Here is a 144,179-nt window from a genome sequence, read left to right on the forward strand (position 1 = left end):
GGGCTGCCTCACCAGGGCGAGACGTTATTTTTCAACTAAAAATAAACGCAAAGTACAAGAACGAATGATTTATGTATCACAATTTGATCAAAAATCGTCCATAATATCTAAATCTTTGAAAAAACATTGGCCGATCATCAATTCTGACCAGACATTGGGTCTGGGCTTACAAAAGCCTCCTATGATGGCCTTCAGATGAGGCAGAAACTTAAAAGATCTGCTGATGCGTCCAATACAATGTTCTGCTGTTGTTGAACACACGTGGTTACACACTCAAAAACCAGGCTGCTTTCGTTGTGCTGGATGCACGACATGTAGGTCCCTTACACCTGGAACGTCTTTTCCTCACCCACACAGTGGCAGACCTATTAAAATCAGATATAAATTACACTGTCTAATGGACTATGTTATATATCTACTGAACTGCCCGTGTGGTTTAGCCTATGTTGGGATGACGACCCGTCCCTTCAGGGAACGAATGGCTAACCATCGAAGCGCTATAAGATCAGCACTCAACTCTGGATCTACCGATAAACCAGTTGCTGGTCATTTTTTAGCTTTACAGCATCAAGTATCGACTTTGAAATGTCGTATTATAGATTGGATACCTCCACCAGTGAGGGGAGGGGATCGCTCTCTCCTCTTAAGGAAATTGGAAGCCAAATGGATTTTTCGACTAGAGACTCTCAAACCAAAGGGTTTGAACGAAAATAATCCTTTCAATGTATTCCTACGATAGACTATACTTTTATAAAAAAAAACTTTTTTGCGACCACTTATATCCATTGAGGGACAATTCCCTCCTGTTTTTGGTAGTCAACCATCAGTATTTAAGTGCTTGGAATTTTAATTCTATAACTCTTTTGAATAAAGTACATCTTTTTGAATGAAATATATTTTTTTTGAATAAATTGTGTTCTATTGATATATTCTCTTTGTTATATATGCTGTAATTTCTGATTATATTTATTTGTAATGTATTACTGAGACGCTTTTTGCCGACCTTAAGTGGTGTTGCTAAGTGATGCACTTTATACTAACCAATCCGTATCCTTTCCACTTCTTAGACAGCTCCATTGTTAACATATCTTGAGTCTATTAGTGTCTTTTTACAACAAGTTTTTGACACGATCCATATGCGTGTTCGCCTTAAGATGTTTGTATCATCTTATTAAATGGTTGTACAGACAATAAAATGATTAATTTTAATCTATATTAGTCTATTTATCAACCTTGCCTGCTAATCGCACTCATATAGTATACTGGCATTACCGCCTCTCTTATAGACATTGGTCTAGTAAATCCTATGCTTATGCTTACAGGTTGCCATGGTGATGTTTGGGACACGCTAGATGTATTGTATAGATGTCTGACTATGTGATCCCTCGCGTTCCCCATGATAGGGGAATTGCTGTATTTACTTTGTGATGCGTCTCCTGCTGACGGAGGAGATATATTGGCACCCTGTCGTTATGTGATGTAGTTTTACATTTGGTGCTGTCTTATCATTGTTTGTTGATTGCCTCATGTTTTGTAATATAGCTTGTCTCTGGGTGTGTGAGCGTCCTCCTGAAGTTATATTTATTTAACCAATGATGTTTTCTGGACATCCCATCCACTAATGATGTGCTGCCCACGCATCTTGTTTACATACGTTGGACACTCCATCATAACGTTGTTACCGCCCCCTTTGCTGTGATTGGCCAAGCGGATCCCTGGCCTGTGTTTACAGGTTACCATGGTGATACACGCGACGGAGGTGAAGTACTGTGTAGTGTACTGGATGTCCGTCGGTGGTCGATTGTGTCCTTTACGGTATGAAGGCTGTTGTTGTCTGTGTAGTGTTTATTGAGGGGATACTTGTGATCCTAGTTTCATGTGGTGCTTGCATCTTTATAGTGAATACTAGGGTCAATTAACTTTTACAGCTTCCGTGACCGGAAGTGACCTATTGAGGCTTCCTGTTTGATGTTTGCATGTGTTTCAGTGCATCTATGATTAGCAGCACTACTTAAGGGGTAGCTGCGTCCAGGTAAGCTATATTCCTGTATCTTTTGCTATTGCTGTTGAACTTTATTTGATGTTGGTTCTCCTGAAGAAGGTCAGAAACTGTGACCGAAACGTTGAGTATGATACATTACTTGCATTAAAAATGGACTAATTTTTTACAAGCCTGGTGAGTGCCCCTCTTTTTCCTACTTTATAAATATATATATATATATATATATTACATTGAGGCTCATGCTTTGGAATCTCAATATGTACCCTCCCAATGAAAGTTTTCTTTGTCATACTCAAAATGTAAATTTTTTGTATACATTGTCTGTATACAGTATACTGTATTGCTGCGTAACAAAAGCCTGTGTACCAACATGGCTTGTGTCCTTACTTTGACACATCTGATTACCTGTGTACCATCATGGCTTGTGTCTTTACTTTGACAGATCTGATTACCTGTTAACCATCCCGGCTTGAGTTTGATCTTTAGCAGAACTTATAATCAGTGTACTGATAATTTTAGCTAATTATAGAGAGTTAAAAGGAGACTCATTCACTTATTCATTCTATTGAAGCCGAGTATAAAAAACAATTTTACACACAAAAAAAACATAGAGGGATATCTACATGTACCATGGGCAGGATAATGTCCACTTTTTAATTGTAGTACATGTACTACAAGTGGTTATCCGTAATTCTAAGATGCAAAAGTATCAAGTACTGTACTGTATTACTAGGTGATTTATCATTTAATGGGGTCAGCCCTCTGAATAAACATATTAGTACAGATGGAGATCTTAACATGCTTAGTAGATATTACCATATGTCCAATTTAATATTATGGTTATAAGTGTGTGAAAATATCAAGTAGAAATAATGTATATTTCAAATATTCTTAGAGGGGTATTCAATATGGGAGCAAAAAGTCCGTTCTGGACTTTTTGCTCCACATCGGAGAATTTTCAGGGATAAAGTATCGGGCGCGCGCCCGCTTTATCCCTGTATTCAATATAAAACCTCCAAAAACGGGACCTGGCGAAGAGGGATTTGCGTTAAAAAACTAAATTTTCTTGGAAAAAATTGTAGGACCCCTCTAAAGTTGTAAAAACACGGGGGATCACTATGGGTCCCCCCGTTTTAGCCTGCAAATGAAAGTCGGGGATTTAAACAGCTGCGGCAGGTGCTTTTTTCCCGACATTGGAGAAGTGATGCAGAAGAGCACTTAGGTTATTTTTTTCGTTTTTTTAAGTGGTCCCATCAAATTTGGGGTACATGAAAATGGGTACTAGCATCCCTAAAGTAAGTTTTTAAAAATTCTGCATTTGTGCACCTGCCGCTATAAATCTATTCTAGAAAACACCTGCCGCATACTTGCAGAATAGCCCTGAACCTATTTCCCTAGTTTTAAACAATTTTTTCCCATTTTTTTTTTCACCCCAATTTTTTAATTAATTTTTTGGGGTGTCCCTATTTTTATTTTTACTTTTTTTGACACAGTAATATTTAAAATGACATTCCCAGGGGTGCAGGCTATTTTTTTTAAGCCTGCACCCCTAAACCCCAATTCTGCACTTTTTTTCGACACCTATTCAATGGTGAAAAGTTATCCCCGATTTTTATCAAAGACTTTTCGAACCTGCGAAAAGTCTTTGAAATTGAATACAGTGTAAAACTAAAACCTGCGATAATGACGTCATAGCTGCGATATTAACGCAAAAACTGAGTTTTCGCTCCATATTGAATTCCCCTAATAGTCTTTAACCTAATTATGTTAGTAATATGATTACTAAACACAATAAAAAGATTTATTGGTTAACAATTCAACTAATAGTGCTATCCTCTGAAGGATAAGTGTAAAAAAATGTTGGGACAAATGTAAAAGGGTGAGAGTTTAGAAAATGTGAGCGTTTAATGGCAACAGTGTAAGTTACTTTACCTGCAACATAATATCATAAACATTCCTAGACGTAATAAAAGAATAAAACCTGCAGAGGAGTGATGTAATTATAGTTCATAGTCACTATAACCCTATCAACATAAATAAATATAATATCATAGGTAATGTACAGTACAATTGGGAGGTGCAACCCAGAATTTTGTTAGAACTGGATGTGTAATAGTAGAAGCTTTGATATGAGTAAAGAGTAAAAGCGCATAGCCTAACTTGATTGTTTAGCATAAACAAAAGTTGATGTTAAATATTCATTAATTAGTCACAAATTCAGTTCTCTTCAGTAAATAATATCAAAAAAACAGTAAAGATTAAAGTCTGAAAAGGGTGGATATGGTCACTTGCTTTTGCTGCCTCCATGTGTGTTAATGAGCAGTAAAATAGGGGTGCATGAGAGCACAAAGGAGTTGAACCCTAATTGAAAAAGCTACGTCTAGGTGGATCTGCTGTTATATATAGCCTGGGAGAAATTCTTATTAGGAAATCCCAATGCAGGACTAAGTCAATCAGTATCAAAATGATAATCCCCCTAAAAATGAAGGTACTAGAAAGTTAAATGTCAATTACGTTAGTACAGATCAAAATCAAGCAATTAATTAACCTGTGTAATAAGTAAAATACAAGGATAATGTTATATACTGTAATTATCTGAGGTTTAGAACATGTAGAAGTGGAAGAGTGAAATCCAGTGTTGGATAAAGAGGAGACGAAGGAGGATACTCACCTGGTCAGTACTAGAGGGTGTCTGCCAGATGAGTTTATTTTAGTCTATTTTGATTTTGGTAGTTTTGAATGTTTGCAGATTCAAGCACAGCCAATCATTTTGTGGCAACTTGAATTTGCTAACCAATCACAGCTAGCCATCAGTGCAATCTGTGGCTAGCCAATCACAGCTCACCTGTCGAAGACTAATTTACATAATTCCATATTTACATATGCTTTATGCTGTATAATGAAGCAGTACATGAGATTTAACAGGGCATTGGTACTTCCATTTTGTTTCTCTGTCCAAACTTTCTCTATTGGTTTATGTAACAATGACAATGTAATAAATATATAAGCCTTTATAGTTCTCTTGCTTTTGTAAACTCTGTCTTTTGTCTGGGACATTCTGAACTTATAAGAACTTTTCTTGGCAAACAATAACGTAAACTCTGCCTGTACTTTTCAGATTCAATGAGAGCGTTTTGTTTCCCAGATATTAAACACTATTTTAAAGATTTTTTTAAGAATATTTTTAAACATTACTGACACAACTATAGAAATAGCAATAGCAGCTGCAGCCTGCCATTGTGTTCCCAACAACATACATTTGTTGTTTTTTTTTATAGAGTTTTAACATGACATACTTTACGCAAGCGCGCGGACTGATCTCTGCATTTAATTTAGAATTACTTATACTAATTATGTAAACATTACAAATTAACACTTTACGCTGCACTTTTTATTTCCATCCACTGGAATACACATTTTATCATGTCTTGTCATTTTTAACATTCACCATAGAAATGCACATAGTCAGAACAAGCTTTCTATGATCACCTGTTTTTCTTCAAGCAAATACAAACACATTTGTATTACCTCTTGCGACACGTCTGTCTATCGAAAAACAGGTACATCTCCACATTTCATACACTCATAATTCATACATTCTTCACTACACAAATATTAAATAAACCTTTGACTGTGAGTGATCAGTTCACAGCCTAAATTATTAAAGCATCTGAAACCAGTTAACTCTATTTTTTTTTTTTTAGCAATATTACTTAAATGCAACAACACACAATATAAAATCAGAGGGAGAGAGAAAGCTGCAGTTAACACTGTAAGAAAAATGTTTCAGTTAAACTTACCCAGACTGCCATCTCTGTCTGTGCTGGGTCAATTTGCTGCTCCTGCTGTCATAGGCAGAAGACCAATATCCCATGTAATCACCCCATTGACCTCACTTGGGGAGTGGAATGAGTCATGGGAGTTAAAGTCTCCCATGGGGTTCCAACATCAGAGGAGAGGGGGTGTTCGCCAGAGGCTGGCTACAGTGGGGGGTGGAGGGGGGCCTGCAACGGAGGAGGCTATCCAGCACTCAGGAGGTGTAGGGGGGCCTGCAACGGAGGAGGTTATCCAACACTCAGGGGGTGGAGGGGGACCTGCAATGGTGGAGGCTATCCAGCACTCAGGGGGTAGAGGGGGGCCTGGAATGGAGGAGGCTATCCAGCACTCAGGGGGTGGAGGGGGGCCTGCAATGGAGGAGGCTATCCAGCACTCAGGGGGGTGGAGGGGGGACTGTAACGGAGGAGGGTATCCACCAGTAAATGTGACTGCAGGGGTTGTTGGAGTGGGTTGATAATATCAGCACATTTGAGGGGATGAGGGCCTGGCTACACTGCAGAGGAGCTGCAATGTAGGAAGCAGGCAGCACTAAGTGACTGCGGAGGCTGGCTATAGCAGCACAGGCTGTGTGGGAGGGGGGGAGGGGAGGGAGAGAGTTGGTTGGAGTAGCTGAATAGATCGGCACATCCTGCGGGGAGGGGGGTCAGTCTACATGGGGGGCATGGGAGTTTGGGAGGAAGAGACTGGCTGAACTCACTGACTGATTGATTGGAGGTGAGCAGTTGGACTGGAGCCGTGCTGCAGTGATGACAGTGATTCCACGAGCCTGGGCTGCAACTCTGAATCTGAGTGCTTCTCCTCCCCACATATTGAAGGCAGGGCACCGACTGTGCTGCTGCTATACTGCCTGTGTGTGCCATCTCCCCGCTGGTGTCAGCAGGAGCAGTTCAAGCACAGTGCAGAAAGTTATCTCCAGGGCCAGATTTCAGGAAGCTGGGTCATGGGCCCTTTAGGACCCGACGGGACCTAAGTGGATGCCTAGGTTGCCTAATGGTAAATCCGGCCCTGGTAGGAACCACCGGGGGTAGGTTAGGGTTAGACACCCCCCAGGAGGGTTAGGTTTAGGGTGTGGTAAAGGAAAGTTAGGGTTAGGCATCCCCACGGGGAGGTTCAGGTTAGGCACCACTAACTAGGGTCAGGGTTAGGGGGGAGAGGGGTAAGGATAGGGTACTTACCTGTCCTGTCGGGAACTTCTCCATTCAGGCTGCCTGCATCGGGATATGAACCGGCGGCTATTCAGCTGCGGGGACTTCATACCCATTCCGTGCTATTTGTCATCCCGATTTTACTGCTACAAACCTAGGCTATAAGCTCTAGTGCAGGTGACAATTATGCGGGGAAGGAGGAAGTGTATTTTGTTTTTAATATTTTCTTTATACAAATCTACCTTAAGACACCAGCCGTCGTCATCAAGATGTTAGTGATGACCAGGGCCTGGGGCTGAGTAGGTATAAGGGCCTATACTGAGAATGGAAGAGCTGTAACCAATCCTGTGTGGGCATGAAAACAGACACATTATTTTGTAAACCCCCTACTCTATCAGCCTCAGTGTTTGCCCTAAATACAAGTACATAAAAATAGAAACATTTCATAATTATTCTGGGAAAACTAGACAGTATGTGCAAAAATTTGCCTGCTACAGAACAGTATTTAATCTACAATACTTGTCCTTTTGTGCATATGCTATAATTATTCTGGGAAAACTAGACAAGTTATTTAAATACTTTAGATTTATGGCTGACTGTGTGCAGTCCAAGCCCCCTCCCCCTTTTCACTAAATTTGTATATTGTACACGTGAAGGCTAAGACTCCTTCTGCTTTGTATTTGCACCCCACCCAACTAGAATTAGGTGTTTTTAATCAGTACAGGTTCCTGCATTGCTGTCTACATATTAGAATGGGCTCTATTATAGGTAAATCCTGGATAAATGGACATCATGTGTTAGTATTAGGGATGTTAGTGACCCATTTCATGGAGTTCACCTTGACGTGGTGGGTGGATGGGCAAACATTTTTTGCCAAATATGTACTAAGAACCTCACTAATACTCAATGTAAATTGTAGAGTTAATCAGGATTATTTTGACTATCATTGTTGTTAGTAATTTTAGAGTGTACACCTGTATTCTTTGTCCCCTGCATTGTACTACAAATCTCAGCATGGCAGCTCCTCTTATTAGGTCTACAATTTAGGTGTGCAGTCCAATCCCCTTTCCACTATATTTGTGTAGATATTGTACACATGAAGGCTGAGACTCCTTCTGCTCAGTATTTGTACCTCACCCATTGGCCCTTAGGTGTTTTTAATCAGCACAGGTTCCTACATTGCTTGTCAAAAATGTTCATTTTAATGCCAACTCTGCATCAGATTCCTTTATTGTTAATATGTTGTATAATGTATTTCGTTTGTCATTTATGATCTTAACAATAAAAGTATTGTGGAGTTTGTAGCTATACATATACATACCTCCCAACATGACCCACTCCAGGAGGGACACAATGCTCTGGTCCTGGACTTCCCTGCTAATTTATTATTGTCATCACCTGTGGTGAAATACCCTTCTTATCAATTAACTAGTTCAACACAGGTGATAGCAATCCTAAATTACCAGGGAAGTCCAGGAACAGAGCATTGTGTCCCTCCTGGAGAGGGTCGTGTTGAGACTGAGGTATGCATATAGGCTAATGGTATCTTCATAACTTTTTAACAATTAATCCTTTCTGAATAAAGTAATCAGTGATTAATTACAGTAAATTGTAAGCTGTATGTTCATGTGGTGGCCTGGGAGCTGTAGGAAGGTTCAGATTAATGAAAAGTCTTACACAAACAGTTAAAATCTGAAATAATATGCTGAAGTTGGAGCCAGGACCATCTTTCTTAGATTGTGAAATACTTGGCATTGTAGTTTGCAGCATATGCAACTTATCCCAGTCCTCCAGCACATTAATGTGTCTACAAGGCTCAACAACTATGTAAGCTTCCCAGAGAGAGCTGCAAACTGAAATCTGTAGTTTCCAACTCAGCGTTTTAAGGTAGGTGACATGATATTTTCTCAAAACTTGTGCTTTTCCACCATAAGGTTAGAATTATCTATGTTTAAATGGATTATTTTGTAATGGTACTTAGCCATTATAGGGGCATATGTATCAAAGCTTGATATGAGATAAAATTCTGAAATATATGTCACCAACAAATCAGCTCCAAACTAGCATTTCTTAAACACAGCCTGCAAAATGTTACAGCGTTTTGTGTACAATGTCTGCATATGAATATCTGGAGTGTTGGGATCCATGGGTGTTTGGTAAGGAAGAAGTGAAGTCGGACGGTGTTAGCTACAGTACTAAGCGATGTACATAAACGTAGAATATTGTAACTTCAATTGATGTACTGTAAAAGAGAGTTTGTGAAGTGATGTAGTGTTACGAATGGAGACAGGGACATTGATTTGGATAATTATGTGTGAATGAGTGAGAAAATTAAAGTTAAAAGAATTAGGTGGTAAGTGAAGTAAGGACAATAATTTGTAAGAGAGTAAATGTGATTTGGTCATTTTTTTTATATACTATTTCTTGATGTACACAGGAGTATAATTTTTTTCAATATTTCTTTATTGAAGCAAAATAATTGTGTACAAATGTTACAAATACAAAGATAATATTAATATAAACAGTGGTATATTTCTGGTGTTTATACAGAAAAATCAACATCTGAAAACATATCCAATAACTTATCAGTAGATGGCTGTACCAATACATCACTGCAATACAGTCAATAAAACACTATTAATAAATATATAGACAATATTGATATAATCGTATTATATAAAAATATAAAGTTATAAGCCCGGGTTCTTGACACTCCCCCCCCCCATAACTCTCAGCGAGGTATGTATATATCTTAAAGTGATATTGGGGGATCATTTGAACAAATATGTGTTTCATACCAAAGTGTGTTTCTGAAACACTTCTCTATTTGTTCTTTCAATGGTTGGGATAAGGTTTCAATGTAGCTTTCCCAAGTGGAGAAAAAAAATTCAGTGAACCTTTCTTTCTGCAACATGGCCTCCAGCCATTCTGGTATACAATCGGGAAGATGGCTGCCGGAATCCTGTCAGCCGGCTTCCCGACTGCTTTATCCCGCCGTGGGATAAATGACCAGTGTCTATATCTAGATGCTGCTCATTTCCCTGACACCGGGAGACAGGCGCCCAGCATCCCGATCGAGCAGATGCCGGGCGCCACAAGCAGACAGCCGTGGGGGGGAGGGTTAGGTTTAGGGCACCCGGGGGGACCTAGTGTTAGGCACCCCCCCGGGAGGGTTAGGTTTAGGCTAGGGGGAGAGAGGGTTAGGGTTAGGCACTCCCGGGGGGGACTTAGGGTTAGGCAACCCCATGGGAGACTTTGGATTAGGCAGCGGGGAAGTGGGGGTTAGGGTTAGGCACTTAGAGGGGGGATTAGGGTTAGGCACAGGGGGTGAGGTTAGGGTTAGGCACCAATAAGGAGGGTTAGGGTTAGGGGGGTTAAGTTAGATTAGACAATACTTACCTTACCATGATCGGGATTTCCAGAGCTGTCGGGCTTCCGCTGCTGGGCTACCGATTCCGCCATTCCATTCTGCCATTCCATACGAAATATATGGAAAAGCTTGAAACATCATAAAAGTTTGCAACCATACCTGCAATATACATTTCTTAGCCACCGCTTAGATAATAATCAGTAGCTTTTTGACCCCTCTTGGTACTTTGGTTTCTTTAGGTGTAATGCCGAATATTGCCCACTCGGGTGTTAATGGAAGGCAATTCACCAAATATTTATTTACATAGTTCCCCACCATAACCCAAAAGCCCCGTATTGATTGGACAGTTCCATAAACAATGCATCAATTCTGCATCCTGTGCTCCACAACAGAGACAATTGGAATTTTTCAACAATCCCATTACACATCTACGATGAGGGGTAAGATAGGTTCTGTGTAATATATTCAGGAAGAGTTCTGTGTAAGAGGCTGCTGGCACTAACTTGACCGATAATTCAAATGAAAGCAATAAGTCCTCTATTGGTAAAGACGGAAAATATTCTTTCCACTGTGCCAAACTCATGTATTGGGTATTACAGTCTAGAGAGTTATGTAGGAATGAGTAGTGCCATGATATAGCTTTATTTTGGGCGTTTTCCAAATTGAGTAGATTATCTAAGTCATTCATAAAGTCATTCGGAGCATATTTTCTGAAGAGTTGGGCTATGTAGTGTTGTATTGAAAGTATGATAGAGACGATAAATTGACCATTGGATATTTATCTCTTATTTGTGTTAATGTTAAGGGTTTTCTTAGAGTATATCCATGAAATGTCAGATGGAAGTGATTCTACTTCTATGCCATAAGGTAAAGGGATGTCCAGCCTCACCATGTTGGACATTTGGGTTGTGTATAAATGGAAGGTGTAGGGAAAAATATGGATTTAATGCATGTTTGTGCCGCAGGATATGCCATAGTTTTCTGGTGGTCATCAGAAGGGGATTAATCTGAATCGATTCCGGTATTTCCTCTTTGTGTAAATGTATAAAAGATATAATATTATTTTTGTCCAGGAAGGCTGCTTCTAATGTCGTATTGGCGTATTGATTTTTGTTGTGAATCCAATCCCTTAGATAACGAAGATGTGCAACATGACTATACAAAGTAAAGTTTTGGCAAATTGATACCTCCATTTGATTTATGTTGTTGAAGTCGCACCATGCCAATTCTGGCCCTTCCCCACCCTCCATATAAATGTTCTCATCAATTTTTTAATTTCTAATGTGTCCCTTTAGTCAATAAGATGGGAAGAGATTGGAGTGGGTAAAGGAGTCTGGGAAATAATATCATCTTTATTAAGTTGGCACGACCCAAGTAAGAGATCTTAAGATGTTTCCATCTCTCGATATCCTGTTTAATACTAAGCAGAATGTGTTTCATAGTGACTGCATATAAATTTTGTAAATATTTAGGCAATTGGATCCCCAGGTAGTAAATGGACTTCACAGGAGTATAATTAAGAATATAAAAGTATTATTAAAAAAGCTTTCAATACCTTAAATTTTGCAGACATGTGTCATTTATCATTTAGAGTAAGTCTTCCAAGCATATTTTTTTTGTCTTATTTGACCAGCCTCCTTTTCTAAGGACATTACACAGAGAGAATAAGGAAAGGATAAGTGCGTGCAATCCCTGGCTTACGTGCCACAGACACCCTATTGTCACCTATGGATGTTGTCATGCCCACATGACAGTTGGCACATTTGCCTGTCTGACAACCCAACTGGAATATGGGTATTGTTCTAAGTCTTTTTTAGCAGCCATGTGCTTCAGATAGATTGTCTCTAAGAGGAAATATAGACAGAGACACAGAGAAGGTCTGTCTTGGCTACACCAGCTTACCTTTCTTGGGGACAAGATTATGGAAACCTATCTTTTGGAGACAGGAGTTCACCATGGGCACAGTGGAAACCTATATTCTGGAACTCAGATGCCTAATTTGAAAAATAATTTGGCACCCAGACCATGTCTATGTGTCCTAACTGGGTGAAGAATTGCCTAAAGTCCATTATGTCAGCAGCCTTAGAGGGCAAGAAAAACAATACTGAATGCTAACTGGGCCTATTGCTTGACAGAGTACCCAAATCAGGGTTGGATACATGATCCCGGTGCTGATAATGCCGCCGGTCAGAATCCTGTCAGCATAATCCCGATGATGGAGATCCAGAAGCATGCAGGTAAGTATTCTTCCCTTTTACTAACCCTAATCATTCCCCCTGCCCCCACAGCCTGACCTTAGCCCTAATACTTACAATTGATATCGCAGCCATCAGGATTCTGGAGTCGGGATTGTGACAGCTGTTGGGATTCAGGCACTAAAATTGTATATGCTGGTTTTGGCTGTGCCGGGATGGTGACTACATCCCCCAAATCCCAGTGGTCAAGTACACAGATACCCCACTGAGGCCTTACCTGCTCTGCCAATCTTGGCAGCTATAGATGTGCATCCTTGCACCAGGCTTTTCCACTGGGTTCAGTGTCGCTCCACTACGGGGTCTTGTCAGCTTGACTTGCACAGGCTTCATCTAGGCAGCTCTCTGTTGGCCCAGGACTTAACCAACACCACTTCTTCTGTCGCTCACCAATCCTGGGCAGTAGCACCTTTTCTTTTCTGATAAAATGACTATCTCATTGAGCATTATGTCTGACCCTTTATTCTACAGTATCTAGCATCTGTATTCTTCTGTCTAGCATCTCTTCTCTTTCCATCAGTATGCCTGTGTCCTTATCGTCAGGAAACACTTGCAAATCTTCCTCTGTCTTTTAACTTTAACTGCCTCACCATGCTTATAGTGGCTAACAGTTAACTCTGTGAGGGAATGGATCCTTGATGTGGTGAGCTGTTTTTGGATAGCCACAGATTGCACTGATGGCCAGCTGTGATTGGTTAGCAAATTCAAGTTACCACAAAATGATTGGCTGTGCTCTGCAAACATTCAAAACTACCAAAGTCAAAATAGAGCAATATAAACTCATTTGGCAGATGCCCTCTAGTACTGACCAGGTGAGTATCCTCCTTTGTCTCCTCTTTATCCAACATTGCATTTCACTCTTCCACTCCTACATGTTCTAAACCTCAGATAATTACAGTATATAACATTATCCTTATATTTCACTTATTACACAGGTTAATAAATTGCTTGAATTTGTCCGACAGTATACTCACGTATTTGATATTTAAATTTCTAGTACCTTTTTTTTTTAGGGGGATTCTCATTTTGATACTGATTAACTTAGTCCTGCATTGGGATTTCCTAATAAGGATTTCTCCCAGGCTATATACAACAGCAGATCCATACTTTTGTACCTTTTTCAATTAGGGTTCAGCTCCTTTGTGCTCTCATGCACCCCTGTTTTACTGCTCATTAACACACATGGAGGCAGCAAAAGCAAGTGACCAAATCCACCCTTTTCAGACTTTAATCATTACTGTTTTTTGTGAATTCTTGATATTATTTACTGAACAAAACTGAATTTGTGACTAATTTATGAATATTTAACATAAACTTTTGTTTATAGTAAACAATCAAGTTAGGCTATGTGCTTTTACTTTTTACTCATATCAAAACTTCTGCTATTACACATCCAGTTCTAGCAGAATTCTGGGTTGCACCTCCCAATTGTACAGTACATTACCTATGATATTATATTTATTTATGTTGATCTTGTTATACTGACTATGATCTATTATTACATCACTCCTTTGCAGGTTTTATTCTCTTTTTACGTCTAGGAATGTTTATGATATTATGTTGCAGGTAAAGTAACTTAAACTGTTGCCATTAAACGCTCACATTTTCTAAACTCCTCACCCTTTTACATTTGTCCCGACATTTATTTACACTTATATTTCAGAGGATAGCACTATTTATTGAATTGTTAACCAAGAATTCTTTTTGTTGTGTTTAGTAATCATATTACTAATCATATTAGGTTAAAGACTATGAATATTGGAAATATACATTATTCCTACTTGATTATTTCACACACTTATAACCATAATATTAAATTGATTAAACAATACACAGGTAAACCTTGCGTAGAACCTCAAACGGGGAATTATTCTCAAAATAGTGGTATGTTTGCAATCACCACAAAGTCAGCATATGAAATCCATAAATCAAATATTGCTGTATTAGTTCTTCTTAATATGATAAATACATGCGTCTGAAATCTCTTCTTCAAAAGAAATACTGATCTGCCCAAACATCAAAATGGTCAATTTCTTCAAACACACTGAAGGGCCTCTTGTTCCTCAAAGACAAATAAGGGAAAAGAAGGGCCGCAATAGTGTGATACAATTTTATTTCAGTGACAATATGTTAAAATAATGAGCCTGCATACCAGACATTAAGGTGTATATTAACACCATCAAGCATAATGGGTCATAATAACCAGGTACCTCCTGGGTTCAAGAATCCACCCTGTCTGCCTTGGTCTGGAACAGCTACTCCTCAGAAATGATCACCAATGCATTTCAGCTAACAAAGAACCTTTGTCAAGGTGTGTTTAGGCAAGACCATGAATCTTCTTTATATCCCCCCTCATGCATTCTGATTGGTTCATACATTTCTTCAATGTTAAATGGGGATAATACTTCTTTCTAGATACATCTAGCATTAAACACTCAGTGCACCATAATCAATGAAGAAGTCCCCAGAATTCCAAGTGGGATGAAACGCGTTGAGCGGGATACTCTGCTGTTAACCCTCTACTACCAGACAGATAAGCTGTTTATATTTTTAATTGATGTACGAGTCCTTATTTATCTATTAAACTTTTGTGTGTTTTAAATGTAATGCACTATTGGAGGTTTTCCTTATTCTTTTATATTGTCCTGTACGGAGGCGTTATATCTATGGAAATGAAGGAAGTCCAGGATAATTAAAGAACTTGATATATGCCAAGTTACAAAGATAGAAAGTCGTTACGAGTCTTTGATATTATTGGTGTGGGAAACTGGCCTATTTTGAGCACGTTTTAAGTGCTTTTTCACTGAGTGCATTCTCACCATTTCTAGTGTTAATGAGCACTGTTTACACATATTGATTATCAGCAACACTATATATTTTTTTCTCTTTTGTTTATTTTGAGTCACACATCAAGAAGGTTGTTATGTGAGGACACTTCAGGAATTTTCCCAAAGGATCCTGTGATCTAAAACTCCTCTGTGAACTTTGGGCCTGATTCAGACCCACTAGTGAGCGAAGGACGCTCGCAAGTGGGTCGATGGCGCCCGAATGTGCATGTGCACGATGGAGGGAGCTCCTTCGTGCGCATGAGCGAGACCCGGCGAGCGACGAGGAATTCGTCGCTCGGGGTCTCGCACCAAAGGGGGCGTGCTGTCGATGGTGAGTGACAGCACAACCCCTTTGGTGGGCGTGCCAGGGGCGTGGCTACCAGACGGAGGCGTTCCCATGGGAACGCCTACCATCTGAGTCCGGCCCCACTGACATCACTAGTGATGTCAGTGGGAGTGATTTTGGCTCTGATAGAGCCAAAATCACTCCAGGGCTTGCGGTCACCGAGACCCTACCGCAGGGTCTCATCGCAAGCCCGATGGTCACGATGGTCTTGACCATCGCGACCATCATTATGGACGCTCGCATAGCTGTGGGTGGTAACCCACAGCTATGCGAGTGTCCAAGAGGCCGCTCCATTTTTAGGGAGGAGGGCCCTAATTCAGAGCGAGCGCTCTGGTCAGAGCGTTCGGCTCTGAACCAGGCACTTTGTTCAACTGACCGGTACACTGAAGGCGTCTGTCTTCCACAAACTTTTTCATATTCACAGTTTGATGGTTTACTGATTTAACTATCCTAGGGAAGTTATCGGCTGTCACCTCAATTTGGGAGTTTTTAAATTGTTGTATTTTTCATTATTTTATTGCACTGTATTCTTTGTGTTGTTATTGAGCTTTGTGCACCACTTATATAATTGATTTTATATATATATATATATATACAGAAAAAAAGAAGTAGCGAGGGCACTCACCAATATTACCAAAAAAACCTGTTTATTCACATTCCACCAGCTTCATATTATTGTCAAGTCCGATGTTTCGGTCCCCATATGAGACCTTTGTCAAGGTATATCCATGGCCGTATGCTATTCAAGCCATAAGAGAGATGTGACAACAATCACCAACAAAAGCAAAATATATAACACACATAATGCTTACAAGGTGGGAGGCCAGTCGCCCACTAACACATAGCCAGCACCAAGCCACATAGTCACACGGGGCAGTGCTCAACCATACAGCATCTGCACACCCACATCAATATTAACAAGTGTTAAACCACAACACCACGCATCCAACCGGATATGTGCGCGGGGTATAGCATCAACAATACATATCATATACATAAATAAGGCCATAATAATGCCACTCTAATGTGTAGTGTTATAAGTCTCACATGATCAGTATGGCACTCCCTATATATATATATATATATATATATATATATATATATATAGGGAGTTATATATATATATACATAATTATCCAGAAGGACACACTCACCAAGGAGACATTCAAGGTAGTTTATTCCAGCATCAAAACAATATGAATGTAGTCGGTTCTAGCAGCAGCATACAATTAGCAGCGACGTTTCGGTCCAGTCATTATCAAGCCAGCAGCATATCACAACAACCTTTAGATATTTAAGTGGCACAACCTCAGCCCACAGGTCTGACTTACCTTACCTCAGGGATACCATATATAGCACCAACAATCAAGACTAGCAACCGCTCCATCATCGCGTGCGCTCCACCGCTTGGAAAGCACCACCAGGAAGTGACGTCACTTCCTCCCGGCCGCGTCACATCATAGTCATCCAGATAATCTGAATGTGGAACAATGTGAGGCCCTAAGATTTCTTAGAGATAATCCAGATTTGGTGATCCATCCCATGGATAAGGGCGGGGCAGTGGTATTGCAGAATTTAAAAGACTATGACAGAGAGGTGAACCACCAACTTGCCGACACTAGTACCTACTGTGTGTGCACTACTAATCCGATGTATAATATCAAATCATCAGTTGATGCATGCATAAGGAGGGGTGTTGAAAGTGGTTGGCTTGTTGCTGACTTAGGTGATTTCCTAACAGTGGATTACCCCATTTGTCCTTTCCTGTACATTCTACCTAAAGTACACAAAACCATTGTTGACCCCCCAGGTAGGCCGATTATATCGGCGCGGGGTTCTCCGCTTCCGCCTTTAGCCCAGTTCATTGATAAACTACTGCAACCCATTGTTAAAACCATTCCAAGCTATATACGGGATACCTATGATTTTTTGGATAAATTATCAAATTACAAGGGGAACAATAAAAATATTCTACTGGCCACAATGGATGTAAATTCATTGTACACAATAATTCCTCACGATGATGGGATTTCTGCAAATAGGGAAGCATTAGAGGTCCCACTGTATAGGGGCCCCCCAATTGAGTATCTGTGTGAATTACTTGGACTTGTACTTAAGGAGAATCACTTTTCATACGATGGCAAGTATTATAAACAATGGTCGGGAACAGCGATGGGTTCGAACCTCGCGCCGGCGTATGCTAACATATATATGCACTCGTATGAAATTGTGAATATTAACCCCAATTTTGGTAAAATTATGAAATTGTATTGTCGATTTATCAATGATGTTTTTATCATCTGGGATGACACAGAGTTGGAATTTTGGAGGATGGTGGATTTTTTGAATGCCTTACCTAGACCGGTGAGATTCACCGCAAAAATCAGTGATTCATCAATAGATTTTTTGGATGTAACAATCTCTAAGAGAGGACATGAGCTACATACGACGTTGTACCGGAAGGATACTGATCGCAACACTTTATTGTATGCGACAAGCAATCATCCACCTAAACTTAAAGAGAGTTTGCCTATCTCACAATTTATGCGTGTCCTTAGAATCCACACAAATCATGATATGGCTGAGGACCAGATTAATGAGATGAAGGAGCGCTTTAAAAGTCGTGGATACGAAAAGAAAACTATCGATAGGTGTCTGGTGAAGACCAGACAGAGACTCGTATTAAACACTCCCAAGGCAGACATTACTCATGATGGTAGGATGATCTTTACCAGTCAATTTGACAATAAATCACATACAATCTCTAAAGCCTATAAACGGAATTGACCCATTATAGCCACTGATCCAGCGTTTAAAAGGGGTTCGAAGCTTCCGCCAATTATGGCATACAGACTCAGTCCAAATCTCAAGCAGCTCCTTATGCAAACAAGGAAACAACCCTCTCAGGTGAGGACTACGTGGCTTCCAACAGCAAGGCCTGGGTGCTTTAAGTGCACGAACTGTACGACCTGTAGGTCGCTGATCCCAGGTTCCAGCTTTCCACATCCACACAGTGGGATAGCTATACCTATTAAATATAGGTTGCACTGCACAATGGATTTTGTGATTTATCTGATAACCTGTCCGTGTGGACTTGCCTATGTTGGTTTGACCACACCGAATTTCCGTGAACGTATGGCAAACCATAGAAGCTCGATTTGGACAGCTTTGAGTACGGGTGTATCCGATAAACCGGTTCCTAAGCACTGGTTAAGTGCTGGCCATCAAATGTCAACATTAAGATGTCGATTGATAGATTGGGTCCCACCACCAGCTAGGGGTGGGGACCGTGAATTGACACTGAGAAGATTGGAGGCCCGGTGGATATTTAGATTGGATACTATCTCACCAAGAGGACTAAACGAATATAATACCTTACGAGTGTTTCTCTAGATGTGGATCAACTAAGTGATATTCATTATACTATTTAAGGGCAATGAATTAAGATCTACACCGCCTCCTTCATTACCTCCTCCATTAGAAATTGTTTAAATCGAGTGATTTTTTTTATATATTTATCGGTAATACTTTTTGAGATATGTTCTATGACACAGTATGAAAAATTTAAAAGAAAAAAATTCAAAAAAATATCAAAAATTATATTTAGATATTATATAAAAATAAACATTTCTTTCCTTTTGGGATAGAGGGATCATAGGGTAAATATAGGAGTATTTGTTATATTTGTTTTATGTGGTATGTTAATTGTCTGTAAACCGCGGGGATTCCAAAATATGTGCACTACAACCATATGTATTATTATGTATAGATCCATATTTATTGGAATAATGGACTATCATGGGTGGCTTTAAAGTATATTACTTTATGCCTACGATTTGTAATATAGATAATGGTTAGTTAATGGTCCCGCTTTGCGTTCCACATGTTGGCACGCAGGTTGGAGGACAAGGATGCTGAGTTGTGGCCCCATATGCGTTCCATGGGGTGGAACGCTATCTGGATGACTATGATGCGACGCGGCCGGGAGGAAGTGACGTCACTTCCGGGTTGTGCGTTCCAAGCGGTGGAGCGCACGCGGTGATGGAGCGCGTGCTAGTCTTGATTGTTGGTGCTATATATGGTATCCCCGAGGTAAGGTAAGTCAGACCTGTGGGCTGAGGTTGTGCCACTTAAATATCTAAACGTTGTTGTGATATGCTGCTGGCTTGATAATGGTCCTGACTGGACCGAAACGTCGCTGCTAATTGTATGCTGCTGCTAGAACCTACTACCTTCATATTGTTTTGATGCTGGAATAAACTACCTTGAATGTCTCCTTGGTGAGTGCGTCCTTCTGGATAATTATATTTTACCTAATTCCCCAGGATGGGACCAAATTGGCTGGAATGCACCCCGACGTTGTGATTGCTACAGATGTGAGTGCGAGACTTGTGTAGATAGTAGAAAACAAGTGTGCATACTCCTATTATTTAAATTGCAACACTTCTCACTGGGTGCACGGCTAGATTAATTATACAAAACATTCTTTGTATATACTGAAAATCCAGCATACCAATCTTGCGAAGAAATAAAAATTGTATTGAATCACTGAGCAGCATTATGATAGTCAGAAGTCATAAAGTCCATTTTGCATAATATTCATAGCAGCAGAATATATTTAACAAGCTCCATTGCAGGCATCAAACTTGTATATAACAGCAAGATTCCATCATTAATAAGGCAGCAACAATATTGTCATGCATCCAGGCCGCCAGTGAACCAGCATGCTGTTCTCCTTAGGAGCCTGTAAATCACAGCCCGACAGCTGTTTCGGTGCTACCACGCACCTTCATCACGGGGCACAGAATGACGATATTGCTGCGGACACACAATGTAAACAGTGCACAGAAAAAGGAACACATGTTGGTAGACTAAGGGGGAGATTTAATAAAGCTTGGAGAGAGATAAAATGGAGGTAAATAGCACCAACCAATCATCTCCTAACTGTCACTTTACAGGCTGTTTTTGAAAAATGACAGAAGCTGATTGGTTGGTGCTATTTACCTCAAATTTTATCTCTCTCCAAGCTTTATTAATTCACCCCCTAAATGATTAATCACTGATTTGTGTTTTCCCTGGTATTACGGCATTGGGACCCGGCGTCTGTCTAAGTGGCTCCTAAAACTGCCAGAAATTCTGTCTGCGGTCCACCTAACATATGCCCGGAACTCAATCCTGCGTTCCATCTTGGGCAAAAATCACTGGCTGGAAAGCTTTCACATGGCTGCGCACTGAGGGAAAGTTGCTATAGAAACTAGGATGCTACTAAGTTGCCGAAAGGGGGATAACTATAGGTGATTAATATTACACTTACATAGAATCCCAAACAGGTGAATCCTTACACATACAGTATAGCTAACTCATAACCCCCTAAATACAATAAACTAGCATTTAAGCAAATAAAATAAATTGGAGAGGGAGATATTTTAAGCGAAGAGTAATTTAAAGAATACAAGACAAATTGAATTCCTCATTTAATCCATTCAGTGCCATAGTCTTTAGATCATATATCCATCTTCCTTCACGTTACAGGAGTATTTGCTCCCAATCACCACCTCTTTTTAAAGGGGGGACATGGTCAATTGGAATTAGTCAGAAGTCCAGCATATTATGTTTCATTTGGACAAAGTGCCTTGTCACTGGTGGGGTATTGTCCAAGGTTTCAAAGCCTTTTTTAAACTATGATCTATGTAGAGCAATTAGCTCCTTGAGCATTGTGATGGTTTTACCAATATAAATGCATTTGCAGGGGCATATGATAATATATATGACATATTTGCTTTCACAGGTAAGCTGATGTTTAATTTTAATGACTCTTCCTGATTTGGTATATGTAAATTCTATGTTTGTTAGCATAAAGCGGCAATGTATGCATCCAGAACAACCATATCTATCTTTTAAAGTTAGCCAGCCTACTTGTTTCCTCTGGCCAATGTCTGATGTAGTAATCTCATCTTTTCATAATGTTGCTGTACATAAAGCAGAATAAATATTTTTCTTGGCACAATTAAAACATTGCTATGCCGCCGGTCTCAATACCAACTAGGAAATCCCGACAAGGGACTTAAGATAAGCGTTGAAATGCCGACGCCAGAACGCCGAAGGATGCCAGCCCGAACGAGGTAAGTCTGGGGCGCCCTAAGCGTTAGCCGCGGGGGGGAGTGTTAGGTTTAGGGATCGTAGCGGGTTAAGGGTTAAGTTTTGGGGGGAGGAAGGTTAGAGTTAGGCAGCCCTAAGGGGGAGGTTTAGGGTGGGCACCCCCGGGGGTAGGTTAGGGTTAGGCACCCCCCGGGAGAGTTAGGTTTACGGTGCGGTACAGGGGGGTTAGGGTTGGGCACCCCCACAGGGAGGTTAGGGTTAAGCACTAGGTGAGGAGGTTAAGGTTAGGTACCACTAACTAGGGTTAGGGTTAGGGGGGGAGAGGGGTAGGGATAGGGTGCTTACCTACCCTGTCAGGATCTTCACCATTCGGGCTACCGGTGTATGGATATGAACTGGCGGCTATTCAGCCGCTGGGACTTCATACCCATTCTGTGCTATTTGTCAACCCGATTTTACTGCTACAAACCTAAGCTATAAGCTCTAGTGCAGGTAACAAATATGTGGGGAAGGAGGAAATGTAGTTTTGTTTTCAATATTTTCTTTATACAAATCTACCTTAAAACACCTGCCGTCCTCATCAAGATGTTAGTGATGACCAGGGCCTGGGGCTGAGTAGGTTTAAGGGCCTATACTGAGAATGGAAGAGCTGTGACCGATCCTGTGTGGGCATGAAAACAGACACATTATTTTGTAAACCCCCTACTCTATCAGCCTCACTGTTTGCCCTAAATACAAGTACATAAAAATAGAAACATTTCATAATTATTCTTGGAAAACTAGACAGTATGTGCAAAAATTTGCCTGCTGCAGTATTTAATCTACAATACTTGTCCTTTTGTGCATATGCTATGATGTGAACACTGGATAGCTGGTGTTTACTCAGTCAGTAAATGGCTTAAGTTCAAATGTACAGTATGTTTAGTTCAACTGCAGATTGCAACAGTACGAATATATAAATTAATTGCATATTGTATACTGTATATGCCTATTGGATTACCCCCTGAAAAATGCAAGACCCCATATTTTAATTTTAATAGGACTTACATCAACATAAAAGGCATTCTTGAGACAAGAATAAAAGAATGCTTAATAGATAATTATATCCATTTACAATCATTATATTCTGACAGTATCGCCAGGATGAAATTCTTAGATGATTTATGGAGACTAAAGCACAACATCTATTTTATTAGCATATTATTTCTTTCTACTTTATTATACAAGTTGCTGGCCATAATTAATATTATACTAATTAATATCATACATGTTTAATAGAATTCAGTAAAATTAGATTAGTGCCCCGCAGTTGAAATGTATTTTTCTTGTGTGATAATTGGGAAGACTCCCAAGTTTAGGCAGTAGCAGCTCCGCAAGTCTAAATCAGTATTTGGCCACCTACACTTTTGCTTTTGATAGCAGTGTGTTTGTTGTATAATTTAAATACATTGATGCTGTGAACTTTTATGGTAGTGTCCAGAGGTGGCTCCAGAGGTGGGGCTGCAGCACAGTTCAAAATTCAAATAGTGGAGCCACACCAACTGCCACTTCAAACAAAGCCAAACATCACTGGCTAGGACTCACTGGCAGTTGGTGTGGCTCCCCTATTTGAATTCTGAACTGTGCTGCAGCCTCACCTCTGGAGCCACTACTGGTAGTGTCACAGGCGTGTCAGTGAAAGAGGCTGTAATCCCAGATGCACACTGTAGCTGCTTCCACAGAGGCCATGTTCATATAGAGACACTGCACGTACCATGGGGCTGCTGTAAGTGTCAATGGTGCATTTGATGGTCCGCCAATGGTGTATTGTATGGCAGTGTAACTGCATGCACGGGAGCTGAGAGTGGGCATCTCAGGGTTTGCACATACAGGCCCATGCTAGTATACCTCTATTCCACCTTTGAATCAGGCCCTCAGCAAAGATACTGTAAGTGACTTTATATGTTCTTCAAGCTTATCCTTTTCCACAGTAAGGGTAGAACAGTCAGCTTTAAAATCACATAATAAAGTCCTGCATGCGGTATGTTGACATCCTGGAGGTGGTTTCCAGAGTGTTGTGGCACGCTAAAATGGGGTTCATTGTTAGTTGGTGAAAATGGACGGTGTTAGGTGCTAAAGGCTATACATGAACATACAATTATTAACAGTTAGTATATACTGCATACAGTAGATTTGGTGTTGAATAACTAATTGAAAACTGTGTTCAACACCTGATTGGTGTAGTGTGATGTAGAATAACTATACCGCCGGCCATGGCTGGCGCATCCACAAGGCAAGCTTAGGCAGCTTCCTAGGGACACCGGCCACTAGAGGGCGCCTGGCCCTCCAATTGCATAATGGGCACCATTACAGTGGGCATTATTACTACTGGGAGCACTGCGTAAGGGGCACCATTACAGTGGGCATTGCATAAGGGGCACCATTACAGTGGGCGTGTAGTGTTTTAGGGGAACTACTACTGTGGCCATTGTGTAAGACCTAAGTTAGGGGGGCCCCTTAAAAATGTTGCTATGGGGCCCAAAAAGTTCTAGTTATACCTGATACTGTGTGTGTGTGTGTGTGTGTGTGTGTGTAATATATGTGTGTGTGTGTGTATATATATATATATATATATATATATATACATCTGCCTGTGCCCCCCTTTTCGTACTCATTTAGCCCCTCAGGTGAAAATGACTTTGCACAGGTGGAGTGGCGGATAAGTTTTGTGTTTTATTTATATATATATATATATATATAAATATATAAATTTTTTACCACAAAACTTATCCGCCACTCCACCTGTGCAAAGTAATTTTCACCTGAGGGGCTAAATGAGTACAAGGGTGGGGGGGGGGGGCACATGCAGAAGTTTTGCATAGGGTGCCTAGAAGTCTAGCACCGGCCCTGCCACCGGCACCATCTATTGATCCCTCTGATGAAACCACTAGTGAGAAACTCATAAGGTCAAATTGTTTTACTTCAAGCCTCCATCCTGGGGCTGAAGACGCTGCACTGGGAGTTGACCATTTGCCTCCCACACAGTCTCTGGTCATTGTACAAGTCCTTCAGCAGTAAGCTGCTTCACTTCAATGTTGCACTATAATTACTGTTGGATCGGCAAACAGATACATTGTAGCCACTTAGAATTATTAGCTTTAAAGCTGAAGTGTATTGAACTTTGTGCCACCACTGATTCAATCTAACTGTGAATTGTTTAACTCAGCTACAGTGACCTAATTTATTGTGCAGCTGCTCAAACACAGGGACTAAGTTTACCTGGATCTTCCTTTTGCATCTGATCTGGGAGATACTGCGACAATGTCTGTGGGTAGATCGCTGACACAGGAGTACAGGCAACTTTATTACTTAAACGGCCACTTCAGGATAGAGTTTTCAGTGTTTTGGCGCTTTACTCACCCTTCTCCCAGGGTAGTTTAACCCTACTGCTGAATATATGTTGTGTTAACCCTACGATTCTATATACATTTGGTTAACACTACTGAGGGATATATGTTAATCCTACTATTTAAGGTTGTGGGGATTAGAAACTGTGACTTTTTAGTGTATTAACCTTACTTCTGCTGAGGGGTAACTCCAGCTTTCCTAATCCTATTACCAGTGGTGTCACAAGAAGAGGTGTGGGGGGTGTGGGCCACACCCGGGTGTCAGCCGCCGAGGGGTGACACCAAGGTGCAGGCTCCCCCTCAGTGACAAGAGCTGGGTGCTGCACTGTAGCATTAAGTGCAGAACTCAACTCCTGTTATAATGAGGGAGCCGGCATTGCCCACAACCCCAGCACCCTCATCACCCCAAGAGGTTTTACTCAAAACTCTTCCTGGTAGGATAACCAGATGGGTCCTTTGATCCAATACTTAAATTGATTCAAGATGGAGTCTCTGCCCTAGGTCATTAGTGCAATAGATGGAGAGGAATTTCTTGCATAAATAGATATAAAGGATGCATACCTTCATATTCCCATCTGGAGAGGCCATAATCAATTCCTCCATTTTGCAGTAGGAGACGTGCATTTTCCATTCCAGGCTCTATCATTTGGCCTGTCCAGTGCTCCCAGAGTTTTCACAAAAGTCATAGTCCATATGGTTTCTTGTTGCGGCACAGAGGAATCGCCATCATTTATGACAAAGGCCCCTTCAAAAGCCATGCTGCTTCAGCATCTGTAGGTGTTGGTGGACACTCTAGAGGCTCACAGTTGGATCCTAATTACCCAAAGTCAAACCCCATTCCTTCACAGAGGATTATTTTCTTGAACCTCTTGTTCATCACTTCGTGTCAAAAGGCCTTGCTCCCTATGCAAAAGACTCAGAAACTTCAGTCTTCGGTGAGGTCACTTCTACAGTTGCCTCAGGTTTCTGTTCTCCAGTGTATGCAACTCATGTGAAAAATGATGACTTACTTCAAAGAGGTTCCATTTTCCAAATTTCATGGCCACACTCTACAGAGGTAGTTCTTACATCATTGATCCAGGTCTGGATCTGGTGTGGACAGGCAGCTTTTCAGACTGTCCCGTCAGACACACCAGTCACTTCTGTGGTGGCTCCATACCCTAAATCTATCAAAAGGGTCCCAATTCTCATTTTGTACTGCTCACAACAGATGTCAGAGCTGTCACACTAGGCCTACATCTTCATGGTCTTTGGACTGATACAGAATCCACCCTCTCCATAAACATTCTGGAGTTGAGGCAGTCAGTAACACCCTGTTCTAAGCTCAGTATGTCTTACAGGGATGGATATAGTTGGACAATGCCACAACTATGGCCTACATAAACAAACAGGGCTAGACACACAGTCATCAGGCAATGAAGGAAGTGTCTCACATTCTTCTTTGGGCAGAATGTTGGATTCCCGGCATTTTGGCCATCCACATTCTGGAGTGGACCACTGGGAAGTTCACTTGTACAGTCACCACACTGTCCATCTTGGGTAATGGGAACTTCACCAGGAGATGTCCCAACTGATTGTGGATCAATGGGGGATTCCCAACATAGATCTCATGGCCTCCTGGTTAAATAAAAGATTCCTAAGTACAGATATTGCTTAAGGGATATCCAGGCACTCTTTGTGAATATCATGACAGCTTCTTGGTCTTTCTAGCTGAGGTACCTGTTTTCACCTCTATCCATGTTGGCCAGGGTACTTAAGCAGGTTTGATTTGAAAGTCTGCCAGTAAATTCTCATAGCTTCAGACTAGCTTCATTGGTAATGGTATGCTCTCCTTCAGGACAGGCTGGTTAAAGTTCCTTACTGGCATCCTCTCTTATAGGACTTGCTGCAGCAGGGCCACTGTCTAAACCCAGATTTGTCTCATCTGGTTTTGATTGCATGGTTCTAAAGTCCCAGATCTTGAAGGCTTGTGGTTTTTCCAGGTGGGTTATCCAAAGCATGATTTTGCTAATAAGCTGGTCACTCTCACAATTTACCATTATATCTAAAAGTTTTATATCTAATGTTGTGAGTGTCAGGGCCTCTCATCAGCTTGAGTCTATAGACTACCATGTGTTTTGGCTTTCCTTCAAGATGGTGTTGGTGGTGACGATGGCAGGTGCTTGGATCTAGCAGCGAGAATGGAGCTAGATGATGCTGGACTGCTTGTTGTTACTCTATTGCTAAAGTCTCTGAATTTTGCAAACACTTTTGATGGATGCTGTAGATGACGTAAAAGGGAGGAGGTTCCTAGATGGTTAAGGTCCTTACCTCTACTTATTCTAGTTTTACAATGTGTACAGATGTCTTGACAATTGCTGTCCCTATTTGGGTAGAAATGATTCCACACATAAGAAGTGGATTTTTTTGTCTTTAACCCAGGCATGACAATTGGCTTTCCCTTATTGTGGGCAACAGCTGCTTCCACTGGTGCCTTATTTACACAAACAACATCCTCATCAACAACATCCTCATCAACAGCATCCTCATCATCAACATCCTTATTATTGTCAGCTACATAAATATCCTCCCCATCCTGGTGCACTTCCACAGAAGCTTCCTCAAATTATTTGTCAGCATATTGACTTGTGCTGCTCATCCTCAAATTTGCAGAGTACAGTTTTGGAAAGGCCAGGCACCCGATGACACACTTAGACTCTCCTCAGGGATTTGTGACATTTCTGAGCACACAGTTGGTTCCTGTGCAAGTACTATTTTCATCTTTTTGAACCATCTACAGGTAGAAAGGATTACATCATCATAAGAGGCAGAACCATCAGTCATAAATAAAGGCCATGGCCTTAGCCTTTCCTTGCCACTTCATGTGGTGAAAGGCATATTGTCAATTTTACTCTGTCTTCAGCTAATTTTCCCTTTGATGTTGTTTCTTTACCACTGTAAAATATTGCTTCTTTGATTTTAGATGCCCTGACTTACAGTAAGCCCTTGGGCATTGACCTTCGTACATGACATTGACGGCCATGTAAATTCATCATGTAGGAAGAGGGGTACACGTGCGCTCCTATGTGTGTATGTGTGTTTTGAGTGGGGGGGTTGGGGGGGAGGAACAGGGGGTGGTGGGGGGAAAGAAAGGGGGGGGACTGGGGAGAGCAGATTGGGGGGGTTATGTTGTATCAGGGGATGGCGTGCGTCTGTGTGTGCCTGCAGTGTAGGTAGTGTGTGGTGCACAATGAAAAGCCAGACACTGGAAATAGAATCCAACCTGTTTAATGGTGAGACACAATGCTCCCTAGGTGGTTCCGTGAATGGGTTTGGGGATGGGTGGCGGGCTCCATAGTTCCTGGTCAGGGAGTGGGTGGGCCCTTTTAGGGGGCTCCTTGCCATGCGGCCCTTATTTCTGCATCTCCCCTTTGCTGGACCTATGGTCTCAGTCTTAGTGGACCAGGATTTTTGATGTTGACAGAACAGTCCCGTACAGTGACAGTTGCGGCATCCCGCACTGATGGTAAGTTACCTACCAGTAGGTGTGTCGTCCCTGGTTGGTGCACAGTTGTTCCGTGATCCTGTGTAGGTCCGGTGGTTGCCGGCACCCTGCGAACCCGCAGGGTGTAACTGGACAGGCGCCCGTCACTACTTCAAGGGACTTTACATTGCACAGATAACATCACTGATTCTGGCTCTACATGGATTCCTCTGAGATTGACTATTGTAGCAGTGATGTTATATTTTGCAATTATAGTGCTACCATTACAACAGACTTGGTTACCCCATTTTTTAGTTTTTATTTCCTATTTATTGGATGGTAGCTAAAATACACCCACTGCAGGAATGTTTCTGGACTATGCTTTGCTTTTAAATGGGGTATGAATTTATAATGACTTGAGATAATACAATATATTTATTGTGTGTATTTTATGCATTATTAGTTTAGGTGTACATTATATGTAATTTTTATTAAATACATTTTCACTGATTTTTTTTATTAAATTAATTGTTCCTTTTGATATGTTTGATACAGCTGATGTAATATTAGTCTTCTCAGATAACCATTCCCATGTTTGTATTGTTCTGATAATTTTTTTTGTGTGTGTGGGGGAGGGGGGGAATAATTGGATTGACCCCTGATCTAGGAACTGCTATCACTCAGCACTGTTTCACTATTTTAGTAATTGGTGCACCCAAATCTATTTCTGATTTGTATATTATTGAGAGTTTCTAAAGTGATGCAGGAGCGTGGGTAGACTTGTGACAGTGTGCACTTACAGTAACAGAGACTGAAACATAATAATTATAGGTGAATGATTGAGACAAAGCACAGTGAGTAGGATTGGGAGGAAGTAGGAAGTGGAGTATGGACTAAAGTGGTAAGAGAGTTAAAAAGTATTGAATGAATGGATTGATGAGGTTACTGGTCAGATAGAAATGCAGGGGTAAAGGATAGTTACATGGGGTAGATACCGAGGTAGAGGTTTTGACCTTAATGCTGTATTTATTAATAATCTTATTGTTATTAATGATGTTATGTATAATTTTTCTGTATTAATAACATGTACAGTATGTTAATTTAGCAGATATATTGTAATGACCATATTTACTATTCAAATTGTAAGATTTTTATAGTACAGGATAATATAATAGTTATAACATTTATACAGTAGTATGTTTTGATAGTCTCTATATGTTTGTAAACTCTTATATGTTATAGTTACAATTACTGATAATTTGGTTATATTGATCCCATTTGATATGTTCTCAGTGTCCTCTGAAAGATACTGATTGCTTCCCAGTGAAAGCAGCTGGGGAAAGACTATGTACTGTAACTAGACAAAAGAAGTAGTAATGTGCATGGCACACAAACAGTTGATGAGTTAATGAGGATGACATCCACACAGGAGAGGAGCAATAAGGTTGGCAATCAAACAGAAGAGCACATAATGGGGATAATATTCATAGAGAAGAGAGAACAGTAAGGACAGTCAGGGATAGACTGGCCCACATATACTATATACAGGGGAAAGCACTGGTGGGCTCAGTGCCTGATGGCCCCACCTTCTCCTATAGGGTCAGTAACTTGGTGGAGCAGGATCATGAATGAACTTGGGTGCTTGGTTTGTTTCTATGGAACTACACCAAGATTATCTATCCTACAATGTGGGTAGTACTGACACACCCCTATTCCCTCCTTTATAAAGGAGCCTTGTTCTTTGCATGTCCTCTGTAATGGTTGGCCAAGTCCATCTGTGGTGGCTAACCACTCCCCATCTTGGGCCCTACAACTGCAACTGCTTTCCCTGGTGGGCCCTTTGTGCCCCAGTCCAACACTGCTGCCAGTAGATGGGCAATGTGGATGACAGTAAGATAGAAGAGGGGGCAATGAGGATGGCAATAAGACAGGAGAGGGGGCAATATTGATGACAACCAGACTGAAAATTGAACAGTGAAGATGGTAATCAAACAATAATATGTGCAATGAGTAATTAGGCAGTAAAAGGATCAACATCTTGTAATTTCTAGTGGTTTCACTAAGAACATACACTGATAATGATTGTCTGATCTGTGTTGGCAGGATGGATTTCTACTCACTATGTACAGTACTCCTGGTGTTTCTCACCACCTGCTTATTGGTTACATATTGGAGGATGATGTTGGAAAAAGCCAAACTTCCCCCTGGACCAACTCCTCTTCCCATCATTGGAACCCTTTACAAGATCAATGTCAGCAATATGGTAAATTCACTACTAGAGGTGAGAGAGTTACATATCCAACTGTAGGAAAAGTAATGGCAACCAATAAATATCTCGTACTTAGAGTAACATGTGCAAGTCTGGTCAATACTGTATCTGATTCACTGCTAGATGTTACTGAACTTGTTTCCTATTACAGTGTTTATAAATAAATAAATAAAACAACAAGACACATTTTAACTTTCATCTCAGCTATATTCACAAAGTAAAACTACCTGAAGCAGGACATATTCACATGCCTCTCCTATAAAAATTGGATATTACCTCCTCAAGAAAAAAAAAGTGATTTAAATCTTTTGGGGCATTTTTGCAACTGCAAGATGGAAGCCAATGGTGTAATGTCTCTACACCAAGTGCTTATGACACATGATGAGGCTTATGTAATAGGGTGTTATCTGCAGTTGTTGCGAGAACTGTGAGTCTTGGCATATTTTAAAAGCGGCAATCATGTTAAAGGTAAAACCAAGCTGGTTTTACCTTTATAGTGTTTACCGCTTGAAAGATACTGGAAGACTTGCAGGAGCTCCCACAGTGGCTGCAGACTGCAACCCCCTATTACATAAGCCACAATGTCTTTAAAGTTCTGAAAGTTACAAGTACCCTATCTCTTGCAGAAAAGATTGTCCCATTATAGAGACTGGTGTCAGAAACATTGATAGCTTGGGGCAGAATATGTAACACTGAGCATTTACTTTCTGGAAGGCACAGCATTTAATAGTATAGATGAAACCAGACAGTCTGAGCCATATTTCCAGTTTGCAGATAGCTTTTAGATCTTACACCTCAGATATTACAATGAATGCTATTAAACAATTGACTTTGTACTCACAGCATGCCCCTAAAGTATAACCTGCTCTATAAAAATGTACTAAAAAAGCCATTCACTGTAACATTAATGCAGCAGTATCATTACAACTGTATACTCTAATTGAGAATACTGGACTTACTCAGTGGTAGCTGGTCAGCCTTAAGACAGCCACACACTGTACAGTATGTTGGCTCAGTCTACCTGGTACCTCTAGGAGTTCAGAATCACTTAGACAAGCAACTAGAAAAACACAAGTGTAATTTATTTTGTATACAAGTAGTACTAAAACACACAGGATAATAATAATATACACACCAAAACACTAGAGCAGTGGTGCCAAACTCGGGCCCTTCAGCTTTTGTGGGACTACATATCCCAGCATGCCCTGCCACAATTTTAACATACCCTAATAGCAAATCTGTGGCACAGCATGCTGGGATGTGTAGTTTCACTGCAGCAGGAGGGCCCAAGTTTGACACCACTGGGCTAGAGAGTCTCATAAACAACCCTACACTAAAAGGTCTGTAGCAGAGGTGGAACTACCAGTGGTTCAGCTGGTGCATTGCCCCAGGGAACGTGGCAATGAAGGGGCCCGGAGCAGCTTTGACAACAGTGCACTAATAATGAGCCAGACCGACTTAGTAAGTGCACTAAGACTGGCTGCGGGCCATAACGTAAACAAAGGAGGTGGTCTGGCTGAGGAGAGGAGGGGGCCCCTCTCCTCACCTCCTGTGTCCTCTCCTCCCCTCCTCTCTCCTCTCCTACTCTTACCTCCTCCTATCTGACAATGCTGTTGCCGGGGGTCCTACATCAAAACCAGAGGAGAGAAGCCTGACCTGCCTTTCTACACCTTGGTACAGTCATGCATGCCAGTCCGGTTGTCCTCCATCACTCGTTGAGCCCGGGTTTTGCCAATGCTGTGTTGGCCAAGGAAAAATGTCTGCTGTAGAAAGCTTCTCTGCACAAGGACTGGTTGAAAGGTCAGTTCTTCACCCACCATACACCCCTGATTTGTTATCTTTCTTTCCTTTTTCCCACAGAGCTGACTGTTGCTTACTCTCCATTTTCCTGACATAATTCCTCTTCTATCCCCTCAATTCATCCACTAGTAATGTTTTTCCTCAGTTCTCATGTAAAACCCCCTTGTTTCTGCTTGTCTCCTTACTGATACTTTCTCTTCATGTCCCAGTGAACCATTTAAAACCAATTTACCCCCTTTACTCCGTCCTATAGAGACCTCACATACCCTCTGCCTCTACCATTAACACTCTGCCTGTCACCTTCTCCTTCTCCTCATCACCAACTGACCGTCACCCTCTGCCTCTCCCTGTTACTCTCCCTCTCTCTTTTTCACCCTGTCTTCTTCATCCTCTGCCTCTCCTTGTCATCCTCTTCTTGTCAATCTCTTCCATTCACCCATTGCCTCTCCCTGTTACCCTCTCCCTTTCACCCACTCTCCATCACCCTCTACCTCTCACTTTCACCCACTGCTTCTCCCTGTCGCTCTGCTTGTCACCATCTCCCATCATCCTCTTTATGTAGCCCTCTGCCTCTCCCTGTCATCTTCTCCCTGTCACCCACTGCTTGTCACCCTCTCCATGTCACCCTGTGGCACTCCCTGTAACCCTCTCCCTGTCACCTACTGTTTCTCCCTGTCACCCTCTGCCTCTCCCTGTAAGCCACTGCTTTTCCCCATTATCCTCACTGACTCCCCATCACCCTCTCCCTTTTACCCACTACATCTCCCTTTCACCACTCTCCATCACCCTCTGCCTTACCCTGTTACCCTCTCCCAGTCACCTTTTCCCTTTCACCCACTCTTCATCACCCTCTGACTCTCCCTGTCACCCACTGCTGTGTGGTATATTATGAACTTGGGGTGGAGCAGAGGGAGGGCCCAAAGCTTATTTTTCACCTGGGCCCACCAATCACAAGTTCTTCCACTGTTCTGTAGCCACCAATTCCCTTAGAGTGTTGTCATTTTAACTGAGCCACACAGTTCACTCCTCTGTCAGTTGGGCAGGGCTCAAGTCTGATGTCCTTCTGCTTTTGACAGGCACACAAGGTAAGGTCTTCAGAGACTCGGCGATACTGGATCTATCCAACAGGAGCCATAACATGTCAGCACTTTCCTCATTAAGTACACCCACACAGCAATGTGTGATCTTTATAAAAATCCCAAACTAGCCTCCATAATAAAAACAAAAAATCACTTGAAATATCGCACCAATCACAGTGGAAGAGAAAGGTGGCCAATCTTGTACATGGGTAGACTACACTGAACCAACCATTATGAGCATGCTCAGCTCATATCTTACCCAACAATCAGAGAGACAGAGCTCTGTCTATGCCAGCAGAAGGACTGGCACAGAGAGATTATATATTAATTAGAGACAAGAGGTTTGGTTTTGCTGAAAACTTAACTCACCCAAACTTTGGGGTTCCAAGTCACATAGAATCCTGACTTGGGTTTTCCTGTAACTTTGGATCTCTGATCTACAGTAGAAACCAGATCTTGGGTTTTGGATTGCATGTAAACAGGTACAAAACACATGATTTTAGCTGTTTAATCAATTTTAAAGAAATCAAAAGCCAAAACCAAAACAAAAACTGAACCGAAACATTTGAGGTTAGTTTTGCAAAAAGTGAAACATGGGGGTTCACGCACATCTCTAATATTAATATGTATTATTAGAGGGTAGATCTAGTCATAGGGAGCAATATGTATCTAAAATTAGGATTAAAACAATAAATAACAATAAAATATACTATATAGTAATCTCAAATTTAACAATGAACTGTTATTTTATTATTCCACACTGGCACACGGGCATCCTAGTGGGCATTCTAGCCATTTAAGATAACTCTCTCCCCTGCCTACAGTACAGTAGCTGAGACAAGAGGCTCATTTATATCTGACTTCCAGTGTTCATTATCACACAATATGTTGTTGGCACTCAGGCTGGCAACAACCTCTTTGCATTGGCACTATGATATATCAGACATGCTCAGTAACTTTATATCTACCAACATTTATAATGTAACAAAGAGCACATAGAATAATAATTTTTTAACAGATATAAGATACTGTATTGGTGAGAGGGGACACCAAGCTAGCTCAATATTTATTTTAACCGATCTGCCTGAAAATCCCACTTTTGCCTCATACTTACATGTCCCTTGCTGTAAAAATAGCATTACAGTGTACTGTATCTTAAAAAAAAAAAAATTTGTTTCTCATTTTAGGATTTGTTGGTGGAATTAAGCAAACATCTAAAAGTAACCACATTACATTGTATTTACTGTAGCAATTTTGTTTGTACTTCTAGATGCATAAAACCTATGGAGATATATTTACTATATATCAAGGGAACCGTCCTTGTATTGTGCTGTGCGGATATAAAGCTATAAAGGACACTCTGATTGACAAGGCAGAAGAGTTCAGTGGTCGGGCTGATTACCCTGTAGTCCTGGAATTTACCAAGGGAGATGGTAAGTATTTGACCCATTAGAACATGTAGGGAATGTGAAGTTCTTTCCCATTTTCCTCCTTAACCAGATCACCTTGTCTTGTTTAAGGTGAGGTTCATGGGTAGTTTAGCAGGCTATGAATCCAAAACCAAATCAAAACACATGAGGGTGGTTTTGTAAAACCAAAATCAAAGCACAAATACAGAGGTCTATGTACATCTCTAGTATTAAAGTAATGAATGATAAAGTAATTGGACATATGCACAAAAAAGAAGAGTGTCCGCACAGACCTACAAATTAATCATGTTTTTAAACGTGTGTTGACAACTCAACAATTCCAATCCGGGATGCAGTCAGGAAGCCGTCAGTTTAAATGACGACCGCCAGCTTCCCGACTGTCTAAACCCGGCAGGGGTCTAACGACAGGGGTTGAAATTCCGCCGCCTGTCATTTTACCTATGCCGTGAGCCCGACACCCGGCATACCGATCGAAGGTAAGCCGGGAGCCAGGCATGGATAGCCGCGGGAGGGGGTAAGGTTAGGGGCTCCCGAGGGGGACTTAGGGTTAGGCACCCCCCGGGAGGATTAGGGTAAGGCTAGGGTAAGGGGGGGTTAGGGTTAGGCACCCCTGGGGGAGGTTAGGGTTAGGCACCCCCCCAGGAAACTTAGGTTTAGGCTGTGCGGAAGGGGGGGTTAGGTTAAAGCACTTACAGGGGGTTAGGGTTAGGCACTTGGGGGGAGGTTAAGGAAAGGCACCCCTAATGGAGGGTTAGGGTTAGGGGGGGTATGTTAGTAAGTAGTTAAAATAGTTACCTGTCGGGATCTTCACTGCTGGGCTTCCAGCATCGGGATTTGAACCATACCGATCCCTTTCAATCCACATACTGTTGAATTATAAAGGACTTATTCGGTCCAATTGCATTTTCAGGTGGAAGTGCACCCAGGAATAGAATCAATCATTATATAGAGAAAAGAAAAAAGGATTCCTATAAGGGGCACTCACTGGATGAATTGTTTGTAAATTTCAGGTCCAGATACAAATAATTTACTACAGCAAAAGGTAGAAAAACTACCCAAATCCCAGCACCATTTTTCAGTATTTTTATATAAAGGCATTCAGCAAACTAGCAGCATGTATGCGAAGCTAAGTGCCAAGCTTACAATATACAAAGAAAAACAGATATACACAGTGCTTGGTTTTAGCCTAATAGAAATATGATAGAGAAAGCGTTATTTTGAAAGTATATTTTATAGTAGAATATTAGAAAATTGTGTATCTGTGCTGGCGTCCCTACCGCAAGTAGCATTCATTTTTTTAGACAGATGTCTGGTATATATAATTTATTTGGAAGTGCTAAATGTCTAGTAAACAACATTTATTGTCAGGATTCATGAATATACCATATTTCCCATTTGTATACTGAATGTATCAAAACCATTGTGTTATTAAATTGTGTAAATTTTCTAATATTCTACTATAAAATATACTTTCAAAATAACGCATTCTCCATCATATTTCTAGTACGCTAAAACCAAGTGCTGTGTATTTCTGTTTTTCTCCATATACAAATAAAGCATAAAATATAACTTTTATTATTACCAATAAAATAACTTACTGTTAATTATTTTTCTTAGTTTTATTTTTATTTTTTTTGTTAGTTTTATTAAAAGTGATTTAAAAAGCCAGCAAAGTATTGTGATTAATATATTAAATGTGTCGGTATGTGAAATAAAGTAATATACAAAAACACTGTTCACTTGTAGTTATCTATTTATTCCAAACTGTAAATTAATGTATATTAATATATGGATATATATAAATATTTTAATAATTAAATTCATCTCATATAGTGGAAAGTACACCTTTAGAGTATATGGCAGCAATTTAGGATTATACGGTTTGTATAATACTGTAAGGAGCCTGTCTAAATTGGCCACTCTATGATAGCTTCATGAAATTAATCCAATAATTTGATCTGTGCAGTTATATCTCACTGAGAGTTGCTAAATATACTCGAGATTATATAGTATTAACACAATGTTCCATATATTTAATAATGGATTAAAATTTCTAAAGCTGTATAGGGTTAATACATTCTCCAAGAATACATTACACTCCATCTCTGCTTGTTCAAATAAGCACTTGTGTATATTAAATGTTTCTTTGACTCTGCAATAAATCATTCACAGTGTAGCTAATAAACTGTCTCTCAAATGACTGCCTTCAAAAAGAAGAAGGGGAAGTTGTTACAATTCCAAATAATCTCTCAAACGATCTTATCATCAGAGATTCCCTCATAAGATCTTGTCCATACTCAAGCAACAATGATATGCAATAGGTTGAATAATGCAGTCTAGCCCCTGTTGAATGGAGAGATATATAAGTTTAAGTACCAATGATCAATTATTATTAAATTATGATGTCTGTGACAACTGATAATAAAGTTTACCACATTTAAAATCTCTATGTGCGCACACAGAAAAATGGGCGTGGTCACAATGAGCGTGGTCACTTAAAAATGGAGCATGTCAACATGACACACCCCTTTCTCATCACTTTGAACATTCCTTTCCATATGCACCTTATACCCAGTTGTGGTCCCTCTTATGCAGGCCCCTAGTAGTGCCCCTTATACAGTACCCCCAGTAGTGGTCCCCCTTATGCATCCCCCCATTAGTTCCATTTATAAGTAGCCCCAGTATGCAATGCACCCAGTAGTGGTCCCCCTTATGCAGCCCCCCATTAGTTCCCCTTACACAGTGCCCCCTTTAGTGGTCCCCCTTATGCAGTGCACCATGTAGTGGTCCCCCTTATGCAGGGTGCCTTGTAGTGGTCCCTCTCATGCAGTGCCCTTTATATAGTGCCCCCAGTAGTAGTGTAGTAATCCCCCCTTATGCAGTGCCCCCAGTAGTGGCACCCCTATGCAGTGCCCGTTATATAGTGCCCCCAGTAGTAATCCCTTCCATGCAGTGCCCCCAGTAGTTGGCCTCCTTATGCAGGCCCCCAGTATTGATCCCCCCTATCCAGTTCCCCTTATACAGTGCCCCCTGTAGTGGTCCTCCCTATTTAGTCCCCCCAGTGCAATGCCCCTTGTGCCCTAGTAGTAAGCCCCTTATAGAGTGCCCCCAGTTGTAGTCCCCAGTAGAGGTCCCCCCTTCTGATGCAGTGCCCCCAGTAGTAGTCCACAGTAGAGGTCCCCCCCATAGTAGATGTCCCCCACAGTAGTGCTCCCCCAGTAGTGCCCCCAGTAGTGGTTACCCCGATGCAGTGCCCCCAGTAGTAGCCCCCCAGTAGTAGTCCCCAGAAGAGGTCTCCCCCAGTAGTGCCCCCAGTAGAGGTCCCCACCAGTAGTGGTCCCCCCGATGTAGCACCCCCAGTAGTAGTCCCGTCCCCCAGTAGAGGTCCCCCCCATAGTGCCCCCAGTAGTTGCCCCCCCTCTGATGCAGTGCAGACACATACAAGTAAAAAAAAAGAAAAAAATACACTTACCTGAATCCATGCTCTGGCTCCGGCCACTGCTCCCACTGGCGCCGCACGGCAGTCCTCCCGGGCTGGCGCATTCTGCATTATGGGAGAGACATCATGACATCTCTCCCATTACCCACTGCAGGAGCCAGAAGGCGGAGCTCATGAGTGAGCTCCAGCCCGGCTCTTGCAGTGGGCGCAGCAGCCAATGAGAGTCAGCTTGACTCTCATTGGCTGCTGATTAACACACACATTGCCCCCGAGCTGGCGGCAATGTGTGTAATATGGCACCAGCCTGAGCCCACGCACCCACCCTCTGCCTGGCGCTATTGGGTAAGCGCTCAGGGGGTGGGAAGGGGCTCGGCTGTGCAGCACAGGATGGCGCTGGGCGCAGGGAAGCCTAGCACTGATCCTATGTAAATGTGTAGTGCTGACCGCACTCACTGCGGTCGGCACTACACTGGCTAACTAGGACGGGATGGTACCGTGGACCCCCCCTGCGCCGCCGGTCCTATGGCGCCCAGGTTACATGCCCCAGTGGCCCTGCCCTAGTTACGGCACTGTTGGTAGTAGCAGGAACTTTCATTCACACTAGTGAAACTTAGTTAGTGATTGGATAACAATTGTATTATTAACAAGTACTTATTTGCCTAATTAGCCGGCTCAGCTTATCCCTTTACAATATGTACGGCAATGTTTGCTCATCCCCAAAGGGAAATTGTAACAGTGTAATATTAATACTTATGAAAGAACTCAGTTGTTCACTTTATGATGTGCACTATAATCAGGCCCGCTGAGAGGCGCGGCGGGCCCTGGTAATAGGGGGTGTGGCCTAATCGCAGGAGGCGTGACAACGCCCCCTTCCCGAAAAAAAAAAGATATGCAGCATTGCAAAGCGGCGCTGCGCACTTGGGAGAAGGGCGCTCTGTGCCCCCTCAGCCCTGCTCAAAGCCAGGGGGGGCGCGATCAATGTGATCGCTCCCCCCCACAGGCATTGGAGACTGCTGTGGCTGCTGCTCAGTAGCCACGAGCAGTCTCCACTGCAGCTCAGCACACGCTGTGTGCTGGGCTGCTGTGAGGGAGGGGGAGCAGCGCCAGTCCCGGGCCCCCTGCCGGTCCCCGCAGGAAGCCCGGGCCCCGGTAATCTGTACCCGCTCCCCCCCCGTCTCGGCGCCCCTGACTATAATATTAGTTTATCCCGAAAGATTAAATTATGGCTACATGATATTTTCACCTTTGTGTATTGTCACAATTAGTAGACATGCAGCACTCTGAATTGTAAACGCTGCTAATTACTCAAATGGATACATATATCTATATTATCTCCTAGGATCAAACAATTATAGATTCCTCTCCTGGATTAATGACAATTACGGCAAAGCCATTGTCTCCACAGGGGCTCTGGACTATCAGCCTAGTGCTCTTCTAATAGTTTCATAACACAGATAGTAATGCTGATATCTCTATTAAGACACCGAATTATCAGCATAATGTCCTATTAGTATCTTAATAAAATGTGCGCCAGTTCCAGTGTCTCAACTGTATAATATAACAGTTTAAAGTTTTACATATACATGGAACAGTGTTTTGTTTCTTTAGCTTATGCGCATTTTGCTCATAGCTTCATCAGAGTCAAACCCGTATGTCAGGTTGAGAGTACTTATATCCAGGTAAGTATAACTTCCTTTTATCAAACATAGACTGGAGAAAGGACTATAAGATTTGATTGGATAGCCGATCTGGATTGACAGGTTTAAGTGTCAATCACTTGCTAGTATTCCTGTGTGTCTCAACAACACTAGAAAATATATTAGAAAATGTAATAAAAAAGGATCAATGTTTGTATCGAGCTATGTCGCTATTCAGTAATCTAAAATAATTAATTATAATATAAAATTATCTCTATGTTCCATGGAGATGTAAATATTAATTGGAACGCTGGATATATAATATTTACATCTCGATGGAACATAGAGATCATGAATCTAGGAGAGGAATCTATAATAAAGGGAATTGTTTGATCCTAGGAGATAATATAGATATATGTATCCATTTGAGTAATTAGCAGCGTTTACAATTCAGAGTGCTGCATGTCTACTAATTGTGACGATAAACAAAGGTGAAAATATCATGTAGCCATAATTTCATCTTTGGGGATAAACTAATATTATAGTGCACATCATAAAGTGAACAACTATCATTAGTATTAATATTACGCTGTTACAATTTACCTTTGGGGACGAGCAAACATAGCCGTACGTATTGTAAAGGGATAAGCTGAGCCAGCAAATTAGGCAAATAAATGCTTGTTAATAATACAATTGTTATCCAATCACTAACTAAGTTTTCCAATGACAATAATAGAGATTTCAAATGTTTTAAACTTTATTATCAGTTGTCACAGACATCATAATTTAATAATAATGGATCATTGGTACTTATATATCTCTCCATTCAACAGGGACTAGACTCCATTATTCAACCTATTGCATAACATTGTTGCTTGAGTATGGACATGATCTTATGAGGGAATCTCTGATGATGATATTTGTATCTGGACCTCAAATTTAAAAACAATTCATCCAGTGAATGCCGCTTATAGGAATCCTTTTTTTTTTCTATATAAAGAAATTGGACATATAAGCATACTGGAATAAAATACAAATACACCTTAGTTCTAATTGGTAAGTATAACATACTGTAGCATCTACTTCAAAGTTTTCCCTATCATCATATCTTTTTTTTAATTAATGCAAAAACATAACTACTATTTATGTGGCTTCTCGTGCTAATGTGACACCCATGCTAACACGTTTTCAAAGAACATGCCACGGGTGTTAAAGAGTATTAATATCAGGGCCTGAAAAATAGGTTCAGGGACTGTGGGTGGAGCTACTGGGGGTGGAGCTATAGAAAAACAATTATATATATTGTATATATACACATATATAGTATTTAGAAAAGAAAGCACTCAGAAGGGACTTTAAAATAAAACTTATCTTATGAAAATATATTTGTATTGAGACGCCCACCGGCGGCCTTGCGAATCCAAGCATCTATGTACAAAGATGCAGCATAGGTCACAGACTCTTTGATTTCCTGTCTTCAGAGCAACCTTATGGTCCTGCAGAATGGCCACAGGAACTAAATGGAGCCATATTTCCTGGGTACGGGATCACAGATGCAGGATGTGACACGCCCCCGAAAAGGTCACAACACACCTGCATTTTTTGCCACCACTCCCGTTACCTCTCCCAAATGCTCCGTCAATCACTCTGTGATTAGTTGCTATGAGTGACTACAGTAATGTACCATGATGCATGCATAGTTTAATAATAGTTGCTCAACTCCATAAATATCAGCATTGCGTACAACTCTGATTCAGGGCCACAGTTACAATAATGCTTAGTTATCTGGTTTGAAAAAAGTTTTGAGTGACATATTGTTTGAAGAATGATGATACAGTATTTGGGTAAAAAAATGTGATATACCAAAGGTAAGGAATGCCCTGGGATGCATGAGGGGTAGATAGACTGCCATTGTGTTATACTATGGGTGGCTGCACGTGAGGCCATCTGAATGGGTTAGCTCATGGAGGAGGAGAGGAGCAGGTCTGTGATGTTCGCACGCAGGCTTATGAGACTGGTAGAACTGTGCAGATCTTGGAGAAGATACTCCCGCCCCTGTGGCTCTTCATCGCAGACTGGGCTCCCTGGGTTGGCCACCCAGCCTCCAGCCAAACTGTCCAACATCCTCCAATTTCACCCCACCTTCTCATTGACTGCCCCTGCCCCTTCCCCTGACTTCTGAAATCAGCCATGACAAGCTTTCAATTCCACCCCTTCTCATTAAATGCCCCTTCTCTTCAGACATTAGTCTTTCCAAAGTGAGCTCCTCTCCTGTGGCTGGTTATTAAAGCACTGACCTGCCCCTAAACATTCCAGAGCTCCAGAGGCTCATCACCACAGGAATATCTTTAGGTGTGGAGTGCTCTGTCAGCTGTGCTGTGAATGAAGTGAGGAGCGTTGGAACCACTGAGCACTACAGGTATAGCTGGAGCGAGAGCGTAGAATATAAACTCTCCATAAGTAAGCTATACTGGGCTGTAATAAGAAAAGTACCTTACATAGGCTCCGGAGCTGCAGACAGGGAGATAGTAAATATAGCCTATAGTATACAGCCTGATAGACTTTCAGTTTCACCTGCAGTCATGTATATAAGCTCAATTACAAAGGACACATACAGCTTCTATTGGGCAGCTGCTGATAGACTCCTGTGAGTGGTTTATTGTGGGTTTGCAGCATCAGCGATTAACCCGTCAGTTAACCCACTGACAGCTGCCAAAATCTTAGAGGAACTTGTACCAAGGAGCTATGAGGATAACTACAGTAGTTACCATCAGGAACAGTTGTACTCATCCAGACCTTTACAGGAATGTAAAGGTCATTTATTAAGATATCTAGCAAAATAAGGGCCTTATTTGAATCTGTATATACAAATCCTATGTTTGGGGAACTGCACATGGTCAGCATCAGGTCTGTGCTGTGCAGAACGGGTCCGGCGTAATCACTTGCAGTCCCCCCTTAGTTGCAAGATGATTGTCATGCTGCGGAATTTTTTTGGGGGGGCAACCAAAACTGTTGTACAAAATGCCGGCATGTTACATGCTTTTGTAGCCGCCCAATTCCCCGTACTGCGTTGTTGGACTCAGACATTCTGGACCCGACTGACCAGTCCTGATGGCATGTCTGAGTAAGCTTCAGCTAAGCAGACTGCCTGAGGGCTGCGACAATTGCGACCAGTCATGATGGTGATATGATGCTACTTCTTCAGGTGCAGCATTCGGATCGCAGATGCATGCGTCTGTTTCCTAAGACAACTCCTACTGTATTTGTATTTTAGTTGTATGGTATTCTCATTTCGATGCTATTGTGCAATACTGTGCAAATCGAAATCAGGCCCTAAGTCCACTAAACTATTGTTGGAAAAGGGTTGCTAATGAGTATAAAGCACTGGAGTCAATGACTATTAAGGCTATTCAACTATTCCAGTATATCTAGTTCCATTTCTTCGCTTCATTATTACTTACCCTAACAAGTTTCTGATCACCTTACCATATCCAGCATTTAATTAAAAATAATATGGCCACTGCTGGGACTTCAAAATCACCTCACCACACATTCGAAATATCTACCCGGGTAGACGACGGAAATGTGCATCAACACGGACTTTTCCAACAGCTGCTGGTTTAGTCTCAGATTATGAGTGGGTAATGAATAATACGTTAAAGGTTTATACTGTTCAAGACCATTCTTTTATAAAATAATTTTTATAAGCCATTAAAAATTCTACCTATATGTACATAAAGTTTTCTAAAGTGAGTCTATTAGAACAATGTTATGATTTAGAGTAGTGTGTGAAGAATGGTAATTGTTCTGCTAATTCAGCTTAACCAAGTGTAAGTGCTTACTTAGCAAAGACCAAAGTTATGATAGAGAATTTATTTTTATTGTGATGTATTAACTGATGGGAATCGTGTTTTGAAGTAGTAAATAGTTTGGCAAATTGAGTTTTAACCTATAGACTCTACAAGTCTGCAGATGAAGCATTCCATAGAGAACGTCTAAGGCCCTCATTCAGAGCCACTCGCAAACAGCAGTACGCTCGTTGCGTTCCAATGTTGAATAACCGCGCATGCGTTGGTGTAACACTGCGCATGTGCGTACGGCAGATTGCGAGCTTTTTTGGTCTCGTTCGTCAAATAGCGTACAGGAAGTGACATGTCAAATGTGATTGACAGAACAGGGCGTTTTTGGGTGTTGACGGGGGTGGAGATGGAAAAACGCAGGCGTGGCGAGGCGTTTTTGGGGCGTACATACATTAGCAGATGCGAGCGTAAAATGTGTTCGGACCAACTCATACGTCACTGGATGATCCTCTTTCCCTTCAAAATGCTCGCACAGCTTAGGGTCTGGATTACTCGACCACATTGGCGATGGCCTTCTCCTCCGTCCCGGGACTCCACGATGTTGTTGCGATTAATCGCGGGAGGGCTGAAAAGCAATTAGTGTTGGATTGAAAACCGGCTTGGTATGTGTTTTGAAATCAGTTTTTTGGGATAGCACAAAACCGTACGCAGGTGGAAATCAGAGCTGCTAATGTCAGGATGACACAATCAATTTGCGTACATTTGTGGGGGTTTATTTTGGCCTCAATTTGGTGGTTAGGGCCTATTGTAACAATAATGTCATCATGTTTTAATTTTCTCACCAATTTATTTTTGCCTCTTCAATTTGCCTCGTTATATGAATTTTTAAACGTTCCTTAAAGAGCCCGTTTTTAAAAAAAATTTTTTTTTTTTTTTTGGCAAGTTTTTGCCTTTTGGTCCAGGATTAAATGTAACCCATTTGTACAATAATTTCACAATCCAAAGTCAGATTTTTGGTGTCAATTTATTGGTCAAACAAAAAATAAATTAATAAAAAATTTGGGGACATCTTTTTTTGGCAAAGATCTGTCCCAAAATCAAACAAATTGGCCCAACATAACTGTTGACATAAACATACAACAAAAAATTAAAAACATTTCACAAGAAAGGAGAGGGAAGTTTTGACCAGAAAGGAATATGAGCCAAGCACAGAAGGATTGTGGGAAAAGTCGCCATTGCTGTCACCGTTTTTTCACCCGTTTGGATGGGGGAGGGAGGGAGCCAGACCGGGTCCGGGATGTCATCGGGCTGGCCTGTCCAGAGGCAGATGTTGTGGCCTCTGGACTAGGCACAGGGCAAGGCACATTTGGAGGATTGGCTGATGTTGAGCCAGAGGTGGAGGATCCTGATGTTCCGGCAGGAAGGGAGGTCGGCTCCACCATGTGCTGGCGAACGAGCTGCTCCAGGGCATTGGCGATGCGGATGTTGGCCCTGGTATTTTCCGCCAGGGCCTGACCAATGGTCACGTTGGCCGCAGCATTTTGCTCCAGGGCCTCAGCCACCCGTAGCAGACTGGCGTCCATCCTCTGCAGAATCTCCGTATGGAAATCCGATTTTAAATTGAGTTCTGTGAGGAGGGACACTGCCTGCGAGGGGGATTGCCCTGGACTGGCTTCTGCAGGGTCCTCAGCGGGATGTACTGGTTCCTCCCCTGCCGAGCCAGCTGAAATTTGGCGGCCAAGGCTCCCCTCTGGAGCAGACTCATCCGCCTGTGTTTCTTTTAGGAAAAAAGAAAAAAGACTCACATTATAATCTACATATTGGCACAATAACATTTCAGAGTTGGTGACATCAAAAGATTTACCTGGGACAACATGAGGAGCCGCAAAGTCTGGCATGTCCGTATCCATGTTGGACACGCCAAACACCTCCACAGGCTGCACACACCCCTGTGCCAGCTCTTCTAAATCCGTCAACTCCAATGACACAGGGGTGGGACCCCCACCTGTCCCCCTTGCATGCCTAGCCCTGTCCGCGAGTTTTTGCTTTAGGCGATATTTGAAGTCGCCCCATCTGTGGGAAAAAATGGAAGCCATTATCCTTTTGTTTAAAATGGTGTTTGTTTTTAGGGGGGGCAAGTGTTTACTTACCGCCGTTTGACATCCCGGGCTAGACAGACATAATCACCCACCCTATTGACAGCAACGGCTACCTCTTCCCACATTCTCCCCTTCTGGCTTAGACTCATATTCCTGTCTGCCTGTGGCAGGATGTCCACACACTTCTGTATCAAAACCTCCATCTCCTTTCTTGTGAAATGTGTCTGCCTTTTTTTTTTGGCAGCTTTGGCCGGAATACTGGGCCCAGCAGCCTCTTCCATGTCATCCTCCTCACCTATTTGTGTAAATATTCAGATTTCACAAATTCACAACTTGCCCAATCTTATGTTTCAAATTAATCATTGATACAAAATGCATGAAAGACTTACCGCCTGACTCTTGGGCATTGTTTCCCTGGTCTGTCGCCATGTCTGAGGTCCAAACAAGAAATACACCAGAATTTTAATGTGTTTTCGTGACGTATTTATACATTGATTGTGCGTTCCTATGATCCCTCCTTAATTTGTGCGGGAAACGAAACATTATTTATGGCTTGGTGTGTCTCGAGTCGAGGTGGCGTTTTTGGATTGTTGGAGGTTACCTTGGCTGGAGTTTCTTGTTTGCGGATAAAGGAGTTGGCGTTTGGAGTTTATTTTGTTTGCTAGATTTGCATTTTTATTTTCCGTTCTCTTTTATGGTTTTTATTTTTTTGGCCTCGTTTCTTGATTTGGTAAGTTTTGTGAAGTCTAACTTTTGATCAATTGTTGTCTCATTGTGTCTCTTCTTGTTTTTAATTTTTGGATCCATAATTTCATATATTTTAGCTTTTTATTAATTTCGGACCCAAAGACCTTTTGATTTGGACTCATATATTTGCTCTTGGTAAGTCCATTTTTTATCTTGTATTTGTGAACTAATTAGCGCATTTTTCTCAGTTTGTATAGTGACTTGTATTTGCGAACTAATTCGCGCATTTTTACTACTTACTATTGTGACTTGTATTTGCGAACTAATTAGCGCATTTTTACTACTTACTATTGTGACTTGTATTTGCGAACTAATTAGCGCATTTTTACTACTTACTATTGTGACTTGTATTTGCGAAGTAATTAGCACATTTTTACTACTTACTATTGTGACTTTTATTTGCGAACTAATTAGCAAATTTTTACTACTTACTATTGTGACTTGTATTTGCGAACTAATTAGCACATTTTTACTACTTACTATTGTGACTTGTATTTGCGAACTAATTAGCGCATTTTTAAATGCTTATTAAACCTGTAAAATTTTTTGTCGTTGCCCTTTCGCTTTTTTGGCAAACATTTCAACCCATTTTGATGTACTGTGTGCAATGTCGTTTTGCTCTTTTGCCAAATGTGTGTTTCGCATATTTTAAGTTTTGTCTAGCACAAAATTTAGAAACAAAAATGCACAGAGTGAAATTTGTCAAATTATTTTTGTGATTCATTTCAGTTTGGACGTATCATGACAATACCCCGGCATGTAAGCAGCAATGGATGGTATCATCAAGCTAAGTTGTTTTTAATTTTCTTTTGGGGTGGGTCCAAAGCCTTACATTCCAATCTTGCCATTTCAGGTTGATCTTGGGCGGATTGTTCTGGCCATGCTCCCGGAAGCCGACCAACCTCAATCTCGTCCCAGGCGTAGGCATCGTAGGTGTGCAAGGCCCCAGATATTTCGAACACGTGTCACCCTTTTTGGAATGCCCGATGATGAGGTTTTAAGACGCTACCGTCTTCCTCCCAAAATCATCATAGACACTCTCTCATTAATAGAGAGTGATCTTGAGCGGCAAATTGACAGTCCTTCAGCAATACCACCACTTACGCAATTTATGGCGGTGTTACATTTCTGTGCCTCAGGATCGTTTCAAACAACGGTGGGAATAGTGGCGGGCATCTCACAATCCTCCTTTTCCCGGATCCTGAGGGCAGTGATGGAGGCACTTTTCAAGCACCTCCATCATTTTATTCAAATGCCTATGGATATGGGTGCCCTTAGTGTGGCCAAGGCCAATTTTTACCAAATAGCTTGCTTCCCACACATCATAGGGGTTGGAGGCCATATTTCGAAACAGGAAACACTATCACTCCCTGAATGTAATGGTGGTATGTGATGCCTCCCTCCAGATACTGTCCCTGAATGCAAAATTACCAGGAAGTGCACATGACTCCTTCGTCATCCGGCAATCAGGGATATGGCACAAATTAACCAACCTACAAGCTGGTGATGCGTGGCTTCTGGGTAAGTGGAGACCTTTAGTACATAACAATGTTAAGCTTGATACACAGTGATCCTGATGTTGTCTATTCTTTTTCACAGGAGACAGTGGATACCCTTGCATGCCCTGGCTGCTCACTCCTTATTTGGCTCCCACACCAGGTCCACAAAGTGAGTTTAATACCGCACTTACAGCCACCAGGCAAGTGGTGGAGCGCTGTATCGGCCTTTTAAAAGGCCGATTCAGATGCCTCCACCACTCTGGTGGCGAGCTCATGTATTTGCCGGAAATGGTTTCGAAAATTGTGGTCCTGTGTGGGATCTTTCACAACATCGCCATAAGGAGTGGTGTTCCAATGCAGCCAGAGGATGCCTTACCTGAGGATGGCCCCCCCGAGGTTGGTCGGAGGTCAGTATGTGGGGGGGCCATACACGATGATGTGGTGGCCCGATATTTTAGGTAATTATTGATCAAACAACAGTGTGTATACCCAATGTGTTACGGTTTTTTAACGTTCATCTTTTTTGATATTAATTCTTGCACCATCTTCTGTTTGTTTGCATAATCTTTGGCACTCCCACGATGACTACTTCCTGCTACCCTTCAAAAACCTTTCTGTTGAAACTTCAGGAATATATTCTGACACCAATATTGCAACGCCATATTTTTGAAATCATGTGGGCATGGACCTTCGTCAACCAGTTCTTGATTTGTTGTGTGTTTGTTTAGTGTTTTTGGTATGTGGTGTTTTTCTGATTATCACTGTGTGTTTTGTTTGTGAGTGACCACTTTGTATTTTGATTTCTGTTGTGAATAAATATTTGGAGAGTGTAATTTGTTTCCTTTTTGGGCACGTTAGAAGCAAGTGTAAACAAACTCCCAAACGTTAATTTTACCTAAGGGGTAACCCAGTAATGAAGCAAGTGGAGCTAAAATGTATTATGTTTTCGGGGTACTAACCAACACAACAAGGAATCGTGTACAATCAGTTGCCTTCGTAAGATTGTCCGAAGCAGTTTGGCCACCAAATAGGAACCTGAAAAATGGTGTAAACTATCATGTTGACCACCACAAAAAAGGAAAATGACATTGGTACTGGGAGGTGTTTCTTGTGCCTGTTTGCATTCAAAATACAACACACAATCTGTAGTGAGATTCTGTGGCAAACCTTGCTTGAAGAGTCTACTTATGTCAGTGTAAAGAATCTTGGATTTACTCCAAACGCATGAGACAGAGCTTGATTTAAAACTGATTTATTAAGAAACAATTTGTTAAAAAAAACAAAAAAAAACTAATTCCTAAGGAGGACCAACAGATGGTCAAGGCCCTGCATAAGCCCGGTGACCTGCTCCCGCATACGGCCCACACAATTCACTATCTCTTCCCGACGCCTCTGTTCCTCTGTGGGTGACAAAAGTTTGGGGATTAATAAATCGATAATGAAGCAACATTGTAAAAAAACACAAAACAAGCAAACCAAAACTTACAAGCTTGTGGGCCAAAAAAACATTACACGGATAAAACCCAGCACCCCAAAATGTCTAAGGGCAAAAATACAAGGGCCCTAAAAAAAAGGCACACAGGTGTGATATGTGTATGGTGACATCAGCAGGAACAGGTAAAGACAACCCCCAAAAATACCCTAAGGCGACAAAAAGTAAAAAAAAATGGGGACGACACATGATTACATACAAACAGTTTGTGGTGTCCAAAATAAACTTTAAAAACATACCGTTCTCCAAAACGACAGAGCCAGAAGCCACTCCCTGGACCACCTCGTAGGTGGCTACATTCCGCAACCCGAGGGGCAAGGTGTTTTCGGGATCCTGGGAGGGGGTATTTGGAGGAGGGACGGATGGAGGAGAGGGGGAATTGGGCTGGAGGGGAAGTAGGCCTGAAATTTCGGCCACAGGGTCTGGGGAGGAGGGGGTAATAGAGGAATTGGGGGTTGGAGAGAGGGGCCGGGACCGGCGTCTTGTGTGGCGATGCCGCCGTAGTGTTTGCTGTGCCCCTAAAAAATGACAAAAATATTGTGGTTAGTTTCAACAGGAAACCAAAAAAAATAAAAAAAAAACACAATAGGACAGACATGAAAACATGCACATGCAGATATGACTTCAATGACTCAATAGGACAGACAAGAAAACATGCACATGCAGATATGACTACAATGACTCAATAGGACAGACATGAAAACATGCACATGCAGATATGACTGCAATGACTCAATAGGACAGACATGAAAACATGCACATGCAGATATGACTTCAATGACTCAATAGGACAGACATGAAAACATGCACATGCAGATATGACTACAATGACTCAATAGGACAGACATGAAAACATGCACATGCAGATATGACTGCAATGACTCAATAGGACAGTCATGAAAACATGCACATGCAGATATGACTACAATGACTCAATAGGACAGTATGAAAACATGCACATGCAGATATGACTGCAATGACTCAATAGGACAGACATGAAAACATGCACATGCAGATATGACTACAATGACTCAATAGGACAGACATGAAAACATGCACATGCAGATATGACTACAATGACTCAATAGGACAGACATGAAAACATGCACATGCAGATATGACTACAATGACTCAATAGGACAGACATGAAAACATGCACATGCAGATATGACTACAATGACTCAATAGGACAGACAAGAAAACATGCGCATGCAGATATGACTACAATGACTCAATAGGACAGACATGAAAACATGCACATGCAGATATGACTACAATGACTCAATAGGACAGACATGAAAACATGCACACGCAGTTAGGGCCCACAAGATAAACTTGAAAACCACAGTCCAGAACACTTACTTTCCGCAATCTGCATGCGAAAGCATGCCAGCAAGCGGGGCGTCCGCCGGTGCAGGTCCGACCACCTGCGCTCCAGCTGGCCAATATGTCGGCATGAGCCGAAGGAGCGCAGGCGTCGACGTACCTCCACATATGCGGAACGCTTGCGCCTATTGGAGATGGGCGGAGGCTGACTGGTGATCCTCCTGTCCATCACCTCCGTCAGCACCAGCAGTTCGCGCCTGGTGAATGCGGCGGATCTCATGATGGCAATGGTGTTTTTTTGACAAAATATTTTTAATAAAGCACCACAAAAACATTTGATTGGCTAATGTTTTTGGGAAATTAACAGGACAAATTCTATTGGTTAGTGTATGAGTCATGTGTTCGACAGGGCCACAAATCTCTTGAGAGTTATGATAGGCTTGATGCAGTGACATACGTAAGCAAATTTAAATAAAGAAATGAACCACAGAAAAATTGTGGGGAGACAAACAAATAGAACAATTGTTTAATTGGGGCTAACATGTCTTTTGAACAATAAAAGCGAAGGTTTCAGCCGTACGTATTCTGCGAGCAAATACAAACACGGACACGATTAAAGTTTATTGCATTGTGTTGAAAAAACAAAAACAATTAAGCTAATTGATACATTGATTGGCATGATACGATTGAGGGAGGTAGGCCGAAAAAACGAGCAGGTAATCGGAATCTGACAGTCCCACTTCCAGTTTGTACTTGTGCGTGCGTTCCCTTCAAGCCATTTCGGGGATGTACGCTCGCTATTTGGCACGCTCGTTAGTCAGAGGAGGGGTCGACTGACTTTGGGGCGGTTTTTTAGCTGCGTACGAAAATACGAGCGAGTGCTTGAATTTAAATATTTTTTTACGTACGCCGAACGTCCGTACGCCCACTTGCGAGTGGGTCTGAATCAGGGCCTAAGTCCGAAATTGAAACTTTATTTGATACTTTGACTTTGTCACACTCCGGACACTTTAAACCACTTTCTTACCTCTCCAGTGCATGTCCAGGCTAGGGCTGTGGTCCACTCATGCTACACATCGCTCCCCGCTGGTGCTGAGGTCTGCCTGCGCTGCTCCTGCTCCATCTGCTCAGTGTCTGGTCATTGAGCAGGAAGATGGCTTCCCACAGTCCCTTGCTCACAGCGTGTCTCCCCAGCATGGTATTGCACAAGCTGCATGCCAGAGTACCCTTCAGGACTACAGTATTGGCGCAGCCATGTTGGAAAAGGCAGGCATGTCCCAGAGGTTTTTGGGGCTTGTTGTAACTTTGTGTCTGTGATCCCATACACAGATAAAGTGGGGGCGACATCTCAGTTCAGGTTGTGTTTCTTCATGACCATCGGGCTACTCAGCTGGTCAATTATCAAATGATCCCTGATGGCAGCTGCGTATTTGCATGAACTTAATTGGAAGTGTGAAACAACAGTAGGACATCTCAATACATTTCCAGCCGGCTACAGCATTAGTATATTTTCACACAGTAGCTCCATGTGTGTGCGATCACAGTTATGACAGCATAAGCATACAACTCTAAATTAGGCCCATAATCAATCCCAAACATCCTTTTCATTTTTCTATCATATCCAATATACATATAATCATTTTTTCATTAGCACAAAACTGTTTCTCTTCCATAATCAATCCCTCAATGATTTCTTACATTTTTAAACTAAGATTATAATTATCTGGTGTTTTTTGCTTTTTCCTACACCCATCATGTGGAAAAAGGAAGGTAGAAAGGAGAATGGGTAGAAGAAGAAAGTCAAATTTGTAAGGGACAGTAGGCTTATAGAATGAACGTGAAGAAGAAAGAGGAGGTTAGTTTGCGTCCATCAGTCACTCTGTGTTATGTGGTTGGGTTGGTCTACATCTATGTCAGTTTATTTCTATGTGTATGTGTGTGTCTGTTAGAGATGAGTGGATTATGTTTTACTGGAAACTGAACACACCTGTACTTAAGGGTTATGAGTTGAACCAAGCCCTGTCTTGGGTCTTCCCACCAAGTTTGGATCCCAAAATGAAGCAAAACGTCATCTTCCTGGTGCTAGATCTCATGTGTTTTGGATTGCATATAAAATTCCCTCCCTTGTGATTGTGTGTCATTTCACACAGGAGATCAGAAGGGAAGTGTTCAGCACCAGGCACTAATAAATGCCATTAGGAGCACTGTGTTAAAGGGGGCACTGTGACATTTATAAAAAAAGCCAAAAGCCATAAGAGCTCTGTGAGGCACTGTGTTGTATGCTCAGGGCCAGGCACTAAAAACACCATTAGTGTGCCATTGCTAGGAGTGCTGTGAGTCACTGTGTTGTGTGTTCAGGCACTGTGTTCAAAATATAGTAATTAAGGTGCCATTACTAGGAGCACTGTAAAGCACAGTGTTGGGTGTTCAGTCACTGTGTTAAAAAAGACCATTAGGGTGCCATTAGAGTGAACGTGCCCTCTTTTTTCTCTTGGAAATCACGGAAGTATACTACAAATTGTTTGTCATTTGCCCAAAAATAGTATATTCTAGTATATATAGATGAGTGACACAGCATAATTTACTGTTCTGTGTACAGTGGTGTCCCCACCATCTACACCATCTACACCCCAAAACAATTCTTAAGTGTTAAAAATTAATGATAGCACTTCAGCATCTAGTAAAGGTGGTCAAGCAGAAAGAAGGTTTAAGAAAGGGGACCTGAAATCTAAACAATATTTCACAATGTTTCACAAAGAATAAAAACATCACCTCTAAAAATAGAGGGAAAATTAAGAAGATCTCCTGCATTCAATTTGCAAAGGCAACTCACTCCTCCCCTATCCAGGATTCCCCAGATGAATCCTTGTATGCTAGGGCTGCTGCTGCTGTGGGTGAATCTTCATCCCAGAAGGGGACCAAGAATACTAGTAGTAGTTCAAACAACAATTGACTGTGATACAATCCTTTGCAAGAGGAAGCAAGTAATAAAACTGCCATCCAGTTGCACAGTGGATCACGGAAGCAATGATGGCTATACTAGCATTAGATATGTGTCCAATATCTGGTTTTAGACAGTTAATTAAAGTCCTGTGTCCTCTCTATCAAATGAAATTACATTATTATTTTACCAGAAAAGAAATCCCTTGTCTATTCCAGGACATTAAAAAAACCTTTTGTGAACTGCGCTCATATAGTGTAAAGGTAATGGGTAGGGTGGGGGAGGGGGCTGTGTGATGATGTGGGGGGTGGAGGGTGGTGGGGCTGGTCAGGGGAGAGGAGGGAGGCAGTGGGGTGGGGTTTGAATGGGGTGGATGTCAGGTGGGTGGTGGAGGTGTGGGTGGGGTTGGTGTGGGTGGCTGGGGCAGGGGGGGCTTAGGAGTGGCTGTGGGTATGTGTGGATGTGCTGTCATGGGGGGAAAGAAGAGTGATGCACCTGTGGTAGGAGTACCTGTTCCTACCTCGAAAAGCAGAGTGAAAAAAGGGGTGGGTCAGATGCACTCTCTGGACGTGCAGGGTAGGGGTGTGTGCGTGTTATGTGGTGTTTGTGTGGAAATAAGGACTGACAAAGTGGTATAGGGCAAAAATGTTTATTGCTGAGGCACAATGATGCTCTGGATTGGTCCTGGGGGGGTCTTGGTAATAAGTGGCTTGCTTGGGGTGGGAAGGTTGGTGGACGCTTTTAGGGGGCTCCTTACCGTGCAGTTTAGGACCAGCACATCTTGCCCTGCAGGACCTTTGGTCTACAGTCTTGGTAGCCATAGAATTGGCCATAGGGACTGCACCTCTGCACAGCTACTGCCATCCACGGGACACCACCAGTGGCTGTGCACAGACTGCTACCCATCCAACCCCACCCAAGGGGATACCACATACCTCTCTCGTGTTGCAGACCACAGAATCACCCACATGGCACCGGCACCACCCACCTCAGCCAGGATGAGACTTTCGATCAGCCCCACATTCCACACCCCACCTGCAATGTTGAATCGACAGGAAACCTACCGGTAGGTAGGTTGCAAGCATGCCATACTGAGCGGGACACTGCCACAGAGTTCCACACGCCTGACCCACAATCCTATAGCTACCAAGACTTTAGACCAAAGGTCCAACAGGGAATATGTGCCAGTCCTGAACTGCATGGTAAGGAGCCCCCTAAAAGGGTCCACCAACCTTCCCCTCGAGCCAGCCACTTATTGCGACACCACCACGTGGGACCAATCCGGAGCAGCATTGTGCCACTGCAATAAACGTTTTGGCCCTATACCACTTTCTCAGTCCTTATTTCCACACAAACACCACATCACACGCACACACCCCTACCCTGCACGTCCAGAGAGCGCACCTGACCCACCCCCTTTTTTTAACAAATGCCAGCTCATTCACAAGCATGCTGCTCTCTGTATCACTGGTGTCACTAAGAGGTATACCGATGTCAACCTGTTGCAAATACTTAGGGATGTGAAAGAAAAATAGTTGACCCAGCTTAGAATCTCTTCAGGATTTGTCATTTCCGATAACATAAGTAACATTATACAAGCATTACAACCATGTTTTGCACACACAATAAACTTGATGGTTCAGATTTTTTTTTTAATTGACAGGCACATCACAAGATGCTGTCTGTGGCCTGTAAAATTTCTGGCCATTTTCATCATTCAGCAACCTCATGTAAAAAATTGCAGCAGCTGCAAGAACAGTTCAATTTGCCATTCCATCAACTGAAACAAAAGGTAGTAACCAGATGGAATTCCACTTTTTATATGCTTCAGCAACTGGAGGAAAAGCAAAAAATCAACCAAACCTACACTGCAAGCCATGATTTAGTGAGAGGAAAGGGAATGTACCTTGTTCCTGGACAGTGGAGAATACTCACTCTTTTATGTAAGATACTGAAACCATTTGAAATAGTAACTAATGAAGTGAGTTTATTCACTGCCAGTCTGAGTCAGGTGATTCCCTTAAAAAAACTACTGGAAAACAGCTACAGAAACAGAAGGAGGAGACCAAATTAGGTGATTCCACTAAGTATGTTGGACTTGCATATACAATTCTTTATTCCGTTCATCAGGATTGAAGGGTTTCAAAGAGTGATAGAGCTCCCTATGGGAGCAAAACATGTTAGATAAGGTACTATATTTAGGTTGTTCTTCCTACCTGATCGCTGAAGGAGGAATTTGGAATACTGACCTCTAATTGTTTTCCGTAACCAATTTATGTTAGTCTATGTTTAAAGGAGCAGTGTATCATCACACACTACTCTATACCAACTTACCTGGTGTGCAGTCCATTTCCTGCATGCAGCCACCCAGGCAGCATGGCTATGAACAATCACAGCCTTACATCACAGACCCGTGTGTCTAGCCCCTGCAAATAAATGCTCATCAGCTCTGTCGGAGCCAGCTAAAACTGGGACATAGAGCATTGTAAGCTGATCACTCCTTTGCATATTAAAGGCTCACAGTTATATCTGTATGTGCAGAAGCAAGTACTATACTAATACATCAAATGACCAGAGGAGCAAAGCAATATCATGCCAGTCATTCTGGCAAAGACTCCACAATGGGTCTCTTTGGTCCCCAGTGCAGTCATATCAGTGTATCCATTATCATACTACATAAACTTCTCCATCAGTTTGAGAAGTATTTTATGATTTAACTATTTTTTAATCTTTACTATTGCTGAATTGTTAAAAATACTTAGAGGGCGCAAATCACTTAAATGTCTTTTATAACACCAATTGAAAAGGGAGGATTTCATGTTTGATGGTTCAGCATTCACACCAATAAAATATCTGACAGGATTCCTTTATAGGAAAATCTCATTCACGACAAGTCACTTTTTCTCTTTAATGTATTGAACCGACTTCAGTGTAGATGATGGTAGATTCCATAGGTTCCAAATTAATCTTTCTAAAAAGACCCACTCACCAAATAGACACCAAAAAATGGCCCAATGGCCCACTGTTAGATATGATAATCAATAAATGTATTAAAATTTCTTGTCAATTTGACATAAAAAAGTTTTTTAGACATAAAAACTGCTTACACAATTTCTTCAATGATTTTAACAGAAGAAGGGAATGTATATCCTGCTGTTAACCCATACAGGGCCAGAATCTCAATAGGCATGTTTCTCCCTTCTGATAAATGAATTTGCACATACCAAAATTGGAAAATACACATGATCCAGTACAAAACTGGCAAAGTATTGTCCCTAAGATGGACCTATACATTGAGAAAATGTCCATCATATAATGCAATCTCAAAGAGCATTAATCACAATTTATATCAATATAGGAAATCATTCCTTAATAGGTTAAATATAATTTATCACATAATATAATCAAAACATCATTCTACATATCAATATCCTTATCCTGGTTTTTACAGAATTCATCATATGTATATACCAATAGTGAATTTTACAAATTTCATCATGTATATGCCAATAGTAAATTGATATAGTTATCTTGAACGGCAAACTATGTGACCATTATTATATACCAATAATACATTTATAGAGTTATCTTAAGATACAAATTATTATTACATAATATGATTATATTATGTGATAAATTATATTTAACCTATATTGATATAAATTGTGATTAATGTTCTTTGAGATTGCATTATATGATGGACATTTTTACCATAGGCACTTTTTTATAATAAGACCCCACACCTTTATTTGTTAACTATTTTATTTTTTTATGTTTATTCTTCAATTTAAGATATATATGCTCCTTATGAAGTCCTAATGGATGAAACGCGTTGGGTTGAGATTCTGGCCCTATATGGGTTAACAGCAGGATATACATTGCCTACTTCTGTTAAAATCATTGAAGAAATTGTGTAAGCAGTTTTCATGTATAAAAAACTTTTTTATGTAAAATTGACAAGAAATTTTATTAAATTCATTGTTTATCATATCTAACAGTGGGCCATTGTGCCATTTTTTGGGGTGTCTGTTTGGTAAGTGGGACTTTTTTAGAAAAATTTATTTGGAGCCTATGGAATATCCAATAAAACAACACTGAAGTCGGTCCAATACATTAAAGAGAAAAATTGACTTGTTGTGAATGAGATTTTCCTATAAAGGAATCCTATCGGACATTTTATTGGTGTGACTTCTGAACCATCAAATGTCTGAAATCCTCCCTTTTCATTTGATATTATAAAAGACATTTAAGTGATTTGCGCCCTCTAAGTATTTTTTGTATTTTTAGAATTATTTGTTCCCACTAGCAGGGGTTCCACTTGAGGTGCAGCATTTACATCAAAGCGCAAAATAAGGGCATTTCTTTTTTTGTATTGCTGATTTGTATTTACATTTTTCATGTTAATGAATGCAGGTGCTTTTAATATGTAACTTTTTAATGGAATAAAACATATAATTTAATTTTTTAAGTAATACATACGTGTTTTGGAGAAAATCTTTCAGCCAAGATAAATATATAGTAAATGTGATGTATAATTTAGCACAATACTTATACATTTTGTATTCGATATTAATGTAGATTCATGGAGTAATATCCTCTGTTTTCTGCAGATATGGCATTCTGTAATGGTGAGAAGTGGAAGGAGCTGCGGAGTTTTACACTGGTAACGCTGAGTAATTTCGGTATGGGAAAACGTAGCATTGAGGAGCGGATAAAGGAGGAGGCCGGATATCTCATTGATTTGCTGAGAAAAACCAATGGTAATGTACATGGGTACTATACTATATAATGAGGATAACTCTATATCTATATCACATTCATACATTGAACCACAGTCTTATCTCAGATGTTTTCTGATATAGGTCACATAAGTACATTCATACATGATAAACAGTATGTTGCAAAGCCACAAGTATCAAAATAAAACTGACCTTGCCGACTGCCTGCATGAAATATAGCTTGGCCGATAGTTACCAATGGGAATCAGATAGTCACACTTGTTAAACATTGCCACTGTTCTGCACTAATATATGCCCTAGTACAGTATCCTGCACTAATAAAGACTCTGCTACTCTATATTTGTGAAATCTCCAGCATTAGGATAATGTTACATAGTGGTGATGGTATGCAGTCAGGAAGCCGACGGTCGAAATGCCGACCGCCGGCTTCCCGACTGTGCAATCCTGATAGGGGACTAATGATAGGCATTGAAATCTCAACACCTATCATTATCCCTATGCCGGGAGCCCAACACCCAGCATACCGAACGAAGGTAAGCCGGGCGGCTGGCATGGACAGCCGTGGGGTGGGGGGTTAGTTTAGGGGTTCCCGGGGGGGATTTAGGGTTAGGCACCCCCCCAGGAGGGTAAGGTTAGGTTAGGGAAAGGGGGGGTTAGGGTTAGGCACCCCCCCTGGAGGGTTAGGTTAAGGCTGCGGGGAGGGGAGGGTTAGGTTTGGGCACTTACAGGGGGTTTAGGTTTAAGCACTAGGTGGGAGGTTAGGGTTAGGTACCCCTAAGGGAGGGTTATGGGGGCAGAGGGTTAGGTATAGTTAATATACTTACCTGTCGGGATCTTCACTGCTTCCAGCAGTCATTCATACTGATCCCAGTGGTGATAGATAGAATTATACAGAAACTTCAGTTTTTGCATAATTTTATGAATACTCGGTATGATAAATTGGCCCCCAAGTAATTAATTTCAGTCCTTGTTTTTAATATAATTCTCTGTAACAATTATTGTGGACTGATCAATCTTTTTTCTGAAAAAGGGATGCACATGACTAAATTATGTGATCTTATTTTAGTGACTGTTACAGCTTGTTAATTCTTTCATAGTAGCTTAGTAAGTGCTCTTTATGATACTGTGGGTGATTCTTTAGGAATAAAGTTAATCCAAATAAAGTACAATCACCACTATATTTACAGTATGTAGGTAGTTTTCGCACTAAGAGCTCTTTTAATTAACATTAGTTTTACTAAAATAAAGTGAAAATGGGTGTTTTCACACCTTTTTCACATTATTTTAGTATCACATACATTTTCTAAAGGGCAATTGGAGTGGAATTGTAAAATTATACTTCAAACCCTAATTTTCGCATATTTTTAGTAAGTAGATCACACTTTTCATAATTGTAATGGGAAATACGATCTGGCTGATATTTACTAAAAATAAATTGTGAAAAAATACCAGAGGAAGCCCTGTAATAATAACGCAACCTGGAGATGGCGTTATCCAGGGTCTAACAGACAGAGCAGAGCCGGGATCCAGTCCCCATTGATCAGCTGTGTGTTCTTACTAGACCACAAGCTGATCATTGCAGGAAAAAAGTAAAAAAAAACCCCACTTACCTGAGTCCAGGGCCAGAATAGCTGACAAGGGTCACAGTTTAGGAGCCAGGACACCAACTGATTGGAGCCCCAGAGGACATCACCAGAGCACCAATCACTGGAGGTAAGTGTAAATTGGGGGAAGGGGAGGTCGCAGGGTGGTGATGTGTGCGCGATTGCTGGGGGGGCGATCGTGGTGGTGGGGGTGCAGCAGCCAGCGGCGCATGCGCGGACACATACTTGCTGTATTTATTGCTGAAAACACATTGAAAAGTATGTGAAGGGGATTCCCAGGTACAGAGCTTTATTGCAAGCTCTGTTCCTGCAAGCAGATGTTAGTACATCTGTATGATATTTACTAAATTTGCAGTGCAAGTTTAGACAGAAATATCACACTACTACTACACTGTGGATTGTAGTAAATAGAGCCCTAGGGGGTCAATCCAAATAGGCGTGACAAATAGTTGGATATGTTTCGGGATGCACAGCTGCGCTGCACTAACTAATAGATGCCTTGAAAAAGGGACAAGGGAGTCCCGAGACGCGTTGGCCACCAGGAGGAAAAAGGGGACTGTGGACCAGAATGGCTAAAGCAGTGGCAGAGAGGACTAAGGTGATCCGGACCACCTGTCTTCAAAATACTAACACCAATGCCCGTTTAAACCGATTATCTGGTAAAGCAGCCACCCTGGCAAAGTTTTATTCATTTATTTTACCATTGTCTTTATTATAATAAAATGTGCATGTTTTGATATCTATGACACTGGTCGGTATATATGTAATTTTAAGTGATTTGTTTTCAAGACTTGTCCATCAGTTTCAAAGGTAGCGCCTAGTGACTACATTCACACCACAGTTCATATCCAAATAGGTGTGAGTTTGCAAGTGTCAGTTTGTTTCTTAAAACTCGCACACTTTGCCCGAATGCTCGCTCCCAAGAAACACAAAATCCAATTAGAAATGCCAACTCGTGCTAGTTGTAGTCAGGGTCTGCTAATTTTCAAAAAACTTGAGTAGGGAGAAGTGCATGATAAAGTGGACCAGAAATCTTGGACCACAAAAAAGTAACACTTTCGTTGGACCATATAGAAGGCTGTCAGTGGACATAAGAAAAGTGATGGAGTCTAATTTTTTTAATTCCCAAAAAGGATGTAATTATTTTGCCAATCAAGCTAATTGGAAACTTGTAAATGCCTAATTAGTCATTTAGGGGAAGAGGGGGTGTCCAAGGGGTTCTGCACTGTGGTCCTTAATTTTTATCTTTGAATAAAGATTTTCCCTACCATCTCACACCCTCAAGGGTTGCACACAAAAAAATTCCTCTGAAAAAAAAATGTGAGTTTGGCAATGGATTGCAACTGTACTTGCTAGTGCCAGTTGGCTGTGAGAACTGTTTGCACAACTCGCACCTAACTGGATTGACAGGTACGGTTACAGGAAACTCATATGTCATGCATTTAACACTGAATTGCCAAACTGGTTAACACAAGATACACTTTTGCTTACAATGTTTATAACCACATACTGACTGGAGCAGAGGATAACAAATGCAGTAAAACAAATGGTTTAATTGTAAGAAAAACAGGAACATGGTATATATTAGGGGTGTGCACCGGCCACTTTTCGTGTTTTGTGTTTTGGTTTTGGATCTTGATCTTTCTTCGTGTTTTGGATCTGGATTGGTTTTGCCAAAACCACCCTTCCGTGTTTTGGGTTCTGGGTTTTGTGTTTTGGATCTGTATTTTTTTGAAAAAAAGCATAAAAACAGCTAAAATCACAGAATTTGTATATTTTTCTGCTCCTATGCTATTATTAACCTCAATAAAATTAAATTCCACTCATTTCCAGTCTATTCTGAACACCTCACACCTCACAATAGTGTTTTTATGTCCAAAAGGTTGCACCGAGGTAGCTGGATGACTATGCTAAGCAACACGAGTGGGCGGCACAAACACGTGACCCATCTAGGCGTGATACTGCAGTGGCAGACAGGATGGCAGTTTGAAAAACTAGGCCCCAAACTGTACATAATGCAAAGAAAAAAAAGAGGTGCAAGATGGAATTGTCCTTGGGCCCTCCCACCCACCCTTATGTTGTATAAACAGGACATGCACACTTTAACAAACCAATCATTTCAGCGCCAGGGTCTGCCACACAACTGTGGCTGAAATGATTGGTTCATTTGGGCCCCCACAAAACAAGCTGGCAATTAATCTATCCCTGCACAAACTGGCTCTACGGAGGCAAGATGTCATCCTCATCCTCCTCATCCACCGATTCCTCACCCTCTTCAGTGTGTACATCCTCATCCTCACAAAGTATTAACTCGTCCCCACTTGAATCCACCACCACAGGTCCCTCTGTACGTTCTGGAGGCTGGTCTCCCTGGAAGAGCTGATAATTCATTTTGATGAACATCATCTTCTCCACATTCTGTGGAAGCAACCTCCTACGCCTTTCGCTGACAAGGTTCCTGGCTGCACTAAACACTCTTTCGGAGTACACACTGGAGGGGGGGCAACTCAGGTAAAATAGAGCCAGTTTGTACAGGGGCCTCCAAATTGCCTCTTTTTCCTGCCAGTACAGGTATGGACTGTCTGACATGCCTACTTGGATGCTGTCACCAATGTAATCCTCCACCATTCTGTCAATGGTGACAGTATCATATGCAGTGACAGTAGACATGTCAGAAATTGTTGCCAGGTCCTTCAGTCCGGACCAGATGTCCAAACTTGGTCCTGCCTGCCCTGCATCACCGCCAGTGGGTTGCTTAGGATACCTAAGTTTTTTCCTTGCAGCCCCAGTTGCGGGAGAAAATGAAGAAGGAGCTGTTGACGTGTCACGTTCCGCTTCAGCTGACAGTGTGTTCACCAGCAGGTCTTTGCACCTCTGCAGGCTTGTGTCAGCCGGAAAGAGAGACACCACATAGGCTTTAAACCTAGGATCGAGCACGGTGGCCAAAATGTAGTGGTCTGATTTCAACAGATTGACCACCCTGGAATCCTGGCAAAGCGAATGAAGGGCTTCATCCACAAGTCCCACATGCCGACCGGAATCGCTCCGTCTTAGCTCCTCCTTCACTTTCTCCAGCTGCTTCTCCAAAAGCCTGATGAGGGTAATGACCTGACTCAAGCTGGCAGTGTCTGAACTGACTTCACGTGTGGCAAGTTCGAAGGGCTGGAGAACCTTGCACAACACGGAAATCATTCTCCACTGCGCTTGAGTCAGGAGCATACCCCCTCCTTTGCCTATGTCACAGGTGGATGTATAGGCTTGTATGGCCTTTTGCTGCTCCTCCATCCTCTGAAGCATATAGAGGGTTGAGTTCCACCGCGTCACAACCTCTTGCTTCAGGTGATGGCGGGGCAGGTTCAAGAGTGTTTGCTGGCGCTCCAGTCTTCGGCACGCAGTCGCTGAATGGCGAAAGTGGCCAGAAATTTTTCGGGCCACCCAAAGCGTCTCCTGCACGCCCCTGTCGCTTTTCAGAAAATTCTGCACCACCAAGTTTATTGTGTGAGCAAAACATGGGACGTGCTGGAATTTGCCCAGATGTAATGCCCGCACAATATTGGTGGCGTTGTCAGATATCACAAATCCCCAGGAGAGTCTAAGTGGGGTAAGCCACTGGGCGATGATTTCCCTCAGTTTCTCTAAGAGGTTGTCGGCGGTGTGCCTCTTACTGAAACCGGTGATACACAGCGTAGCCTGCCTTGGAATGAGCTGGCGTTTCTGAGATGCTGCTACTGGTGACGCTGCTGCTGTTGCTGCGTAAGGTGATACATCTACCCAGTGGGCTGTCACAGTCATATAGTCCTTAGTCTGCCCTGTTCCACTTGTCCACATGTCTGTGGTTAAGTGGACATTGTGTACAACGGCATTTTTCAGGACACTGAGGACACTTTTTCTGACGTTTCTGTACAGTCTCGGTATCGCCTGCCTAGTGAAGTGGAATCTAGATGGGATTTGGAACCGGGGACACACTACCTCCATCAATTGTCTAAATCCCACTGCACTAATGGCGGATACCGGACGCACGTCTAACACCAACATAGCAGTCAAGGCCTCAGTTATACGTTTTGCTTCAGGATGACTGCTGTCGTACTTCATCCTCCTCGCTAAGGACTGTTGGAGGGTCAATTGTTTAGTAAAAGTAGTGGTGTTCCTACTTCCTCTCTGGGATGATGAATGACTCCCAGCAGCAGCAACAGCAGCAGCGGCAGCAGTAGGCATAGCAATGCAGGATCCTCCGGAGGAATCCCGGATAGGAGAGTCAGTCATGCCAGTGACATGGCCTGCAGGACTACTTCCGATCCTGACTAAGGAGGAAATTGACGAGGAGGGAGTTGACGGTGTGGTTTGCAGGTGCTTGGATAAAACAGGACAACGGGATTTAGGTGTCCCTGGACTGCTTACGGTCTTAGCCAAAGTTTCTGAACTTGACAGTAACTTTTTATGAACGCGCTGCAGGTGCCGTATAAGGGAGGATGTTCCTAGGTGGTTGACGTCCCTACCCCTACTTATTTCACCTTTACATATGGTACATATGGCAAGACAGTTGTTGTCCGGATTTGGATAGAAATATTGCCAGACCAAAGAGGTGGAATTTTTGGTCTTCTGCCCAGGCATGACCGTGATGGGCTTTTTCATCCCACGGACAACAACTGTCTCCCCCGGAGCCTGATTTAAACAAACCACATCACCATCAGAATCCTCCTCGCCAACTTCCTCCTCAGCGCCAGCTACACCAGTGTCCTCATCCTGTTGTACTTCAACAGTGACATCTTCAATTTGCATATTAGCAAGTGGACTGTGGGTACTCCTTTCAGCACTTGCAGGGGGCGTGCAAATGGTGGAAAGAGCCACCTCTTCCCGTCCAGTGCTGGGAAGGTCAGGCATCGCAACCACCACCACACTTGGACTCTCCTTGGGGATTTGTGATATCACAGTTCTTCGCTGTGCTTTTGCCAGCTTAACTCTTTTGATTTTTTTAGTGGGAGGAGGGCTTCCATTGTCATGTGAAGCTGAACCACTAGTCATGAACATACTAGGGATCGACCTTAGCCGTTCCTTGCCACTCCGTGTCATAAATGGCATATTGGCAAGTTTACGTTTCTCTTCAGCTGATTTAAATGTTTTTTTCAAGGTAATTTTCCTGAACTTTGTCATTTGGGATTGTATGTGCCCTCTATTATGACATTGGGCATCGGCCTTGGCAGACGACGTTGATGGCATGTTATCGTCTATGTCATGACTAGTGGCAGCAGCTTCAGCACTAGGAGGAAGTGGTTCTTGATCTTTCTCTATTTTATTTTTATCGGAGAAAGTTTGGTCCTCCATTTATGTTATATTGATTTGATATATACGTGCGGCTAAACACAGAAAATATTTTTTTATTTTTGCTGGAGAGTAGTGCACTTTGTGGGTTACACCAGCCTTTAAGAAATGAGCCAGCCGGCTCTTTACTTATGGGACACAGGCGCACGCTTGGCGCTGCTCCTTTGTTGATGCACGTGCGGCTACTGAGCACACAATTCACAAACACAGAAAATATTTTTTTTTTTGGTTTGGAGTGTACTTTGGGGGTTACAGCACCCTTTAACGGTCAAGCCAGCCGGCCCTTTTCTTATGACACAGGCGCACGCTTGGCACTACTTTGTTGATGCACGTGCGGCTACTGCGCACACAATTCACAAACACAGAAAATAATTTTTTTTTTGGTTTGGACTGGAGTGTACTTTGGGGGTTACAGCACCCTTTAACGGTCAAGCCAGCCGGCCCTTTACTTATGACACAGGCACACGCTAGGCACTACTTTGTTGATGCACGTGCGGCTACGGCGCACACAATTCACAAACACAGAAAATAAATTTTTTTTGGTTTGGACTGGAGTGTACTTTGGAGGTTACAGCACCCTTTAATGGTCAAGCCAGCCGGCCCTTTACTTATGACACAGGCGCACGCTTGGCACTACTTTGTTGATGCACGTGCGGATACTGCGCACACAATTCACAAACACAGAAAATATTTTTTTTCTTGGTTTGGACTGGAGTGTACTTTGGGGGTTACAGCACCCTTTAACGGTCAAGCCAGCCGGCCCTTTACTTATGACACAGGCGCACGCTTGGCACTACTTTGTTGCTGCACGTGCGGCTACTGCGCACACAATTCACAAACACAGAAAATAATTTTTTTTTTGGTTTGGACTGGAGTGTACTTTGGCGGTTACAGCACCTTTTAACGGTAAAGCCAGCCGGCCCTTTACTTATGACACAGGCGCACGCTTGGCACTACTTTGTTGATGCACGTGCGGCTACTGCGCACACAATTCACAAACACAGAAAATAATTTTTTTTTTGGTTTGGACTGGAGTGTACTTTGGGGGTTACAGCACCCTTTAACGGTCAAGCCAGCCGGCCCTTTACTTATGACACAGGCGCACGCTTGGCACTACTTTGTTGATGCACGTGCGGATACTGCGCACACAATTCACAAACACAGAAAATATTTTTTTTTTGGTTTAGAGTGTACTTTGGGGGTTACAGCACCCTTTAACGGTCAAGCCAGCCGGCCCTTTACTTATGACACAGGCGCACGCTTGGCACTACTTTGTTGATGCACGTGCGGCTACTGCGCACACAATTCGCAAACACAGAAAATATATATTTTTTTGGTTTGGACTGGAGTGTACTTTGGGGGTTACAGCACCCTTTAACGGTCAAGCCAGCCGGCCCTTTACTTATGACACAGGCGCACGCTTGGCACTACTTTGCTGATGCACGTGCGGATACTGCGCACACAGTTCACAAACACAGAAAATATATATTTTTTTGTTTGGAGTGTACTTTGAGGGTTACAGCACCCTTTAACGGTCAAGCCAGCCGGCCCTTTACTTATGACACAGGCACACGCTTGGCACTATTTTGTTGATGCACGTGCGGCTAATGCGCACACAATTCACAAACACAGAAAATAATTTTTTTTTTGGTTTGGACTGGAGTGTACTTTGGGGGTTACAGCACCCTTTAACGGTCAAGCCAGCCGGCCCTTTACTTATGACACAGGCGCACGCTTGGCACTACTTTCTTGATGCACGTGCGGCTACTGCGCACACAATTCACAAACACAGAAACTATTTTTTTTTTGGTTTGGACAGGAGTGTACTTTGTGGGTTACAGCACCCTTTAACGGTCAAGCCAGCCGGCTCTTTACTTATGACACAGGCGCACGCTTGGCACTACTTTGTTGCTGCACGTGCGGCTACTGCGCACACAATTCACAAATACAGAAAATATTTTTTTTTTGGTTTGGAGTGTACTTTGGGGGTTACTGCACCCTTTAACAGTCAAGCCAGCCGGCCCTTTACTTATGACACAGGCGCACGCTTGGCACTACTTTGTTGATGCACGTGCAGCTACTGCGCACACAATTCACAAACACAGAAAATATTTTTTTTTTGGTTTGGACTGGAGTGTACTTTGGTGGTTACAGCACCCTTTAACGGTCAAGCCAGCTGGCCCTTTACTTATGACACAGGCACACGCTTGGCACTACTTTGTTGATGCACTTGCGGATACTGCGCACACAATTCACAAACACAGAAAATATTTTTTTTTTTGGTTTGGACTGGAGTGTACTTTGGGGGTTACAGCACCCTTTAACGGTCAAGCCAGCCGGCCCTTTACTTATGACACAGGCGCAAGCTTGGCACTACTTTGTTGATGCACGTGCGGCTACTGCGCACACAATTCACAAACACAGAAAATAATTTTTTTTTTGGTTTGGACTGGAGTGTACTTTGGGGGTTACAGCACCCTTTAATGGTCAAGCCAGCCGGCCCTTTACTTATGACACAGGCGCACGCTAGGCACTACTTTGTTGATGAACATGCGGCTACTGCGCACACAATTCACAAACACAGAAAATAAAATTTTTTTTGGTTTGGACTGGAGTGTACTTTGGGGGTTACAGCACCCTTTAACGGTCAAGCCAGTCGGCCCATTACTTATGACACAGGCGCATGCTTGGCACTACTTTGTTGATGCACGTGCGGATACTGCGCACACAATTCACAAACACAGAATATATATATTTTTTTGGTTTGGACAGGAGTGTACTTTGGGGGTTACAGCACCCTTTAACGGTAAAGCCAGCCGGCCCTTTACTTATGACACAGGCGCATGCTTGGCACTACTTTGTTGATGCACGTGCGGCTACTGCGCACACAATTCACAAACACAGAAAATATTTTTTTTTTCGGTTTGGACTGGAGTGTACTTTGGGGGTTACAGCACCTTTTAATGGTCAAGCCAGCCGGCCCTTTACTTATGACACAGGCGCACGCTTGGCACTACTTTGTTGATGCATGTGCGGCTACTGCGCACACAATTCACAAACACAGAAAATATTTTTTTTTTTGGTTTGGACTGGAGTGTACTTTGGGGGTTACAGCACCCATTAACGGTCAAGCCAGCCGGCCCTTTACTTATGACACAGGCGCACGTTTGGCACTTCTTTGTTGATGCACGTGCAGCTACTGCGCACACAATTCACAAACACAGAAAATATATATTTTTTTGGTTTGGACTGGAGTGTACTTTGGGGGTTACAGCACCCTTTAACGGTCAAGCCAGCCGGCCCTTTACTTATGACACAGGCGCACGCTTGGCACTACTTTGTTGATGCACGTGCGGATACTGTGCACACAATTCACAAACACAGAAAATATATATTTTTTTGGTTTGGAGTGTACTTTGGGGGTTACAGCACCCTTTAACCGTCAAGCCAGCTGGCCCTTTACTTATGACACAGGCGCACGCTTGGCACTACTTTGTTGATGCACGTGCGGATACTGCGCACACAATTCACAAACACAGAAAATATTTTTTTTTTTGGTTTGGACAGGAGTGTACTTTGGGGGTTACAGCACCCTTTAACGGTCAAGCCAGCCGGCCCTTTACTTATGACACAGGCGCACGCTTGGCACTACTTTGTTGATGCACGTGCGGCTACTGCGCACACAATTCACAAACACAGAAAATATATATTTTTTTGGTTTGGACTGGAGTGTACTTTGGGGGTTACAGCACCCTTTAATGGTCAAGCCAGCCGGCCCTTTACTTATGACACAGGCGCACGCTTGGCACTACTTTGTTGATGCACTTGCGGATACTGCGCACACAATTCACAAACACAGAAAATATATTTTTTTTGGTTTGGAGTGTACTTTGAGGGTTACAGCACCCTTTAACGGTCAAGCCAGCCGGCCCTTTACTTATGACACAGGCGCACGCTTGGCACTACTTTGTTGATGCACGTGCGGCTACTGCGCACACAATTCACAAACACAGAAAATAATTATTTTTTTTGGTTTGGACTGGAGTGTACTTTGGGGGTTACAGCACCCTTTAATGGTCTAGCCAGCCGTCCCTTTACTTATGACACAGGCGCACGCTTGGCACTACTTTCTTGATGCACGTGCGGCTACTGCGCACACAATTCACAAACACAGAAAATTATTTTTTTTTTGGTTTGGACTGGAGTGTACTTTGGGGGTTACAGCACCCTTTAATGGTCAAGCCAGCCGGCCCTTTACTTATGATACAGGCGCACGCTTGGCACTAATTTGTTAATGCACGTGCGGATACTGCGCACACAATTCACAAACACAGAAAATATTTTTTTTTTGGTTTGGACTGGAGTGTACTTTGGGGGTTACAGCACCCTTTAACGGTCAAGCCAGCCGGCCCTTTACTTATGACACAGGCGCACGCTTGGCACTACTTTGTTGCTGCACGTGCTGCTACTGCGCACACAATTCACAAACACAGAAAATATATATTTTTTTGGTTTGGACTGGAGTGTACTTTGGGGGTTACAGCACCCTTTAACGGTCAAGCCAGCTGGCCCTTTACTTATGACACAGGCGCACGCTTGGCACTACTTTGTTGATGCACATGCGGATACTGCGCACACAATTCACAAACACAGAAAATATATATTTTTTTGGTTTGGACTGGAGTGTACTTTGGGGGTTACAGCACCCTTTAACGGTCAAGCCAGCCGGCCCTTTACTTATGACACAGGCGCACACTTGGCACTACTTTGTTGATGCACGTGCGGATACTGCGCACACAATTCACAAACACACATAATATATATTTTTTTGATTTGGACTGGAGTGTACTTTGGGGGTTACAGCACCCTTTAACGGTCAAGCCAGCATGCCCTTTACTTATGACACAGGCGCACGCTTGGCACTACTTTCTTGATGCACGTGCGGCTACTGCGCACACAATTCACAAACACAGAAAATAATTTTTTTTGGTTTGGACTGGAGTGTACTTTGGGGGTTACAGCACCCTTTAACGGTCAAGCCAGCTGGCCCTTTACTTATGACACAGGTGCACGCTTGGCACTACTTTGTTGATGCACGTGCGGCTACTGCGCACACAATTCACAAACACAGAAAAGATATATTTTTTTGGTTTGGACTGGAGTGTACTTTGGGGGTTACAGCACCCTTTAACGGTCAAGCCAGCCGGCCCTTTACTTATGACACAGGCGCACGCTTGGCACTACTTTGTTGATGCACGTGCGGCTACTGCGCACACAATTCACAAACACACAAAAAATATTATTTTTTTAGCACTTGAGGGGAGCACCCCTGATGGACAGAGCACCCCCTGGACAACACTACAGCACCCCCTTTAGGACTGGGACACTGCACAGGACTTTGGAGTGGACACAGCCCCTATGGAGAACTGACTGCACAACACAGTCCAGCCAGCCCCTATGGACTTTGAAGTAGTGGACACAGCCCCTTTTAACAACAGCAGCACAGCACAACACAGCCAGCCCCTATGGACTTTGAAGTAGTGGACAACAGCAGCACAGCGCAGCACAGCACAGCACAGCACAACACTACTCTGCACTACACTACACAGCCCAGCCAGCCCTAACTCCCACCCTCCCTCTTCACTGTCCACAGCCGAGTGAGAAAATGGCGCCGACGTGGGTACCTTATATAGGATCCAAAATCCGTGAGACCCGGAAGGCGGGATGATGACGTTTTGCCTCGATTTCAGATCCGAGTCAAGCGGGAAAAGTCGAGCCTGACTCGGATCGGAGGGGCTCGGGGGGGTTCGGATTTCAGAAATCCGAACCCGCTCACCCCTAGTATATATAAATATACTAGGGTGTGGCCTGTGGGCATAACCTTGCTGCCCCCGTAGACTAGATCCTGCACCCCCATAGTGATGCCACGTATATATATATATATATATATTCCAGCTCTCATCCTAACTTGCTGCTACATCTTCCTTTCTCCCCGCCCACCCCATTCTGTGTCAGTCCTATTTGTCTTCCCCTCCCTTAAAGAATGTAAGCTCTTTCGATCAGGGCCCTCTACCCTCTTGTGTTTCTCCCTACTGTAATTTAATTAATCTCCTACTAGCCACTAGGGCAACTAACACTTGGCTGCTTATGCGGGCATTAATGTCACTAATATAGCAATGTTTATCCATGTCCTGCATTGTATTGTATTGTACTGTAAGTCGATGGTTACTTTTTTGTCTATGTACTTTGTAAGGCGCTGCGGAACACTTGTGGAGCCATATAAATAAATGATACTAATAATAATAACAACAATATATATATATATATATATATATACACAATAACTTATAGTTTGGCACTCACAGTTACCACATAATCAACTTCAGCCTTTGCCCTCACAAAAACAAGAAGGTACAGATTGGAGATGGTGCGGCACTCAAGGCATATATGAACAAAACTTCAAAGGCAGGCTCCATGTGTCAACGTTTCAGTTTTTATAAACTGTCATCAAGATACAGATAACATACATGTGACATAACTTATATATGCCTCACCACAAGTGAACAAACCTCCGGAGCTTGGGACTGCCCTCCCGACCGCCGGTCAGTGTTGATGACATCATCATGCTATTTGCGTGCCTCCGTCAATACCATGATGTAACACCATCACCATGGAAACATATGTAAACAGCAGACGCTGTAGAAAAAAGATCACAGCGTCTCAACATCTACAGTGTAATGCACACAATATCAGAATCACAGAAATGTAAATAACAGACGCTATTTAGAGAAAAGATCATAGCGTCTCAGTGTCTAAAGTATAGTACACATACTATCCTAATGTAGTCACCAAAATGACAAAAATATTAACCAAGACAAATTAATGAAGCCTCATATTTAAGTAAAACATGAATATTAACTGCTTTCATTTAACCCTGTGGGATATAAAGTATTGAGACATGTTATCCAGCGCGTCTCACATTGAAGAAGTATCTTACCCCTATTACAACCCTTTGTTAATGGGGGGATATGATCAATCATCCTGTAGCGAATGCTAGATACAGGATGACTCAGTTCTACAAAGTGCCGCGCTACAGGTTGTTCACTTGTGCCTGTACTAAGCGCATTACGGATTGCTGACCTATGAGCGGCGATCCGCTCCTTAAACTTTCTTTCCGTTTTGCCGGTGTAACTCCAACCACAAGGACAGATAATCTGATAGATCACATAACTTGAATTACAACTTAAAAGATGTTTAATATAAATTGTTTTACCACTATGTGGATGTGAAAAAGAATTACCTGTAATCAAGTATTGACAGGTCACGCATGAACATTTAATGCAGCCTATTTTTTTAGGGAACATACTGAGGCCTGTAGTAGATTGATTAAGGGCCTGATTCAGACCCACTCGCGAGCGGCTGTCCGCTCGCAAGTTGGTCGATGTTATGGACTGAGCATTCACACGACGGAGGGAGCTCCATCGTGCGCATGCGCCAGACGCGACGAGCGAAGGAAAGTCCTTCGCTCGTTGTGTCCGATCAAAGGGGGCGTGCTGTCAATGTTGATTGACAGCACGCCCCCTTTGGTGGGCGTGCCTCCCTGACGGGGGCGTTCCCACGGGAACGCCTCCCGTCAAAAGCCGGCCCACTGACATCACTAGTGATGTCAGTGGGAGTGATTTTGGCTCTGATAGAGCCAAAATCACTCCGGAGCTTGCGGTTGAAAACCTCAACCGCAGGCTCCGGCTCGCAATTTCGATGGTCGCGATGGTCTCGACCATCGCGGCCATCACAATGCACGCTCGTATAGCCTGTGGGTGGTGACCCACAGCTATACGAGCGTCCAGGAGGACGCTCCATGAAAATGGAGCCCGGCCCTCATTCAGAGCGTGCGCTCTGCATACGGCTCTGAATGAGGGCCGGGCTCCATTTTCATGGAGCGTCCTCCTGGACGCTCGTATAGCTGTGGGTCACCACCCACAGGCTATACGAGCGTGCATTGTGATGGCCGCGATGGTCGAGACCATCGCGACCATCGAAATTGCGAGCCGGAGCCTGCGGTTGAGGTTTTCAACCGCAAGCTCCGGAGTGATTTTGGCTCTATCAGAGCCAAAATCACTCCCACTGACATCACTAGTGATGTCAGTGGGCCTGCTTTTGACGGGAGGCGTTCCCGTGGGAACGCCCCCATCAGGGAGGCACGCCCCCGGCACGCCCTGCGCTCTGCTCAGAGCGTACGGCTCTGAATGAGGGCCGGGTTCCATTTTCATGGAGCGTCCTCCTGGACGCTCGTATAGCTGTGGGTCACCACCCACAGGCTATACGAGCGTGCATTGTGATGGCCGCGATGGTCGAGACCATCGCGACCATCGAAATTGCGAGCCGGAGCCTGCGGTTGAGGTTTTCAACCGCAAGCTCCGGAGTGATTTTGGCTCTATCAGAGCCAAAATCACTCCCACTGACATCACTAGTGATGTCAGTGGGCCGGCTTTTGACGGGAGGCGTTCCCGTGGGAACGCCCCCATCAGGGAGGCACGCCCCCGGCACGCCCACCAAAGGGGGCGTGCTGTCAATCAACATTGACAGCACGCCCCCTTTGATCGGACACAACAAGCGAAGGACTTTCCTTCGCTCGTCGTGTCTGGCACATGCGCACGACGGAGCTCCCTCCGTCGTGCGCATGCTCAGTCCATAACATCGACCCACTTGCGAGCGGACAGCCGCTCGCGAGTGGGTCTGAATCAGGCCCTAAATTTTGATATATCTATTTTAACTAAATGATCTCTCAGATTGCGTCCTCGCTTGTAGCATACTTTCGCACGATGTGTATGGAAATTGCTTAGGCAGTGCAATGCATTAGCACGCCCAGAATTTCTTAGAGAGCGATCATATAGTTTATGCAGACACCCACCAGCCTGTCTTAAGATGCCCACTTGTGCACGTCATGTCCAGGAATTGTATGCAACCATCGGTACATCGGATGTGATCGCAGTGCTTGAGGTTGACCATACCCTGCCGCAAGCACTGCGAGCACTTCAGTGTAAAAACAAGCCAGGTGATGTGTACTATGATACTGTCTTTTAATTATACACATCTCTAAAACGCTGTTGAGATGCTCAGGCGCGCCTGCGTTTCCACCTCCACTTCCCCGTTTTTAATGGCCATTCCCTGTTACCACCTACAAATGGCTTCCCCTGTCACTCATTCTGCTGGGCTGTGTATGCGCAGCGAATGATTACATTGTGGACTTTCGGTAAGGTATGCACACTGCGATGCATACACATTGCATACCATCGGCAGCAGCGAGAGTATGCATCTTAGCGAGCGGGTCTGATTCAGGCCCATAATGTTATCTCTTGTTGCATAGATATCCCTTAATTGTGTAGTAATATATATTTGCTTAGTATGCTATCAATGTGGATAACGATTACCATATTTACACTAAATGTGGCCATTATTCTATCTGTTTTGATGGCTTACTAATCCATGGTGTGAAAAACAAATTTCTCTTTACCCACACTATATATAATAAAAAAACATAAATGTGAATTGAACCAGATGAGAATTGAGCTGTCACTGTCATAGTCAGCTATAACCTTATGTAGAAAGGTAGCTCTCCATATGTGGATATCCATGTACGTGTCCCTGCACTGTCTGAAGCAATGTCCCGATGATAGAGTGAGCCGTGCAAAGTGTGACTGCAGCGTCCCGCTAGCGGGGCTTACCGGTCGGCATCTTCACTGAATGTCACATGTTGCGCTGTCCATGCGGTGTATAGAGGAGGGGAGCAGTGCGGTATGATGTAAATTGCCGCAGTCAGTCCAGCCGGACCACTCGCTCAACCCTCTGCTTCCAATGCATGCTGCTCTGTAGAATGGCAGAGGCGGGTGCTGTTTCCTGTTAGGAGGATAAGGAGTAGCAGTGTGAGGCTGTGCACAAGGCTCTCTGCTTCCTTAGTCACATGTGTGGAAAACTGGGCGTCGACGCGTTTCGGCCAATCAGGCCTTCTTCAAGGATGGGTGTGTTCTGATGCTGGCTGGTTAATATGTTATCAGGCAGCCAATCATCTATGAGGTGGGAGTCTCCCTTAATAATAGGTCTGATGACTCAATCGTCTGTGTAAAAGCATCTTTGGGCTGTTGTTCTAACTTTACAAAAAAAAAAATATATATATAGTAGAAATCTGATATGAATGGTTAAGCAGTCGCTCAATATAGATCACATAAAGATAAAGTAAAAGAAAAATTGGATATATGGACATGCAAGTGTGAAGATTGAGGAGTCCACAACATACTATTTTAAAGTTGTAGTGTGTCAGACTTTTTCTTTTTTATGGTACTGTGTCCAGTCTCTGAATTTGTCAGATTATGTTATGCAAGGATAAAAAAAAGGGGGGGAGGGGAAGGGGAAAAGGAACTATTCTCTCTATGAATTCAGATATATTAATCTTCAACATATATATCCTACACATTATCTATGAATCACTAATCCATAAATCTAAATTCCTATCTTTAATCCATTTCTGATGTACATGAGCACTCAAAGTTATTTAAATTGAATGATTCATTTAAAAGGAAGAAAATCCTTATATGTTGGTATTAATTAATTAATTAATTAATTAATATTCTGTTATTGAATTCAATATTCAAACCTTTGGGGGTCATGGTGTGTAAAATGAAAACCCATTTCATTTCATTTTTATCTATAATTCTAAGATGATCTCCCCCCCTCCAATTGACCTGCGGTTGTTCTATGGCCATGAAGAATAAATTGGTAGGGTCCGAATTATGTGCTTCTTTGAAATGTTTGGACACGCTATGATTCTCATAGCCAATAAAATTGTCAGGGATAAATTCAAGACTAGAGATATAAGACACTCTCATAAAACCCCCAAAAAACGACAATTCATTCATAAAAATCAGAAGATTACAAAACAATGCGTTAAGCATTCACCTCCCAAATATAAAGACACTGGGTTAACGTATCAAGAATATATGACACGGGTACATCAAAATAAAAACAAAAACAAACCATCCCAAATACTCCATAATGTAACATTTAATCCACATCAGATGTAGATGAGGACCAGTCGGCTACATCCTCAGATTCATCATTCTCTATTTATGATATAGATGATGAGTCTGCATTCAATGAATTGACCAAACTATCATGGGATGCTAGCTGGGTCAACACACAAAGAGGAGAGAGACTGAGAAACACGGCTGAAGCAACTACGTACACAATACCATAACAGACAAAATCAATCTATGTGAACAAGATACATTAAGTCTTGATATAGATACAAAGACAGAAGAAGTCACAATACTAAACATAGAATCAACTACTAATAAACCATGGGGGGACAGTTTTTTAGACTTGGAGGTAGGCGCTCATGCCTGCAGCCCACTAACCATAAATGCACAAAAAATCAAGAGGAAAAATATAGAGTCAGACGAGGATGTAGGGGGGGGAAACACTCCAAAAAAGCTAAAAGCAAAGACATAATACCAAAGGTTATGAATGACTATGATCAAAAAGAGTCCTTGTGTATTTTTAATTTGAGTAACACCAAATTGACAACACAACATGAACAAGTCCTATCAAAAGGATTAAAATTTGCACCGACACGTGCACCTATAAATTTGACATATATTGTGATCTACAGGCATTTTTGAGGAAATTAACACTCAAAAAATATTTTATGAATAACCCAATAATAAAAAATCATTCAGAAACAGGAAAATTTAAACACACCAATCTCAAACCTAAATCAGATTTTTTTCCCGAGCCATTTGAGATCATCTTAGAATTATAGATAAAAATGAAATGAAATGGGTTTTCATTTTACACACCCCAAAGGTTTGAATATTGAATTCAATAACAGAATATTAATTAATTAATACCAACATATAAGGATTCTCTTCCTTTTAAATGAATCATTCAATTTAAATAACTTTGAGTGCTCATGTACATCAGAAATGGATTAAAGATAGGAATTTAGATTTATGGATTAGTGATTCATAGATAATGTGTAGGATATATATGTTGAAGATTAATATATCTGAATTCATAGAGAGAATAGTTCCTTTTCCCCTTCCCCCCCCCTTTTTTTATCCTTGCATAACATAATCTGACAAATTCAGAGACTGGACACAGTACCATAAAAAAGAAAAAGTCTGACACACCACAACTTTAAAATAGTATGTTGTGGACTCCTCAATCTTCACACTTGCATGTCCATATATCCAATTTTTCTTTTTCTTTATCTTTATGTGATCTATATTGAGCGACTGCTTAACCATTCATATCAGATTTCTACTATATATATATATATATATATATATATATATTTTTTTTTTTTTTCATAAAGTTAGAACAACAGCCCAAAGATGCTTTTACACAGACGATTGAGTCATCAGACCTATTATTAAGGGAGACTCCCACCTCATAGATGAATGGCTGCCTTATAACATATTAACCAGCCAGCATCAGAACACACCCATCCTTGAAGAAGGCCTGATTGGCCGAAATGCGTCGATGTCCAGTTTTCCACACACGTGACTAAGGAAGCAGAGAGCCTTGTGCACAGCCTCACACTGCTACTCCTTATCCTCCTAACAGGAAACAGCAGGAAACAGCACCCGCCTCTGCCATACTACAGAGCAGCATGCATTGGAAGCAAAGGGTTGAGCGAGTGGTCCGGCTGGACTGACTGCGGCAATTGACACCATACTGCACTGCTCCCCTCCTCTACACACCGCATGGACAGCGCAACACGTGACATTCAGTGAAGATGCCGACCGGTAAGCCCCGCTAGCGGGACGCTGCAGTCACACTTTGTACGGCTCACTCTATCAACGGGACATTGTTTCAGACAGTGCAGGGACACGTACGTGGATATCCACATACGGAGAGCTACCTTTCTACATAAGGTTACCCTCACTTCCCTAGCACACTGCAAGTAGCCAAAGGGACATACACATACTTGTCTTTTTAGACATTGGGTACCGTATATATTTACGGGAAGGTAACCCCCTCAAAGGGCACACCTACCACCCGGACATTATTTACCCACTTGGGATCAGTCCTATTGGCTGACTTTTTCTTGGCTACTAGCCGGTATGGACAAATACTGAGCTGATATCATAACATAAGGGTACCGTATATGTTTACGGAAAGGTACCCCCTCAAAGGGCACACCTGCCACCCAGACATACCTTGTTCCTTCCATATAGGACTTAATCATCATATATATTTTTTATTAGATTATTTTACCATCATACTCCTACTACCAGAAAGGAGACATATAAGAGTCTAAAATAGCCATCCATATCACTAGACGCATTGGTATATGGTGTCTATATAAATAAAAGATTGTTTATAACATTCATTAGATCTGTTGTCATCTCCACATTTTTTACCTTAGCTACATTTTCTATATTATGATATATAGACAAGGTGAGCGCATGGTACAGAATCTATTTTTATCGGTATAATCTTGTTGGAGACAGGACATCTCCAGTACCAAGCAGCCCCCTAAAACAATAAACATCTTGTTGAGCGCTGTTCACATTTTCCATTTCTGATCTGTTAAGGGAGACACTAAGGTAGAAAATTGAGGCAAAAATCTCTTGTAATAGTCTGCCAAACCCAAGAAGGACCTTAACTCTTTCTTGGTAGTCAGAACTGGGGCATCAGTTAGTGCCTGTACCTTACTCACAAGGGGCTTCAGACACCCACTGCCCACCACATACCCTAAATACTTGGTTTCATTTTTGGTTAGAACACATTTCTTCAAATTAGCAGTTAAACCTGCCTCTCTCAAAACTGAAGAACAGCCCTAAGCCTATTAACTGCAGACTATTTATGGCAATATCATCCAAGTATGCTTTAGCATAATTCTGATGAGGATGAAGCACCTGCTCCATTACCATCTTAAAAGAGGCTGGTGCACCATGCAAGCCAAAAGGCTTTGTTTTCCACTGAAAGAAGCCCAGCGGAGTAGAATAATCAGTTTTCTTTCTAGCTTCCTCTGTCAGCTCAATTTGCCAATATCCTTTCGTAAGATCAAGGGTAGAAATTTTGCATGAAATCTGGACACTGCATTAACTTTGCGGAAGTCTTTGCAGAATCTTGTAGAACCATCTGGCTTTGGGATCAAAACAATGGGGCTACATCAGTCACTAGATGACTCCTCAATTACCTCTAACTTCAACATTTCTTGTATTTTCTTGATTACATGTGCTTGTGTTTTCCTTGGAAGCCTATAGGGTCTTTGTTGAACTACTATGCCAGGTAGGGTTATGATGTCACGTAAGACTAAATTGGTCCACAATGGTTTATCAGAAAAAAAACATCTGAGAATTATTTTATAAGGTTCCCCAAAGAAGGATTCAACTTGTCTGAATTAAAAGGTTCAAGGAATGGAGATACCCCATTGGACTGAGGAATCTGTGGACCAAGGTCCCTATGGCCAATACCATGGTCTACAAAATACACCTCTTGATCCTTCCATGCTTTCAACAGGTAAACATGGTAAATCTGCCTCCCTCTAAGGAAGTCAGGTTGAGAGACTTTATACTTTACTTTGCCAACCTTTCTAATTACTTCAAATGACCACTTTGCTAGTAATTTACTTCCCTGAGTAGGTAACAACAAAAAGACTTTATCCCAAGGTGAAAAACTCGAGTTTAGGCATTACAGTTATAGAGAAGTTTTTGAGCCTCCTGTGCATTTACAAAGGGGACCCCTACAATCAGAAGTGGGATCAGCTGGGCAGGGGCGTTCGGTTTATTGTTGTCTTTTGACACTCGGAACAAGCGGAACAGAACCGCGAACAGAAACACCTGGCCAATAGAACCAGGAGGTTATTCTCTCCACCATCTTATCCCATCCCAAATGACCAGCCCATGGAACTGCATGGGTTAAAACCAGAACCTGTTTTTTTTAAATGGCCTGGGACCACCAACTATCATATCACCTCCCCCATTCGTTTGTGCTTGTCTAGTCGATATAAACCCTCTCTAAGCAACACAAATGGGGATATTTTACTTCTGTTACATATGACAAGAGGACACCATCCACTGAAAGAACCTGTTCAAAGGCCCTTTTTAAAGCAGGATCTTCCTGTTGGGCCATTCTTAAATCAGGCTAAGTTAAGTGTAAATACCTCTTCATTAATTCTACTTAATTGAACCTCATCATTATTCCCTGCACTACGAGGAATAGGCGGGTTGTTAGACACAATGTTCCTTGAACTTTCAGCATTACCATGGACATCAGCATGCATAGGCACATTAGTAATTACAGGTTCATTAGAATTATCAGATACATTGACATGAACAGGAACATCAGCATTTACTGGCACATTGCGAGTAATAACATTATGGGAAGAGACATTTTTTCCCAACAAAACATCATGAGTAAGCCAGTCTCTGTGATCCCTTCTCCTTTGTTTCATAGATTGAGGAGCCTTTAACTCAAGACAAAAACAAATCAGAGGAGAAGGGAATGTATCTCCAAGGGATGCTGCAGGCACCTGTTCTTCCGGGAGAACAAGAGCCACGAAGTGAAGCCAGTCACAACATATAAGCACATGGGATGGTAACCAAGGACACATAACCACACATAGTTTGGCAGTCTTTCCCCTGATTATCAAAGGGACCATGGCAACAGGAAAGTCCCACACATCTCCATGCACACAACAAATGCAGACTAGTTCATGAGGCAACAACAACTCTGGGGGCAACAAATACCTTTGTATTGGCATAGTAGCAGAGCCAGTCCATCAAACCCTCAACCAGTCTATTATCAACTTGAACATGTACCTGTATTCTAGGTGGAAGAGGGCAGGTCTCTATAGCTGTAAATACACTGGAAAAAGAGCAATCCATCCGTGGACATGCCCATTCTTGATGTCCACCTTGGTCACATGAGGAACACACTTGACCTCCAACTTCTGAAAAACAGACGGCCATCACCTTCCCCGTAGAATTACTTCTGGGTTGAAAACCCTCTTTACGTGAAGAGAAGGCCAAAGCTGTGGGCTTCAATTTCCCCAGAGCCATTGTCTGTGAGAGGTATTGGTGCATATCCGAATCAATATGTGGGTGCACCTTATTATGAGACCATGCCCTCTGTGGAGACAGGTGGGGAGACTCTGGTGTAATTAAAGAAGAAAGGTTCTCTATCCCATCCTGCGCCAGCAAGGCATTTTCCACTAGCCAAACAGCGGAGTCCAAATTCTCAATTGGACCCAGCGAGCAACTTGGGCAGGGAGAAGTGACCAACTCTACCAGCCGGGTGGAATTATGTAGGTCTGACTGCAGCCATTTAACTGTGAGGTCAGACAGTTTCTGGGCCAGGACATGTGGCCGTCCATCAGGATCATAGGATACAGACCTGAAATTCCACCATTACGGTTCTGGATAGATTCCAAACTGATCCGCTATGGCAGCATTCACACGGTCATATATTTTTGCATCTTCCAGGGATAGGGCAGCTTTAGCATAGGAGCAATCCGTATGGCCCAGGAATCTTTGGGCCATGCTTTCAAGGTAGCAAACCTTTCAAAATTGGTAAAAAGGGTTCCACATCATCTGAGGCCTGCATTTTGGGGAGTACTGGAGCAGTTTCTACTGCTTGCTGCTGTTTAAAGAAGTCCAACTTTTTTTGCAAAATGGCTTCCATGTTGGTCTCTTTAGGGTAGGTTCAGACGACCAATGGGAGACTGAGGTGATGCAAACAAGTAAGCTTTTTATTCCAGGCTTGAAAAGGCAGAGCCAGTGTAATGGCTTCTTACATAAGGCAAACACAGTTCAGGAACAATTATTCAGCTTACATGAGACTGCAGTTCAAATGAGCAGAGTATTTTCAGCACAGTCATGGTTCAGATTGTCCAGCATAAAGAGAGCTGCTAAAGGTGCAACCTCTCCTTTACATTTCCACTCACTAACTAAAATAACCAGGTTTTTATACCTGAGATGGTCTTCCTTGAGGTAAGGGTGTGGGTCCTCTCTGGCTACTGGCTATGGGGAGGTTAATCCTTTCCTCAGAATGTGGGAGAGACCCACTCTGTCACAGTCACATAAGTATATTCATTCATGCATCATAGACAGTATGTTGCACAGTCTCAAGTATGAAAATATTAAGATGGACATTGTTGACTCCCTGCATCAAATTTAGATTGGTCAAGAGCTAAACTCGTTAGACAATTATGTGTGGTTCACATCTAAATGCTTTCTTATCACTGCATTAAAGGTTCACTGTATCCCCTATACTGGCACCACAGACTCAAGTGTATACTTGCTTGAAATAGAGGAGATCCCTCTTTCACACGATATGACCTCTGAGAAATTATTCTCTGTTGATCATGTGTGATCCCCAGAGAACACTCCTGCACTGCAAAAATAATTTTGATGTCCACCAATAGGGGAACATTTTCTATCCTGACTTCAGTAAACTCAGGGGCTGTGAAGCCTTGGGATTTTGCTATTATGGGGGAACACACCAAAAGGGGTATAGCTGCAAAACTGAGATTTGGTAGTTTGGTAATGGGTAATATGGTACACAGATATGTTGGCACTGTTTGCAGAGTGCATAGCATATAATAAGGTACACAGGGGTGTTGGCATTGTGGGAACAGATGCACAAATACATTTGGCACTAGGAACAGTGTGAAGTGTGCTCTGAGAGGCACAGATGTGTTGGTACTGTGGGAACAGTGCATAGCATGCAAGGAGAGGCACTGGTGTGTTGGAACTTTGGGAACACCACGCAGCATGCAATGAGAGGCATATATGTGTTGTCACTTTTGGAACAGTGCATAGCATGCAATGAGATACATGGAGTAGATACACTAGAGCTCAAAACCAGACAGTGAGTGTATCATATTACACATATGCACATAGATCATAAATGCAAACAGGTGAAATTGAGACAACAAAGTGCAGAGTCTTTGACATCCCACCAGACTTTACCAGGAATCCTCACAGGAGAATATGAACTTTACTCATTGAGGACCCAGCTCATGGCCCAGTGTAGTTGGTTGCCACTGTGAAAGCAACAGAGTACTTAACTGCTTTGAGGACTCTGCCTGGAAACACCACCAATGGAAATGTGGGTTTGGATGTGCTGCTGTCAAGGAGACCAATCAATGGAGTTGAAACAACACTGGAAGCAGCAAACTACTCATGATTCATAGGTACTGAAGGTTATTGGTAACACTTGAGAGAAGTGTTATGTCATCTCTAACCTGAGGCTGAGCCCAGCCAGGTCCTGTTAAGGATTCTAATTGAAAAGTCCAGCAATTAGTAGTGATCAACATAAAATGAAAGGGCAGAAGTTAAAGAACCTACACCAAAGATACTGTAGTCAGTTGGATTGTGCAGTAACTTCAGATCCTTAGGAAGATAATATAAAATGGGTGTAATAGAGTGTTTTTCAAAAATAAAATTGATATTATATTTGGAGTTCACCCCATCCACCAGGGCAATGAGCAACAGTGCTTTCATCTTTTTTTGGAAATCAATGGTAGGATTCTATTGTAAATGACATATTAAACAGAAAATATACTCCATCTTTAGCACTAATAAAATATCCATAGTATAACTGTCTTTGAATTACTTGGTTGACTTCCTTTGATTTTTATTTTTATATTTTTTTCTTAACTGCTATTTATGTCTTAGGTTCCTTGATAGATCCCAAACATCAATTACACAGCTCTGTGTCTAATGTAATTTGCTCTATCCTGTTTGGGGAACGGTTTGACTACCAAGATGAAGATTTCCAAAAACTTATGCATTGTGCCCAAGAGAACTTCAAAATCATGAGTAATCCTTGGGGACTGGTACGTACTTCCTCAATACCAAAGAGGAAATAATTCAATATTTAATATAATAAAAAGTGTTAGATTAATTCCACAATATATTAACTACTGTACATCACCACAGTGGTTTAAACAACTAGGTAGTGTTGGTGTTGTTGAGTATATCATGTGGTGTAATTGGGGAAAGTGACTATGGTGGAATTGGATGGTGGCAGTGGTGGGGAATGTGGATGGTTTTCACATGTGTATGTGTAGTCGTGTGGCTTATGACTTTATCTAAAATCTCTGAGTTTGTTTCTTGTTTATTTAGTTGTACAACATCTATCCAGAGTTCATGAATTACATACCAGGACCTCATAAGCAACTCATAAAGAATTATACATTTATGACGGATCATATAAGGAAAAGAGTGGAATACAATATGAAGACTTTGGACAGGAATAGCCCAAGGGATTTTATAGACTGTTTCCTGATCAAAATGGAGAAGGTACCATCCTGTTATTAGGTGTCAGATGAATGTTCCTCCTTTAACACCTTATAATACAGTACTTACATAAAATCTACGTACAACCCCTCCAACCTCAATATCATTAACATACAAAAATTAACAATTGGAGCACACCCAAGCACAATGCCTGTTTTTAAAATGTCATATTTTATTGTATAAAACCCCATGTCATGATTGTGTAATCATTTGTAGACAGTGGGTATGCTTCAGAGCTGCATACAATTCCACCTGTCGGGGGATTTCACTATTTTCCATAAACCGTCTATGCATCAGAGCTTGGATACAATACTTAGAGCAAGTGCAGGCAATTCAGAGTCATACAGATTTCATTTGTGTCTTCCTTTGTGGCTGAGTGTGTGTACGGTAACTGGGTACCAAATTTTCATTTGCAAGTACGACACATGTGTGTAACCAGGATTTGAGTATGTGATTCTATGATGATGGTGGTGGTGGTGTCCATCTGTTCATCTGGGGGTAAATTTACTAAGTAACATATGTGCCTTCTATTGTAATCCTGAATCAAAATAAATGTTCCATAGAAGGCGCTCAGATGGCTTTACACAGACCTTATAGATAGAGTTAAAATATCAAGGTAAATCCTCCATGACATACATAGTTAAGGGGCCTATCCATCACACAAATTTTTGCACGATCCACACAGAAAGTCGCGTAATGGATAGCCGGAAAGGAGCAGGGATGCGCATGCATGTTGGGTTCTTTCCGACCCTAACTATCTACTGAACATGCCCTTCAACCTGACGACGATCGTCAGGTTCAGCATGTTCAGAGATAGGAGGTCGGTCTCCTGCACTGAATTTCGTTCGGTGAACGCCGTTCAGTGCGGGCACCGCACCTCGGCAAACTGAAGGTTTGAACACTAGTCGTTCAGTCTTTCAGGTCGCCTAGAGGATAAGCCCCTTTAATCATGCAAGTTCCATACACAATGGTATTGCTGCAATGTTTCCACTCAAATCCAAATATTTACGGTCTTGGACTTTTTCTTAATTAGGTGGATGTAAGAAATTGATTTTTACACCTCCATATTATTTCACCAAATCAAATGCATAAATGAGTGGTTCCTCAATAGTAAACAGAGAACAAAAATAGTGCAACACTGTTTAAAAGAAAAATTACACTTTATTACTCCAGAACACACATTAAAAACAATTGAAAAAGCATATCAATCACCAAATGGGGTGAAAATCCCCAGGGAACTCTTGCTTCTAGGCTGTTATCAGTTCTAACATGGACAGATGATGTACGCAGTAAGTAGGCTTTAAGATCCCGAAAACCCAATGTTAGCATTCACAGGTCAGTAGGAGACATCCAGCACCACAGGCATCCAGAGGTCCAGTGCCCCAGCCTAATGCATTTCTTACCTCCTGTTCCTTCCACAGAGGCATGGTGACTGCACCACTGTATGCCCATTATATAGTAAAAGTAACTATACTAATCACTTCCTTCTGTGGTCAGCAGCAGTTCCCTATGTTTCCCCAATTGTCGCAGACTGGGAGTGATGTCATTGGTAAAATCAGAATAAGATAGCTGTCACAGTTGCTTGTTTGTGTTTCAACATGCGTACCATTTTATATTTCTATTGAAATGGGCCAATGTCTTTATTTTTTTTTATGGTATATTAGGTTCCCAGATGTCCTTCTTTCATAGATAATCCTCATACTTCATCAGGTTCAATATAGAATAAAAAATAAAAATATAAAAATAGCAATAGTACTAAAAACTCAATCAGACATATCACAATACAGTAACAGTAGAAAGCCTAGTACAAGAAAAAAAATCATCAGAAAAAAAGGATAAATCATCAGAATAAAAAGAGATAGATATCTTATAAAAAGGAGATGAAATCCCAAATCTCATATACTGTACCTTCAAAACATGGGGCTTTCTATAAATAGGCTTTGGGCGAGCCGGTAGTTTCTTTCTGATAATTGGGTCCTTTTTAATAGTACTGTATTCCAATCTTTTCTAAAAACAGATTCAATCTCTTTAAAATGTGAATTAAAATGACAAATAATAGCCCACTCTAAATTATAATTCTTATTGTCGAATTTGTTCTTTTCTTTAAGTAATTAATTCCTATCAATTTCTCTGACTTTATTTTGAGCAGTCCTTATACATTCAGGGTCATAACCTTTTTTAATGAAGCGCTCTGCCATATCTTAGATTTGTGTCTCACATATTTCATTTTCAGTGCAGTTTCGCTTCACCTTTAAAAATTATCCATAAGGTATGCATTCCAATCAATGATTGTGGTGTAAACTGGTCCTATATAGATTTTGGAGTCCATCAATTTCCTGTGGTTTTTTAGAATGTACAGTTCCCTCCTTAAAATAAATATTCAGATCTACAAATACAATTTTTTTTTGCTTCTAGAAAAGGATAACCTAATGTTAAAATAATTTACATTAAGATTCTGACAGAATCTTAATGTAAATTATTTTAACATTGTTTTCCTTTTCTAGAAGAAAAACAGAAATTGTATTTTTAGATCTGAATATTTAATGCCACAAACAAACCAATCAGCTAACATTGGTCAACTTCTCATCTTTGAAATTGTTGTTTGTCTATATTGCTCCTATGTACAATAATGATTTTCTTAACCAAAATGTCTCCAAAATGACTCAATCACCAGATTCAATATTCATTTGTATGGGAGACTTCAATAATGTCATGATTGTCAGTTTAGATACAGTAGATGAAGGTATAGTGGGATGAATGTTCCCACTAGGCAGACGCATTTTACCAAGCTAGCCAGTGATATAGGGCTGACTGATGTTTGGCAGTTTAGGCTTCCAGTGTTCTGCTAGTTTTCTTGTGTATCCTCTTTCCATGATGTATTCTCATGCATTGACTACAGTCCCACCTCACTTACTCTGGACCCTGCAGTTCTTGCTGTTGACTACCTCCCCAGGGGGATATCAGACCATTCTCCCATGTTGCTATCTATAAATTTCATGGAAGACAAGGTTATCAAATTTTGGAACCTTAATCCATTCTGGAACACATTGATCAGTACAGGTTCTTTTTCCAATCTCCCCCTCTTTCTCATATCTCTCTCTCCCACTTCCTCCCAAAATTCCTGTCAAAATACTAAGCTATCTACTGTATGTAGGTATAGATTATATCTATATATGTCCACATGTAACTGTGACTCTTCATGTACTCCTAACACTACCAATGATAATAGCATTTGGAGAATGTTCATTTTCAAAAAGTAAAGTAATTCAAACTAAACTATGATCTACAATATCCCAAAAATGTTTGGATAGCTTCGCACTGTTAGCAATTGAGGGAACTGCACTGGACGATTGATACACTAATGATTTTCTGGATTTGTTCTGCAAAATTGAAAGCTTACAAAATAATTAGAATAATATAAGTGTTGTAATTTCATGTTACATATTTTTTGTGTGTTTTTTTTTAAATGTCATAACATAATATATTTTCAAAACTATGGGGCACCAAAATCTTAAGTCACCTATAGTTTTATTATTTTCACACCACTCTTAAGCTTTAACCAAATAATAAATAAAGACACGACAACTGTATAAATTGCAAAAAAGAGGTAACTGCCAAATTTATTAATAACGAATTAGAATTAGCCTGATGGCAAAAAAAGCAGTGCTCCCTCGGTCCACAGCCCATATAAGGATTAATTTACAAAAAATGGGGTGGAGCTTCCACCCTGTGTGCAAACCATCCTGGGTAGTACCACTTCCCTTTAATTAGCCCAGTGCTGGTCCCTCCTTAGGATGGAGTCCTGGTCCTCTCATAAAGTAATGACCAACTCGCCTCTCTCAAAGGAGGAATGCTAGCCAAGATCTGCTGCGCTAAATTGAGCCGCCGATGAGCACTGATTTCCACCATTCAAACGTGGACTCTGACCACGTCATGCCACCAAGACCCTAAACGCCTCCACTCTATGCCAAACAAGAAAGAATTGTTGTGACAAATATCTCTAGACCTTCCTCCGTCAGGCGAACCCCAACTGGCCTATACAAATGCTCCTCCTCATAACGAAGATGCGGGTGCCTCGGAACACACCCGTTTAAACCAACTACAAATGTGGACCCTGCAGTATTTCTCCTAATCTGATCTATAGCTGGCCCACTGTGCATACCCCGCCAAAACCTGCGTGGGCTGACCTCTGACCAACAGAGCTTAACTTGTTTCCAATGTTCAGCAATTATCTTCATATCACATTTAATGGGAAAAATCAACTCCACTCCTGTACAGGTACCCAGATCATTATCACCTAAATGTACCGCTAAACAACCCGGGGTCCCCACTTACTCTCTGATTGCCAAAGAAGGTACAAAAGACCATTCCCCTTAAACTCTCTCAACCCAATCCAGCGGACTCAGCAGAACAACCTGACTCTGCCGCACATGTTGCTGCCCATATCCTGAGTGAATGAGTGCCGTAATGTTCAACTGGCAAGCCCAGAGCTATCAGGCAATTATTCAAAATGCTTTTGAACTGGAACCTAGATAGTGGAGAAAGATCTGCATGCGCTAATCATTGTACCCCTCCCCTAGGCCTTCGTTGGCTGTAAGTGCCAGCCAAAGCTACTGGGCAAATGCTCGGCTCCGGATGTGATGGGACAGAGGCCCTGATTCAGAGCTGGACACTCTGAAAGAGTGCTCGCTCTGAATCAGGGCATTTTTTTTTTTGCCGCTCTCATAGCTGTGGGTGACCACCCACAGCTATTGTGAATGGCCAGGATGATGGTGGCGATGGTCAAGACCATCGCGACCATCGGGGCTTGCGATGAGACCTTTTTGGTAGGGTCTCATAGCCTCAAGCGCCAGAGACCTTCTGGCTCAAATGGAGCCGGAAGCTCTCCCACTGATATCACTGGTGATGTCAGTGGGGCCGCCCACAAACGGCAGGCGTTTGCATGAGAATGCCTCCGTTTGTGAAGCCACCCCCACACCACACCTCCAAAATGGTGCGAGCTGTCGATCAAAATCGACAGCCGCCCCCTTTTGGTGCAAGACCTGGAGCAACGGAGTGCCCATCGCTAGCCGGGTCTCGTGTATGCGCATAGCGCTTGTGAGCGGGTCTGAATCAGCCCCAGAGATCCAACGCCCCCTCCCCATTTGATGTCTTTGATCTATGTATTTTTAAAAGAATCAAATCAGTTTTAACTATAACGTTATCTAAAAGAATACCTGTATTAATTAACTTCTTATTAACTGCTGTTAACGCCCTCACCCTTAAAGCCCCCAAAAAATGCCTAGGCAAAAGTCAAGCTGAACAAACTGGACTTATAATCTTCTTTAGCTATACCGAAAACTGCTACTACCAAATCATTTAGCATCCCCATATCAATAGGCCTATGAGAATCACCCGACCTCATTTGTTCCTTTGCCCATTCATTCTGCGCTTTAGAGATAATAAATGACTTGGTTGAATCCACCAAACCATTTAAACAAGCAAAATAAGAAATTCCTGCTAAAGCCCCTGACATAGACGCCTTTGAATGCCCGCTCTAGTGCAAATGCCAGACAAACTCCAACGTAACATACTGAATGCTCTTTCCCTCCTCTTGTCTGCAATGAAGGCCTGCCATTTGCTCCAAGCCGCTGGATAGGATTTCAAAGTACCTGGAGCAAGTGCCCTCAATGCGAGTCCTTCAATGCCGGCCTTATGATCTGCCAAACATAATCAGGGCAAGACAAACCATGAACCTCACCTGTAGGTGCAAACACTCTAAATCTCTCCCATTGGAAATGAGATAAAGCATCCGCAATCTCATTCTCAACTCCAGGAATATGTTTAGCTGTAAAATCGATATTCCTAGACAGACAAACAAAAACCAAATGCCTAAGTAGCCTTATCACCTGCTGGCAAACTGACCTTTGATTATTGATGGCCTACACCACCCCCAGGTTATCGCACCAAAATCTGATTCTACGATTGCTAAGTTTTGAAGCCCAAATCTCCACCGCTACAACAATGGGAAACAGTTCCAAAAGAAGTAAAGTGCCCGTCAAACCATCAACTCGCCACGACTCAGGCAAAGCTTCCGCGCACCACTCCCCTTCAAAGAACGCACCGAAGCCCAATGACCCTGATGCATCTGTATACAACTGTAGCTCGGCATTGGCCACTGGCGCCGGATGCCAAATACGAACCCTGTTAAATTCACGTAAAAACCTCAACCAAACCCTAAAATTATCTTTCATTTCAACGGAAAGGTGAATCATGTAATGGGGCTTTTTTACACCTGTTGATGCTCTCTCCAAACTTCGAAAGAGTACCTTGCCCATTGGAATGACTCGACATGCAAAATTAAGTAAACCCAGCAAAGACTGCAGCTGCTACAAAGAGAACTGAAAAAAGCAGCTAATCACAACCATCACTATTACTTGGTCCTATTAATAAAAAATCATCCAAGTAATGCGCAAAACCTTACTGATTTGTACCCACCTAAATACACCACTGTAAGAAGGAGCTAAACACTCAGAAAAGGAGCATGAAATAGAACAGCCCATAGGTAGACATTTGTCTACATAGTATGAACTGCCCACCTTAAAACCCATATAACGAAAGGAATCAGGATGCAGGGGAAGCAACCTAAAAGCAGACTCAAAATCTATCTTTGCCAACAAAGCCCCTTTCCCAAAAACCTGCATGATAATAAGGGCATCCATGAATGACTGATAAATGATGTGCAATCTGCTGGATCAGAATCATCAGCTTGTCCCTCTAGCGCATTGTGCATTGTTAAACGCATAACACTTTCCTCGTCCCACTGTGTTAAATCCCGGTTGTGCCCAAAAGGGCTACTTACACCCCACAACCACTTTGGTAGTGGGGCGCGCATGCTGCGTTACCTCTAACCTCACCTCCACGTCTTTGAATCCAAAATTAAAAATTTTTTGACCATCCTGCTTCTTTCTGAAAAGCTCATCATATTGCCTCCAGACATTAAACCAAGCAGAAACAGACATGCTTTGCACTAAATTCAAATATTTAACATATTCAAACACTCAGCTGGCCATGTTTCGATGTAACAGGCTGCAAACATGTAAATCCCAGAAAGCCAATTCTGGTAACTCCTCCTAACCTCCTCTGCTGCTGGACCCCCAGATTTTGCTAAGTCCAATGCTTTCTTAGCATCATGAGTGAGTGCGAACATGTTGACATACCGACCTTTTCTTATTCGCTCTCTAACCTTGGACCTAACCCCCCCTCAAAATTGCGGTATTGAAGCAGTGAACCACATCCCCCGATGCATCCTGAGCCCAACTGGCTTCCACACTACCCACTCTTTTAGGACTCTTGCCCTTACCCTTTAATTGTTGCACAAAGTATTTAATCAGCTTGCGCTGCTTTTCTGCGGAGCTAGAAGAATCAGAAGATTCTTCAGAACGCGATAACTGAGCGCTAACATTAGCCAAAATGTTCTTCTCACCTGATCCTGATGTTGAAGGGACCACCGACCCGACCGCAGATGAAGAGGCCTGTCCCTCTTTGCACGGTGAACCCACTGCACTTTGACACGTCAACAACTGATCCTCTGTGACTATGGATGTGGATTTCTGGGGAGGAGAAAGGATTGAAAAATAAAAAATGGAAGGAAAAAAGGGGTAAATGTGAAGTAAAAAAGAAAGGGCAAGGTATAAACAGCTTAGAAGATAAATTAGAAAAGTATATAGGGACAGAAAAAACACCACACAATATATCTGAAGTCACAGTGTACTTAACGGACCGGATCACAATCTGGAAAGAGGAAGCTAAACCCCTCCACCAGCCTTCATATAGTACTGCTAAACCCCGCCTAGATGGAACAGCTAATAGAATATCTATTTTGATTGACATTCACAGACCACCAATCAGAAATTATCAACACCAAACCAGCGCTAACTAGTATTGCTCCAATAAAAAACAGTGTGCTTATATCCTCTCAAGCTTATACAAGCATTTGAGTATTTATATTATCTGTCTAAAATAATTAGGGTCAGGTCAGGTTTGGGTATTCCAACAGGTATGGGCACATGAACAATGAAATGTAAAATCAGATAATGTAACCTATTCAGTCATTTACCATTTATCTCTACGTTATTCATCTTCTGTTTCTGGAATAGATATTTGCTTTTGTGCTGCATGTGCACTTTTGTGGACATATGCCAGTTCAGAGTAGCTATGTGCCTGGAACATGTCTTTACCATCATCATCATATTCCTTGTAGGATATGTTCTGCATGTTTGCAGAAGTTGTGGCAGCAGATACTGCAATCAATGAGTCCATATACAGTAGCTTACCAAAAGAAGGATATATGTTTGACAACAATGATAGTTGAATGCTCTGCCCCGAAGCCAAATGGAGATAGAATTCTAGATCTTCAAAACAACCCTGTCCTTGATGTGATGATGCTCAGTTTTGTCAACCTAAAATTTAACACTGATTTCACAATTTTTGCGATATAGGGCACATATTTTGGAAACACGAATAAGGAAAATGAAATAATAAAAATTTGTAATTTGTAATTTTTCCTAACTTCTCAACAATGTGCTTTCATCCAACTACTGGTATTGAATTCTACTTAATATCAGGACTTCTGTGTTAATATCTTTTAGAAGGACTGACTGCTCTGTTGAACAATATGTGGGAAAAAAAATTATATAATTTTTTGAATGTTGAATGTTGATTTTTGAAAGGCAGATTTCCATATGACTTGTTCACTTACCCTAATCAATTTATAACATGATATAAAAGTATTTTTTTCCAAATTGTTATTTTGTTAATGAAAATTATGTTGGAAAGGTTGTGTGTCTTCCGTTACAGGTTTCCAGTTGTGTGTTGTGCCTTTTAAGCAGACAAAAAAATCTGTAGATTAAATTACACTAGGTGCTCAACATTGTTGTGATTTGTAAGGTGTACCACCCAATTATTCCTGCTAATCCATAACCCCCTCTATATATCTCCTATTAATTACTGTATCCTCCCTTTTCTCCAAAATACAATTTACTGTACCTATTTTAGGAAAAGAAAAACAATGCCTCCTATTATAACCACAACACTTTGTTGATGAGCATCATGATCTTGATCTTTGCTGGGACTGAAACAGTGGGCAATACACTCTGTTACCTCTTTTTACTTCTCTTAAAACACCCCAATATAGCAGGTAAGTACCAAGTACAAGAGATATGTCTATTTTATTTTGATAAGATTCTCAAAATGAGGGTTTCTTGAAAGATTGTTGTGTCATATTCTGTTTCCACAGAGAAGGTCTACCAAGAGATTGATGATGTCATTGGCTGTAGTTCTCCCACTTATGAGGACAGACATAAGATGCCTTATACTGAAGCTTTTATACATGAGGTTCAGCGATATGCTGACGTAGCTCCATTGAGTCTTCCACATGAGCTAATCAAGGACACTGAGATTCGCAATTATACATTCCGTAAGGTAAAAGTCAGTTTGGAAAATCAACTATAGGAAATGATACAATAAAATATTCTAACTAGTGATCTCTTCTAATTTCTTCACACCACCAGGGAATCATGTTTCTCCCATTACTGACAGGAGTACACTATGACAAGACCCAGTTCAATAACCCAAAGGATTTTAACCCAAACAATTTTCTGGATGAAAATGGGAAATTTAAGAACAACAATGCATTGATGCCATTTTCAGCAGGTGAGTGCAATTCTGTCTCTGCTAAACAGGGTGCAGTACAGATATATTGTATGGTATGATTAATATGCAGCTAGGCATCCCATATGTCTTAGCTCTGATTCTACCAGTGGTCCATATTGGGTGGAATGAATGGGAACATAATTCATATGTGTTTTGGCTGCATGTTCTATATACAGTATACTTGATTAAGTTACTTTAGCATATTCATATCTTGGAACAACTGGACTTTACTGCATACTCTTGAAATGTTAACTCGTTTTCTATATAAGAGCATAATGGTGTCTGATCTCCTAGTTATACAAGGCCAAACCGCATTGGAATACTGCACATAATCTGACTTTCAACCACCTCCTCCCTGCAAACTGATAAATATGATGCCTGCATGCAACACCAGAGCCGAAGTAATGATACACCCTATTGTTAACCCCTGGCAGCAAGCTGAGGTCAACAGCAAAACCATCTAAAGCCTCTTTAGTCATTCCAGCTGGGTCCAGGATATGAATACCGTATAGTTGCTAGTCGCTTTTTAGCGCTGCAAGTCGCTAAAGAAATAATTGATTTCCAATCCAATTGTGGATCCAAAGCACCAAAAGTTATATTATGCAAGAAAAAGTAATACACACTTTGATCTAGACAATTAGCGCAAAAAAGCAAGTAAGATACAAGGTACAGACCAATACATACGCGTGCACACTGGATCCAGTATCCAGCCATCACTATTGACGTCTGGGGTCACTTGGGCATGACTGGATACTAGCTAAAGTACACAAGCTATATACCTTACAGATTGTGACAATAACAATAGAGACAGACAAACATGATTTCATTGGTTCTTGCTTCAGGATGATCTTGTCATTGGTCAGTTCATACTGTGTCATTAGGGGTATGGCTTCATTCTCCAACTGCTCCTTTGTGACTCTTTCCCACCAAAGAACAAGTTAAAACTAGCTAAGACACTACATGCAAAAATACACATTCTAACCAATAACTCACTACAATCCATGACTACCAAACGCAAGATGCGAATCCTTCCCCGATAGATTTGGATGTCTGTAAATAAACAGGGTGTCAGTATGATACCAAACAGGACATGTCTACTATGTTCTATACCTTAAATATCACATATGTACATTTTACATTCTAATTATTAGCTAACAAAACCTCTAATATTAAGCTCAATGCTAGGGAACCTTCATTTATATGCATGCATGTGTGAGTGTGAGATATTTACAGGAATTCATTAAAATGCGTTGTGCGTCTGTATATTAAAATAGCAATATGTGTGTATGTGTATAAGCATAAAAGCGTCTATGTCTTCACATGTGAATACACATGCGATCGCCTATGTGTATGCATATATGTTTGGGTGTGTGCGTTATCTGCATCAGTTTATGTGTCATGGATTTATATATATATATATATATATATATATATATATATATATATATATAACTTTATCCATTATCTGGCATATTGGATTTTATATCTGTCTGAACCTAATTCCAAGGTGTCATAGACAATGGAGTTAATCTGCTCAAAGGTGACCAGCAGGTGCTTGTTGAAGTCATAATGTTTGATAACACATCAAAGGTCCTCCTCTGCTTATTTGGAATATAAATGTCAGTCCCTCTTCTACAGTACATTGAACAAAAAGGCATACAATTGCCAAAGATAGTCAGACTTCTGACAATGGTTTCTAACTTTGCAATTAAAATACTCTTAAACATCTCTGTGCATTTTAATTACTTGTTACAGACATATACTCAGAAAACTTGTTCCTCATACACTGACTTTATATATATATATATATATATATATATACATGTATACAACTGGACGCAGTTTCGGACCTTCCAGAAGTCACTGCCATCCAGACACACAGAAATGGAAATGGCCAACAATTTGCTGTGCAGATGCCAATCATTGTCCCTATGATATTCTGCAAATCACAGTGCATCCATGATGACAAAAGGTTCAGGTGAAAGCACAGTTCTGGCACTTGATCTGGCATTCCCAAGAGAGAACACACTAAACCAACTTTCATCCAACCAGCCAACTAGTTGATCGGTTGGAATGAAAATCTGGTAACGTATGGGAGTAGCTGATGATCAGCAATTTGCTCCTAAATGCCAGAAAACAGATGAAAATGGTCGGTCAGACAAGTTTGTTAAATGTTTGATCAAAACAATTTGTTGAAACAACAGTTTTTGTCCATTTTCCGGCGTTTGGAAGCAAATTGCTGATTGTCATTTGCTTGCATACCTTACCATATTTTCATTCCAACCAATCAACTAGTTGGATGGTTGCTTGTAAGTTGGTCTAGTGTGTGGCCAGCTTTACATGTGACCTATTATAGTTGCTTGCCTTTGAGGTGGTGACACATTTGCCAATAACACTGGCAACATCAGCTATCAGCTCCTATACTGTATGTCATAAAAAAAACAAAATTACATTTGTTTTAAAGTATGCCTTCAATGAGAAATAATTAAATGCTGTGATGGCTCCAGAGGTGGGGCTGCAGCACAGTCCAAAAGTCAAATAGGGGAGCCACACCAACTGCCAGTGAGTCCCGGCTGGCAATGTTTGGCAGTGTTTGGAAGGCAGTTGGTGTTACTCCCCTATTTGAATTTTGGACTGCGCTGCATCCCCAGCTCTGGAGTCACCACTGGTGAAATGCAAATAAACCACTTTGTGTGGTGAGAAACACAACACATGATTACAATTCTGATAAACTGTATATAACAAACACAAAAGACACAAATGTGTAAGGCAGAGGTTCCCATACAAGGTTTTAGAGATAGCTATGGTTGAGCACAGGTGGTTAAATCAAATTGACTGAAGTACTAATTAAGTCAACTGCTTAACCATTGATATCTCTAAAACCTGAACTGTTGGGGAGCCTTGAGGACCGCATTTGGGAACCTCTGCTGTAGGGTAATAATTGCTCCTATCATGATTGTCCTAGTAAGTTTTCAATCCCTGATTTTTCTTGATTTAAAAAGGGAAAAAAGCAGTTTGTAAATATGAGCTAAAGAATTATAATCAATAATAAAAGCACACTCAAGAGTAGCCAGATAAAATGACAATGACATTGACTATTAATTAGTGTGTGTGGATTCTTGCTCTGCAAGTATGAAGGTGTGTAAAAAAGACATAACATTTGCATACCAGATAGAATGCTTCAATTCTGCTCCCCAGGATTAAGAAAGCAAAATATTTAATATATGCGGTGCAATGTACTAACCGGAAAGTTGAAGGGTAGTTAAACATACTGTACCACAAAACCATTAGATCTTATATATAAAACTCATTGTTTATTTGTTTGTTTGTCTGTCCGGGTATGCATTTAGACACCTCTGCACCGTTTGGATGAAACCAATGTGAGATGGTCCGGGGGGGTTTCAAGGGGTTTGAGGTCCCGTATATACCTCCCGTTGGTGTATGCTGGGCAGAACTTTGACCTGGGAGCCTGTTCTGGGCCTTCCACTGGATGTATATGGATGAAAATTTCACAGAGGGGTTGCAATTTGTTTGGAATATCATAAGGGTATAGGTATCTAGCGCTCTTGGTCTTATCTAAAGATTGTCCATAGCTGCTACACTTGTAGAGGTATCCCAACGTCTAATTAATTACAATGAGTAGAGATAGTAGTGGTGCGCTTTGGGGCAATCTTAGTGTGTGCTGACTAAGGAATGCAACCATATATTTATGAAAAACCTATATGTTCCTAATGTGCCAATTGGACAAAAAAGTCCCGACTTTGAATCTGTAGGTTGGGTGTTCTTAAATGTCCAATGTCCATAGTCTCATTCATTTCTTGTAATGTAAAGAGTCGTGTTGATGGTCCCGAGGGTTTTATTAGTCTTAATGGGTTAACCCCGTATTGTCTGTAGGATGGGTGTTCTTTATGGCGTTACTTGACCGTAATACGCACCTCCTTGCTCTCCTCTCCACCTCAAATACAACACATGATCACACAATAGTACCTCCAATTCAAATTATGCCACAGTAGTGCCCCTTCATTACATTACACCCATACTTGCCAATTCTCCATCATTGTCAGGGAGACTCCCTGAAACAGTAGTAATCTCCCTAAAGAGCCTAGCAATCTCCCTGATTGCACCTTACCACCATTATGTAGCTGTTATATACTTGGGGAAAAAAATCAGAGATATATACATTCAAATGGGATTATCAGTACCATTTCCCTACATTGGTTATAAGGCACAATGATCCCTATAGGCTGTAGTCGGCATCCCAGCATGTGGGATGCAGACGGTCTAAATACTGGTGCCGAAATCCAGACAGCATTGGGATCCCAGTACCAGTATCGCCATTTAGGAGAGGGTTAGGGTGCAGGGTTAATTTTAGGTAGCAGGGTTAGGCACTACGGTTAGGCACCAGGGAGGGATAGTATTAGGGGAGGGGGAGGTGAGGTTTAGGCACCAGGGAGGGAGTGTAAGGTTTAGGGTGTGGGTAGAGGGAAGTTAGGGTTAGGCACCGTGGAGGGATGTTTGGTTTAGGCACTGGGGAGGGAGTGTTAGGTTTATGGCGCGGGGAGAGGGAGGTTAAGGTTAGGCACCGGGGAGGGAAGTTAGATTTAGGCACCAGGGAGGGAGGGTTAGGGTTAGATTTACCTTATTTTCTTATGGGTGTCGGGTTGCCGCTGTTGGTATTCTGACCAGCGGCATCCCGACAGTCGGCAATCCATACCCAGCCCGATCCATATGGCTACATGCATTTACATATAAGGTTTCTTGTGAACCACTTGCTAAATGCAATGCTTGTAGATCTTACTAACTGCTTTATGGCTCATTAACATTTGGATGCAAGTGATTATTATGACATGCCTCTCAGATGTTACAGTATATATCCACTTTAACGCTGTGCTCACAGGTGTTGTTTTCACAATCTTCCTGAAATGCTTTTTCAGAAGTAGGCAAGTATGATTACACAACACAGTAGTGTCAGTGTCCCTTCATCACAATACACCACACAGTAGAGCCCCTTATCCACGTTACATCACTCAGTAGTGCCCATTAACATTACACCACACAGAGCCCATTCACATTATGCCACACAGTAGTACTCCTTATACACATTATGCCAAAGAGCAGTAGTGCCTCTTATAGATTATGCCACAAAGTAATGCCTCAATAATAGTGCCACTGATGTTATTAGCCCATCAGACAATACATTGTGATGATAGGAGAGCTAGCCTATAACACAATAAAATGAAGTCTTGCAAGCAGTGAACCACATATGAAATTCACCTGACCGTTTAAGGATTTTTTAAGGAACCCTCCCGACTAATTTGCAAAGTGTAGCCCGTAGGCTACAGCGAACTGACGCCATCTTCAGATGGATTGGTGCTCTTATAGCATAGCATCCCCCATTAGTAACCTATGGGGGTTGTGGCTATAAGCGGGAATGGAGCAATAAGATTAACCCTATGTATGACACTATTCTTATTGTACAATAAAGCTTATATATTAAAATTGGCATTTTATTTCTAATTCAAATTATTTTATGTTATTGTATATTCTTTAATTTGCAGTAATGTCACATGCAAAATCTTATAAAATCACATACATGTCAATGCCGGTGCTCAGAATCCCAAAGCCGGAATCCCAACTAGGTGATAATGCCGACACCTGCAGGTAAGTATCCTGGTGTCAGGATTCTGGCGTAGGCATCCTGAGCACCGGGATGCCAACTACATCCTGTCCCAAACATACAATAGTCTTCACAAAATATGCAAATATTTAAATAAATTATAATCACTATATTTAAGGAAAAAACAAAACTTAGATAAAATCTTTAACAAGAAAAAATGGGTATATGTGTTCTGCGCTTTAATTGTAAATACTGTATAAGCAACTCAGTATGTATTGAATATGACAAGAAAAAGGGAGGGGAACTAAGCGCTATTGGGGAAAGCAACGACTGGTCCAGGAATACACATAAGAAAAATAAAAAAAAATAGTAAATTAAAATAAAATAAATAAAAATAAAATGACTATTTTTTTTTTCTTATGTGTATTTCTGGACCAGTCGTTGCTTTCCCCAATAGCGCATAGTTCCCCTCCCTTTTTCTTAAATAAAATTTTGTTATAAAAATCCAATAAATGTCCAGCTTCCCCCATTTCCCTAGACTATAAAAGTAAGGGTTAAATATTTTTTTAATCCAGCTGTTAAGTTAGACCCTCAATGTCTTTAGAGCTTTGTAATTAGCTGCCTTTATTCTCACTAATACACAAATGTCAGTGGCTGGACTTTTTAATTTGGGGAAACTAACTTATACACTAAAGGTGCACATCCACTAGGCGATATTAATGAGCGATTGCACGATTATGACATTGAATCTGCAATCGCTCATTAATCGTACCCTAATCAAGATATCAATTAGTGTAGGCACTGCAGGGGATGGGGAATGATGGTACGATTACGATGTCGTAATCGTACTGTATTCCCTGGGTTGCGTAGTGGATGTGCACCTTTAAGAGTGCCAACTTCTAGATGCCCTTTACCAGAGCCATAATTAGGCATTTTGGTGCCCTGTGTGAGAAAGAGTATCGGTGCCCACTGACCTCAGCCCTCCCTCCCGCAAGCTGCTTCTACAATACTCACTCAATAAAGTTCAGAAAATGGATTGCTTTTACCATATTAAGGAACAATCAAACATCTACTCCTGCAGCACATCACTTTGTAATAAGCTGATACCATTTATTAAAAAATAATGAATACCCCCCAAAAACACTCACACACATCAGATGTCTACACAGAATACAGAGAGTGAGGGGTTATCAGTCCTGCAATGGGCAGAAAAAAGGGTGTATATATATATATATATATATATATATATATATGTATATATATAAATCCACATAGGGCAGCACTCCCACCTTGAATCAATAATGTTCTGGTGCCCTCCTAGGTATCCCCCATGGGATCCAACATATCCAAACGTAGAGGCGGCACTCAGAAATCAATCACCAGACTTGAGACAGAATAATATTTCAATGTTTCGAGACCATTTATTATCTCGTCTTCAGGATAAACAACACAAACAACCACTAACCTTAAATACCCTCCTCGTGCAACGCCGGTCCGCCCACGCAACTGATGGCGCCCACATACTGACGTCATCCAGCCGCGTGCACAGCCAGCTGATACATAAACCATTTACAATGTAACACATAACAATCACAATGACAAACATACATACCATCCCCATAAAAACATCAATAGACATGACTATCACAGTATCTATTATTACATCGATATTCATCATATTATCAAACCCGGAACCCAAGGCACCGTCATCTTTTACAAATTCTATTCCATGAGCAATTTACAGAAGTTTAGACCCATAATCAATTCACCCAAACACTTCAATAATCAATCTACTCATTATCCTTAATACCATGTACGTCAAATGGTACCGGTGGATCTTATTACAAAAAACAATGTAGCCCCATATTTTCATTCAGTCCCCTTGGGGACATAGTTCCCAAGCGGATAATCCACTGCGCTTCACAGCAAAGTAATTTACATGACCTGTCGCCTCTTCTAATAGACTCCGGTATATGATCGATAATAATATACCTCAGTGTAGCAATACCATGTCCATGGGCCAAAAATTGCCGTGCTACAGGTTGGTCACTGCACCCTTTATCGAATGCCTGTTTAATCGATGTACGATGCATAGCCATCCTTTCTCGCAAAGTTCGCTCGGTCTTCCCTACATAACCTAACCCACACGGGCAGGTTATGAGGTATACCACATAGCGTGTAAGGCAACTTACCCTATGCCTAATTACCACCTCTTTGCCACTATGCGGATGTTTAAAGGTGGTCCCCGTCTGCATATATCTACAGGTTAAACATCCTAGACATTTGTAACAACCCTTCTTAACACTCAAAAAACCAGACTGCTCACTTTGTTCTAAATGCCAACCCAAACACTTCAATAATCAATCTACTCATTATCCTTAATACCACGTATGTCAAATGGTACCGGTGGATCTTATTACAAAAAACAATGTAGCCCCATATTTTCATTCAGTCCCCTTGGGGACATAGTTCCCAAGCGGATAATCCACTGCGCTTCACAGCAAAGTAATTTACGTGACCTGTCGCCTCTTCTAATAGACTCCGGTATATGATCGATAATAATATACCTCAGTGTAGCAATACCATGTCCCCGGGCCAAAAAATGGGGGTCAGTGAGATGGTGGAGGACACTGGAATGGGGAGAGAGGGGGCACTGGGCTGGATATGGGCGAAACACTGGGATGGGAGGGTAGTGAGTGAGATGGGGTAGCACTGAGCTGGGGGAGACAGAGCACAGGGATGGGAGGATTAGAACACTGACCTTGTTTTCCTGGAAGATGGTATGCTTGGCCCCGCACTTCAGCTCCAGCAGTCACAGCAGCCTCCATTCCTGAGCAAACCTAGAAGACTTGGCCTTGCTCTTAGGCACTTGGGTAGCAGAGTCAGAAGAGGGGGAAGGCTGTGGCTGCTGTCCACTTCAGAGCTGGGCGCTGTGCATTGTACTGTAAGTAGCGGGCACCCAGTGCCAGATAGACAGATGGGGGATCTAGCTGCTTCCATAGACCGATTGAGGTAAGCATACAGATGTCACTACGTCATGACGCGGCCGCACATAACACCGGGCAGCCCTGCACATTGCCAGCTCACAGGAGCTGGCTGAATAGCATTACATTAATGCTCCCATTGTGTTCCTCACACAGAGGTACCAGCCGCGTGATGACATCATGATGCACCCATGCATAGTAAACAGATGAAAACTTGTTGAGCATGGCGTTGCCCGGGAGATGGTGCTACAGTGTTGGGTATGTGTACGCTCGACTGGACTGGCCCATTTGGCCATCGGCCCTTCTGGCATTTACCAGAAGTGCCCAATGGCCAGTCCGGCCCTGGGTCCTGGTCAGACCTGCTGTTGGTGTATGCAGGGCTTGACAGCCAGAGAGCCTGTACTGGGCTTTCCACTGGATGGATTTGGATGAAAACTTCACAGAGGGGTGGCAATTGGTCTGGGATGCCTTAATAACTTGAAGATTTAAACCCAGGGAGCGCTGGGAACTACAATTAGTAGGTAATAAATGTATAAATGGATATAACCACTTGTCTCCATCTTCTTGTATCTTTTCAGGCAAGAGATATTGCCCTGGAATGAGTCTGGCAGTTATGGAAATTTTCTTGTACACGACCACAATGCTGCAAAACTTTACCATCAAGTCACTGGTTCCCCCTGAAGAGATCTCTATTGCTCCAGTGGGAGTGGGGCTTGCCCACATCCCTCCCAACTATGAGTTTTGCCTTTTACCTCGTAACTGAATAAAGGATTAATGAAAGATTTTGGATAAATCTGAGATTGTGGCTTGTGCTTAGTGAAACTTTCAAGATTGTAGGGGCCAGTAAAGTATATCATATGCCAGAAATGGACTACCCTAGTGTTTGGTTCTTGTGGTTTGCAGATAATAGCTTCACTGAAAGGATTTATGGATAATTTAATATCGGTAACTCGGCTTGGCCAAAGGGATTAATTGTGTTATTTCAATCACTGTAAAATATATATTTTTAGTTTTCTTTCCTGAAGCTCAAGTCTGCAAAATCATGAGTAAAATGCTTAATTTAAGGATGGAGCAACCCCTATTAGAGTGAGAGAGATGTAATTATCCTGGCTGTCGGGATGCCAGCACTCAAAATGCCAGTCCTGGAATCCTGACACCTGTCACAACAGTGCTGGTATCCTGACCATTGGCATCCCAACAGTAAGTATTGGGGTTAGGGGGACAGTTAAGGGTTAGGATTAGGCACTAGAGGGAGGGTTAGGTATAGCATATGGGGAGGTAGGGTTAGGGGTAAGGGTAGGGGAAGGAGAGTATACTTATCATCTTCTGTTGGGATTCTCAACCTGTCTGGATGACAGTGTCGGGATTATGACTGCAAGGATCCCGAGTGCCGGCATCCCATGCCCAACCCAGTGAGAGTAGTATTAGATAAAAGAAGGGTTTCTGGTTCTTGAGGGATTTTTTTGGGGGGGGAGGGAGCAGATATGGTTAATATAAAATTGGAAATTTCTGTACAATTCTGCATTTATATTTTTATTGCTCTTTGTTATAATAGAGAAATAGATGTATCATTTAACTTGTAAAAATGTAACTAAGTAAACATACAAATAAATAATAAATAACTGGAAATTTATTTTCACATAACAATGCTCTAAACATTGAAGGGAAAATAAACTTATGCATTAAATTATAAAGTCTTCAATACTGATATGAATTTAAATAGTATAAGGCGCGGAAATGATAGGTGATGGGGAAGGGATCAGGATGACATGTGAAGGGTTGCAGCTGACAAGGAGAAGCTTTATAGTGTTTCTAGAAATGTAGAAAGTAGAAAGTATGGGAGATTATCACCCCGTTAGCCCCATGGCAGTGCCACATGTCTGTACATAATACCGGTAATTAAAGAGAAAATAATTGTGAGACAAAATGAAGGAAATTCAAAATAACAAAAGGTTGCATTATCAGAATACAGGAAGTGATGTACTGCTTTCACACCTGTGTGTGTGTGTGGGATGTTTGTATACAGTTATTTACATTTACATGCTCTAGAAATAATACCATAATTACTACTGTAGGTTGGAATTTTATACTTGTTATAAATTGGGTGGTTTCTCATATGAGTGACCTCAGGGAAACATCCAGCGACAGGATATGGGAGTCTACATAAAAAGAAAGATTAGAAGTAAGGGACAATAAATGCAAGGTGATGGGTATACCAGGAGGGCAGGTGAGGAATTTGTGAACATTGGAAGGTAATGAGAAGGAATGTTGGGATTATTGGGAGGAAGAAAATATATTTCTTCTCTGCATATCACCCCCTCTGAAATAACTGTATCAAGTAATGTTTTTAGCTTCAAATAGAATTTGAGAGTGGGATCTGATTATGTATAGAAGGTTTTGTCATTAATTTAACAGTAAACTGCAAGATAATCAATCCTATTTTGAATAATCAGACCCCTACCTTTATTGGCACATTTGATAATGATGGATTGATTAAACATACAGTAATTTATATAATCTGAGTCTAGAAGAATAGGTGTCAGAATTTTTACTAATAATTTTATTTAAGAGCAAAATAATGCTTCCAGCACAAACTACGTACAAAGCAATTCAATGTAAAAAATTTGGCTTGGTAGAGGGGCAAATTTTAATCATTTCATTAACAATTGAGTTGTACTTCAGTAAGATTTTAGATGATAGACTAGGGGTATTTTTACTAAAGTGTGGGTTTCTAGAAGTGGAGATGTTGCCCATCACAACATATCAGATTCTTCTTAACATTTATCTAGTACCTTCTAGAAGAGTTAGAATCTGATTGGTTGCTATGGGCAACATCTCAATTTCTAAAAACCTGCATTTTGGTAAATATACCCTTAATGGCTGGATTCAATTAGCGGCAAAATTGGCAGATTTTTGACAAATAATAGGTGAAAATAGGCAAAAAAGTTAGAAAATTATGTCTCTACCCCAACAAATGGCTGAAGTACATGAGAAATTAATTTAGAAGTATATTATTGGCCATAATAAAAGTATTTAGGGCACTTAAATTGTGTTTCAGTTGGCGGTAATTTGATTATATGAAAAAAAATAAAAGAATTACACAAAGCAATTTTTTCCCCAGGAAATTACTGTTCCACGTAAATTTGGGGTACATTACAATGGGTGCAAATACATTTTTGTGTCATAATTTTACTTAAAAACCATTAAAAAACACCTGCTGCAGCCACGTGTAATGTTTAAAACATGTGATGCATCCATACAGCCCCCCTCCCCCCCCCGAAATACCAACCAATTTTCATCATTTTTTTTCACCAAAAATCGGTTGTTTTTTTGCCAAATTACAAAAAAGTTTTTGGGGTAAATTTTTATTATGGGGGGTGTCCAAAGAGTTCTGAAAGAAATCCCCATATATTTTGGCAAAAATAGGTATTTTGTAGTTTTTTTCACCTGGTCTGAGATGGTGAAAACTTTTTGCCTGTTTTTTTCGCCCATCTCATTTTCACCTGTTTATTTTTGTGAAAATCGGCCAATTTCGTTGCTAATTGAATATGACCCTAAGTACACATGTGGTTTCAGTGAAATTCATATTTTTTTTTGTTACATATCCTCCCTTTGTGCCTCTACATTCTGGTCTAGTTCTTTTTATCTTGGGGCTTTAATTCTGTTTGTGGTATGAAAATGCCTTTCCCTCAAATGATTTGGATTGTTTGGGTTCAGTAGCTAAAAAAGGGCAAGTTTTATGATTCTTTTGTGTTCTAGGTTTTTAGGTTTGGCATCTTGCCAGAGTAGGGTATTCAGAGAGGGAGGATGTAAGGAAGGCTGTGTATTGGACATCAACAAAAAAGTTTATTTCATCTAGTTCCAATTCTCCAGCACTTCTCCTCACTACTCCTTGAAGGGTTTAAGATGTTTAATGTGTTGCTTAACCTGATCTCTGGGGAGTCTGTTCAGGAATGACTGGTAAGGTTAAATTATGGCAAAGGCATACCAAGATCTGTAGCCTAATGAGAAAAAGGGGCTCCCATCAGACCCCTTAAAGACAGGAGAAAGTGGCCAGGTCAGGGCCATAACTAGGGTAGTGTGACCAGTGCCATGGCACAGGGCACCGCAGGGCAGGGGGCGCTGTTTGGGCCTGTCAATTTTCTGTTTATAATCATTCTCACTTGTAGATTCCTCTTCTTTTATGTCCAGCATCTCCTGGCCCCCCTAATTATTCCCTGACCCTACCCCATGATGCCATTGCCCTTTTTACGGGTGTGTGTCTTATGTCCCTATTTCAAAAATAGGGGTGGGGCACCAGTGCTCTTTCTGGCACAGGGCACCAAAAAGTCTAGTTATGGCTCTGGGCCAGGTGACGTAAAATATGTTACAGGACTATAGGGCCTAATTCACTGTTGATTTTGGTCACAAGCAGTCAAAATTTTTTCAGTCAGCACAAGTGTCCCAATGGTTACCGTTGGGGGACGCAGAACTATTTTGCATGAAAGAGATGGCTGCATTACCGTCCACCTCTGAATCAGGCCATAGTGAGATCAATCTTTTTATATATATATATATATATATATGGAAGAGAAGGGGTACCTTAGGTGCACTACAACTTTGAGTATTAATTGAACAGAAGAAATTTCCACCACTTAGGGGGATTTATTGCAATATTAGCTGTTGGTCAAACACAAACCTCTAGTTAGTCTTCAAATCACCATAAGTTTATGTTTTGGATATTGTTCATAAAATAAAAGCCCTATGGTAGCCCATAATTCTTATACCTGAATATTTTATTCTTGGTATATCAACAGAGGTAAAATATAAACAATTTACAATACAAATAAATACATAAATCGCATAAAACAACTTTTAGTAAACCTGCCCCAGTACAGAAGGATAAATGTTGTTATCTGCCACCTACACCTTTACAGGTGTGAGCTCTTAGGTGGACTTCTTATGTGGTAGGCACAGGTTTTTCAAAGTGATGACCCTACGCGTTTCGTCCACCTACGGGACTTCATCAGGGGTAAACACAAAAATTGAACTGGTCTGAACAAACACTTGATGATATGGAACTGGTTAGAACACTCAGTAGTATAAGCTTATTTTCTGTCCCTTGATAGGGAGAAATTCCTAGAAAGGCTTTTAAAAGCCAAGTAGTTCTTATAAAGATTTTACTGGAACGATTAGATGGATGTTTCTCAACCAATAAATGTAACCAGATTCCTTAACAGCAATTTAAATATGAAGATGCATCATATACTCCCAGTGTGTAAAAATGATGAGACCCAGTGCCAAGCAAATGGTAAAACTCTATTCAGTCCAATGAAGTGTATGTCTACCTCTGTTAGCAGCCATACATACATACACTTCATTGGTTGAGAAACATCCATCTAATCATTCTAGTAAAATCTTTATAAGAACTACTTGGCTTTTAAAAGCCTTTCTAGGAATTTCTCCCTATCAAGGGACAGAAAATAAGCTTATACTACTGAGTGTTCTAACCAGTTCCATATCATCAAGTGTTTGTTCAGACCAGTTCCATTTTTGTGTTTACCCCTGATGAAGTCCCGTAGGTGGACAAAACATGTAGGGTCATCGCTTTGAAAAACCTGCACCTACCACATAAGAAGTCCACCTAAGAGCTCACACCTGTAAAGGTGTAAGCGGCAGATAACAACATCTATCCTTCTGTACTGGGGCAGGTTTACTAAAAGTTGTTTTATGCGATTTATGTATTTATTTGTATTGTAAATTGTTTATATTTTTACCTCTGTTGATATACCAAGAATAAAATATTCAGGTATAAGAATTATGGGCTACCATAGGGCTTTTATTTTATGAACAATATCCAAAACATAAACTTATGGTGATTTGAAGATTAACTAGAGGGTTGTGTTTGACCAACAGCTAATATTGCAATAAATCCCCCTAAGTGGTGGAAATTTCTTCTGTTCAATTAATACTCAAAGTTGTAGCACACCAAAGGTACCCCTTCTCTTCCATTTCTATTTTTAGGTCCTCTACTAGCAGAGGTCCACCTAATTGGTGCAGCTGAACCAGTGTACGAGCGATATAAGGGTTCATTTTGTATATATATATATATATATATATATATATATTTATATATATAACTGCCCAACTGGTTCCTGAATATAGATATATTAAGTATTTACTAGCTATTTTCCCAAGTTGGGTTGTTTACATTATGCCAGATGTAATTGTTATTCTGTTGCCTGTAGGATCACACTATCAGGGATTAGTTTTATATGGAAGAGACCTCTTCACTGTTATCTTGAGAATGACCAGCAGAGTAGGAAGTTCAAAACAGCTGAAGGGTGTGTGACCTCACTGTGACAATCTTAAAATTCAATTTCCAGTTATCATATTTCCATAGGTTACTGCTTACTCACTAGTGATAATTATGGTTAGAACTTGCTGTGAGTTTGGGAGGCATTCATCATGCCTCCTGCCCTAAACGATCACTTCTAAAAACTTGCTGTTTCTGTGGAGTCAGTTTTCGGAAGTGACAGACTTTTCTCCTGCTCCGCCGGTCTTCCTTTTGTTTTCACAGCCTGTCTTCAAGCTGCACATGCGCTGCATGAAGACAGGCTATGAAGATTCTCAGAAGACCGGAAGAGCAGGAGAAAAGTGAGAGGGACTGGCCAAACACTGACACCCACCACCTGCATGAAGACTCCTTTCATGCAGCAGTGAGTACAGTGGAGGCATGATGGGGGAAACTGGCAGCCACAGTCAGCCATAACACAGCAAGGAAGGATCTGAAAAGATCCCTCTTCTGCACAATACCATCTGGGGCTGTATGTCATTTAAGGATGGCATACAGTAACAGTCGATTTCCGAAAAAATATGATTTTCGGAAATTGATGAATGGGACTGTCCCTGTAAAATAACATAACATAATATATTATGTAAATAAGATAATATAATATGTAAATTACTAAAAAAGATGTTATTTATAGGATAATGAATGGACCCCTAAGTCATTGGTCTCCCCAGAAGAAATTTCTGTTGCTCCAGTGGGATTGGCGCTTGTAGATATACCTCCCAGTTGAGTTTGTGTTTTACCTCATTTCTGTTTCCAAAAATAAAAAGATTAAGGGATCATTTTGAATAAGTCTGAAAATTTTGTTTGTGCCAGTTTAACTTTCTTGACTGCAGGAGGCCGGTAAAGTAGTATATTATTTTTCTTGGTCAGATAAGGGCTACATTGTTTTTTTATTTTACTCCAGAAAATATCACAAGTGAAAGGGTTGATAGATGATAATTTAAATTTGGTACATAGGCTTTAGCCAGAGGGAATAATTATGCTATTACAATGATTGCACAATTATTAACTTAATTTGTTTCTAAAAGTTCCAAGTACAGGAATGTGTGAAAATAATGTAATTATAGAAGGGATTAGCCTGTAGGAAATATTAGATATAAGCAGGTTTTCTTGTTTTTTTGGTTTGTATTTTCTAAGGCTGGTGAGGAGGATCTAGTTTCTATAATATTGAAAAGTTCCATATAATTTAGCATTTATCTTTTATTGATCATTTTCATATATTTCTGTTTGTTATATCAGTCAAATAGATGAATATATGTATTGCAAAAAAAATGTAACCAAGTATTCATATAAATTAACATTTTATAATAATAGAAGTATATTTTAGAGAAATAATGCTGTAAACATGTTTCAATTGAATAAAGTTATACATTGAATTTTAAAATCTCCTGTATTGTTGTGTATTTAAATAGTATATGAGTATAATAGATTATGGGAGTGGAAGAGGCAGCTTTAGTCAGCTGCCAAGGACGCTGGGATCTGGGTGGCACCAGAGTCTGCCATGTATCACAATATTAAGGATGTACTAAATGTAGGTGGTGGCTGTGGAAATTCTAAGACAAAGCCTGCTCATTTCACCTGAGTGGATGGTAAGTAAATAATGATAGTAGATTGGGTTGTGTGTGGGATTGGTATGAATGACCGCCGGACGTATGCCCGGTGGTTAAAATCCCAACAGCAGAAGACCGGTAGGCATCCAAATCCCGATCAGAAAGTAGACTAACCCTAATCTTCTCCCCTCCCTAACCCTCCCTTAGGGGTGCCTAACCCTAATCTCCCCACTCCAACAGCCTAAATGTAAGTCTCCTGGGGGGTGCCTAACCCTAACCTCCCCCCAGGGGTGCCTAACCCTAACCTCCCCCCAGGGGTGCCTAACCCTAGCCCCCCCTTTCCCTAGTTTTACCCTAACCCTCCCAGGGGGGCTAACCCTAAATCACCCCGAGAGTCCCTAACCTAACCCTCCCCCCCACGGCTGTCCGCACCCTCCACCCAGCTTACCTTTGTTTGGTATGCCAGGCGTCGGGCTCCTTACAAAAAGGAAAGGGTAGATTTTGCACAGAACTTTCTAATTTAAGTCACATTTGTATAGACCAACCATAAATAACCATTACAGAATAATATTATCTTATGATGTTTATTGGTGGTGCTCCCATAGCCCAAAAGACAGTATACACAAAGAAGACAAAGAAAAAGTAGGGCTAGTTGCTGGGGCACTCTTTAATTATAGATACAGTTAAAATTTAACTTTTATTATATATAAATAAATAAGATGTATGACACCATATATCCCCGCAAGATTATGCTAATATGAATTAACCTTGTTTAAAAACAAAGTCTAGAGGTAATACTCTTGGTGAAATATTAGCTAATTTCCATTCCAATAGGTATGCAATGATGATGGTAAACAAAATTGCAGTTTTTTAATCATAAATAGATGTGACAAACAGGAGTGTAGTTATGGTGCTCTGCCAATCGTTGTTAAAATCCCATGTATTCCTCTTTTAACCTACAACACCTGGTATTCCCTAGTGGTCTCCGATCCAGGTACTGGCCAGGCCGTCACCGTTTAGCTTCCAAGATCAGACAAGATTGGGCAATCTAGTGATGTATGGTTGTAGGAGTGGTCAGATAGGGAGATGCAGGTAATCGCGGCACAGGCCAGAGCAAGAACACAACTATAAACCATAAATGTAGGACTATCATAATAAAAAGTAAATTTTATTATTAAAATATTGTGTTCCAAGAAAGTTGACGCATGAGCATACTTTTATTGTTACACATAGATCATTATGATAATGCCAAGTAAAAGTGTATATATAAATACATAAATTACGATCTTTTGTTGTGTAACCCAAATGGGATGATTATAATAAATCACACCATATTCCAAAATTGGAAAGTAATATTGAATATCAAAATTGTGAATCTTTAACAAGAGATATGTCTCAGTATGCTCAAAATGCTTTTAATGTCACATAAGTTTAATAAATCCTCTCCAGATAGAGGTTAAAATGGTATATTCATCTCAGCTGTTAAATAACACAGGTTATATTGTATAGCTCATTCTTTGTCACTGATATCAAAAGGCAAACCTAATTTGGCTAGTAATACAGCCACCACTTCCTGGGATTTAACAATAGTTAGTTGCTCTTATCATACACAAACAAAGAAAAGGAATAGCATGCTGCTCATTGAAAGTTCATATAAGTTATAAATAACACAGAGTATATTGCATGACTCATTCTTTATGTTTGAGCAATTATGTGTCATTATCATACACAGATAAGGGTTAATAAAAATAACATGTTAACCACTGAAAAAGATGCAATCCCAAATATATTGCTACTTGCAGGATACAATGATCCTAAAAGTTTACCACACACAAAGTTATAGCACAATGAATTACATAAATACACTGTGCGTATTATTTTCAGTGTGTCTCCTTAGGCTAGATTACAAATCAATGTGACAAAGTGCCTATTATACACCAACTATATTAGTTTCGACCCATGGTGTCTGTAGCTATGTGCATAGAAAGCTGCTATGTATACCAGCTGATCTGCTGCTTGGACATAAATGTCCATCAATCACATACAATGCCCCAATGCATACGATACCATTCCCATTGAACTTGGAGCTCAGAGTTCAGTCCGTGCACTGACTGACTAGTTCTCCCGTTGTGGTGAGAGGACGCGCGTTTTGCCTGACTGAGGGCTTGTTCACTTTGTGAACCTTGAGGGCTTGTTCAACTACTGGGATTAAACAGTCAGGATGATGGCAGTCGGCATTTCGACTGTCGGCATCCTGACTGCATCCCATTTGTGTGTGTGTGTGTGTGGGGGTTCATTAGGCTCAAATTTTGCCAAGGGTGCTGAGAAACTTTGCACCAGCCCTCTAGGCACCGGAATGTATTTAGCAAATGTACCAATTTTGAAAAAGATTTGTTGAATTCTAACTAGTGCTCCCAAATGTTGTGAAATGTTGATAATGTTTTTTAGACATGAAGTATATTCCATGGATGAAATGTACCAGATATGATTAATTTGTTCATTTATAGTTGTGTGTGTGTGTTTGTTCCAGTCTCTTGCTATGTGATAGTTTGCTGCATTACATATATTTACATATATTTGCATAAGACTACTTAGATTTTTCAATGATTTGCTCAGCAATATTACCAATGGATGATGTGGAGTCTAAATATCTGTGATTTTTTTCAATCAGATTATTGGTGTTTATCTAGTATCAATGTGCAGTATTTTAGAGCAATTTTACAATATATGGCAGAAGGTTCTCACTTCTTCACAGTGGGCCTGATTCAGAGCCGGATGCTATTTGCGCTCGCTCATTCAGAAAAAGGGGCCGGATATTTAAATTGAGCGCTCGCTCTTTGCGGTCTGTTGACTCCTCTATGTCTGAGCGAGCGAACGAAACAAGCGCTCGCTATTTTGTAAATACGCCCCCTGGCCGCTCGCATCCTACGTCCTCTCCGCTATTTATTTGATTAATCGAGTACATCGAAAGGCGTCTGAACTGCTCACAGTGCTTGTGGTAGGATTTTCCTACCGCAATCATGCGAACAGTTCAGGCTAAGAAACAACCAAGTGACGTGGTCGATGACGCTGCTTTGTTAATTATGCACACCCTTAAAATGCCCGTTTTGACCGCCTGCGTTCGGATCACCACTCCCCGTTTTCAATCACCTTCCCCTGTTACCACCCATAAACGCCTCATCCTGTCACTCAAATTAGCAGGCACTCGCTATTTTGGGAGTGCTCGATTTCCGACCGCACTGACTGGTTGGCGCATGCGCATTATGACCCATACGCATGCGCAGATGTGCAAACATTGCTCGGAGCGAAAGAGCGGCCGCTTACGAGCGGCTCTGAATCAGGCCCAGTGTCTCCAACATAGTTTTGAGGAATTTAGGTAATTGCTAGCAATAATAACACAGGTCTGCGATGAAAAAGCTTTTTTAACGAATTTATGTGATACTTATAGATTTTTGGCTTCTGAACACGAAAATTACTCCCAATTTCGCATATTACATCACGTTTTCCTGCAAAACGTGTATTTATGAATAAGTAATTTTTTTCATATTCTTTAAAGTACTGAATGTATTCTGCCTACATTTATTATAAAACATTGTCTTAAATGAATTCAGTCGGTAGTATAGAACATTGTAATTCAGTTCTCGTCATAAAACTTCCCCCCACCCAGTGCCAGATTAAGGTCCACATGGGCCTGGAGCTGAAATTTACAAAGGGCCTAAACCCCATACTCCCTAAAGTAACATTTCACACACACAACTACAAGGTGAGATGGCAAAGGTGGAACCAAAAACAACAGATGCAACACAGTTTTACCCTGTGCCGGCTCATTTTAACCCCTGCCTGCCACACACACACACAGTACACACTACACACACACACTACACTGTACTACACTACCAGTGAAGAACAGGGTGAACGGTTCCACCAAGACGTTAAAGATGTAGAAAGAAATTATCAGGGTCGTTGGGACGTCAGCATAATGGCTGACTACTGCTGGATGATCTAAACACCAACAAAAACTACCGCACCGGTTAATCTCGATATACCCCTTCTGGTAAGTATGTGTATTAAATTAGTATAAGGGGTGTGCTACCTTCTGCCAGTAAACAGAGTTATATTAAGAGGAAAAGAAGAAAGGCAGTTTGATGGTGCACTTCTCAAGACAAGAATATAATTTAAAAATTAACCTTTATTAGGTATTCATTAAAATAATCCCTTTAACATATTAGTAGTAAGCTTAGCAAAATATTAAACAATAAATAATATCAATATAATACACTATGTCTCACCCGTATTAGATAAGATCAATATTAAAGTTAATCACTTAACACAGTCAGGAATTAGTCGCTTGATGTAATTAGATAGATTAATATTGAGTATTAATCTCATATTGTTGCCTATTGATCTTAATAAGCAGGAATACTCAGACTGCATCTCTTATTGTTGCAATGTAGATAGCGATTATTTTTCAGACAGCTGCTTTATTCAATTAATATTATATTGGATTATTACAGCCCAATATTATTTTCCTAAGCAAGTAATATCGCTGTCTTTATTAATTCAGATGAAGATAACAGATTAACTAATCATATAGAGCATTATAACTAATACTGTGGAATTCCATGATTAAGCGATAGACGAAATGCGCATCGGTACTCTGCACTAGCAGCCCACCCGCTCCCCTCCGACGCTAGACTCTGCCAGTGATTGTAGCGGCTTCATAGTTATACTAGCTGGGCAGTGATAATAACAAGCGCCTGGAGGGTAGACGTTGACACTCTGCACTAACAGTTCACCCGCTTCCCTCCGACGCTAGACTCTGCCAGTGATTGTAGTGGCTATAATGTTATATTAGCCGAGCAGTAATAACAAGCGCCGGAGGGTAGACACTAATATCTGGTATTTTACACCAGAAGTGCATTTATTCCCTCCGACACAAAACCCTGCCAGTGATTGTAACGGCTACAACATTAAGTTAGCCAGGCAGTGATAAAAATAAAAATAAGTGCCGGAGGGTAGACATAAATGTCTATGTATGGAACTAATCAGTACTCTGAGTCTGTCTCTTGTGTTCTAACGCTAAACTCTGCCAATGAGTAATTGTGACTAAGCAAGTGTTGGTGATTATATATTGTAATAAACTTTACAGTATTAGTTTAAGATCCTACACTATCAGCAGTCGAATAAACAAAGCCAATAGGGAATTCTGTTTTCACCCACTTTGCTACAATGTTAAAAGATATTAATGAATGAAATGGTTGTAGAATTGTATCAGCCTGGGCAGGGATAATAATAAACACTGGAGGGCAGACTCTGTTGTTGATACATTACATGAAGTTCCACAGTATTAGTTATAATGCTCTATATGATTAGTTAATCTGTTATCTTCATCTGAATTAATAAAGACAGCGATATTACTTGCTTAGGAAAATAATATTGGGCTGTAATAATCCAATATAATATTAATTGAATAAAGCAGCTGTCTGAAAAATAATCGCTATCTACATTGCAACAATAAGAGATGCAGTCTGAGTATTCCTGTCTATTAAGATCAATAGGCAACAATATGAGATTAATACTCAATATTAATCTATCTAATTACATCAAGCAACTAATTCCTGACTGTGTTAAGTGATTAACTTTAATATTGAGCTTATCTAATACGGGTGAGACATAGTGTATTATATTGATATTATTTATTGTTTAATATTTTGCTAAGCTTACTACTAATATGTTAAAGGGATTATTTTAATGAATACCTAATAAAGGTTAATTTTTAAATTATATTCTTGTCTTGAGAAGTGCACCATCAAACTGCCTTTCTTCTTTTCCTCTTAATATTACTGCTTGATGATACAAGGAGATGACACTGAAAAAGCTTCTAAGTTGGGGTGAGCGGGTTCGGATTTCTGAAATCTGAACCCCCCCGAGCCCCCTCGATCTGAGGCCGATCCGAGTCAGGCTCGACTTTTCCCGCCTGACTCGGATCTGAAATCGAGGCAAAACGTCATCATCCCGCCTTCCGGGTCTCGCGGGTTTTGGATTCTATATAAGGTACCTGCGTCGGCAGCATTTTCTCACTCGGCTGTGGACAGTGAAGAGGGAGGGTGGGAGTTAGTGCTGGCTGGGCTGTGTAGTGTAGTGCAGTGCAGTGTGCTGTGTTGTGCTGTGCTGCTGTTGTCCATAGGGGCTTTGTCCACTCTTCCAAAGTCCATAGGGGCTAGTTGTGTTGTGCTGTGCTGCTGTTGTCCATAGGGGCTGTGTTCACTCCTCCAAAGCCCATAGGGGCTGGCCGTGTTGTGCTGTGCTGCTGTTGTCCATAGGGGCTGGCTGGACTGTGTTGTGCAGTCAGTTGTCCATAGGGGCTGTGTCCACTCCAAAGTCCTGTGCAGTGTCCCAGTCCTAAAGGGGTGCTGTAGTGTTGTCTAGGGGGTGCTCTGTCCATCAGGGGTGCTCCCCCCAGTGCAAAAAAAAATATTTTTTCTGTGTTTGTGAATTGTGTGCACAGTAGCCGCACGTGCATCAACAAAGTAGCGTCAAGCGTGCGCCTGTGTCCCATAAGTAAAGGGCCAGCTGGCTTGTCTGTTAAAGGGTGATGTAACCACCAAAGTGCACTCCAAACAAAATAAAAAAATATTTTCTGTGTTTGTGAATTGTGTGCACTGTGGCTGCACGTGCATGAACAAAGGAGCAGCGCCAAGCGTGCGCCTGTGTCCCATAAGTAAAGGGCCGGCTGGCTTGTCCGTTGAAGGGTGCTGTAACCCCCAAAGGGCACTCCAAACAAAATAAAAAAATATATATTTTTTGTGTTTGTGAATTGTGTGCGCAGTAGCCGCATGTGCATCAACAAAGTAGCGCCAAGCGTGCGCCTGTGTCATAGGTAAAGGGCCGGCTGGCTTGACAGTTAAAGGGTGCTGTAACCCCCAATGTGCACTCCCAGAAAAAAAAAAAAAATTTTGTGTTTGTGAATTGTGTGCGCCGTAGCAGCATGTGCATCAACAAAGTAGTGCCAAGCGTGCGCCTGTGTCATAAGTAAAGGACCCGCTGGCATGACCGTTAAAGGGTGCTGTAACCACCAAAGTGCACTCCAAACAAAATAAAAAAATATTTTCTGTGTTTGTGAATTGTGTGCTCTGTGGCTGCACATGCATCAACAAAGGAGCAGCGCCAAGCGTGCGCCTGTGTCCCATAAGTAAAGGGCTGGCTGGCTTGTCTGTTAAAGGGTGGTGTAACCCACAAAGTGCACTAGTCAACAAAACTAAAAAAATATTTTTTTTGTTTGTGTGCGCCTTAGCCGCCTGTATATATCAATATAACATAAATGGAGGACCAAACTTTCTCTGATAAAAATAAAATAGGGAAAGATCAAGAACCACTTCCTCCTAGTGCTGTTGCTGCTGCTTGGAGTTGTTCATCATCCCAGAGAGGAAGTAGGAACACCACTACTTTTACTAAACAATTGACCCTCCAACAGTCCTTAGCGAGGAGGATGAAGTACGACAGCAGTCATCCTGAAGCAAAACGTATAACTGAGGCCTTGACTGCTATGTTGGTGTTAGACGTGCGTCCGGTATCCGCCATTAGTGTAGTGGGATTTAGACAATTGATCGAGGTAGTGTCCCCGGTTCCAAATCCCGTCTAGATTCCACTTCACTAGGCAGGCGATACCAAGACTGTACAGATATGTCAGAAAAAGTATCCTCAGTGTCCTGAAAAATGCGTTTGTACCCAATGTGCACTTAACCACGGACATGTGGAACAGGGCAGACTAAGGACTATATGACTGTGACAGCCAACTGAGTAAATGTATCACCTTACGCAGCAACAACAGCAGCGTCACCAGTAGCAGCATCTCAGAAATGCCAGCTCGTTCCAAGGCAGGCTACGCTGTGTATCACCGGTTTCAGTAAGGGGCACACCGCTGACAACCTCTTAGAGAAACTGAGGGAAATCATCGCCCAGTGGCTTACCCCACTTAGACACTCCTGGGGATTTGTGATATCTGACAACGCCACCAATATTGTGCGGGCATTACATCTGGGCAAATTCCAGCACGTCCCATGTTTTGCTCACACAATAAAATCGGTGGTGCAGAATTTTCTGAAAAGCGACAGGGGCGTGCAGGAGACGTTTTGGGTGGCCTGAAAAATTTCTGGCCACTTTTGCTATTCAGCGACTGCGTGCGCCTGTGTCATAAGTAAAGGGCTGGCTGGCTTGTCCGTTAAAGGGGGCACTCCAAACAAAATAAAAAATTCTTCTTTTTTTTTCTGTCTTTGTGAATTGTGTGGGCTGTAGCCGCACCTGCATCCTCAAAGCAGCAGCGACAAGCGTGCATCTGTCTGTTAAAGGTTGGTGTAACCCTCAAAGTGTGCTCCACAAAAAATAAAAAATTCTTTTTTTTCTGTCTTTGTGAATTGTGTGCACTGTAGTTGCATGTGCATCAACAAAGGAGCAGCGCCAAGTGTGCGCCTGTGTCCCATAAGTCTGCTAAAGGGTGGTGTAACCCCCAAAGTGCTCCAAAAAATAAAAAACATTTTTTTTTTCTTTGTGAATTGTGTGGGCTGTAGCCGCACCTGCATCCTCAAAGCAGCAGCGACAAGCATGCGTCTGTCTGTTAAAGGATTACATCAGTTATAGCATCCAAGTAGGCATGTCAGACAGTCTGTACCTGTACTGGCAGGAAAAAGAGGCAATTTGGAGGCCTCTGTATAAACTGGCTCTATTTTACCTGAGTTGCCCCCCCTCCAGTGTGTACTCCGAAAGAGTGTTTAGTGCAGCCGGGAACCTTGTCAGCGAAAGGTGTAGGAGGTTGCTTCCACAAAATGTGGAGAAGATGATGTTCATAAAAATGAATTATCAACTCTTCCAGGGAGACCAGCCTCCAGAACGTACAGAGTGACCTGTGGTTGTGGATTCCAGCGGGGACAAATTAAATTAATACTCTGTGAGGATGAGGATGTACACAACACTGGAGAGGGTGAGGAACCGTTGGATGAGGAGGATAAGGATGACATCTTGCCTCCGTAGAGCCAGTTTGTGCAGGGACTGATTAATTGCCAGCTTGTTTTGTGGGTGCCCAAACCAACCAATAATTTCAGCCACAGTCGTGTGGCAGACCCTGGCGCTGAAATGATTGGTTTGTTAAAGTGTGCGTGTCCTGTTTATACAACATAAGGGTGGGTGGGAGGGCCCAAGGACAATTCCATCTTGCACCTCTTTTTTTCTTTGCATTATGTACTGTTTGTGGCCTAGTTTTTCAAACTGCCATCCTGTCTGCCACTGCAGTGTCACTCCTAGATGGACCACGTGTTTGTGCCGCCCACTCGTGTCGCTTAGCATAGTCATCCAGCTACCTCGTTGCAACCTTTTGGACATAAAAACACTATTGTGAGGTGTTCAGAATAGACTGGAAATGAGTGGAAATTAAGGTTATTGAGGTTAATAATAGCATAGGAGCAGAAAAACCCACAAATTCTGTGATTTTAGCTGTTTTTATGCTTTTTAAAAAAAAAAATACAAATCCAGAACCCAAAACACGGAAGGGTGGTTTTGGCAAAACCAATCCAGATCCAAAACACAAAGAAAGATCCAGATCCAAAACCAAAACACGAAAAGTGGCCGGTGCACAGGCCTACTTATAAGCAATAAGCGACAAAACAAAGTTTGAAGACAAAAAAAAATATATATTAATGATTTATTTCAATAATTAAGGTTTTGTTTCTATTATTGTTTGATTTATTCTTATTTTATTATGTAATTAAGACAAAAACACAGTGATATTATCTACACTTCTTCGTATTTCACAATAAATGTGTCAAATACAATTAAAATTCTTGTCTTTTCTTAAAACTGTTTGTAATCCCCTTATATGTGAATGTGATGTGGTCATTTTTTTAAATATACTATTTATTGATGTACACAGGAGTATAATTAAGAATGTAAAAGTATTATTAAAAAAGCTTTCAATACCTTAAATTTTGCAGACCTGTGTGTTGTCATTTAGAGTAAGTCTACCAAGCATATTTTTTTGTCTTATTTGACCATCATCCTTTTCTAGGGACATTACACAGAGAGAATAAGGAAAGGATCAAGTGAGTACAATCCCTGGCTTAAGTGCCTCAGACACCCTATTGTCACCTATGGATGTTGTCATGCCCACATGACACTTCTCATATTTGCCTGTCTGACAACCCAACTGGGATATGGGTATTGTTCTAAGTTTTTTTTTAGCAGCCATGTGCTTCAGATAGATTGTCCCTAAGAGGAAAAATAGACAGGGACACAGAGAAGGTCTGTCTTGCCAACACCATCTTACCTTTTTTTTGGGACCAGATTATGGAAACCTATCTTTTGGAGAAAGGAGTTTCACCACGGGCACAGTGGAAACCTGTATTCTGGAACTCAGATGGCTTATTTTTGGAAAATAATTATGCACCCAGACCATGTCTATGTGTCCTAACTGGGTGAAGAATTGCCTAAAGCCCATTATTTGAGCAGCCTTAGAGTGCAAGAAAAACAAAACTGAATGCTAACCTGACCTATTGCTTGACAGAGTACCCAAATCAGGGTTGGGTACATGATTCCGGTGCTGATAATGCCGCCGGTCAGAATCCTAGTAGCATAATCCTGATGATGGAGATCCAGAAGCATGCAAGTAAGTATTATTACCCTTCTACAGTACTTTACCTAATCATTCCCCTTGCCCCCGCAGCCTGACCCTAAACATAATTCTCACAATTGATTTTGCAGCCATCACGATTCTGTAGTAGAGATTGCCACAGCTGTTGGGATTCCGTCACTAGTATTCTATATACTGGTATTGGCTGTGCTGAGATAATGACAACATCTCCCAAATCCTAATGGTCAAGTACACAGATACCCCACAGAGGCCTTACCTGCTCTGCCAATCTAGGCAGCTATAGATGTGTGTCCTTGCACTGGCCTTTTCCCACTCGGTTCAATGTCACTCCACTACTGAGTCTTGTCAGCTTGACTTAGGCAGGTTTCCCCTGGGCAGCACTCTGTTGGCCCAGGGCTTAACCAACACCACTTCTTCTGTCGCTGACCAATCCTGGGCAGTAGCACCTTTTCTTTTCTTTTTCATTGAGCATTATGTCTGACTGCTACAGTATATAGCATCTGTATTCTTCTGTCTAGCATATCTGCTCTTTCCATCAGTATGTCTGTGTCCTTATCTTCAGGAAACACTTGCATAATCTTCCTCTGCCATTAAACTGTAACTGCCTAACCATGCTTACAGTGGCTAATAGTAAACTCTGTGAGGGAATGGATCCATGATGTGGTGAGCTATGATTGGCTAGCCACAGATTGCACTGATGGCCAGCTGTGATTGGTTAGCAAATTCAAGTTGCCACAAAATGATTGGCTGTGCTTGAATCTGCAAACATTCAATACTACCAAAGTCAAAATAGAGCAAAATAAACTCATCTGGGATACGCCCTCTAGTACTGACCAGGGGAGTATCCTCCTTCGTCTCCTCTTCACTCTTCTACACCTTCATGTCCCCCTATGGTCTAAACCTAAGATAATTACAGAATATAACATTATCCTTCTATTTTACTTATTACACAGGTTAATTAATTGCTTGATTTTGACATGTACTCTCATAATTGACATTTAACTTTCTAGTGCCTTCATTTTTAGGGGGATTATCACTTTGATACTGATTGACTTCGTCCTGCATTGGGTTTTCCTAATAAGGCTTACTCCCAGGCTATATATAACAGCAGATCCACCTAGAGGTAGCTTTTTCAATTAGGGTTCAACTCCTTTCTGCTCTCATGCATCCCTGTTTTACTGCTCATTAACACACATGGAGGCAGCAAAAGCAAGTAACCATATCCACCCTTTTCAGACTTTAATCTATACTGGTTTTTTTTATATTATTTACTGAAGAAAACTGAATTTGTGACTAATTAATGAATATTTAAGATAAACTTTTGTTTATACTAAACAATCAAGTTAGGCTATGCACATTACTCTTTACTCATGTTAAAACTTGTGCTATTACACATCCAGTTCTAACAGAATTCTGGGTTGCACCTCCCAATTGTACTGTACATTACCTATGATATATTTATTTATGTTGATCTGGTTATACTGACTATGATCTATTATTACATCACTCCTCTGCAGGTTTTATTCTCTTATTACATCTAGGAATGTTTATGATATTATGTTGCAGATAAAGTACTGTAACTTACACTGTTGCTATTAAACGCTCACATTTTCTAAACTCTCACCCTTTTACATTTGTCCCAACATTTTTTTACACTTATACTTCAGAGGATAGCACTTTTTGTTGAATTGTTAACCAATAAATCTTTTTATTGTGTTTAGTAATCATATTACTAACCTTATTAGGTTAAAGACTATGACTATTTGAAATATACATTATTCCTACTTGATATTTTCACACACTTATAACCATAATATAAAATTGGACATATGGTAATATCTACTACCTCCATCTGTACTAATATGTTTATTCAGTGGGCTGACCCCAGTAAATGATAAATCACCTAGTACTCACTTCCGGGGGCGGAGCATCGTGAATGGCCGCATTTTACATAGCTCCTTCGCTCAGGTTTAAATCGGCATCCATCTGGCCTTTTAAACATACTGCAACCTGAGTATTTTCAGTTTACTGCGCTCATAACGACTCCAGGAGTTGGTGGGGCCCTGTGGGCTGAGAGGAGCTTCATTTATACTCCGGATTTCAGCCTTTGAAAAAAAAAGCCCCCCCGGTTGCCCTTACCTGAATGGTTGCCACTGTTACTTGGCTGGCCGGCTGCGGGGCATCTAGTGGAGGTCGATTGCGCTGCCATTGAGGTGCTGGATCCCGGCAGCCCTGCTGAACTCTGGGCAGTAGACTCTTACAAGAACTCGGCTGTAGCTGTTTAGTGTGGGCTTGCTGACCATAAGAACTGAGCTGTGATTCCTCCGGTGACTGTGGGCTCTGCTGCGCTGGGACTGGCTTGGTCCTGCGACTGGATTCCCTGCACTAATTGCCATGGGAGATAACTGACTTTCCTACAAGTGGCAGAAGATTTTTTCTCCTCATATTTTGACCTCCCTAACCAGACCTTGGCTACTGAGCAACCCTGAGGTGAAGCCCCCAGGTCTAATACTCGAGATAGGAGTCATTACATACTCCCTGAGCTGACTGACATCCCTGAAATGTATTATTAATCAGGTGTCCTTCATTTCTGGTATTGTGACAATACAATTTACATTACTGTTTTTCATTTCCTTTTTCTTTTCTTATATATTTTTTTTCATTTTTATGTGTCAGATACAGCTATAGCGCCGGCGGTTGAGTCTAAATGTAAATATTATATATCTAGATGGGATATTGATGTACAACTTGCCACAACCACCTTGATAACTTAAACAATACTGCCATCTAGTGGTGACTTCTAGATAATATATCTATACTCTATTTGAAGCTGTTCGATATTTGCTAAACAGAGAGAGATAACTGTTTTACTTCATATTTTACTGTCTCGCTATTAAGATGTAATTATTAAGTATCATCCAAGGGGGATAATATTAAGTCTCTGGCTTACATTGTTATTCATGGTATGGACAAGTATTTTAACAAAGGTCAACCATATAAAATGGGGAAACCACAAAAGCAAATGTCTAAATCCATTCCTACCAAAGTTACACCAGTATCTAACCCTCCAACTTCAGAGCCCACATCCCCTTCAAGTGCACCCCCTGAGAGCCCTCCTTTACAAGATGTATTGGAACCCTCTCAAATATTTACCTCAACACAGGTTTTGCAAATTGAAAAAAAACTGGATGCTATACAATCGTTCATTAATGCAATCCTAACCCATCTCGAGTCTAATACCAAAAGACTTGTGGAAGTTGAGCAACGTACCAGTGATAATGAAGATGTCATATTGGCTCTTCAAAACACAGTTGAGAAACAGACCCAATACATTACAACTATGGAATCTAAGTTAGATGAATTGGAAAATCGTCACAGACGAAATAACTTAAGGTTCATTGGTATCCCAGAATATGTCAAGGGGGCTGACCTGTTTGATATTCTCAGTACAGATATTATTAATACGCTTAATGTTTCTACTACTTCTGGCTCAGTGATCATAGAACGGGCACATTGCATTGAACCTGAACGCGAAACCCGTAATGCAAACCCTAGACCAGTGATTGCAAAATTTCTAAACTACCGAGATAAGGAAAACATCCTGCTAGCATACAGGAAACAGCGTACACTTATGTTACGTGATTTCAAGGTCTTAATATTTCAAGACTTCTCGGTCTCCGTCACCCAGAAACGTAGAGAATTCACCCCTATCTGTAAGCACTTGTTTGAAAATAACATTCGTTTTGCTCTGCTGTATCTGGCAAAACTCAGGGTTATGGATAATGGCAAACCCATTTATTTTGAAGATCCTTTCATAGCTAGATGCCACTTTCAAATTTCGCAAAACACATCTTCCACCAATCCTCCCCCTAATGGATGATTGTTTTTTCTTATTTTTAATACTAATATACAGTGTTAAGGCGTGACTAACATGTGGCTACAATTTGTTATTTTTGATATTGAAATTTATATATTTGATTGTCTCCCCATGCTGGAGCAATCATTGATATTGCTGTTCTTTATATATTGTATGTTTTTGCTTTCTTCTGTTTATTTTTCCCCTTTATTATTTTTTTTTACCCTCCCTCTCTTTTTCCCTTTTCCCTTGAGCTATGCACTCCTGGAGGTTGGTGGTCTTACACGACTAGAACCCACTTTTGTCTTACTCGCAGGGATGAGACGGAAGAAACTCTATTGAAACTTTTTGGCTGGTTTTCTCACTGCAAAACTGGGGTAGGTTGATGTCATTACAAGCACCCTCATTAAATAACTTAAAACTAAGCTCTACGTCCTTCAGATGCATGTCTTGGAATGTAGCAGGTCTAAACTCTGTTATTAAGGTGTTAAGCCATCTAAAACGTTTTCATCCTGACATCATAATGCTTCAGGAAACACATTGGTTAAAAAGTGCTAATTCTAGTTTAAAAAGTCCCTGGATTCAGGAATGTATTTCTGCCTCCTACAGTAAAAAAAAACGTGGAGTAGCTATGGTATATTCTATTACAAATACGCTGGCGGACCCTGAAGGCAGATTTCTTTTGGTTCATATCACAATCCAAGGTGAGCGTTTCACACTCCTCAATATATATGCTCCAAACTTCCCTAATTTCTCTTTTTATAAAGATATTTCTAACATACTTATGAAACATGATACACCCAATCTAATAATTGGGGGAGATTTTAATTCATTACATGATAGTATTTTGGATCACTCCAACCCACCGAACAGACTTTCTGTCTCTCCGAGAGAAGGTGTTTCCCTTCTTTGTTCTCATCATGCCCTGACTGATGCTTGGAGACTCCAGAATGCTTCTAGTCATGAATTCACTTTTCATTCTAGAGTACATGATTCATTTACTAGAATCGACTATATTTTAATAGCAGAAAATCTATTTTCCCGCATAGTGCAGACCTCTATTGAAAACATAATAATTTCTGACCATGCCCCTATTATTTTAGATTTGGTGCAACACACACCTTTAAATACCTCTTGCCTTTGGCGCTTCCCTTCTTACCTCTAACAAAGTGAGGATTGTCAAAAATATTTAAAAGCCAAATGGCATGATTACGTTGATGATAATATCGCTCACTGGAACGATCCAGTACTATTTTGGGAGATGTCGAAGGCTGTTATGAGGGGCCAAGTCATATCCTATCTAGCTAAACGCAATAAAGATTACAAAGATAAACTGCGCCTTTTAAATAACAGCTTACGTAGCTCCTATAAACAATATTTGTCCTTTACTACGGCTGAGAACAGTACCCTTTATCTTCAAACTAAACAAGTATAAGAAGCTTTTCTATTACAAGAAGCTAAACTCAGGACAGATTTCACTAAAAATAATTACATTCGATAGGGTGGCAAAACAGGAAGACTTTTAGCATTCATGGCTAATAGACAAAAGAAAAGACATTATATTACTAGTCTCTGTGACCCTATAACAGGCACAACAATTACCTCTCAATCTGACATATCAAAACTTCTAGAAGTATATTTTTAAAATTTATATACAGCCCAACTTAGAAAATGCAAAACAATTTCTTAATGAAGCCATGTTGCCAAAGTTGTCCACTCAACAGAGGGAATGTTTGGAGGATAATATCATGGAAGAGGAGGTTATGTGGGCTATTGCCTCGCTTAAATTGACCAAATCACCTGGCCCTAATGACTTCACAGCAAATTATTATAAAATATTTAAAGACGATATTACACCTACTCTTGCAAATTTATTACAACACCTCCTTGATGTCTTCATATAGACCCATCAGTTTGCTTAATCAAGATTATAAAATATTGGCCAAAATTATATCAATCAGGCTACACAACATGATGCCGACACTTCTTACCCCACATCAACATGGGTTCACTAAAGGTCGTCATCCTGTATTGGCTATTCGCTCAGCTATTGCAGTCCTGACCTCTTCCCCAACAGACCAAAGATCCTCAAACATTTTGTTGAGTTTAGACGCTGAAAAGGCCTTTGACAAAATTTTATGGGAATATTTGTTCCTAGTCCTAGATACCAGAGAATTTGGGACACCATTCATAAATATGACCAAATTCCTTTATTTAAATCCATGTACTAGGCTTCTTGTCAATGGTCTTCTTGGTAACGCAATACATATGTTTAGAAGTACAAGAAAAGGCTGTCTGCTTTCGCCCCTCTTATTTAATCAGCCCTTGACCCTTTAATTCGTGCTATTCAAAATTGGCCACTATTGCGGGGTGCTCTTATTGGAAATTATGAATTAAAACTCATGGCTTTTGTGGATGATCTCCTCCTTTTTATTTCAAACCCAGAAGTCAGTCTGACCCCCTTATTTAAAAAATTGGAACAATTTGGCAATATTTCTGGATTTACAATTAATTTTTCTAAATCTATGGCACTAGCTTTAGGTAAAAAACCTTTTAAACCTAAAGATAATATGGGTGGCTTGAGATGGGCGTCATCTAGTATACCTTATTTGGGTATACAATTACCCAAAAATATTCATGAATTATACACCATGAATATCACCTTAGTAATGAATAACATTTTTGCAGAAATGGGAGAATGGCAACATTTTCAACTTTCATACTTAGGGAGAGCCAATTTAATTAAAATGATAATTTTTCCTAAATTGCTGTACCCTCTACAAGTCCTCCCATTACTTCTGACCTTAAACGACAGTAAAAAGATAGATGCCAAATTTCAGAAATTTATATGGCATAATAAAAAACCAAAGCTCAGTCTGAAAATACTCCAACGTACTAGGGAAGAAGGTGGAATTAATTTTCCCCATATTTCTCTTTATAATCAAGCTGCAATTTGTCGATACATACAAGACTGGATTTTATACAGAAACCACTTTGCTCATTATGATCTAGAGAGACAGTTTTTGTCTGGCTTGGAATTAGTATATTTTTTGCATATGCCCAAACATGATATACCATTATCTTTGCTCGATAATCCTCTCCATATGTCAAACTGGTCAATATGGCATTCAATACGTAATAAATCTAAACTCCATGTTTCTTACTCTTTGCATCTCCCCCTGCTGGGAAACAAAGATTTTCAGAATGGGTCAGCAACACAACCATCCCGAAGATGGGACTCTCTGGGTCTTTGAACAGTTTGACAAATCACTAATTCTTCGCTACAGCATCCCTTAACATATGAACAAGCACGCACACAATATGATTTCCTCCAATCTAACAACTTAGCCTTTTTACAGGCACAACACTATACTAGTAAAATCTTATCTTTTTTGTCTCCCTTGGATTGGGACAATAAATTAGATGCTGCCTTCTTATCCACTGGTGAACCGTACAAATCAATATCACTTTTTTATAGCCTATTAAGAGCTCCTTATTTTACAGGAACATTTTCCACGGGTATCACTAAATGGCAGTCCTGCTTTCCGAATCTTACAGAAACTAATATTTTGAGTACCTTACAATATTCTCTTCGTACACTGACAGCTACAACTTATAGAGAAATGTTTTATAGACTATTTTATAGGGGATTTCTTTCTCCTACACGTTGTCACCTGATTGGTATTACAACCTCTTCTGCATGTCCAAAATGTACTCAAGTAGAAGCATCTTTATATCATTGCTTATGGGATTGTAGGGTTATCAAAAAATTTTGGATTGAAGTGAAACAATATGTAGTAACAGATTTGATTAACTATTTGCCATTAACGCCAGAGTGGGCAGTGTTGGGATATATTCCAGGAATTACTACAATTTCTAAGGGATGTAGAAAACTGTTATTAATCATTTCGGCGGAAGCTAAAGAATGTATCCTACAACAATGCATTGCTCCTACCCCTACTTCATTAAATATGTTCAAATAAAAATTATTTTATATTTTCAAAATGGATTGGGTTGACATCTCCCTTGATAAAGAAAAAATAACAGAACAATTATTTTTAATTTGGGAAAGCTTTAATGATACATTAAATCCTGGCATCAAAAGACAAATACAACAATGCTTCAAATCAACACAATGGTATAAAACTAGAATGCTTTTACAAGATCCTCCAGTGAATGACGCTTGAAAAATGATCAAATAAGATAGAGCGTGGCAATACCAGAGTCAGGAGTGCATGGTTCATATAACCCCCCCCTTTGCTTTTTTTTCTCACTATATCCCTTTTTTGATGTTTTTCTTTTCTCTCTTCTTTAATTTTTAATTATTATTTAAATGTGGTTGAAGTTATAATAACAATTTTTTTAAACTTTTTTTTTCTTCGTGGAACGGTAAAAAGAGAAAATGGTGACAAAGTTATTCTTTTAATAATGTACAAATGACGTGTACTTGCGTTGTATTCACGATACATTCTTGCGTTGTATTTGTATGTATGCTATGGTCTATATGATAACTTCAATAAACACATCTTTGAAAAAAAAAAATCACCTAGTACTACAGTACAGTACTTGATACTTTTGCATTTTAGAATTACGGATAACCACTTGTAGTACATGAACTACAGTTAAAAGTGGACATTATCCTGCCCATGGTACATGTAGATATCCCTCTATATTTTTTTTTGTGTGTAAAAATATTTTTTATACTCAGCTTCAATAGACTTTTTAAGTGAATGAGTCTTCTTTTATCTCTCTACAATTAGCTACAATTGTCAGTACACTGATTATAAGTTCTGTATACAGACAGTGTATACAACAATTCAGGAGTCATAATAATTTGACATTTTGAGTATGACAAAGAAAAGTTTTATAGGGAGGGTACATATTGAGATTCCAAAGCATGAGCCTCAATGTAATATATATATATATATATATATATATATATATATATAAATATGTGCATATATATATATATATACACACAAACATCTGTGTAAATATATATATATATATATATATATACACAAACAACTGGAGTAGAGTGGCACTCAATTAATGAATATACATTGGCTGGGGTGCCAGTAAACTCAGGCTCAGTCTTCAGGGGAAAACGCCACAATATTCAAACAAATCACATATGCAAGAATAAGGTGTTGAGTATTTTTACCTCTTGAAATCAAGCCTGGTGAGTGCACTCTGATTTATTTGGATATATTGTATATATATATATATATATATATATATATATATATATATATATGTGTATATATATATATATATAATGAATTCAATTTTATTTATATATATATATATATATATATATATATAATGTAATACATTCGGTACCACAGTCTTTAGATCATATATCCATCTTGCTTCAATTGCTTCATCTTACAGGAGTATTTTCTCCCAATCACCACCTCTTTTTAAAGGGGGGACATGGACAATTGGAATTAGTTGGAAGTCCAGCATATTATGTTTCATTTGGACAAAGTGCCTTGTCGCTGGTGGGGTATTGTCCATGGTTTCAAAGCCTTTTTTTAACGATGATCTATGTAGAGCAATTAGCTTCTTGAGCATTGTGATGGTTTTACCAAAATAAATGCGTTTGCAAGGGCATATGATAATATATATGATATATTTGCTTTCAGAGGTAAGCCAATGTTTAATTTTAATGACTCTTCCTGATTTGGTATCTGTAAAGTCTGTGCCATATGCTCCATCTTTTAACGCAGAGAGCCTACTTGTTTCCCCTGGCCAATGTTTGATGCAGTAATTTCATCTTTTATATTGTTGCTGCATTTAAAGCAGAATAAAGATTTTTCTTGGCACAATTAAAACATTGCGATGCCGCCAGTCTCAATACCGACAAGGACATCCAGACAAGGAACTTAAGATAAACATCGAATTACCGACACCAAAATGCAGAAGGATGCCAGCCCGAACAAGATAAGTCTGAGGCGCCCTAAGCGTTAGCCGGGTGGGGGAGAGTTAGGTTTAGGGATAGTAGCAGGTTAAGGGTTAGGTTTTGGGGGGGGAAGGTTAGAGTTAGGCAGCCCTAAGGGGGAGGATTAGGGTAGGCACCCCCGGGGTAGGTTAGGGTTAGGCAATCCCCGGGAGGGTTAGGTTTAGGGTGTGGTAAAGGGGTTTAGGGTTAGGCACCCCCACGCGTAGTTAGGCACTAGGGGAGGAGGTTCGGGTTAGGCACCACTAACTAGGGTCAGGGTTAGGGGTGGAGAGAGGTAGGGATAGGGTACTTACCTGCCCTGTCGGGATCCTCTCCATTCGGGCTGCCAGCGTCGGGATATGAACCGGCCGGCATCTATTCAGCTGCTTGGACTTTATACCCATTCTTTGCTATTTGTCATCCCAATTTTATTGCTACAAACCTAGGCTATTAGCTCTAGCGCAGGTGACAATTATGTGTGGAAGGAGGATATTTTTTTTTTTGTTTTTAATATTTTCTTTATACAAATCTACCTTAAAACACCAGCCATCATCATCAATATGTTAGTGATGACCAGGGCCTGGGGCTGAGAATGTTTAAGGCCCTATACTGAGAATGGAAGAGCTGTAACCGATCCTGTGTGGGCATGAAAACGGACACATTTTTTTGTAAACCCCCTACTCTATCAGCCTCTGTGTTTGCCCTAAATACAAGTACATAAAAATAGAAAAAAAAATCATAATTATTCTGGGAAAACTAGACAAGTTATTTAAATACTTTAGATTAATGGCTGACTGTGTGGCCAGCTATTCTACTGGTAATCATCAGCGTCATTGTTAATCTGGCCCTTGTGATGACTGGTGTATGAAAAGTTGATGACACACTTAACAGTGAAAAGGAGGAGGGGGCTTGGATGGCACACCTTAATTTTGAACATAATAAGAGGTGCTACCATGCTGAGACTTGTAGTACAATGCAGGGGACAAAGAATACAGGTGGACACTCTAAGTACTGTACTAAGAACAATGATAGTCAACAATGCATAATAGCACATATTATGTTTAAAATTAGGGTGTGCAGTCCAAGCCTCCTCCCCCTTACCACTAAATGTGTATATTATACACGTGAAGGCTATGACTCCTTCTGCTTTGTATTTGCACCCCACCCAACTACAATTAGGTGTTTTTAATCAGTACAGGCTCCTACATTGCTGTCTACATATTAGAATGGGCTATATTATAAGTAAATCCTGGATAAATTGACATAATGTGTTAATATTAGGGATGTTAGTGACCCATCTCGTGAAGTTCATCTTGACGTGGTGGGTAGATGGGCAAACATTTTTGGCCAAATATGTACAAAGAACCTCACTAAAACTCAATGTAAATTGTAGAGTTAATCAGGATTATATTGACTATCATTGTTGTTAGTACTTTTAGAGTGTACACCTGTATTCTTTGTCCCCTGCATTGTACTACAAATCTCGGCATGACAGCTCCTCTTATTAGGTCTAAAATTTAGTCGTGCAGTCCAATTCCCTTCCTTCTTTCCACTATATTTGTGTAGATATTGTACACATGAAGGCTGAGACTCCTTCTGCTCAGTATTTGTACCTCACCCATCTGCCCTTAGCATGTGGTGGCCTGGGAGCTGTAGGAAGGTTCAGACTAATGAAAAGTCTTACACAAACTGTTAATATCTGAAATAATATGCTGACGTTGGAGCCAGGACCATCTTTCTTAGATTGTGAAATACTTGGCATTGTAGTTTGCAACATAAGCAACTTATCCGAGTCCTCCAGCACATTAATGTGTCTGCAAGGCTCAACAACTATGTAAGCTTCCCAGAGAGAACTGCAAACTGAAATCTGTAGTGTCCAACTTTGCGTTTTAAGGTAAGTGACATGATATTTTCTCAAAACTTCTGCTTTTCCACCATTAGGTTAGTATTATCTATGTTGAAATCAATTATTATGTAATGGTACTTAGCCGTTCATAGGGGCATATGTATCAAAGCTTGATGTGAGATAAAATTGTGAAATATATATCATCAACAAATCAGCTCCAAACTAGCATTTCTTAAACACAGCCTGCAAAATGTTACATCGTTTTGTGTGCAATGTCTGCATATGAATGTCTGGAGTGTTGGGATCCATGGGTGTTTGGTAAGGAAGATGTGAAGTCGGACAGTGTTATCTACAGTATTAAGCAATGTACATAAACATAGAATATTGTAACTTCAATTGATGTACTGTAAAAGAGAGTTTGTGAAGTGATGTAGGAGTGTGGTGTGATAGTGTTAAGAAAGATGACAGGGGCAGTGATTTGGATAATAATGTGTGAATGAGTGAGAAAATTAAAGTTAAAATAATTAGGTGGGAAGTGGAGTAAGGACTAGAATTTGTAAGAGAGTAAATGTGATTTGGTAATTTTTATATACTATTTCTTGATGTACACAGGAGTATAATTTTTTTTAATATTTCTTTATAGAAGCAAAATAATTGTGTACAAAGTACAAATGTTACAAATACAAAGATAATATTAATATAAACAGTGGTATATTTCTGGTGTTTATACAGAAAAATGAACATCTGAAAACAGATCCAATAACTTATCAGTAGATGGCTGTACCAATACATCACTGCAATACAGTCAATAAAACATTATTAATAAATATATAGACAATATTGATATAATCATATTATATAAAAATATAAAGATATAAAGATATAAGCCCGGGTCCTTGACACTTTTCTTTTTTTTTTCCCCCATAACTCTCAGCAAGGTATTTATATATCTTAAAGTGATATTGGGGGTTCATTTGAACAAATACGTGTTTCGTACCAAAGTGTGTTTCTGAAACACTTCTCTATTTGTTCTTTCAATGGTTGGGATAAGATTTCTATGTAGCTTTCCCAAGTGGAGAAAAAAAATTCAGTGAACCCTTCTTTCTGCAACATGGCCTCCAGCCATTCCATATGAAAAATATGGAAAAGCTTCCCTTGAAACATCGTAAATGTAGGTGCTGTAGTTTGCAACCATACCTGCAATATACATTTCTTAGCCACGGCTGAGATAATAATCAGTAGCTTTTTGACCCTTCTTGGTACTTTGGTTTCTTTAGGTGTAATGCCGAATATTGCCCATACGGGTGTTAATGGAAGGCAATACACCAAATATTTATTTACATAGTTCCCCACCATAACCCAAAAGCCCCGTATGATTGGACAGTTCCATAAACAATGCATCAATTCTGCATTCTGTGCTCTGCAACGGAGACACTTGGAATTTTCCAACAATCCCATTACACATCTATGATGAGGGGTAAGATAGGTTCTGTGTAATATATTCAGGAAGAGTTCTCTGTAAGAGGCTGCTGGCATTTACTTGACTGATAATTCAAATGAATGCAATAAGTCCTCTATTGGTAAGAACGGAAAATATTCTTTCCACTGTGCCAAACCCGTGTATTGGGTATTATAGTCTAGAGAGTTATGTAGGAACGAGTAGTGCCATGATATAGCTTTATTTTGGGGGTTTTCCGTATTGAGTAGGTTATCTAAGTCATTCAAAAAGTCATTCGGAGCTAATTTTCTGAAGATTTGGGCTATGTAGTATTGTATTTGAAAGTATGATAGAGGTGATAAATTGACCATTGGATATTTATCTCTTATTTGTGTTAATGTTAAGGGTTATCTTAGAGGGCTATCTGTGAAATGTCAGATGGAAGTGATTCCATTTCTATGCCATAAGGTAAAGAGATGTCCAGCCTCACCATGTTGGAAATTTGGGTTGTGTATAAATGGAAGTTGTAGGGAAAAATATGGATTTAATGCATGTTTGTGCCATAGGATATACCATAGTTTTCTGGTGGTCATCAGAAGGGGATTAATCTGAATCGATTACGGTATTTCCTCATCGTGTAAATGTATAAAAGATATAATTTTAATTTTGTCCAGGAAGGCTGCTTCTAAGATCGTATTGGTGTATTGATTTTTGTTGTGAATCCAATCCCTTAGATAATGAAGATGTGCAGCATGACTATACAAAGTAATGTTTGGCAATTTGATACCTCCATTTCATTTATGTTGTTGAAGTTGCACCATGCCAATTCTGGCCCTTCCCCCCCTCCATATAAATGTTCACATCAATTTTTCAATTTCTAATGTGTCCCTTTGAGTCAATAAGATGGGAAGAGATTGGAGTGGATAAAGGAGTCTGGGAAATAATATAATCTTTATTAAATTGGCACGACCCAAGTAAGAGATCTTAGGATGTTTCCATCTCTCGATATCCTGTTTAATACTAAGCAGAATGTGTTTCATATTGACTGCGAATAAATTTTGTAAATATTTAGGCAATTGGATCCCCAGGTAGGAAATGGACTTCACAGGATTATAATTAAGAATATAAAAGTATTATTAAAAAAGCTTTCAATACCTTAAATTTTGCAGACCTGTGTCATTTATCATTTAGAGTAAGTCTTCCAAGCATATTTTTTTGTCTTATTTGACCAGCCTCCTTTTCTAGGGACATTACACAGAGAGAATAAAGAAAGGATAAGTGAGTACAATCCCTGGATTACGTGTCACAGACACCCTATTGTCACCTATGGATGTTATAATGCCCACATGACAGTTGTCACATTTGCCTGTCTGACAACCCAACTGGGATATAGGTATTGTTCTAAGTTTTTTTTAGCAGCCATGTGCTTCAGATAGATTGTCCCTAAGAGGAAAAATAGACAGGGACACAAAGAAGGTCTGTCTTGGCTACACCAGCTTACCTTTCTTGGGGACCAGATTATGGAAACCTATCTTTTGGAGAAAGTAGTTTCACCATGGGCAAAGTGGAAACCTATATTCTGGAACTCAGATGCCTAATTTTTGGAAAATAATTATGCACCCAGACCATGTCTATGTGTCCTAACTGGGTGAAGAATTGCCTAAAGTCCATTATGTGAGCAGCCTTAGAGGGCAAGAAAAACAATACTGAATGCTAACTGGGCCAATTGCTTGACAGAGTACCCAAATCAGGGTTGGGTACACGATCCCGGGGCTTATAATGCCGCTGGTCAGAATCCTGTCAGCATAATCCCGGTGATGGAGATCCAGAAGCATGCAGGTAAGTATTCTAACCCTTTTACTAACCCTAATCATTCTCCCTGCCCCCACAGCCTCACCTTAACCCTAATACTCACAATTGATATCGCAGCCATCAGGATTCTGGAGCCAGGATTGTGACAGCTGTTGGGATTCCAGAACTGGGATTCTATTGGCTGGTTTTGGCTGTGCCAGAATGGTGACTACATCCCCCAAATCCTAGTGGTCTAGTACACAGATACCCCATTGAGGCTTAACCTGCTCTGCCAATCTTGGCAGCTATAGATGTGCGTCCTTGCACCGGCCTTTTCCCACTGGGTTCAGTGTCGCTCCACTACTGGGTCTTGTCAGCTTGACTTGCACAAGCTTCAACTAGGCAGCTCTCTGTTGGCCCAGGACTTAAACAACACCACTTCTTCTTCTGTCGCTCACCAATCCTGGGCAGTAGCACCTTTTCTTTTCTGGTAAAATAACTATCTCATTGAGCATTATGTCTCACCCTTTATTCTACAGTATATAGCATCTGTATTCTTCTGTCTAGCATCTCTTCTCTTTCCATCAGTATGACTGTGTCCTTATCGTCAGGAAACACTTGCAAATCTTCCTCTGTCATTAAACTATAACTGCCTCACCATGCTTATAGTGGCTAAGAGCAAACTCTGTGAGGGAATTGATCCTTGATGTGGTGAGCTGTTTTTGGCTAGCCACAGATTGCACTGATGGTCCGCTGTGATTGGTTAGCAAATTCAAGTTGCCACAAAATTATTGGCTGTGCTTAAATCTGCAAACATTCAAAACTACCAAAGTCAAAATAGAGCAAAATAAACTCATCTGGCATATGCCCTCTAGTACTGTCCAGGAGAGTATCCTCCTTTGTCTCCTCTTTATCAAACACTGGATTTCACTCTTACACTCCTACATGTTCTAAACCTAAAATAATTACAGTATATAACATTATCCCTGTATTTTACTTATTACATAGGTTAATAAATTGCTTGAATTTGACCTGCACTCCCGTAATTGACATTTAACTTTCTAGTACCTTCATTTTTAGGGGATTATCATTTTGATATTGATTGACTTAGTCCTGCATTGGGTTTTCCTAATAAGGCTTTCTCCCAGGCTATATACAACAGCAGATCCACCTAGAGGTAGCTTTATCAATTAGGGTTCACCTCCTTTGTACTCTCATGCATCCCTGTTTTACTGCTCATTAACACGCATGGAGGCAGCAAAAGCAAGTGACCATATCCACCCTTTTCAGACTTTAATCTTTACTGTTTTTTTATATTATTTACTGAAGAAAACTGAATTTGGGACTAATTATTGAATATTTAAGATAAACTTTTGTTTATACTAAACAATCAAGTTAGGCTATGCGCTTTTATTCTTTACTCATATCAAAACTTGTGCAATTACACATCCAGTTCTAACAAAATTCTGGGTTGCACCTCCCAATTGTACTGTACATTACCTATGATATTATATTTATTTATGTTGATCTGGTTATAGTGACTATAATCTATTATTACATCACTCCTCTGCAGGCTTTATTCTTTTATTACGTCTAGGAATATTTATGATATTATGTTGCATATAAAGTACTGTAACTTACACTGTTGCCATTACACACTCACATTTTCTAAACTCTCACCCTTTTCCATGTGTCCCAACATTTTTTTACACTTATCCTTCAGAGGATAGCACTATTAGTTGAATTGTTAACCAATAAATCTTTTTATTGTGTTTAGTAATCATATTACTAACCTTATTAGGTTAAAGACTATGAATATTTGAAATATACATTATTCCTACTTGATATTTTCACACACTTATAACCATAATATTAAATTGGACATATGGTAATATCTACTACCTCCATCTGTACTAATATGTTTATCCAAAGGGCTGACCCCAGTAAATGATAAATCACCTAGTACTACAGTACAGTACTTGATACTATAGCATTTTAGAATTATGTATAACCACTTGCAGTACATGAACTACAGTTTAATAGTGGACATTATCCTGCCCATGGTACATGTAGATATCCCTCTATGTTTTTTTTGTGTGTAAAAATGTTTTTTATACTCTGCTTCAATAGACTTTTTAAGTGAATGAGTCTTCTTTTATCTCTCTACAATTAGCTACAATTATAAATACACTGAGTATAAGTTCTACTAATGTTCAAACTCAAGCCGGGATGGTAAATTAGGTAATCAGATCTGTCAAAGTAAAGACACAAGCCATGTTGCTACACAGACTATCAGATCTCTCAAAGTCAAGACATGAACTGAGTTGGTACATAGGTTGTCATAACAAGTTGCAGAGGAAGGAGTCTCAGATTGCAGTCAGAGTTCCAGAGCATTAATCTAAACCACAGGGGGTTATTCTAGATTGACCTTACTCATCTAGATGTGCCAGTTGAGTTGCCCCTACAAATGTAAAAGGAGTGTGTCCAGACAGGTCTTTTATTTCTTTATGTGTATAACAATATTGCTAGGAGCTGTTTCTACATTTACAGCCCCAGACCTGAAATCAATAATGTTTGCCCAATATGAAAAATAATGCACCTTTAGTCCCAAAAGAGCAAACTGACAATGCATAAAAAATGCACAATATTACAACAGTAAATATTTAGGGCAATTCTTTATTTTGTGATCTGTAATAATGAAATTTACTTTTACATTATGGTGCATTGGTATACACTAACCATATAAATAAATCAATCCTGTGGAATACAAGTGCTTTAGTTACAATATACTGTATACAGACAGTGTATACAACAATTTGGGAGTCATAATAATTTGACATTTTGAGTATGATAAAGAAAACTTTTATTGGGAGGGTACATATTGAGATTCCAAAGCATAAGCCTCAATGTAATATATATATATATATATATATATATATATATACAAAAAGATCTGGAGTAGAGTGGCACTCAATTAATGAGCATACATCGGCTTGGGATGCCAGTAAACTCAGGCTCAGTCCACAGGGGAAAACGCCACAATATTCAAACAAATCACATATGCAAGAGTAAGGCGTTGAGTATTTTTACCTCTTGAAATCAAGCCTGGTGAGTGCACTCTGATTTGTTTGGATATACTGTATATATATAGATATACTGTGTATATATATATATATATATATATATTAGGGGTGTGCACCGGCCACTTTTCGTGTTTTGTGTTTTGGTTTTGGATCTGGATCTTTCTTCGTGTTTTGGATCTGGATTGGTTTTGCCAAAACCACCCTTCCGTGTTTTGGGTTCTGGGTTTTGTGTTTTGGATCTGTATTTTTTTGAAAAAAAGCATAAAAACAGCTAAAATCACAGAATTTGTAGGTTTTTCTGCTCCTATGCTATTATTAACCTCAATAACCTTAATTTCCACTCATTTCCAGTCTATTCTGAATACCTCACACCTCACAATAGTGTTTTTATGTCCAAAAGGTTGCACCGAGGTAGCTGGATGACTATGCTAAGCGACACGAGTGGGCGGCACAAACACGTGACCCATCTAGGCGTGAAACTGCAGTGGCAGACAGGATGGCATTGAAAAACTAGGCCCCAAACTGTACATAATGCAAAGAAAAAAAAGAGGTGCAAGATGGAATTGTCCTTGGGCCCTCCCACCCACCCTTATGTTGTATAAACAGGACATGCACACTTTAACAAACCAATCATTTCAGCGCCAGGGTCTGCCACACAACTGTGGCTGAAATGATTGGTTCGTTTGGGCCCCCACAAAACAAGCTGGCAATTAATCTGTCCCTGCACAAACTGGCTCTACGGAGGCAAGAAGTCGTCCTCATCCTCCTCATCCACAGATTCCTCACCCTCTTCAGTGTTATGTACATCCTCATCCTCACAGAGTATTAATTCGTCCCTGCTGGAACCACAGGTCCCTCTGTACGTTCTGGAGGCTGGTCTCCCTGGAAGAGTTGATCATTCATTTTATGAACATCATCTTCTCCACATTTTGTGGAAGCAACCTCCTACGCCTTTCGCTAACAAGGTTCCCGGCTGCACTAAACACTCTTTCGGAGTACACACTGGAGGGGGGGCAACTCAGGTAAAATAGAGCCAGTTTGTACAGGGACCTCCAAATTGCTTCTTTTTCCTGCCAGTACAGGTACGGACTGTCTGACATGCCTACTTGGATGCTGTCACCGATGTAATCCTTTAACAGACAGACGCACGCTTGTCGCTGCTGCTTTGAGGATTCAAGTGCGGCTACAGCCCACACAATTCACAAAGACAGAAAAAAAAAAGAATATTTTTATTGTTTGTGGAGCACACTTTGAGGGTTACACCACCCTCTAACAGACAGACGCACGCTTGTCGCTGCTGCTTTGAGGATGCAAGTGCGGCTACAGCCCACACAATTCACAAAGACAGAAAAAAGAAGAATATTTTTATTGTTTGTGTAGCACACTTTGAGGGTGTCACCACCCTTTAACAGACAGACGCACGTTTGTCGCTGCTGCTTTGAGGATGCAAGTGCGGCTACATCGCACACAAGTCACAAACACAAAAAAAATAGTTTTTTATTTTTTGGAGCACTTTGAGAGTTACACCACCCTTTAACAGACAGACGCACGCTTGTCGCTGCTGCTTTAAGGATGCAGGTGCGGCTACAGCCCACACATTTCACAAAGACAGAAAAAAAAAAGAATATTTTTATTGTTTGTGGAGCACACTTTGAGGGTTACACCACCCTCTAACAGACAGACGCACGCTTGTCGCTGCTGCTTTGAGGATGCAAGTGCGGCTACAGCCCACACAATTCACAAAGACAGAAAAAAGAAGAATATTTTTATTGTTTGTGTAGCACACTTTGAGGGTGTCACCACCCTTTAACAGACAGACGCACGTTTGTCGCTGCTGCTTTGAGGATGCAAGTGCGGCTACATTGCACACAAGTCACAAACACAAAAAAAATAGTTTTTTATTTTTTGGAGCACTTTGAGAGTTACACCACCCTTTAACAGACAGACGCACGCTTGTCGCTGCTGCTTTAAGGATGCAGGTGCGGCTACAGCCCACACATTTCACAAAGACCGAAAAAAAAGAACAATATTTTAATTGTTTGTGTAGAACACTTTGAGGGTGTCACCACCCTTTAACAGACAGACGCACGCTTGTCGCTGCTGCTTTAAGGATGCAGGTGCGGCTACAGCCAACACAATTCACAAAGACAGAAAAAAGAAGAATATTTTTATTGTTTGTGTAGCACACTTTGAGGGTGTCACCACCCTTTAACAGACAGACGCACGCTTGTCGCTGCTGCTTTGAGGATGCAAGTGCGGCTACATCGCACACAAGTCACAAACACATTAAAAAAATAGTTTTTTATTTTTTGGAGCACTTCGTGAGTTACACCACCCTTTAACAGACAGACGCACGCTTGTCGCTGCTGCTTTGAGGATGCAAGTGCGGCTACAGCCCACACAATTCACAAAGACAGAAAAAAAAGAACAATATTTTAATTGTTTGTGTAGCACACTTTGAGGGTGTCACCACCCTTTAACAGACAGACGCACGCTTGTCGCTGCTGCTTTGAGGATGCAGGTGGAATCTAGACGGGATTTGGAACCGAGGACACACTACCTCCATCAATTGTCTAAATCCCACTGCACTAATGTCGGATACCGGACGCACGTCTAACACCAACATAGCAGTCAAGGCCTCAGTTATACGTTTTGCTTCAGGATGACTGCTGTCGTACTTCATCCTCATCGCTAGGGACTGTTGGAGGGTCAATTGTTTAGTAAAAGTAGTGATGTTCCTACTTCCTCTCTGGGATGATGAACAACTCCCAGCAGCAGCAACAGCACTAGTAGGAAGTGGTTCTTGATCTTTCCCTATTTTATTTTTATCAGAGAAAGTTTGGTCCTCCATTTATGTTATATTGATATATATACGTGCGGCTAAAGCGCACACAAACACAGAAAATATTTTTTTATTTTTGCTGGAGAGTAGTGCACTTTGTGGGTTACACCACCCTTTAAGAAATGAGCCAGCCGGCTCTTTACTTATGGGACACAGGCGCACGCTTGGCGCTGCTCCTTTGTTGATGCACGTGCAGCCACAGTGCACACAAGTCACAAACACAGAAAATATATATTTTTTTGGTTTGGAGTGTACTTTGGGGGTTACAGAACCCTTTAACGGTCAAGCCAGCCGGCCCTTTACTTATGACACAGGCGCACACTTGGCACTACTTTGTTGATGCACGTGCGGCTACTGCGCACACAATTCACAAACACAGAAAATAATTTTTTTTTTGGTTTGGACTGGAGTGTACTTTCGGGGGTTACAGCACCCTTTAACGGTCAAGCCAGCCGGCCCTTTACTTATGACACAGGCGCACGCTTGGCACTACTTTGTTGATGCACGTGCGGCTACTGCGCACACAATTCACAAACACAGAAAATACATTTTTTTTGGTTTGGACTGGAGTGTACTTTGGGGGTTACAGCACCCTTTAACGGTCAAGCCAGCTGGCCCTTTACTTATGACACAGGCGCACGCTTGGCACTACTTTGTTGATGCACATGCGGCTACTGCGCACACAATTCACAAACACAGAAAATAATTTTTTTTTTGGTTTGGACTGGAGTGTACTTTGGGGGTTACAGCACCCTTTAACGGTCAAGCCAGCCGGCCCTTTACTTATGACACAGGCGCACGCTTGGCACTACTTTGTTGATGCACGTGTGGCTACTGCGCACACAATTCACAAACACAGAAAATAATTTTTTTTTTGGTTTGGACTGGAGTGTACTTTCGGGGGTTACAGCACCCTTAACGGTCAAGCCAGCCGGCCCTTTACTTATGACACAGGCGCACGCTTGGCACTACTTTGTTGATGCACGTGCGGCTACTGCGCACACAATTCACAAACACAGAAAATAATTTTTTTTTTGGTTTGGACTGGAGTGTACTTTCGGGGGTTACAGCACCCTTAACGGTCAAGCCAGCCGGCCCTTTACTTATGACACAGGCGCACGCTTGGCACTACTTTGTTGATGCACGTGCGGCTACTGCGCACACAATTCACAAACACAGAAAATATATTATTTTTTTAGCACTTGGGGGGAGCACCCCTGATGGACAGAGCACCCCCTGGACAACACTACAGCACCTCTTTAGGACTGGGCCACTGCACAGGACTTTGGAGTGGACACAGCCCC

The 144,179-nt window shown here is 41.1% G+C and overlaps 1 protein-coding gene across 2 annotated transcripts; it reads left to right on the forward strand.

Moving 5' to 3' along the window:
• The first annotated feature begins 26,230 nt into the window (after positions 1–26,230).
• Positions 26,231–104,315, forward strand: LOC148502825 (cytochrome P450 2F2-like). 2 transcript variants are annotated; one of them, XM_088449269.1, is made up of 10 exons: positions 26,231–26,241; positions 30,832–31,009; positions 35,147–35,309; positions 58,897–59,046; positions 84,635–84,795; positions 85,085–85,261; positions 94,295–94,436; positions 94,536–94,720; positions 94,810–94,951; positions 104,131–104,315. In XM_088449269.1, exons 2-10 carry the CDS (start codon positions 30,833–30,835, stop codon positions 104,313–104,315), a joined length of 1,482 nt encoding a protein of 493 aa, XP_088305395.1. In that variant the 5' UTR covers positions 26,231–26,241; position 30,832. The 2 variants fall into 2 exon arrangements, with proteins under 2 accessions (XP_088305395.1, XP_088305394.1); XM_088449268.1 differs by lacking the exon at positions 26,231–26,241 and having other exon boundaries at positions 30,821–31,009.
• Positions 104,316–144,179: the final 39,864 nt, after the last annotated feature.

The sequence above is a fragment of the Taudactylus pleione genome, unplaced genomic scaffold (genome assembly GCF_031769625.1).
Source record: "Taudactylus pleione unplaced genomic scaffold, aTauple2 ptg000481l, whole genome shotgun sequence".
NCBI classification, from domain to species: domain Eukaryota; kingdom Metazoa; phylum Chordata; class Amphibia; order Anura; family Myobatrachidae; genus Taudactylus; species Taudactylus pleione.

Excerpts from the sequence above, each read along its gene's own strand:
- LOC148502825 (XM_088449269.1), top strand. The coding sequence starts at position 30,833 with ATGGATTTCTACTCACTATGTACAGTACTCCTGGTGTTTCTCACCACC. Across the intron at positions 31,010-35,146 it reads TGGTAAATTCACTACTAGAG|ATGCATAAAACCTATGGAGA; the intron begins GTGAGAGAGTTA and ends TTGTACTTCTAG. Across the intron at positions 85,262-94,294 it reads TCCTGATCAAAATGGAGAAG|GAAAAGAAAAACAATGCCTC; the intron begins GTACCATCCTGT and ends TACCTATTTTAG.